General features: G+C 41.1%; 3 protein-coding genes, 1 long non-coding RNA gene and 1 other non-coding gene across 9 annotated transcripts in view; 3 read left to right on the top strand and 2 right to left on the bottom strand.

Moving 5' to 3' along the window:
- The first annotated feature begins 765 nt into the window (after positions 1 to 765).
- Positions 766 to 111,220, top strand: ABCB11 (ATP binding cassette subfamily B member 11). 3 transcript variants are annotated; one of them, NM_001082083.1, is given in 29 exon segments: positions 10,266 to 10,370; positions 11,057 to 11,078; positions 15,530 to 15,581; positions 16,690 to 16,928; positions 24,450 to 24,537; positions 25,688 to 25,821; positions 27,736 to 27,830; positions 27,833 to 27,838; positions 27,840 to 27,907; positions 30,247 to 30,371; positions 35,829 to 36,003; positions 44,422 to 44,535; positions 51,225 to 51,335; positions 54,434 to 54,559; positions 55,919 to 56,122; positions 57,792 to 57,962; positions 58,418 to 58,628; positions 60,688 to 60,751; positions 65,875 to 65,977; positions 82,377 to 82,538; positions 88,089 to 88,193; positions 88,284 to 88,445; positions 95,169 to 95,372; positions 96,589 to 96,830; positions 99,986 to 100,142; positions 102,118 to 102,315; positions 106,014 to 106,220; positions 108,809 to 108,955; positions 109,786 to 110,647. In NM_001082083.1, coding segments are annotated over 29 exon segments (3,969 nt in total). In that variant the 5' UTR covers positions 10,266 to 10,294; the 3' UTR covers positions 109,987 to 110,647.
- LOC138848985 (uncharacterized) lies at positions 103,875 to 106,182 on the bottom strand. The gene is made up of 2 exons (XR_011387274.1): positions 105,941 to 106,182; positions 103,875 to 104,432 (listed from the first exon to the last, which is right to left on the bottom strand). It is a non-coding gene; the product is annotated as an uncharacterized lncRNA (long non-coding RNA).
- Positions 111,221 to 119,814: 8,594 nt separating the features above from the next.
- On the top strand, positions 119,815 to 119,947 carry LOC127491917 (small nucleolar RNA SNORA38). The gene has a single exon (XR_007920844.2). It is a non-coding gene; the product is annotated as a small nucleolar RNA SNORA38 (small nucleolar RNA).
- Positions 119,948 to 124,459: 4,512 nt separating this feature from the next.
- On the bottom strand, positions 124,460 to 132,518 carry G6PC2 (glucose-6-phosphatase catalytic subunit 2). The gene is made up of 5 exons (XM_002712170.5): positions 132,246 to 132,518; positions 131,461 to 131,570; positions 129,237 to 129,348; positions 126,975 to 127,090; positions 124,460 to 126,206 (listed from the first exon to the last, which is right to left on the bottom strand). The coding sequence occupies exons 1-5, from the start codon at positions 132,461 to 132,463 to the stop codon at positions 125,695 to 125,697; spliced, it is 1,068 nt and encodes a 355-aa protein (XP_002712216.1). The 5' UTR covers positions 132,464 to 132,518; the 3' UTR covers positions 124,460 to 125,694.
- Positions 132,519 to 143,807: 11,289 nt separating this feature from the next.
- Positions 143,808 to 144,179, top strand: part of SPC25 (SPC25 component of NDC80 kinetochore complex) — a 34,985-nt gene continuing 34,613 nt past the window's right edge. For 2 of the 3 annotated variants that reach the window (XR_011387272.1, XM_070070731.1), the window contains exon 1: positions 143,813 to 143,971. The gene's annotated coding sequence lies outside the window, so the exon portion shown is untranslated. Of the gene's footprint in view, positions 143,972 to 144,179 lie in introns of all 3 variants that reach the window. The other variant, XM_070070733.1, reaches the window with a different exon arrangement.

Below are 144,179 nucleotides of genomic sequence, written 5' to 3' on the forward strand. Positions count from 1 at the left end.
AAGGCTCATCAGTAATGGTTCTCAAGCTTCAGCTTGTTGAGCCCTCATTCCAGAATGTCTGATTCAGTAGGTGTGGGGTAAGGCCCAAGAACATATATTTCTAGTGGGTAATGTTGTTGCTGTTGGTCCAGGAATCACGCTTTCAGAATTACTGTCATGTGAGATCACGCAGCTCCCCTGCTCTGCAGAAGCTGCACTGATTTCCTTGTTCCTTATCCATATCAGGTGTGCTCCTGCTCCAGGGCTTTTGCAATTGCTGTTGCTACAGACACCCATGCGCATGTTCCCTCAGTGCCCCCTTGAGCGGATTATTTAACCTCTCTTTGCTTTGCTTTCCCCAACTATAAAATGAGAATGCTGACAAGTGCACCTGGATCCCAGGCAAATTGAGAAGCCCAAATAAGGTGACACAAACAGAAGTCTTCAGCTGGGCCAGTATTCAACAAAGGCTTGGCCAAACATCAGGTGATAGTATTCAACACTGAAGATCACAGTGAGGTACACTTAGGGAAGGGTTAACTCCTGTGAGGAGAGAGGTGTAAAAAAATCAGCATTTACAGATAAAGTGGAAAGATGAACAAAAAAAAAAAAAAAAGGTAGAAAGAAGAAGAGACATGGCCGGAACACACCATGTGAGAAGCTCTATGTGTTTATTTGACATGTCTATTAATCTAATCCCTTAAAATCATTAATTTCTAATTACACAGAGCTTCATCCGATGGGCAGAGCCTGAGGTTATTGATTACTCAGACCAAGGTGCAAGGGTCACCTGTGCTTTCAGAGCTTTGAACAAAAGGCTGTTTCAGGTGGTTTTTAGGTTATCTGTTGCCAAGGAGCTCTGGGGCTTGCTCTGGAACATCAGGGGCCTGCAACCGGAGGATTTTCCATGGGTCATCTTTTAAACTGAAGGTATTTTTTTTTTGTCTTATGTTTTTAAGTAACTTTTCAAAAATAAGGTCCTAGAAAAAGAAGAGCTGGCATGGTCAGAATGACAGGCATGCTTCTCAGCCTCCTGTATTCTTGCCTGTTTTTGAAGGACAATCAGCATTTTCTGAAGCCTGTTGACAAGCTCAGAGAGTTCCCCAAGTGCACTCTGGGTTTGGGGTTATTGCTTTGAGTATGTTTGACTTTTCCTCACATGTCACTGAACTGTGCTTAGTTTGGCCTATGGGGCACTGACCTGTAAGTAAATAGATAATGTTCTCGAAAAAGTTTGACTTCTGTTCAGTGCTTTAGAATGATGAAAACTGACGTTTAAAAAGGTTGTAAAACTCCGGTTTTCCACAGTGGAACCATTGGTTTTTTCTGCTTTCTTCAAGTCTACATACACAGGTAAATGGCTTATACTTACTTAATAAATTTTGGGGCTATTCCATTTAATTCTCACTTTGTGGGACATTATGTTTCTGATTGACTAAAGGCTGGTCTCTTGTCATGCGGTAAAAAATTTTATGATAGGAACTTGCATAATATTTTAGTGATTTTGTAATATTATATACAATACTGATGATTCTTAGTTGTGGTCTTGTATATAGAAATGCTATTTTTTCCATCCATTCTTCTTAGAATAGGTGTGTGTGTTGTGTTGAGGGTGTAGTATATGTGAGTCTGTGCTGCAGATAAGTGAATGAATTAAATAATCTGCTCAAAGGAAAAATACCAGTGAGCTTTGTTAAAAAAAAAAAAAAAAAACTCACACACTTGGTTTTGTGAAAGCACACTTTTGTTTGCACTAATAATCAAGAAGTCTCAATTCTTTTGCCATATCAGTAGCCAGTTGCTAGAGTTGACCCCAGGCTTTGGTGACAGCAAGACCATCCAGAGGTTGGTACCTAACAGCCATGGTATAATGGCTGGTGGTGAGCACTAACCTTTCATACTCTGAGGTCTTTGATTTGCACCCAGGGTGTCTTGTAGAACCCTGTGTGTCTCCCGGTTTTGACTGTCTCAAGCCTCCTTGTGGTGCTGCTCATTCAGTCCCCTTTCTGAAGTCTGTCAGTGTCCCAGACTTTCTTACGTGACCCATTCAGGTATTGGTCCGTTCCTCTTCTTTCTCTTCCCCAGCAGTGGTCATTAATGCTCTGAAGCTAAAACCTTTGATATGTCTGGTTTAGGAGATTGTCCTCCAATGTGTGTTTCTGTGTAGATAAGATTACAAATTATCAAAAGAAAACTTCAACCTTGGATAGGTCAACAGAGTGACACGTGATGGGCAGGTTATAGACCACATGTCATTTATAGAGGAGGACACTGGTGTTGGCATGAGCAATTAAGACTTCTTTGGCCACCCAATTCTAGCATTAAAAAGTCTGCACAAGTGCTTAGAGACCTCAAATTCTTTTTAATTCCTGGGTTCCCTTAAATTTATTGGAAAACAGATTTTTCTGAAAGGCCTTAAAAATTCTCAATTTGTTGCAGAAGACAATATGTGGAAGTTAAAATAATTTAATATGTAAAAATGCAGAATAAAAAGGAAATAATATTGAATCTTATTTTCAGTTCTGAATTCTCTTGTTTTGTTGTAAATTGTTAAGAAATTTTGATTAAAACTTCCTGCAATATGTGATACCCAGATCAAATTAACTTAGGTGCTAACAAAGTATAGATAATGTGACATTTGTTTGTGTTGATGGGAGAAAATAATATGATTAAACACCATGGCACTATGAGACCAAAGGAAATACCAAGTACTAAAACAAATGTTTTTGTCACTAAGAACTAGTTTCTCGTGATATTTGTGGGGTTTCAGAAACAAGCAGAGATATTTTCCAGCATTTGCTCTGTGTTCCATCTAACAACAGGGGTTTAGCCAGTGGGGGGAGATGCTGTCTAATGATGTATGAGTTTCTTTCTTCATTTACGATGATATGAGAAACAATTCATCTAACATCCAATTCTGAAAACATGATGTGCTCTGTAAAAAGATCACAAGTAAAGCCATTGTTTGTTTTTTTCTAGTAATTTTGGCTTTGCATTGCACTTTCCCAAACTTAGTGTTATAAAATTCCTGGTGATTTTGTGAATGCTTGCAAGTAACTAATATTTTCAATGCAATGGCCTTCAAAGGGCATACTCTGGATAGCACACATCTTTTAAGTACAGCTTCTTGGTGTGTTAAAAGGAAAAAGAAGTCTACAAGATTTCAAGCAATCCATCTGACCCAAGAACAAAAACAAGAAAAGAACAGCCTCTTGCATTGTGTGGTTGGCTTGGTATTATAGCTAAGTGATATTCTTACTCCCTGTTAGATGTAACAATCTCACAGAATACAGCCTCAGACAAAGTTACTCTGAGATCATAATGGAATGGCACAACATAGGGCCAGTTCCAAATTTTGTTTAAGCATAGAAAAAGCAAGATCGGGACTAGCGCTGTGGCATAATGCGTTAAGCCACTGCCTTCGGCACCAGCATCCCATATGGGCGCCGGTTCAAGTGCTGGCTGTTCCACTTCTGATCTGGCTCCCTGCTAATGAGCCTGGGAAAGCAGCAGCCGATGGCCCAAGTATTTGGGCCCCTGTACCCATCCATGTAGGAGACCTGAAAGAAGCTACTGGCTCCTAGTTTCATATCGGCCTAGCTCTGGCTATTGCAATCATTTGGGAAGTGAACCAGCAGAAGAAAGAAAGAAAAAGCAACATCACTGTGCAACCACAAAATACCATACACCAGTGATGGCTATTTCTTTACCCAATTATAAAGTTGCTCCAGCTTCCTGACAGCATCCAATCTAGAGCAGCTTCTCACTTCCTTAGACCCTTCCCCAAATCACCTATTTGGAGCCGGGTGCAGTAATAAGTTCTTTGTAATGCCTTCTTCCTGAGACACCCCATGGACCACCATGGTGTGTCCTCTCTTGCTGCCATGAGCAATAAGCCCATTTTGTTTAATGCAGCATTGTTCCTGGTAGTCTTTGACCATGTTGCAGGGATAGTAAGCTAGGCCTTGTATGAGCTGGCTTTTAGAACATTACTTTTTCATGGTGAAAAAGAGATCACGAAAGTCATGTGTAAGGGCATTCAGAAAGGAGCAAACCTGAATTAATGAAACCTAGTGTATGAAGTCCCCAAGGGGGCACAGAGGGAAAGCAAAAAGTAGTTTGTGGGTCCACAGTCCATTGGTCTTTATGAAGTGCACTTTGTTGCAAATGAGCCCCAAAAGCAGAGTCCGGGAGAGGCAACACAGCTGAGTCAGAGCTTGAAGGGCAAAGAGAACAAAAGGAACCAAGGGAACATAGTAGCTGCCTACTGCTTGTGCCAGTCACTTCCAAGATGCAGTGTCGTTCCGTTTTCATACCAATCCCGCAAGGGGATTTTAGCACCATGATTGCCACTCTCTGACGTGAGACGTGGAGAAATCAGAACTGAGGAGGAGAAGTGAAAAAACATATCCCATGATGGGGCTCCCCCTTCCCTCCAATTCCAGATTCCTGCTAATGCATACCCTGGAGGCAGGAAGTGATGGCTCAAGTGCTTGGTTCCCTGCTACCCCTGTGGAAGACTCAGGTTAAATTCCTGGCTTTTGGCTTTGACCCAGCTTGTGGGCATTTGGGGAGTAAGGCCAGTGGATGAGAACTCTTTGCCTGCCTTGCCCATTGTTTTTCTCTCTCTGCCTCTTAAAAACAAAAACCAAAAACAAAACAAACAAAAATAAACATGGAAAACATACAAATCCAAAAACATAGAATGAAGCAGCAGGCTACATCAGGATTAATGAGATGCCAGTGAGTGGTTATGGTACTCACAGTTGATCATGAAACAAAATGTATTCATTGGGTTTGCTAAATTAAAATTAAAAATAGATATTGATTTTTATAGAATACTTTTTCTGCATCTATCAAAATGGTAAACTCCTTTTTACCTTAGATAATTATTGTGTTCCAAGAATCAACACAGCTTCATTATGTATTTATTTCATAAATTGTTTAATTATATTTAACATCTTATTTAGCATTTTAAAATATGTTTTCCGCCGGCGCCATGGCTCAATAGGCTAATCCTCTGCCTTGCAGCGCTGGCACACCGGGTTCTAGTCCTGGTAGGGGTGCCGGATTCTGTCCCGGTTGCCCCTCTACCATGCCAGCTCTCTGCTATGGCCCGGGAGGGCAGTGGAGGATGACCCAAGTGCTTGGGCCCTGCACCCACATGGGAGACCAGGAGAAGCACCTGGCTCCTGGCTTCGGATCAGCCCGGTGAACCGGCCATGGCAGCCATTGGAGGGTGAACCAATGGCAAAAGGAAGACTTTTCTCTCTGTCTCTCTCTCTCTCACTGTCCACTCTGCCTGTCAAAAATAAATAAATAAATAATTAAATGATAAATAAAAAATATGTTTTCTAATACAAAAGTATTTTAATAGTTTGTGAAATATAGTTATAGAATTCTCTAAATATTACCTATAAAATTAGTTTCTCATTTGAAATTATTCTATTAAAACACAAATAACACATTGACAATAACCCTTGTAGTCCAAGAATATCCCCCATCAATACTATAAAAATCAAACACATAAAAATCCTACAGATATTATTTAGATATTTAAACCAAACTATGATCATAGTAAACAAATTCAGTGATCAAGTACAATACATTAGAATTGTGGCTTAGAGACAGTAAGAACACAATTATAGGTGCAGTTTCACCAATTTTCATAAATCTTCTAGTATAGCCTCCCTAGCACTGTCTTTGTGAACCCATTCCATATAGTGTAGCACACATCATACTGAAGACTACTTCCCTTCATTACTTAGCTGTTTTTTTTTTAAACTTTTATTTAATAAATATAAATTTCCAAAGTACAGCTTATGGATTACAATGGCTTTTCCCCCACATAACTTCCCTCCCACCTGCAACCCTCCCCTTTCCCACTCCCTCTCCCATTCCATTCACATCAAGATTCATTTTCAATTATCTTTATATACAGAAGATCAATTTAGCATATATTAAGTAAAGATTTCAACAGTTTGCACCCACACAGAAACACAAAGTATAAAGTACTGTTTGAGTACTAGTTATACCGTTTTAAAAAGGTTTAAAAGTGATTTTAAGCCTACTTTTTTCTTTCCTTTAACATCTTGGTTTTGATGTCAAAATTACACTTCCTTTATAAAATAAGTTAGGCAACTTTTCCTAGTTTTCTCTTTACCAAAACCATTTATGTGATATTAGAATTACCTATTATTTGGAGTTTGGTTAAAATTTGCTTGTAATATTTTTCTTGCTTCATTGTTTGTTGGGATTAGAAGCTTTTGAACATTGAGTCAATGTTCTTAATAGGCATTTACTTTTAAGTTTCCTATTTCTTTCAGAATGGATTTTGATAATTCATGTTGTTTCAAAAAATTACTCTTATCCTGTTTTTCAGATTTATTACCACAAAGTTATTCATAGTATTGCTTATGATTTTAAAGTTTTCTGTTTGTTATGTTACCCTTTTCATTATCCGTTAATATTTACTTGTGATTTGGCCGGCGCCGCGGCTCACTAGGCTAATCCTCCGCCTAGCGGCGCCGGCACACCGGGTTCTAGTCCCGGTCGGGGCACCGGATTCTGTCCCGGTTGTCCCTCTTCCAGGCCAGCCCTCTGCTGTGGCCAGGGAGTGCAGTGGAGGATGGCCCAGGTGCTTGGGCCCTGCACCCCATGGGAGACCAGGAAAAGCACCTGGCTCCTGGCTCCTGGCTCCTGCCATCGGATCAGCGCAGTGTGCCGGCTGCAGCACGCTGGCCGCGGCGGCCATTGGAGGGTGAACCAATGGCAAAGGAAGACCTTTCTCTCTGTCTCTCTCTCTCACTGTCCACTCTGCCTGTCAAAAAAAAAAAAAATTTACTTGTGATTTATATCTCTTTTCTTCATCAGTCTTGTTGAGTTTTATCTATTTTTTAATATTTCAAGAACTAGCTTTTGAATTAGTCTATCATTTCTATGTTTTTCATTTTATTTTGTTTTATATCTTATTAATCTTTTTTGCAGTTTCTTGATTAGAATGTAAATCATGTATCAATTTTTTAAAAACCAAAATGTATTCATGCTTACAAATAAACCTTGAAGTATCTTTTTAACTCCATCATGCAAATTTTTATTGACATTATGTTTTCAATATTCTCTAACTTCTGTTGTGATTTCACCTTTAATCCTTATTATTTTCATATGTATCTTAAAGTTGTTAATGCACAGTTTTACTGAATGTTTTACTCATGTTTATTTATTTTTGTTTAATTGCATTGTCTCAGAATATATGCTCTTTAGAATAAGAGTGAGTTATTTGTAGAAATATATAGTTAGGGCCAGCGCCGCAGCTCAATAGGCTAATCCTCCACCTGCGGCGCCAGCACACCGGGTTCTAGTCCCGGTCGGGGCGCCAGATTCTGTCCTGGTTGCCCCTCTTCCAGGCCAGCTCTCTGCTGTGGCCCAGGAGTGCAGTGGAGGATGGCCCAAGTACTTGGGCCCTGCACCCCATGGGAGACCAGGAGAAGCACCTGGCTCATTGCTTTGGATCAGTGCAATGGCCGGCCACAGTGGCCATTGGAGGGTGAACCAATGGTAAAGGAAGACCTTCCCCTCTGTCTCTCTCTCTCTCTCTCACTGTCCACTCTGCCTGTCAAAAAAAAAAAAAAAAGGAAATATATAGCTAGTTGTATATAAAAATTAAAATTTTTGGTGGTTTTTTAATGGCCAAATTTTATAAATATGTCAAATGTAATCTTTAAAATGTATGTCTTGAATAAAAATTTGTAGAAGCCAAATGTAATCTTTAAAATGTATTTCTTGAATAAATAAAAAATTTATATGTCTTGGTTGCAGTTTTCGTTATAGGTATTAAGTAAAATTACTGATTGTACTTTTCAACGATGTTATCTGTATTTTCTAATTTTCTGATTTCTAACAATGATGGCTTTAAATCTCCTATTGCACTTGCAGGTTGTGTTGTTGTGTTCGACTGTTAATTATATACAATCCAATAATTAAGTGGTTTGTCTTCTTGTTGGGTTGGACCTTTAATTATTATATGTCCCTCTTTATCTCCATTATTGCTTTGAAAATAAGTTATACTTTTTCTGACATTAATGTACCAACTTTGAGAAATCAGTATTTACATGATATATCCTTTAAAATTGTTTATTTGGGCAGAGAGAGAGAGAAACAGACCTAGCTCTCATCTGTTGATTCATGCTCCAATTGCCTGCGAAGACCAGGCCTAAGCTGGGCTGGGGCCAGAGCTGGGAGCCAGGAATGCAATCCAGGTTTCCCATGTGGTTGGCAGGAGCCCATTTTCTCAAGCCCTCACTACTGCCTCCCAGAGTCTGCAGTAGCAGGAAGCTGGAGTTGGCAGCCAGAGTCAGGCATCATCACCTAGGTGCTCTGATGTCGGACTTGGGCATCTTCATCGCAAGATTGTCCACTACTTTTTTGAAAGTCGGAGTTATACAGAGAGAGGAGAGGCAGAGAGAGAGGTCTTCCATCCAATGGTTCACTCCCCAATTGGCTACAACAGCTGGAGCCGTGCCAATCTGAAGCCAGGAGCCAGGAACTTCTTCCAGGTTTCCCACGCAGGTGCAGGGGCCCAAGGACTTGGGCCATCTTCCACTGCTTTCCCAGGCCATAGCAGAGAGCTGGATTGGAAGTGGAGCAGCCGGGTCTCAAACCGGCGCCCATATGAGATGCCGGCACTTCAGGCCAGGGTGTTAACCTGCTGCACCACAGTGCCGACCCCCTGAATGTCCACTTCTGATATATTCCTTTTACCTGTTAATTTTCACTCATTTTTTGTGATTTTATACTAGACCTTTTATAATCATTATAAATTTGGATCTTTAAGAATTTAGAGGTTGGTGCTGTGGCACAATGAGTTAAAGCCATGGCCTGTGGCATCAGCATCCCATATGGGTCCTGGCTGCTCCATTTCCAATCCATCTCTCTGCTAATGTACCTAGAAAAGCAGTGGAAGATGACCCAAATCCTTGGTCCCCTGCACCCACATAGGAGACCCAGAAAAATCTCCTGGCTTTGGCACAAGCCATTGTGGTCTTTTGGGGAGTGAACCAACAGATGGAAGGTCTTTCTCTGTAACTCTCTGCCTTTCAACTAAATAAATAAATCTTAAAAAAATCATTCACATGACCTTTTTTTTTTAATAGCTTGCTAGAAATACAATTCATATATGGTAAAGTTCACCTGTTTACAGTTTACAGCTCATGGAGGCAGCATTGTGTATAGTGGGTTAAGCCACTGTTTACAAACCTGGCATCCCATATCTGAATGACAGTTTGAGTTCCAGTTGAACTATTTTTGATCCAGCTCTCTGCTAATGTGCCAGGAAAAGGCAGCAGCAGATGGTCTGAGTACTTGGACCCCTGCCACCCATTTGGGAAACCAGGATGGAGTTCCTGGCTCCTGGCTTTGGCCTGGCTCAGCCTGGGCTATTGTAGCCTTTTGGGGAGTGAACCAATAACTGGAAGATCTCTCTTTCTTTCTCTCCTTCTCTCTCTCTCTCTCTCTCTCTCTCTCTCTCTCTGTCACTATGCCTTTCAAATAAATAAATTAGCATTCCTTTTTTTTTTCCGAAAACATACAATTCAATGATGTTTTAGAATATTGGCAGAGTTGTGCAGTCATTACCACAATCCAAATTTAGAATTCAGTCACTGCTCATCCCCCTATCCCTACTCAAAGCTATCCCAGCCCCAGGCAACCAGTTACTGAATCATACTGCATCTTAAAAAATATAGTTAGCCATTGTTGCTGTATTTTTGAAGCAGAAAAAGTTAGTAAAACATGGACTTTGTGTCGAATCTGAAGCCTGTGTCCTGAAGTCCAAGTTGTTTTTCTACTGTCAGTAAGACTAACCTCAACTCTGTAGACATGGACATTTAATTCACAGAATGTCCCTCCTCTGTGCTCCTGGTTCTAGTTGAATGCACTTTGCCTTCTGCTGAATTTACAAAGGAGCACTGAAGCCTACGCAGCAGTCTTTGAGTTTCATCTGTCAATAGACACTGACTCAAGAAGCAGATAAAGTATAAATAAGCAGAAAGAACAAATAAATTAGAAACAACCAGTCCATCCACCAACTGGAGCAAACCATTCTTTTCAGTAGTTTAGATTTATCTTTCTTCATAAGTAGGCTCAATTATGGAGTTATTAAATAATTAGAAAGCAGCTTTCATCTAATATTGATTAATAAAGGTAATTTATTGAGCCACATTGTTTTCTCCTTTGTCTACTTTGATTAAGAAAAAGAGATAAGAATTTCAATGATTATTTTATTTTGTAGGGTTGTTGGCCGCAGATTGCAGTTACCATGTCCGATTCAGTAATTCTTCGTAGCGTGAAGAAATTTGGAGAGGAGAATCATGGTTTTGAATCAGATGGATCATGTAAGTGTTCTTTGTCTGTCACTGTCTCTTGTGCAAAGAGAGGTAGGAACAAATGAACCACAAGCCAGTGAAATTTCAAGGAGCTATCCTTTAATGCCTCTTTATTCTTACTTAAATAAACTAAAATGCCAGGAGACCCAGAAAGTGACAAAGTACCTTAGGGTACTGGCCTTATGACCCTGAATCCTGACTTGCATCTCCTACTCTCCATCTGTTCTGACCTGTGCTAGAGAAGACAGCACGGTGCTTAATTCTGTGGCTTCTACCAGTATGAAAGAGTCAATGACATCTTACTGTCCAGTTAATTTGTCATCTATATTTTAAATAGGTAAATTCTGATCTTTTTATTATGATTTTAAAAATTAAATTATATTCAACTAATTTAAAAAAATTGTCTTCATTTGATATATTTTATGTTCTGGAAAAAAGTCTAGAAATGTAGTCAAAGGAGCAGTTCTGAACCTGAAAGATTATCCTTTTCTATAATATAGAGATAGTATGTATATGTATGTGTATGTGTATGGAGAGGGGAAGGGGATGAAAGGCAAAAAACCCAAATCATTTTGTAATGGTCTATGAATAAAAATAATTTAAGAAGAATATTTTCCCAGAGAAAAAATTGTTAATGACTATGTTACATTTTATCTTATTACTAACTGCTTTCTGCATTGTTTTCATCCTGACAGATAATAATGAAAAAAAATCAAGGTAAGTGACTATTTCAATAATACAGTGCCTTTTCCTGAATAACTCCATAGTGTTCTTTTTTAACTTTTATTTAATTAATATAAATTTCCAAAGTACAGCTTATGGATTACAATGGCTCCCCCCCCATAACTTCCCTCCCACCTGCAACCCTTCCCTTTCCCTCTCCCTCCCCCCTTCCATTCACATCAAGATTCATTTTCAATTCTCTTTATATACAGATTTTAACAGTTTGCACAAACAGAAACACAAAGTATAAAGTACTGTTTGAGTACTAGTTATACCGTTAATTCACATAGTACAGCACATTAAGGACAGAGATCCTACATAGGAAGTAAGTGCACAGTGACTCCTGTTGTTGATTTAACAATTGACACTCTTGTTTATGGCATCAGTAATCACCCTAGGCTCTTGTCATGAGTTGCCAAGCTATGGAAGCCTCTTGAGTTTGCCAACTCCGATCTTATTTAGACAAGGCCATAGTCAAAGTGGAAGTTCTCTCCTCCCTTCAGAGAAAGGTACCTCCTTCTTTGATGACCTGTTCTTTCCACTGGGATCTCACTCACAGAGATCTTTCATTTAGGTTTTCTCCCCCCCCCCCCCCCCCGAGAGTGTCTTGGCTTTCCATGCCTGAAATACTCTAATGGGCTCTTCAGCCAGATCCAAATGCCTTAAGGGCTGATTCTGAGGCCAGAGTGCTATTTAGGACATCTGCCATTCTATGAGTCTGCTGTGTATCCTGCTTCCCATGTTGGATCGTTCTCTCCCTTTTTGATTCTATCAGTTAGTATTAGCAGACACTAGTCTTGTTTGTGTGATCCCTTTGACTCTTAGACCTATCAGTGTGATCAATTGTGAACTGAAATTGATCACTTGGACTAGTGAGATGGCATTGGTACATGCCACCTTGATGGGATTGTATTGGAATCCCCTGGCACGTTTCTAACTCCACCATTTGGGGCAAGTCCGATTGAGCATGTCCCAAATTATACATCTCCTCCCTCTGTTATTCCCACTCTTAGATTTAACAGGGATCACTTTTCAGTTAAATTTACACACCTAAGAATAATTGTGTGTTAATTACAAAGTTCAACCAATAGTAATAGAACAAAAAAAAAAATACTAAAAGGGATAAAGTATTACATTGTACATCAACAGTCAGGACAAGAGCTGATCAAGTCACTGTTTCTCATAATGTCCATTTCACTTCAACAGGTTTCCTTTTAGGTGCTCGGTTAGTTGTCACCAATTAGGGAGAACATATGATATTTGTTTGTCCCTTTGGTACTGGCTTAATTCACTCAGCATGATGTTTTCCAGATTCCTCCATTTTGTTGCAAATGACCAGATTTCATTTTTTTTACTGCTGTATAGCACAAAACAGAAAATTTTCACGCACATTGTACTTCCTATAAGGTAGTATATATAATACATCCTTTTTCTCTGTAAAAAGTTACTGTAATTTTGATTTTAGAAACTTCTGGAATATTCCATGTGAGGTCCAAATTTCCCCTATGTGTCCAGGAACACCACAGAATTTCTGACCTAAGTAGGTAAAGCAAAATACAGTATCAAGTATGATTTCATGGGCACATGGGAGATCCTCAAACCCCACTGGCAAATAGTATAAACCTAACATTTTAGTTTTTAGATATTTCTCTTTAGCTTAAGAGTTTAAATTCTCATATAAAACAAAAGCCAGCCAATCACATTTTGGAATGATGGCAGGATTTTATGGAGTCTAATTTAGAAGAGAGAAAGGAGACCCCAAATGAATTCTTGACATGGAGATGGTAGAAAGGAATGTAGACATTTAAGAAATTTTAAGTAATCCTGGCAGAGGGAGGTTGTGCGAGTGGTTAGGTTAGCTCTGGGCTAGTCATGGGAAGGTCAGCCTGGGGCTTGAGAGCTACTTTTCTCATGGGTTGGGAAAGAGGAAATGAGTATGGGTACAAATGAACAGCAATGAGAGGATGATTGCAGAAGCTGAGTTAGTTCTTTTGCTTTTAGAGGAGGTGAATATAGAATGGGAAGATCACCTCCAAGGAGAATGGGTCAGCTGTAGAGGGCTGACCTACAGCCTTGCTGGTCCAGCTGGAGAGCACACATTTCATTGATTCACTTCATAATGTTAACTCAGTGCCCTCTAGGTACAGACACTTTTATAGGGGCTGAGTACATAAAAAAGAACAAGATGGGCAAAAAATTTCTGCCCTTTAGGAAGGCATTTAGTGAAAGACATATAACAAACATCAAAAACAGAATAAAACAGATAGCATAGTAACTAAAGATAATCTACCAATTTCTTTCTAAGAAGAAAATAAACACAGGATTAGAGATAGGAAATAGTGTGTGGGAGGTGAGAGGGTTGAAAATTTAATGCTTAAATTTGTTTCGGTGATCTCTTAGGGAAACAGTGAAGGAGGTGAGGGAGAAGAGAATCTGAAGAAAGAGCCTGCTGGGTGAGGGAGTAGCAGGCGCCAACGTGCAGAGTTGGCAGTATATCAGACATGCACAGGAGACCTGAGTGTTGAGAACCAGAAGTGAGGAGGAGACAAGGTCACTGAGCTAACAGGGCCAGACTCTGGGGGCCTGTTGACCACATCTCAGCATAGTCTTGGGACACCATCCCAAGTTGGAGGGGAAGCTTAGTTTTAGGTACTTCATGTGTTGCAGGAAAACCAGTGAGATGAGTCTGGGTTCTTGTCCTGGTGTCAATGACAATTTATAAGACTAAACACAATAGTGAGAGTAGAAGAAGTAATGTTTTATTTAAATACTAGAAAGACTCCAAACAAATGGTAGAAACAAACCAAGCTGCCGAGGTCTTGTGGTGTAGGGCTATTTGTATGTCCTTACCACGTTAGCTCCGAGGAACAAAGGTAATGGTTATACATTAGTTACTGTGAAGGTCAGGGAAAATCTTAATGGAGCCCTTTCTTTTAAAAAAAAAATTAAAAATATATTTCAAAGGCATAGACACAGAGGAGGGAAGGTGGCGGGGGGAGAGAGAGAGAGACAGACAGATAGACAGAGACAGAGAAAGGAGAGATTTTCCATCTGCTGGTTCACTCCCCAAATGGCTGCCAAGGCCAGGGCTGGGCCTTGCTGAAGCCAGGAGCCAGGAGCTTCATCCAGGTTTCTCATATGGTGCAGGGGCCCACTTGAGCCATCTTCTGCTGCTTTCCCAGGTGCATTAGCAGAGTGCTGGATGGGAAGTGGAGCAGCTGGGACTCAAACTGGCACTCATGTGGGATGCCAGCACTGCAGGCAGAGGCTTAGCCTTCTACGCCACAACAGTGGCCTCCATGGAGCCCTTTCTAACTTGTTTTAGCTAAACCTAGATCTTGTCATTGATAAATATTTGTTACGAGGGGTTTCCACCCTGTTTTGTTTATACATGCTGGCGAGAAGCTGTGGGATGGCGTTAGTCTGAACTGCTTTTGGTCCCAAGCTCCCTTGCTTGTACTAGTGTCAGTTTACATGGAGGTGAGGCTGTCCCTGGCAGGCCCAGGTGCAAACAGCTGGATGGATGGAGAGATGGAATTTCCAAGATGGATCTGGGGAAAAGGAGAGAGTGTGATGGTGAGAGTGTGATTCAGATGCCAGGCCATGGGGTCTGAGGTGCACAGGGAAGGAAGCAAACTCTTGAGAGAGTTTAGTGACTGTGAGTAACCAAAGGATTTAAGAAACTTCGGGTCTCAATTGAGGTTAACAAATAGTTGTGGAAGGAGGAAGGAAATGAGGAAAAAAGATGTGTGGGCAGCCACAGTGCCAGTTAAATAGGTGCAGTTAAATAGTGCAGTTAAATAGGTCAGAGATATAGCTGTTCCTGGTGGTAGCAGGGTCTACAGTGTATCTGTCTGTGGAATGGGTGACTCAGGTAAAGTAAGATCCCTGAAGTTGTGGGAAGAAGGCAGGGAGTAAAGAGAAGTTAAGCACAGCTTTAGGAGAAACAAAATGAGTAACAATATGGAGGAAATACAATTTTATGGGAATTATGGGAGTGTTCTTAAATTTTTTCCTTGTATCAGCACTACTTAATCTGCTTGTCAAATTTTTAAAAATTTTCAAAATTTTAAGAAATACATTTAAAAATATTATTCAGAAGCCTTCAGTTTCCCCATAAGGGAAAGTAGGCACAAATAAGTCAGCAGTCATGGCTAAGGGCAGATAGCTATTTGTTGGAACAGCTGGGAATACATACAACTTTTTACTTTCTCACATCTCTCAAAAAAAAAAAAAAAACAAAACACCTCAGCAGATCTCTTCTGAGCATGAGATGCAGCTCTACTGTAATCTGAGTTTTTAAGATACCGGTTTTGGCCAGAATTTCCCAGCCAGTGAGGATTTTCCTTTTTACTAAAGAATGAGTCATGAAAGTACCACCTGGGGGAGAATTTCTCATTGCTTTGGAAAGTCTGGTCCTTAAATCTCTATGCTTCCCTCCTCAGGTTACAAGATAAGAAGAAAAGTGACAGCATTCGAATTGGCTTCTTTCAGTTGGTAATAAAATTGTGCTGATTTTTGGCATGGATTTTGTGATTGTTGAATTATTCAGGCCATGGAGGAAGTGTTAAATCTTTAGTCATCTTGGCAAGTTTTCAACTACAGTGATCACCTTTTCAGTCATAAGTCTTACCTATGTGATAACATGCTGAATGATGGTTGGAAACATGTTGCTGATTAAACACACAAATCCTGACTAATAGATCAAAAAAATATGGAAAATAATCACTAAACACATAATTGTCATTTTTAAAATGGATTTAATCTATTTGAGAGAGAGAGCGAGATGGAGAGACACGGAAACAGAGACAGAGAGATCCCTTCTGCTGGTTCATTCCCCAAATGTCAAGTAATGTCAAGCAATGACCAGGGTTGGGTGGGGCCCAAGTGGAAGCCAAGCTCTGTCTAGATCTCCCACACCAGTGGCAGGGACCCAGTTACTTGAGCCGTTACCGCTGCCTCCCAGGGTTGACATTACTTGAAGCTAGAGTCAAGAGCCACAAGTGGATATTGAAAAATCAGATATAGGACACAGATGTCTTAACTACTAGACTAAATGCCTATCCTACCCCCATAATTATCATTCCAGTTAAAAAATCAATCATCATAGTAATTACAACATGTATTCTTATGAGAAGTCTAGAAATTCCATAGTAGAGGTAGTTGATCCAAATTTTCACAGGATGGAGTCTTTTCTAGGTACAAATACACATTTTTCTTCTTTAGTATAGTCTTGAGAGCCAATTTATGCCATTGCTGAATGCCCTACACAGTACGTCTGCATTGACAATGACATTAGTGATGGTGATGATTTCTCCCTACAGCTCTGGACAAATAGCAAAAAGCTAAAGTGAACTCCTGGGCTAAAGGGAAGAATTCAGAGGTTAGGCAAGAAATAGCATGATCTAACACGTGATGTTTCAGATATTTGATGTACAATTATTTTCAATATAATTATTCCGAATTCCACTGCTCAATTAAGATGATTTCCACTAAATTTGGTGTTGAGAATTATTTATGAGAATCTAGTAACTAAAATCAAATAGTACTCCTACTTCTCCTGCTTTTCACCCATAGATGATCTCTCAACCCTTTGTCTTTCAAGTTTCGGTTTTCTTCATGGACTGACATTTGGCTGATGTGTATGGGAAGTTTATGTGCATGTATCCATGGAATAGCCCAGCCCGGTGTCCTACTTATTTTTGGCACAATGACAGATGTTTTCATTGACTATGACACTGAATTACAAGAACTCAAGATTCCAGGAAAAGCATGTGTGAATAATACTATAGTATGGATCAACAGCTCCCTGAATCAGAATGTGACAAATGGAACACGTTGTGGGTAGGCTGCTATTTTTGTTTGTTTATTTATTTTTGGGGGGGAGGGCTATATTTTAATTTGTGTAATTCAAAATGTAAAGGAGACTTCATTGGCCAACCTGAGGCAATATCTAATAGAGAGAACAGAAATGTAAATTTACCCATATTCCTAGACATACAGGTTCTTTCTATCTTACTAGGTTTTAAAATCTTTTAAAAAAATCAAAAAACAAAAACAGGATTAGAAATCCTTGATCTAATACATTACCAAAATTAATCACTTTATTGATTGTAGGCCTGAGCATGATACTACCGGTATTTATTGCTTCTACAAAAGTGCCATGAATTTCACTTGAATCTCACATCCAAAATTTCCTACGCCATCACCTCACGCCAACTCCCTCCTGCTCCTTGGCTTTTGAGCGGTGGCTGATTAAGTTGATCCCAAGCCAGGTGCCAGAGATCTCAGTCAATCTTTGTTTCTATGGAAGAGTGGTGCGATGTTGGGAATAGAAGGTAGCCATGCAGAAAGAGTCAGAACTCCTTCAGCTACTGTTCTCTTGGCAGTAAGCCTGCTGGGCTGCTCAGTAATCAGTGAGTCCATAGTGTACACAGGCTGATTCACTTTAATGGCATGGACTTTGCAGCCTGTCTCATGCTGCCTCAGGTTCCAAACAAACTCATTTGCACATATGAACCCTCTTACTCAGGTTTGAGAATGAAGGGAAGGGCACTTCCTGGCTAGAAAATCATTTGGAAGGGCTCTACAAATGGATTTACATTTTCCACCTTCATTTATGAATTTTTCTACTGGCTTGACTCCAGAGCTACAAAGGAGTCTTACTAAATCACTGCCACTCTTCCATGATACTACATACTGTTAGGGTCTTTCATTTACTCATTTCTTTCACTTAATTTTTTTTTCTTATTTATTTATTTGACAGGTAGAGTTATAGACAGTGAGAGAGAGAGACAGAGAGAAAGGTCTTCCTTACATTGGTTCACACTCCCCGCTCCCCTCAATGGCTGCTATGGCTGGCACTGCGCCGATCCGAAGCCAGGAGCCAGGTGCTTCCTCCTGGTCTTCTATGTGGGTGCAGGTGCCCAAGCACTTGGGCCATCCTCCACTGCACTCCTGGGCCACAGCAGAGAGCTGGACTGGAAGAGCAGCAATCGGGACTAGGACCCGGTGCTCATATGGGATGCCGGTACTGCAGGCAGCGGATTAGCCAAGTGAGCCATGGCGCCGGCCCCTAATTTTGTCTTGAACAGAATGTTCCAGGAGCTCTGGGAGCATCAAGGACACAGTTCTCTTGAGTCATGGTCCTTATCTTTGTGGAGCTTAGGTCCAGTCAGTCAGACCATCAGTCAATCAATGAACATTCAAATAATCACTTAGTTACAAATTGGCTGGTACTTGATGGAAAAGCAGAGGATAATGTACATGCAGAATTACCCTTTAAAGATTAACTAGTCCACTCATAGAAATAAATGTCCTAATGTTTAAATACGAATGTTTCCTTTCTAAACTTTGAAGTGTCTTTTGATCTGAAAGACTTAGAGCAGTTTGTACGAAAGAGAGATGAAGTTTGATGAGTCTTTTGAAGTTCTTCATATACATTGGAGGACAGAAATGAACTGCTTTAAAAGAGTGGTCTGACAACTCTCCCCCATGGATGGTGTAGATTGAGCCAAACTATTAAAAATGCCGCGGCTCAACAGGCTAATCCTCCGCCTAGCGGCGCCGGCACACCGGGTTCTAGTCCCAGTCAGGGAGCTGGATTCTGTCCCGGTTCCCCCTCTTCCAGGCCAGCTCTCTGCTGTGGCCAGGGAGTGCAGTGGAGGATGGCCCAAGTGCTTGGGCCCTGCACCCCATGGGAGACCGGGAGAAGCACCTGGCTCCTGCCTTCGGATCAGCGCGGTGCGGCGGCCATTGGAGGGTGAACCAATGGCAAAGGAAGACCTTTCTCTCTGTCTCTCTCTCTCTCTCTCACTGTCCACTCTGCCTGTCAAAAAAATAAAAAATTAAAAAAAAAATGCTCATGAAGAATACGCTTCAAGGAAAATATCTCATATGCATACCTTCTTATTATCGCTTCTCGGCCTTTTGGCTAAGATCAAGTGTCATATGCATACCTTCTTATGCCTTATAATCTGTAAATAAATGCCAGAGGGGGTATCACCTGAGGTGTATCCGTAGGCCCAAGTGCTCATAAATATTTGTTGGAGGAATTAAGAAACAAATATACTTTTAGTATCTGCATCGTGGATATCCACAAGGAGGAAATTCTCTGTGGCTGCCCATCCCTCTCTCTATTCCCCCTTATAGATAGGTAGGTCATAGACCTACAAGTAAATAAATAGAGCAAGCTGGGGAGAAAACCTGAGGCTTTGGCTAAATTGACTGGAAAGCAATCATGTAAATGGATGTTTATTGTTTTCTTCCAAAAAAAAATTTCATACAGCTTCCTGAAATTCTGTAACCACAGCTTTCTTAGGCCATTCCTTAGACAGGCACTCCTAGGCATATAAAATACTTTGTGAGTTAGTATGGTCACTGACATGAGTACTATTTGTTGTACTTCTAAGCAGACATGCTTGTTTAGCTTTTCTGTGGTAAGATCAGTGAAAATGGACTCAGAGGCCGAGAGAGGACATTTTATTAACTATGGGTGGATAATCTGCTTCCAAAGTGACGCAAGTCTTCCTCTAGTTTCTTTCTTAGAAGAAGTCTATCACTAAAGATGTGATTTGTCCACCTATAAAATGGGTATATAATTCTTGGCATACACAAGACAACTCTCTAATCATTTTTTATGTTTTTTTTTTTTTTTTTGACAAGCAGAGTTAAACAGTGAGAGAGAGAGACAGAGAAAGGTCTTCCTTTTTCCGTTGGTTCACCCCCCAAATGGCTGCTGCGGCTGGCACACTGCGCCTATGCGAAGCCAGGAGCCAGGTGCTTTTCCTGGTCTCCCATGCGGGTGCAGGGCCCAAGGACCTGGGCCATCCTCCACTGCACTCCTGGGCCACAGCAGAGAGCTGGCCTGGAAGAGGAGAACCAGGACAGAATCCGGTGCCCCAACTGGGACTAGAACCCTGTGTGCCAGTGCCGCAGGCGAAGGATTAGCCTAGTGAGCTGTGATGCCAGCCAACAACTCTCTAATCTTAATAACATAAGGATGCATGTGTAATCATAGGAGCTGATTTTACTCTTTTATTCAGTTTCCACATGCCACTTGTTTTTTTTTTTTTTTTTTTTTTTTTTTTAACAGGCAGAGTGGACAGTGAGAGAGAGAGAGAAATAGAGAGAAAGGTCTTCCTTTGCCGTTGGTTCACCCTCCAATGGCTGCTGCGGCTGGTGCACTGCGCTGATCCAAAGGCAGGAGCCAGGTGCTTCTCCTGGTCTCCCATGCGGGTGCAGGGCCCAAGCACTTGGGCCATCCTCCACTGTACTCCCTGGCCACAGCAGAGAGCTGGCCTGGAAGAGGGGCAACCAGGACAGAATCCGGCGCCCTGACCGGGACTAGAACCTGGTGTGCCGGCGCCGCTAGGCAGAGGATTAGCCTATTGAGCCATGGCGCCGGCCTCCACATGCCACTTGTAATCTAGCAGAGGGAATCTCTGAGCTAATAACTTCCAAATGGCTTTTAATGAAAAACATTGATTAGGATTACAGAACATCAGGTGTCTTGATTACCTTATCAGAATTTCTGTTCAGAACAGCCAATCAATAAACTAGAAGCATGGAAGAATGGGAAATTAAAATATCATCATGCAATTTATTTTTGTTTTCTTTTATCCAGTTAAAGTACAAACATTCAAATGGAAGCCACAAAATCTCTTTTAACTTCACTGTGGAAGAAACATCTCATAATTTCTGCCATATTCTGTTGGTCACACAGACCAACTTTGGTATTGTTTGGGAGGGATCCCGACAGGAGTGTTAATAATAAGAGAAATCAGAGGGAAAGAATGTAAATTCTTTCCACTGTTATTTAATATATTGTTCAAAGTTCTAGTCTATACAATAAGGCAAGATGAGGAAATCAAAGGAATACAGATCTCATACTTAACACCATGAGTTATAAACTTAAAAATGATTAAGATGGTAGATTTCATGTTATGTGGTTTTAAAAATCACAATATAACATTTTTAAAATAAAAAAAGATACTACAAATCTCAAAGGAAGAAATATAACCACCTGTGTTAGTAGACAGCATGATAGTGGAGGACATAGAAAGCCCCAGAGAATCTGCAGAAATCTCCCAGAACCAGTAACTAAGTTCAGCTAAGTCACAGAATATAAAAGAAACACATAAAAATGATACCTCTGTACCCTAGTATATAAGTATGTTTTGTCTTTACATATATGTGTGTGTGTGTGTGTGTGTGTGTGTGTGTATACACACATACATATCCTGGGAAAAGAGGTTTATGTAGTTTAGGGTTCTAGATATCACAGAGCATTGCACCAGCATCAGTTTCTGGTGAGGAGCTCATGGTACATGACATTAAATGGTGGAAGTGCATGTGAGAGAGTGATCATGTAACAAAATGCTACCAGGAAAAATAAGTCAATTAGACCAAACTTGTTTTACAGCCATTTATGCTTGCAGGAATTAATCTAACCCCATAAGAGGAGACCTGACCTGCTCCCACAAGCGGGCCTTAATCCGTTCTGAATGTGGTAGCCTCCAGGCCCCATCTCTCAAAGGTCTATCATTTTCATTACCTCTATACTGGGGACCAAGACTCTAGCTCACAAACCTTTGGGAGACAAACCATAGCAACTAGCAGTGAACATGTGTGGCCAGAATCCTATTGAATGGGGAAAAGTTGGAAGCATTTCCACTGAGATCTGATACCAGACAGGGATGCCCACTCTCACTGTTGCTATTCAATATAGTACTGGAAGTTTTAGCCAGAGCCATTAGGCAAGAAAAAGAAATTAAAGGGATACAAATTGGGAAGGAAGAAGTCAAACTATCCCTCTTTGCAGATGATATGATTCTTTATTTAGGGGACCCAAAGAACTCTACTAAGAGACTATTAGAACTTATAGAAGAGTTTGGCAAAGTAGCAGGATATAAAATCAGTGCACAAAAATCAACAGCCTTTGTATACACAGACAAGCCATGGCTGAGGAAGAACTTCTAAGATCAATCCCATTCACAATAGCTACAAAAACAATCAAATACCTTGGAATAAATTTAACCAAGGATATCAAATATCTCTATGATGAGAATTATACAATCTTAAAGAAAGGAATAGAAGAGGATACCAAAAAATGGAAGAATCTTCCATGCTCATGGATTGGAAGAATCAATATCATCAAAATGTCCATTCTCCCAAAAGCAATTTATAGATTCAATGCAATCCCAATCAAAATACCAAAAACATTCTTCTCAGATCTAGAAAAAATGATGCTGAAATTCATATGGAGGCACAGGAGACCTCGAATGGCAAAAGCAATCTTGTACAACAAAAACAAAGCCGGAGGCATCACAATACCAGATTTCAGGACATACTACAGGACCTGCCCTTTTAATTCCTATCAGTTTTCTGCTAGGTTTATCCTATTGTTCTAGAAATATTCTCAAGTAATCTCTAAAGCTCTAATAGCCATTTTTTGTTCCCAAAATAAAATAGAAATGAATTGACCATTCAGTTCAGGGGCATCTCAGAAGTGAAAAGAATCATGAACTACACATATCCTAATTCGCACCATGTAGAAATGATAGAACTGTCCTAATAATTGCTCCAGGGAATTCAAGGGCTAGGTTGGTCCTAAATACTCTGAATCCACAGAGTTTGTTCATAACTGGCAGCTGCATTTTTCATGATAGGCATTTTATCGCTTCTGTTTAAAGTATTGGTAATATGCATGAACCATAAGAAATCTAAGTAAAATTTTTCTGCTTTTAGATGTTCAAATTTCATTTCACAAGGTAAAAACTAAGATCATTGACTCAGGTTTATACAGTCACGCATAGGTCAGTGATGGGAATGCATTCTGAGATGTGCATCATTGTGTAGTTTTGTCCTTACACAAACATCAGTGAGAACACTCACATAAACTAAGGTGGTGAAGACACCTCTAAGCAATATAATCTTATGGAACCACCATTGGATTTGTGATCCATTGTTGACTAAAATGCTTTGTAGTATATGACTCTATTGGAAGGATTTACTCATGATATATTACATTATTTGCACTATACCAAATAACTTAGTTCATGTAAGAGACTCTGGATATTCATATGTAAGTTTGTGACTTTCTAGGACTTGTCTGTTCTTGGGTTTTCACTTGGTCATCATGACAGCCTGGGTGTGAGTTCAAGACATTTTATCTGGTTTGGGGACTGTTGGAGGGACTGACCACAGCAGTTGCCCAGGTTTCAGGCAGTGTGACCAAGTAGCATAAGGCCAGTGTTTGGTCTCAAGTAGCTTGCAACTTACTAGCAAGACAAGCATAAATATACTTCGTATAAATACATTCAATAAATATACTGACAAATAGAGCAAGATTACGATAAAATTGGTGTGAAATAAAAGTTTTCCTATGCTTAATGAATTATATAGCAGTACTTTATTTGAGTTCAATAAAGGGAGAAAATAATTCAAGTTCAGGTCACAACAGGAAGGCCTGGTAGAGAGAAGAAAGAGCATAGGATGGAAGCATCCATGGCAAAGATGCTGCTTTCTGGTTTTCTAAAAAAATGGACTCGATATCATTTGTCTTATCCCTGAAGATCAAAATTCTCAACAATGAGTACATTGGTTTTCTGATCAAGATTTCTTATTTCCTGAAAGTAAGTTCAGAATGTATCTTTCTTCCCCTCCCAGGCCCTTCCACACCCAAACCCTGTGCCCCAGCGTGGGACCTCTGCTGGGAAAAGTGCCAAAGGGCTTTCTTGCTATTCCCCACGGGTATCTTTGGCTTCAAGCTAAGAGAGTATCCTGGTGGATGAAGCTTCATAGGCTGTAAGCAGAAGAAAGATAGGGTGAATAAAGAGCTTTTCTCCCCCTTGGGAAGATGGCATGTGTCTTTTTCACAGCTCATTTTGAGATGGAGAAGTTGAAGAGCTAGTTTCAATTCCTAGAAGAGATAAGAGTAAGCTCTTGATTTACAGCATGTGTAGTTCTGTAAGTGGATTTTCAGACAACCTGTCTGGCTTGTTCAAACCTTTCTCTAGTTGCGATTGCTTTATCACTGCATGAATATGAATGAAAGGTGCAAAGGTGAACTGAGCCAGTGCTGACATTGAGGATCACTTTGTTTCTAACAACTGCTGATTAATTGTTTCACAGTTCTAGCATCTCTCTGCCTGTAGAAATGAAGGGGATATGTATATTTGCTATGATTAGTACCATGAGAACTATTTAGGGATTTGGTTGGATTGGTTATAATTTCACATAGATAAAATACCTTACTCCTATTTGATAGAAACATAATATACATATTTTAAATCTCTGTGTACCTACAAATGTCATCCTTGGTAGATATCACTTGTAAGTCTTAACTTTTTCCCTCTTTTGAAGGTTGCTGGACATTGAAAGTGAAATGATCAGGTTTGCCAGTTACTACGCTGGGATCGGTATCGCAGTACTTACCACGGGATATATTCAAGTTAGTAGTGCCTCCATGTTATTTATGGTCAAGATCTGGGCTCAAAGATATTACAGTGAGGTATAAAGTGTTTTCATTAGCTTTTAAGCTATCAGAAGCCCTAAGAAGTACAGATCTATTTCAGAAGGACTTGAGAGAATGGAGAGAGATTCTTCTGGGACAGCTAAAGAGAATTCTAGTAATTTTCAGAGAGATGCACTACAGACTCTGTTGTATTATCCTGTCCTCCACTGCCATCTCCTACTTCGTCCTCTCTGTTGAGTCCAGAAATGGACAGTTGGGATATTTACAGGGGAGGGTGAGTAGCCTAGAGAATGCTATGCATGTGGAGGTGGAGGAAAGCAAAATCTATTTTCTTTTCTCCCTTTCATCGCTAACGTCTCAACTAACTGCACTCCAACCCGAATCCTGTAAATCTGAGAGCCCATTATATGTAAAATCTAGAGCCCATTATAGAGTGAAGTGATACAAGGCTTATGGTTACTTAACTCTTATTAAGGAAGTAAAATATTTTAATTTTTGCCATTTTCTGTAGAAAAATTATGTTGACCCTCCTCTCCATTTATTTAAGAATTCCAAGTAGGGTCAGTTGAAAGCAGAAATAAATCCATTTTCCTATTCTGGCACTGGGGTTTTTCATGACAGGCTTGCTTTATTAGTTAAGGGAAACTTATCAGCAGAATAGAGTCTCTGCTTATGTCATGATTTTTAGCTTACATTTCCTAAAAATTGTCAACTGCAAACTACATGAATGCTTACAGCCAAGCTTCTTAGGGGGAGAATGTCACTCAGAAGTGACATCCAAAAATAGTGACTTAAGAGCCATGATGTGTTATTTTTGGTGCTGTGGGCCTTACTTTGCCCCTGAAGCAAGTGAACCTCAACAGGGCCTAGTCCCAAAGTCAGAGGCCTGCTTAAGTGTCAGAGCTGGATCCAACCCCGTGATGTTTTTGGTTGCCCTGTCCAAAGCTGTTCTGTCCCCCTTTACTCATAGTAGCAGATGCCCGAGCACACACCTGAATTCCCAATAAGGGTTTTATGAAAGATTTCCTTGTGTTTTTCCACTGTGACATTGAAAATTTCTTCTGAAAAAAGAGCGAACAAACACTTGTGAGATTGCAGTGCTAGACATCCCTCTGTCCCTTTACAGATATGCTTTTGGGTACTTGCTGCAGCTCATCAGATACAGAAAATGAGAAAAGCTTACTTTAGGAAAATAATGAGAATGGAAATAGGATGGTTTGACTGCAATTCAGTGGGAGAATTGAATACAAGATTCTCTGAGTAAGTAATTGGGAGAACATTTTACTATGTGTTTTTTTAAAGACCATAATAAAACTCTTGTTTCTGTATCAAATTGCAACTTGAAAACATTTGCATTTGCATTTGACACATTTTTGTCCCTTCAGCTTGGCTTTCAAAGGTATCAGGGCTTTTTCATATGGTCACTAAAAATTGAGAACAGAATGCTGCAGTTTGGTTTGTAGGCCCTTGAGTTAAATATTAAAAATGAAGTATTATAGGGATGAGTTTAAAGAAGTAGGGTTATTTGACCTCAAAAGGAGAAATTGGAGGACATCACAATCTGTGTATAGATAAGAGCAAACCTTACAATTAGAAACAGTTGTATTTTTATGGAGGCAGTTTCTACAAACACAAATAAGCAAAAATTCCAAATATAGTTTGGAAAAAATACAAACTAAAAAATTGGATTTAAAATCTAATTTATATCCACATTTATTTTGAATCATTAATAGCTCACCAGAGATTTTGAATGGTCCCTGAGTGTTTAGAAGAGTTAAAGACTATTGAACTGAACTGTGAAGTTCCAAGGAAGACAGAATATGGTGAAAATAAAGCAGCAGAAAGTTAGGGCCCCTAAATCCCAGCACCTACTCTGTGACTTACTATGACCTAGAACAGATACTTCACCTTGCTAGAATACAGTGGTCTTATTTCTGGATAATGCCTTAGGTGCTTTCCTTCAATCAAGGCCCAAGTTCTTTTTGTTCCATCTGGGAATATTTTCAAGAATATGAAATTAATGTAATTATATCCACTTAATATTCTGAGGCACTTAATTTTTTACACATTAACAATTTTATTATTAATAGCATGTTACATATATTAATATTTGCTGCATAGTAGCTTTGCTTTCCCTCTCCTGGAATGGAGTAGTATATTTTAACATGTGGATCAACTGCTTCCCTATGTAAATTATTTAAAAGTTTTTTATGTTTGGTGGAGGAGGAAGAAAAAGAGAGTGTATGAAGGAGAGAGAGACAGAGCACTCCCTATTTATATGCAATGACTGTGTATGGGCTAGGCCAGGCTGAAGCCAAGAGCTAAGAGCAGGCGACAGGAACCCAATTATTTCATCCTTGCTGGCTCCCAGGGTGTGCCTTATCAGCAATGACATTAGGACTTAAACGCAGATACGCTCATGTTGAAGCACTTATTTTTTACTCCTGTTCTTAAGGATCTTGCTATCTGATAGGAGGGACAAGAGGAACAAATAATCAAAGCTAACCCATATTGATTGCTTATTACTTGATAGGCTTACATATTAACTAATTTATTCCTTGTTACTACCAGGTGGGGTAGGTTATGTTACTATCTCCATCTTATAAATGAGGAAGTTGAGGCACAAAAAGATGAGGTAATTTACCCAAGAAGAGCTTGAATTCAGAATCAGGGTGTCTGTACTCCTCATGGCGTATAAGCAGAATGCAGTAGTGTGTGTGCGTGTGTGTGTGTACAGAGTTAATTGCATTGCTATGGGAGCACATGGAAAACAGCACTTCTTCCTGGGGGATTGATTATACAGGCTTGTGACTGATGTGGAATGTGACTAGAACCTTGAAGTAGAAGGGTTTAGTAGGCACAAAGAGGGAAAGAAGAGCACTTCAGGACAGATCAAGGAAAGACACAAATAAGATGGCCTCTAAAAGTCTTCTTCTACATGTAATAGACCCAAGTTGGGCCAGCTGACTTAAGGACAGACTTAGTTGGCCATGAGGAAAAGGCTTTATAACATTCCAAAGTGCAGAAAAATTTCCCAGATTGGAGAGGTTGTTTTATCACCCAAGAGTGATGGAGATCTGGAGGTAGTTTGGAAGGGAAAGACTGAAATTTTTCAGCAGAACATTTTAATTGACAAAATTCATTTTTAGTGATCCAACTCTTTCTTGTTTCTAGTGATATTAATAAGATCAATGATGCCATTGCCGACCAACTGGCCATTTTCATTCAGCGGATGACCTCAGCCATCTTTGGTTTCCTGCTGGGATTTTCCAGTGGTTGGAAACTGACCTTGGTTATCATTTCTGTCAGCCCTCTCATTGGACTTGGAGCAGCCATCATAGGTTTGGTAAGGAAGTCGTTTACTTTGTTCTGTGGGAAGACATTTTCATCCCTGAATAGCCTCATATATGAATCTTCATTTCTTCTCTGGAGTATGTTCAGTCAAAATAATTATCACTATTTTGATGTTTTGCTGAATTATTCTGCAGTATCAAATAACGTTCATAGAGTAGGGAGTAAGGATGTTTTAATATGTTTGATATTACTATGTTAGCAGGAAACAATTATAATACCTATTGGGCATCTACTATTTTGCTAATCTTTTAAAGGAAGTACTAACACCACTTAAAACATAATAAACTAAGGCTCAGAGCCATAAGGACTTAGCTGTGACTGCACAGCTGGCAGGGCAGGATTCAAGTTCAAGGGAGCCTGAATCTAATTCTCCCACCCCATTCTCTATTATGCCTATTGTACCCAATGTTCTCCCAAGTTCAGATGTCTCCATTAAGAGGGCACAAATATACTCATTTTGATAACTAGCACATTAAACTTTCCTGCACTCAGAACTATGTTCTCCATTCCATGTGATCGGTTTCAGAGAGAGGCTGTCTCATCTATTCTGACCATATTCCTGTCATGGTCTCAGGTAGTCAAGCCACAACAAAGTGTAGGAGTAGGAAGTCAGGGCCATCTCAGCTAAAAATACTCCCAAGCATTGAAATTATGATTTCTAACTCTTTGAGTGACCATGCTAAATAGCAGGTCATGGGATCATGTACACTAATTACTTGCTGTGAATGAGAAGAGAATTTAAGTGAGAAGCTGCACACAAACCACATATGGCATTGAGCAACAGGTTCCGGTCTCTGTGATGCTGCTTTATAGGAAAATATTCAGGCAGTCCACTGACTATATTGCATACCACATTTGCCAGGTAACAGAGAATATGGTTTAAAATAACAGTAGCAAAGAGCCCCATCCACTTTATTGGGTCACCACATGGCTCTATTTCTATTTAGTTTGTGCAACTCAAGAAAAACATATCAGACCCATTAAAACCTCAGCGTCCTCACTGTTAAACTAGAGATAATAACCCTCAAAGTGATTGTCATTATTCAGGACCTAATTCATGTTATACACTTAAGCACAAATCAATCACTAGAGACATTATTTATATTTTAATCTGTGACATCATGCAGTCTTTTTTTGGACAGGCAGAGTTAGAGAGAGAGAGAGAGAGAGAGAGAGAGAGTAAGGTCTTTGTTCCATTGGTTCATCCCCAAGATGGTTGCTATGGCCAACGCACTGCGCCTATCCGAAGCCAGGAGCCAGGTGCTTCTTCCTGGTCTCCCATGCGGGTGCAGGGCCCAAGCACTTGGGCCATCTTCCACTGCCTTCCCGGGGCCATAGCAGAGAGCTGGACTGGGAGAGGAGCAACCAGGACAGAATCCGGCACCCCGACTGAAACTAGAACCTGGGGTACCGGCGCCGCAGGTGGAGAATTAGCCTAGTGAGCTGCAGCGCTGGCCTATCATGCAGTCTTTTTTTTTTTAACTTTTATTTAATGAATATAGATTTCCAAAGTACAGCTTATGGACCACATTGGCTCCCCCCCCCCATGACTTCCCTCCCACCCGCAACCCTCCCCTTTCCCGCTCTCTCTCCCCTTCCATTCACATCACGATTCATTTTCAATTTTCTATATATACAGAAGATAAGTTTAGTATACATTAAGTAAAGATTTCAACAGTTTGCACCCACGTAGAAACACAAAGTGAAGTCTTTACCACAGTGTTTCTTACCAAACACTGTCTAGCTCTACTCCAGGATCCTTTAATTTCTACAGAAAGGAATCAGGGTCTCTATAAACATTCTTCTCAGCTTCTCCCCTCTCACAAATACCCCAGTACATTTAATCTCTTTCTTCAAACCTGTGATAAGTAATATATACACTCAAATGGATCATATTTTAACATGCTAGAGACTAAACACATTGCCCAGTTAACTTGGTTTCAAACAGACTTCGAATTTAGTTTCTCTTGTTATCTTAGTGCCCGTATTCTAAGTTTGTGTAAATGTGTCACTGATTTGGAATGTTATAGTTCTGCCCTTGTCTCTTCTTGAATTCAAATCTATGCATGTCTGTTCCTGTAAAACGAGATAAGCAACTTTACTAGGCTTGATTCAGAGGCAGAATGTACACAGTAAGGCAAAGGCGGGCACACACACATAACATAACATATTAGAAGTCATCATGGGTTTTGTATGCTTTATTCTGACTTCCATGGATGAGAAACGTGAACAGTTGTCAGATGTTTCTTAATACACGTGAATCACTGAATGACAGATTGGCTTCCCCAGTTACCTACCCTTCATATTTTCCTTTCTTCTTTTGCATTTTAGAGCGTGTCCAAGTTTACAGACTATGAGCTAAAGGCCTATGCCAAAGCAGGGTCCGTAGCTGATGAGGTCATTTCATCTATGCGAACAGTGGCTGCTTTTGGTGGTGAGAAAAAAGAGGTTGAAAGGTTGGTTAACTGTCACTTTCTTGGAATTTGTTAATCACCACACTTCCCTGACTTTTCCCCATTTTGTGCAGATGATAGATTCATCTTGGTCTACAGTACTCTGAGGAAGAGTTTGTTCAAAAAGTTGCTAAACAGAGTAATTTAGATTGGCCAGAGCATTACAAGAAATCCCAAGCCTTTAGCAATGTGTTTTTTAAGATTTTACAAATAGTGATTTTTAGAAAATCAACTTAGGTTAGATATCTATTTCGGACAGTGATAGTATGTTTGCCCACATATTGCACCTATGTAATATTGTTTTCTTCCATTCAAGAAAAGCCTCCATGAAAGGTTATAAATGATACCACAGAGGTACAAAAGATCCTAAGAGACTACTATGAATAATTACACCAACAATTTGGATAACCTAGATGAAATGGCTAAATTTCTAGAAATGCAAACCAACCAATATTGACCATGTGGAACACAATATCTGAGCAGACAAATAATTGCTAAGGAATGAATCAGTGGCAAAATTCTTCTGTTAAAAAAAAAAAATCTGCTGAATTCCAACATTTAAGAAGAACTAGCCCTTAAAGTTTTTTCAGAAAGTTGAAGAGGAAGGAATACTTCAAAATTGCTTTATAAAGCCAGAATTCCCCTTATATCAAAACCAGACAACATGGCAAGAAAATAAAATTACAGACCAAAACATAGAATGCAAAAATCCTCAACATAATACTAGCAACAGTACATTAATAGATAATTCCCCACAAGCAAGTGAGATTTATCCTTGGAATACAAGGATAGTTTCAACACACAAAAATTAATAAGCATTAAAAAAAAAAACCACATGGTAATCTCAGTGATGGAGACAAAGCATTTGACAATATTTAGCATCCATGCATGATAAAAACTCTCAACAAATTAGGGGGAAGAAAGGAATTTACCTCAGTACAATAAAGATCATATGTGACAATCCCACAACCAAATCATTAAATTTTTGAAATTTTTCCTAATATTAGGAAGAAGATAATGATGTCAACATACTACTGGAAGTGTTGGGCAGAGCAATTAGGAAAGAGAAAGAAACAAAAGGCATTTAAATTAGAAAGGACTAAATTAAATTGTCTCTGCTTCCAGATGACATGAAAACCATAAAGATCTTTACCAAAAAACTTTTAGATCTAATAAACAAATGCAACAAAGTTCCAGGATGTAAAATTCAACCTACAAGTATCAGTAGCATTTCTAAGATTAAGAGCAAAGTATCAGAAAAGGAAATCAAGATAACAATTATATTTATAATAGCTACAAAAATTTCCTATAAATAGTTTTTTAAAAATTTATTTTGGGGTCAGTGCTGTGGCTTAGCAGGTAGAACTGCCACCTGCAGTGTTGGCATCCCATATGGGTGCTGGTTCGATTCTCGGCTACTCCACTTCTAATCCATCTCTCTGCTATGGCTTGGGAAAGCAGCAGAAGATGGCCCAAGTCCTTGGGCCCCTGCACCTGCGTGGGAAGACCCAGAGGAAGCTCCTGGCTCCTGGCTTTGGATCAGCACAGCTACAGCCATTGCAGCCAACTGGGGAGTAAACCAACAGATAGAAGACTCTGTCTCTCCTCTCTCTGTGTAACTCTTCCAAATAAATAAAATAAATCTTTTTTAAAAAATAAATATTTATTTTATTTATTTGAAAGGCAGAGTTAGAGAGGGAGAGGCAGGGACAGAGATAGAGAGATCTTCCATCCACTGATTCACTCCCCAAATGGCCACAACAGAGAGGGCTGAGCCAGGCTAAAGCCAGGAGTTTTCTCCCAGGTTTCCCACATGGGTGCAAGAGACCAAGAACTTGGGTCATCTTCTACTGCATTCCCAGGAGCATTAGCAGAGAGCTGGATGGGAAGCAGAACAGCTGAGACTAGAACTGGCTCCCGTACGGGATGCTGCCCACTATACCAACCACATTGGCCCCCCAAAAAATTTCCTAAAAATAAATGTAATCAAGGAAAAGAAATATCTATACACTAAAAATATAAAACATTGATGCATGAAATTTAAGAAGATAAAATAAATGGAAAATTAGCCCATGTACATTGTTTGGAATAAATATTATTAAACTGTCCATATAGCCCAAAGTGATCTATAGATTCAGTGTGAGTACTATCAAAATTCCAATGATGTTTTTCACAGAAGTAGGAAAAAGAACCCTAAAATGTATATTCAGTCAGTTCCAAATAACAAAAGCAGGTTGAGCAGAAGGAGCAAGCTAGAGGCATCATACTACCTTATATCAATAGATAACTATAATAATCAAAACAGTATGGTAATATAAAAGCAGACACAAAGACCAATGCAACATAGTGGAGAGCCCAGCAAAAATCCACATGTTTACAGTCAGTTGATTTTTCGCAAAGATGCCATAAAGTTGCAATGGTGGAAATGGCAATCTCTTCATAAATGATGTTGGAAGAACTGGATAGCCACAGAGTGAAATGCATAAGAATGAAATTAGACCCTTATATCAAAGCATATACAAAAATAAATTCCAAGTGGGTCAAAGATTTAAGCATAAGATTTGAAACTGTAAAACAACTAGAGGAAAACATAGGGTAAAAATTCTGTCATCACATTGCTCTCGGTGATGTTATTTTTGGATATGGCACCAAAAGTACAAGCAACAAAAGCAAAAATAGAAATATAGGATTACATCAAATTAAAAAACTTTTATATAGAAAACAAAACAATCAACAGAGGAAAGAGATAACCTCTGGAAATGGAAGAAATATTGGTAAACCATACATTTGACAAAGGATTAATATCCAAAGTATATAAGAAACTCAACTCAATAGTAAGAAAACAAATAACTCAATTTAAAAACTGGGGGAAAATATCTGAATAGTCATTTTTCAAAAGGTGACATACAAATTACCAAGAGATATATGGAAAAAGTCTCAACATCACTAATCATCAGGGAAACATAACTCAAAACCACAATGTGATATCACTTCACATGAGTTAGAAAGACTGTCATCAAAAACATGTAAGATAAGGTGAAGATGTGGAGAAAATGGAAGCCTAGTGCAATATTGGTGGAAAAGTAAATGAGTACAGCCATTAGGAAAAATAGTCTGGACTTTCCTCAAAAAATAGGACTACTATATGATCCAGCAGTCACACTAGTGGAAGAAGAAGGAAATGAAATCAGCATGTGGAGATATCTACATGCTCATGTTCATTGCAGCATTGGTCACAGTAGCATTACTCACAATGGAATTGACGTAAGCATCCATTAAGGGGTAAATTGATAAAGAAAATGTGGTGTATATACACACGATAGAACACTGTGATAATGCGTATGAATCTGGAAGACACGCTGAAGGGCACAAACCAGGCACAGAAGACAAGTCCTACATGATCTTACCTATATATGAAATCTAAAATAGTTGAATTTATACAAGCAAAACATAGAATAATGATTACCAGAGACCAGGTTGGGGAGGTCGTAGATCAAGAAAATGTTGGTCCAAGGATACAAAATTTCAGTTAAACAAGAGAAATGAACTCAATAAATTATTGTAAAACACACTGCCTATAGTTAATGATAGCATATTAGGAAACTTCAGAAAGTCCGTGGAAATGTGTATTTTAAAGAAAACATGCATGGATTTAAAAAATTTTTGCACCCAAAAATCTTATCTTTGAGTTCCATTTCCATGAATTTTTTGAAGTTCCTTCATATGTTTTAATTAACTTGATTTAGCTGTTTCAAAACATACATGTATTTCAAAACATCTGGTACCCAATAAATACATATAATTTTATTTGCAAATTTTAATGACAATAAAGACAATATGATCCAAAATACAATTCCACATTTTCATTGAGCACTTTTTTATTGAACATATTTTATTCAGCTACTTGAATTATTATGTTCTCTTGATACATTTGATGAGCCTTTCAGTTAATCAAATAAAATTTAGTATTGGTGTGTTATAGTCCATTGTTCTAGATAGAGATTAATTCTTAATGAAAATGAAAACTCAAGTGGCCAAAAGAACTTATCATCAAAAACATTATTTTGGGGGCTGGCACTATGGTGCAGTGAGTTAAAGCACCATCTGCAGCACCAGCATCCCATATGGACACAGGTACATGTCCCAGCTGCTCCACTTCCATCCAGCTCCCTGCTCATGGCCTAGGAAAGGCATCAGAGGATGGTCTAAGTGCTTGGGCCCATGGGCCCACATGGGAGACCCAGAAGTTGTTCCTGGCTCTTGGCTTCGGCCTGGTCTATCCCTGGCCATTGAGGCTATTTGGGGAGTGAACCAGCAAGTGGAAGATTCTCTCTCTCTCTGTCTCTCCTCTTTCTCTGTAATTATGACTTTCAAATCAGTAAATAAATAAACATTTTAAAAATAATTTGCTTATTTAATTTATCTAATATTTATTAAGTGCTTACAATGTTCTACATACAGATTTTATAAAATAACCACCCACTGGATGGAAACTCTTATTTTATATATTATAGATCTAATGAGATGATAGCACTCTCAGTTTCTACCAAATTCACCAACTAATAGAATAGGGTCTATAATTTCTAATTTCTTCTTTTCTTTTTTCTCCCCTTTTAATTCTTTTGGTTTGTAGAGTGAAGCTACCTTACTTCTCATTTAAAAATTCAGTAGCATATTTTCTCTATCATGAAAGAGATTATCCTTTATTGTTAATAAAACAGGCAATGTGTTTTAAAAATGGTAATAGACATAGCATAGACTTTCAATTTGTGTCCTGTGAAATACTAAATTTCCCTGTGAATTTATTTTTTGAGATATAAGAAGGCAGATTCAGAATGGCTAAGCTGCCAGACAAGGCCCATCGTTCATAAATCATAGAGTTACTGAAACATACCTCATCCTCATGTTGAATTTGGATATGATTTCAGTTATCCATGTCCCCATGGCTGTGAACCTGACCAGAGAGGTGATCACCTAACATCTTTGCCACAGGGCAGATTTGTAGTATATGTAGTTGGTGCTAACATTATTTCCAAACTTGAAGAACAGGAAACACCGAAATAGTCTGACTTACAAAACTGCAGCCACTAAAATCTTTTCTGATAAAAAATACATCATGTGATTCAAGGAAACAATTCAAACACAAACTGTACTGGGTTCCTAATGTCCAAATATGCTTTTTTCCTGAAGGCAAAGCCTATGCTACTGCTCTTCATCCATGCAGCAGTCAACCATGAGGCTTTGATAAGTTTCACCCTTTTAACATGTTTCATTGCCCATTTCAAACAAACATCAAGTAGCTACACAGACATTACTGTAGATTTGTTTCCCTAAAGCTGTTCTGTATTGGGGGTGATTTTATAATCATCAAGTATAGTCATTGCATTGTGGCCTGTTTTGAACATTATAACTTGAGCTGCTGCTATTGCTGCCATGGGCTCAAACATTTTTTCTTTACAGGTATGAGAAAAATCTTGTATTTGCCCAACGATGGGGAATTAGAAAAGGTATAGTGATGGGCTTCTTTACTGGATACATGTGGTGTCTCATCTTTTTCTGTTATGCATTGGCCTTCTGGTATGGCTCCAAACTCGTCCTGGAAGAAGGAGAGTATTCGCCAGGAGCCCTTGTCCAGGTACTTTGCTCTTGTAACATTTCCAACTGTTGCTGTGGTTAGTTAGAGGACCTCAGAAGAGTTCAAGGATTAGACACATGGTCTAGTCCTTTAGTGATGAAGGAGGAAAACATCAATGATTTGATGGAGCCAGTCTGCAGAAATAAGCAATACTTATGCATTTTATATTAAAGAGATGCTGAACTTCTGAATTGACAATATCAGCAAATTGATTGCCACTGAACTGAAGATTTTATAACTGTAAAGTGATGATTTTTGTGACTGAGTTGGAAAGATGATATGTCATTAATATGGGAGGTCAGTGGTCTCTTAGCTAAAAATTAACTGCTCATATAATTGAGTTTAATAATTAAACATGACATATGCCCAGTAGATGTGTTTGTGTAACATAACGATTTATTAAGACCTAAGTCAAAAATATCCTCAACTGAACAGGTAATACAAAGCATACTTTAAGGTTCACTTGCACTGTGCTGTGCCACAGCTAATGTCATGAGTATTTTAACTTTCAGTGTCCTTTCAGTTATTCATTCACTAATAATTATTGAGCTTCAACTTTGTGCCAGACCCACACAGAATGCAGGGGTTTCAGTAGTGAGCAGAAGAATGCGATTTTTTTTTTTGCACTAATGGAATTCACAGTTTAATGGGGGAAGACAATCATTAAATAATCATGTAAATGCATAATGATAAATAGTAACATATGCCATGAATTAGAGTACAGGAATCTTGATGGTGAACAGCAGTAGGAGAGTGATTGGATGTGGCTGGGGTTAAGGATAGCTTTTCATCCTGCTTCTGTTGTAGGAAAACCAGTGACATGAGTCAAGGTTTGTGCCCTGGTGTCAATGACAATTTACAAGACTAGACAGAATGGTGAGAGTAGAAGTGAAGTTTTATATAAGTAAGAAGAAGAAAGCTTCTGAACAAATGGAAGGGCTGATAGAAAGACCAGGCTGCTAGGGTCTCACAGTCCAGGGGTATTTGTATGTCCTTACCACGGTATCGCCAAGGAACAAAGGCAGATGTTAGACAGTACTTACTGTGAAGGTGGGGACAGTCTTAATGGAGCCCTTTCCAGCTTGTTTTTGGCCAAACCTAGATTTTGTCATCGACACCTAGATCTTCATGGTTGATAAGTATTTGTTACAAGGGGCTTCTACTCTGTTCTGTGTAGTTGTGTGCATGCTGGGAAAGTGATGCAGTTTGTATGTGTTGGCGAGGAGCGGTGTGTGGGATGGTGTTAGTTTGGCCTGCTTTCAGTCCCAAGCTCCGTTACTTCCTCTCCCAAGGTCCTCTTCCTTCTTAGCTTAATGTCTCTGATACTGTAGCTGGGTTCAGTTAGTGCTTGAATTCTTTGCCGAGTGGCACCTTTCCAGTCAGGAAGGTAAAAAAAAAAAAAAAATGAAATTTTTGTTTCAGTTGGTCTTTCAGGGAAATGGAAAGTAGTTTTATGTGAGATTCTTAAGTAAAATATTTTGGTTCCAAATACTGGGTGGAACAGTAACAATTAGACAACAAGAAATGTCAAAGTACCAGAAAGGTACTAGCTGAAAGCTTACAATTCTAGATCTATTGCTGTAATATAACACATTTCTAAGGAAAATTAAATGGTGTATTGATTTGCACATAGAAACGATTGTCAGTGGTCAAACCACAATCATTCTAATCCATTTCATTAAAAACACAACAACACATTAAAACAACTTTTTAAATTCGGTTTGCTTTTCATCATGAACAGCTAGCATATTTTGTACTTGAAAAATATTAAATATGATTGCATGTTACAGTGTTGTGAACTTTAAAGATGTATAGTATGGAAAGCATTACTATTATCATATTTAGCCATATTCCTTACAACTTACAAGTAACTTTGCACTTTAAAAGCCAGTGGAAGTATTGCAGGTCTAATATCTAAATTAAGTCTCATGTCTTTATTAATTCAATTGCACCTAAGAATCTTTGAGAATTAGCAAGCTGGGGATAGCAATGGTTGGCATTAGCCCCAGCTGCTTTATCTGTTCACCCTGCAGAAAGATGTGCATTGAAAAAAGCCATCTTTCCCTTCATTTCATGCCTACAAAGAGAGGACAGAGAAATGAACAAATAACACTTCTGAGAGGAGAATGAATTGGTAAATTGAAAATTAAATAATACACAAACTCCAGTTGGAAACATTGAATAAAAAGCCTATTACCAACTCTCTAGCAAGAATCCAATTTTATGATTGTCATCTTTAAATTTCCTGCAAGTTAAGTTGTGGGCTGTTTTACTCTGCTTTTAAATTTATAAATATGTTTTATATCTTCTGTAAATAATTCATTCTTTCAACTGGCATTTCTTTTTTCACATATATATAGTTTTTTATTTACGTAGTTTTTCCCAAAGAAACCTTTTACTTAATGAGTACAAATTTCATAAATATAACTTTAGGAATATAGTGGTTCTTCTCCCCATACCCACTCTCCCACCCCCACTCCCATCCCACCTCCTCCCTCTCCCATTCCCAATCCCATTCTTCATTAAGATTCATTTTTATTTAACTTATACACAGAAGACCAACTCTCTACTAAGTAAAGATTTCAACGATGTTTACCCCCACGCACACAAAATATAAAAAGCTGTTTGAGAACAAGTTTTACAGTTAATTCTCATAGTACAACTCATTAAGGACAGAGGTCCTGCATGGGAAGTAAGTGCACAGTGACTCCTGTTGTTAATTTAACAATTAACACTCTTGGTGCTGGTGCTGGTGCTGGTGCTGGGACGTAGCAGGTAAAGCCACCGCCTGCAATGCCAGCATCCCATATGAGTGCCAGTTCGATTCCTGGCTGCACCACTTCTGATCCAGCTCTCTGCTAGGGCCTGGGAAAACAGTAGAAGATGGCTCAAGTCCTTGGGCCCCTGCACCCATGTGGGAGACCCAAAAGAGGCTCCTGGCTCCTGCTTGTGGATTGGCACAGCTCCAGCCATTGCAGCCATTTGGGGAGTGATCATCAGATGGAAGACCTCTCTCTCTACCTCTACCTCTACCTCCACCTCCACCTCCACCTCCATCTCCATCTCCACCCCCACACCCCCACCCCTACCTCTACCTCTACCTCTCTGTAACTCTGCCTTTCAAATAAATAAGTAAATCTTTACAAAAAAAAAAAAAACAATTAACACTCATATATGATGTCAGTGATCACCTGAGGCTGTTGAAATGAGCTGCCGAGGCTATGGAAGCCTTTTGAGTCCACAATCTGTTAGTATTTAGACAAGGCCATAAGCAAAGTGGAAGTTCTCTCCTCCCTTCAGAGAACTTTGATGGCCCCTTCTTTCCACTAGGGTTTCACTCACAGAGATCCTTCATGTAGGACATTTTTTTGCCAAAGTGTCTTGGCTTTCCATGTCTGAAATGCTCTCATGGGCTTTTCAGCCAGACCAAAATGCCTTAAGGGCTGATTCTGAGGCTAGAGTTCTGTTTAGAGTGTTTGCCATTCAATGAGTCTGCTATGTGGACTGCTTCCCATGTTGGAACATTCTCTCCTTTTTAATTCAATATATTGTTATTACCAGACACTTCATCTTATTTATATGATCCCTTTAACACTTAATCCTATCTTTATGACAAATTAAAAACTTAATATGATCACTTTAACATGTAATATGGAATTATTACCACCAAGCTTTATGGGATTTGGAATCCCCTGGCAAGTTTCTAGCTTTACTCTTAGAAGTAAGTCATAAGAATGTATGCAGAACTATACAGCTCCTCCCTCTCTTATTCCCATTCTTATTTTTTACTAGGATCTATCTATTTTCAATTGACTGGATATATCTTTGATTAATCTATATGATTAATTCTATATTAAGTAAAAAGATCAACCAATGGTATTAAGAAGAAAAAAACGCCGGCGCCGCGGCTCAATAGGCTAATCCTCCACCTGCGGTGCTGGCACATGGGGTTCTAGTCCCGGTTGGGGTGCCAGATTCTGTCCCGGTTGTCCCTCTTCCCATCCAGCTTTCTGCTAAAAAAATAAAAGAAGAAAAAAAAAAAAAAAACAAAAAACAAAAACTGTTCCTCGACAGTCAAGACAAGGGCTGTTCAAATCATTGCTTCTAAAAGTGTCAGTTTCACTTCTATGGATTTCCATTTAAGTACTCTGTTAGTTATCACAGATCAGGGAGAACATATGATGTTTGTCTTTTTGGGACTGGCTTATTTAACTAAGTATGATATTTTTCAACTGGCATTTCTTGCATACTTCCTGAGTTTAGACATTCTATGAGAAGCTCCTATGAGTTTCTATCATTTTAACTCTCCGTTACCAACCTCTTATCCCTAACCTTTCCTACCAACCTCTGCTTATATGCTTACACCTTAAGAAATGTTTCTTTGGGAAAAGAAGAGACATCTTTTAATGGTATATTTCTCTCTCTCTTTCTCACTCACTCTGAGGAGTTCTTGCCTCACTTATCACTATGAAGTCTTGAGTATTCATGAGCTGAGCTGAGTGTTTTAATCCACCAAATGGATAAACAGTTAGGTTAATCTAGTACATTTTGTGATGTACACCATAATTTCTGGCTCCATGGTAATTGAGCATGAATGGAAAGTGGTTCACACAAGTGACTGTAGTTAGTATCACTTGTACAGAGACAAAAACTGTACTTTAGTTTTTTTTTTAACTTTTATTTAATGAATATAAATTTCCAAAGTACGGCTTATGGATTACAATGGCTTCCCCCCCATAACGTCCCTCCCACCCGCAACCCTCCCCTTTCCCACTCTCTCTCCCTTTCCATTCACATGAGGATTCATTTTCAATTCTCTTTATATACAGAAGATCAGTTTAGCATACATTAAGTAAAGATTTCAGCAGTTTGCTCCCACACAGAAACATAAAGTGAAAAATAATAGATGATTTTTTAAATGATGATGAAATCAGATCAGACCTATTGTCATGTTTAATCCCAGTGAGAGTCAAGTTGGGAATTAATAATTTCTTCTTTTTTTTAATTTTTATTTATTTTTTTACAGAAGATCAGTTTAGTATACATTAAGTAAAGATTTCAACAGTTTGCACCCCCATAGAAACACAAAGTGAAATATACTGTTTGAGTACTCATTATAGCATTAAGTCTCAATGTACAGCCCATTAAGGACAGAGATCCTACATGAGGAGTAAGTGCACAGTGACTCCTGTTGTTGACTTTACAAATTGACACTCCTGTTTATGGCATCAGTAATCTCCCTATGCTCCAGTCATGAGTTTCCAAGGCTATGGAAGCCCCTTGAGTTCTCCGACTCTTATCTTGTTTAGACAAGGTCATAGTCAAAGTGGAGGTTCTCTCCTCCCTTCAGAGAAAGGTACCTCCTTCTTTGAAGACCTGTTCGTTCCACTGGGATCTCACTCACAGAGATCTTTCATTTAGGTGTTTTTTTTTTTTTTTTTTTTTTTTTTTTTTTTTTTTTTTTGCCAGAGTGTCTTGGCTTTCCATGCCTGAAATACTCTCATGGGCTTTTCAGCCAGATTGGAATGCCTTTAGGGCTGATTCTGAGGCCAGAGTGCTGTTTAGGACATCCGCCATTCTATGAGTCTGCTGAGTATCTCGCTTCCCATGTTGGATCACTCTCCCCTTTATTTATTCTATCGGTTAGTATTAGCAGGTACTAGACTTGTTTATGTGCTCCCTTTGACTCTTAGTCCTTTCATTATGATCAATTGTGAACTGAAATTGATCACTTGGACTAGTGAGATGGCATTGGTACATGCCACCTTGATGGGATTAAATTGGAGTCCCCTGGTATGTTTCTAACTCTACCATTTGGGGCAAGTCAGCTTGAGCATGTCCCAAATTGTACATTAGTTTTTTACGCAAAGATGATGGGGACCTGAATAGTGCAGACGGCAGCTGTCTGGTGGCCCTCTTAAGCTTTATGATTGACTAACAAAATAATAACAGTAATAGAAAGTAACATTCATACACTGCATACTAGAGGTTGGGCATTGAGATGTTTAATATAATTACCATATGTAATGATCACAACTTCATTTTCTAATTGGTGCCATTATACTACCACCTCAAAAAAATGAATAGAGGTTGAGAAACGTGCCAAGTGGCATTGAGTGGGATTTGAACTCAGGTCTCTCTGACTTCAAGACTCAAATTGTTAACTGCTATTTACCTGCCTCTGGATCTATCTTCCAAGGATCTGCAGAGCCCCTTTCTCCAGCACAGTATACTCACAGATAGGTTGTTCTGCAGCAGTCTCTCTTCCCATGTTCCTCCCACATGATTGTGCACTGGGCTAATGAGTGTTACCTTCAGGGTGAAAGATGCTGATCTATTTGCATATGTACTGAATATTGTGATGTGTTGGCCCATGCATCCATCCTGTCTCCTTTGCTTGTGCCCTAAGAACCTGGAGAGAGACATTTGCGTGATGCAATAGCTTGTAAAGTCAGGTTGAATGAGACTTTGTGCCAAAACCTCAATTTAGGCCTCTAGTAAGTCAGTATGGAATTCGGGCCAAGAGCCAGAAAACTGCAGTCCACAGGAAAAATGCAGCCCACTGCCTGTTTTATAAATAATGTTTGCTGTGACATGACCACAATCATTTATTTACATGTTACCTATGGCTGCTTTTTTACCTCATGGAAGAGGTGAGTAACTGCTTCACAGTCCCTAAGGCCCTAGAAGCCAAAATAAACTATTGGCTGTTTGGCCCTGTACAGAAAATGTCTGTCAGCCTCAGGCCTAGCACATGTGGAAGGCTCCTTTGCTGAGGTAGGTGTGGCCTTAAATCAATTTAGACCCTCAGAACTTTTCTGTCTGCTCCCCTCACCACCTCTGAAGCATGGGACCTTTCTTTGTGATCATCATCTTTGCTATTCTTTATGTGACTAGTGCTTTGCACACATAATGTATGTTATTTAATCCTCATAATAATCTTATGATGTGTATACTACCATTGTCTGTTTGTTTCAGGTAAAGAATCTGGGCCTTGAAAAAATTAAGTACCCAAGCCTGTGGAAGGAACTATGTGTTGTAATCGAGGAAAAGAACAAGAAGGACAGATGAAAAGAGAATATTCTTCTCCATTCTTAGCTAGGCAATTTAGGAAGAAGGCATGAGTGGGCTAGCGTACTACCTGCGTGGAATAGCACTGGCCCTGTTAATTATTCTGCTGTATGGAAATCAGAGTTTACTGGAGAGAGAGGGTGGTGGCTGGCAGACTCTGAGCCTCTCCATGGTCCAGCCACTCCAGACCCAAGAAGGAAACAGAGTGGAGAGACACTCATGGGTAATTTGTCTCCATGTGAGAAAACCAGTGGGAAGAGTCTGGCCCATTTTCTGGTGGAAACCACCAAAAGCTGGGATTAGTTGATTGCCTGACAAAGCCTACATTTGTGCAGGAGCCAACCTTAAGCTTGGCCATAGACTGCTGATGAAACATCCTCCCTGTGTCATCCTTCAGGCTGTGTGACAGAGCAGGGAGGACACCTGGGTTCCTTCTAGAAGCCAACTTGAGAAGTTGTCTCATTGCATTTTCCTCATAATTATAAACAGCCCTGATAGAAAAAGGAATGCTCTTTGGTAGAAATGTGTGGTTATGATCAGGGCACTTTCCCCCACGGGAATGAAATGGCTGTTAGTGAATCAAAGGACAGTATCTCCAGCTCTGCACAGGAACTTGTCCATTCTACCTATAAACTACCAACAGCAGATGAGCCTGGGAGCTATACAGAATGGCAGTCGAGAGCCTGGGTTCAAATTCCACTCTAGTACTCAGTGCAGGTTGTGCTCAAGTGAGCTAGGGAGCCTCCATGCATATCTCTTTTCTGTTCTGTTAAGGATTAAATTAAATAATACAGATAATGCATTCAGAAAACTGTGTTACTATTATTACTGTGGTTAGTAGTTGTGTACTAGTAGTATAGTAGTAATAGTGGCAGCAGTTATCCTAGTAACAGTAGTATAGCAATAGCAGATCAGTACTGTGTGTACCCACATTTTGGACAGGCAAACTGAACCTAAGTGACTTTATTATCTGAGTGATCCCTTAATTAGGAAATTACTATAAGGCTGATTATACAATGAATCAAATTATCACATCACTATTCTAAGCCACTTTGTCTATATGCTGTCTTGCTTAGACTCTTACTCATTTCAAATCAAAGTCTGCTTTGTAGAAAAATGATGTTCAGGAAAAGTAAGGTAAATAATAACCCAGAAGAATTGGACTTACATTATGCAACAAAAACTCCAGGTGTTGGCAAGAGGCAAAGAGCTGTTGAACTTCTAAATTTCTGCCAAAGAATATTTCTGAGAAACCTCTGAGTTCCCATGGATGGCCCGAATGTGGTGAGCTCTGTGGGCACATGAACAAAAACACAGGAAAACCATGTCTCTCCCTTTTCTTTTCAGATTTTCCTCAGTGTCATAATTGGAGCTCTAAATCTCGGCAATGCCTCTCCCTGTTTGGAAGCCTTTGCCGCGGGACGTGCAGCAGCCTCCAGCATCTTTGAGACCATAGACAGGGTATGCTCAAACCAAAAGTGAGGGTCACCAGTGGGGGAGGGGAGGGAATGAGTCCCTGAAGAATTTACCCTCAATGTGAAAAAAATATGAGAACCATATTAGTTCATTTGCCATTGACTGTAACAAAACACCAGAGGCAGGCTAACTTTATAAAGAAAAGCTGTTTATGTAGCTTACAGTGTTGGGGGCTGAAAGTCCTGACAGCATGGCATGAATTCTTGTGGGGCCTCCTGGCAGATAGCTGAGAACACAAGGGAGGAAGAATGACAGCTTGGAAGAGGAAGCTAGAGAAAGACTGGGAGGGGCCGGGCTCAAGTTTTATAACCACCTTCTCATGGGAGCTAACCAGAATCCCATGATGACTACCTCAATCCCTTCTGTAGGCAACACTGTGAATGACCTAGAGACAAGGCCCCAGCACTTTAAGGTCCACACCATCTCCTACCACTCTCACCCTAAGGACCAAACCCACAACACCCGAACCTATGCAGGTATCAGGGGGACAAACACTACCCAAACATTGCAAGGAGCAATTGCAGTGTTCTCGTGTCAGCAACACTGATTAAGAGCTCTCATAAGCTGAATCTGATTCTAAGAACTGGGAATCCAACAGTGCACTAGAACAAATAAGGTCCCTTCTCTCAAACCCAGACTGGCCAACTGGCAGTAAAGAAACAGGATAAGTTAATATCAGGTAGTGGTGAGTACAATGAAGGAAACAAAATAGGCCAAAGTGGTAGCATTTGGGGAGAGGGAAGGAGTTTGAGGAGGTGGTTTTTGATATGAGACTCAAAGACAGAAAGTCAGGCATGCAAGGGGAGACTTGGGAGGAGAGGAGTGATGCATGGGTTGTGAGAGCTAGGAGGGTATTATGGAAGAGCAACCCTCCAGATTGTGAAAGGTTTGGTGAATTCAGAAAGCTGAAGGAAGTCCATTGTGACTGAACAGTGTGAGAAAGGAAAGAGGCTGGAGAAGTGGGAAGGGGCCAATTTATGTAGGACTTTAGGACTGAGTTCACAAAATTGGATTGTCTTCTATGTGACAGAAAGTTTTATAACCTTGTAAGGAATCTTGGTAACAAGGCTAGGATCTTGCTGGTGAATCTCAAAGCACCCTGGGGACCAAGCCAGGGAATCAAAATAAGAGAACAGAAGGGAGAGATGGCAACATGTTCTTCTTTTCCCTTGGGAAAATTCCCAGGAGTGGGATGGCTGGGTCATATAGTAGGTCTATATTCAGATTTCTGAGTTATATCCATACTGTCTTCTGCAGTGGCCGTACCAGTTTACATTCCCACCAACTGTGGATTAGGGTAACTTTTCCACATCCTTGCCAGCATTTGTTGTTTGTTGATTTCTGTACTAAAGCCATTCTAATGGGAGTAAGGTGAAATTTCATTGTGGTTTTGATTTGCATTTCCCTGACAACTAGTGATTGAGAGTATTTTTTCATGTGTCTATTGGCCATTTGGATTTCCTCTTTTGAAAAATGCCTGTTTAGCTGGCACCGCGGCACAACAGGCTAATCCTCCGCCTAGCGGCGCCGGCATACCGGGTTCTAGTCCCAGTCGGGTGCCAGATTCTGTCCCGGTTGCCCCTCTTCCAGGCCAGCTCTTTGCTATGGCCCGGGAGTGCAGTGGAGAATGGCCCAAGTGCTTGGGCCCTGCACCCGCATGGGAGACCAGGAAAAGCACCCGGCTCATGGCTTCAGATCAGTGCAGTGCGCCGGCCGCAGTGCGCCGGCTGCGGCGGCCATTGGAGGGTGAACCAACCGCAAAGGAAGACCTTTTTCTCTGTCTCTCTGTCCACTCTGCCTGTCAAAAAAAAAAAAAAAAAAAAAAAAAAAAAAAAAAAAAAGAAAGAAAAATGCCTGTTTAAGTCCTTTGCCCATTTCTTGACTGGATTGTTTTTGTTGTTGTTGTTGTAGAATTTCTTGATCTCTATATATACTTCGGTTTTTAATCCTTTATCAGTTGCATAGTTCACAAATAATTATTCCCATTCTGTCAGTTGCCTCTTTACTTTGCTGAGGGTTTCTTTTGCAGTGCAGAAGCTTCTCAATTTGATTTAATCCCACTTGTCAATTTTGGCTTTGTTTACCTGTGCCTCTGAGATCTTTTTCAAGAACTCTTTGCCTATGCCAAGGTCTTGTAGGGTTTCCCAAATGTTCACTAATATTTGATGATATCAGGTCATAGATTTAGGTCTCTAATCCATTTTGAGTAGATTTTTATATAAGGTGTAAGCTAAGGGTCTTACTTCATACTTCCGCATGTGGAGATCCATTTTTCCCAGCACCATTTGTTGAAAAGACTATCCATGCTCCAAAGATTGATTTTAGCTCCTTTGTCAGTGGTTGTAGATGTGTGGTTGTAGATGTGTGAGTTGATATCTGGCATCTCTATTCTGTTCCATTGGTCTGTCCATCTGTTTTTTGTACCAATACCAGACTGTTTTGATTATAACTACCCTGTAATATGTCTTGAAATCTGGTATTGATGCCTCCAGGTTTGTTTGTGTTGTATAACATTGTTTTAGCTATTCAGGGTCTCTCTTGTGTTTCCATATAAATTTCAGTATCATTTTTTTCTATATCTGAGAAGAATGTTCTTGGTATTTTGATTAGAATTGCATTGAATATGTGTTATGAACATTTTGATTCTTCCAATCCATGAACATGGGAGATATTTCCATTTTTTGTGTGTTTTCTTCTATTTCTTTCTTTAATGTTTTATAATTCTCATCATAGAGATCTTTGACAACCTTGGTTAAATTTATTCCAAGGTATTTGATTTTTTTGGTAGCTATTGTGAATGGAATTGATCTTAGAAGTTCTTTCTCAGCTATAACATTGTCTATGTATACAAAGACTATTGATTTTTATATGTTGGTTTTATATCCTGCCACTTCACCAAATTCTTCTGTGACTTCCAATCATCTCTTAGTGGAGTCTTTTGACTCCCCTATAAAAAAGAATGCCATCTGCAAATAGGCAGTTTGACTTCCTCCTTCCCAATTTTTGTCCCTTTGATTTCCTCTTTTTTTTTTTTCCCCCTAATGTCTCTGTCTAAAACTTCCAGGACTATATTGAATATCAGTGGTGAGAATGGGCATCCTAGACTGGTTCTGGATCTCAGTGGGAATGCTTCCAACTTTCCCCATTCAATAGGACACTGGGCCGGTGCCGCAGCTCAATGGGATAATCTTCCACCTAGCGGCACCGGCACACCGGGTTCTAGTCCCGGTCGGGGCGCTGGATTCTGTCCCGGTTGCCCCTCTTCCAGGCCAGCTCTCTGCTGTGGCCCAGGAAGGCAGTGGAGGATGGCCCAAGTGCTTGGGCCCTACACCCCATGGGAGACCAGGAGAAGTACCTGGCTCCTGCCTTCGGATCAGCGCGGTATGCCGGCCACAGCACACCAGCCGTGGCAGCCATTGGAGGGTGAACCAACGGCAAAAGGAAGACCTTTCTCTCTGTCTCTCTCTCTCACTATCCACTCTGCCTGTCCAAAAAAAAAAAAAAAAAAAAGTAAAAAAAAAAAATAGGACACTGGCTGTGGGTTTGTCATAAATTGCCTTGATTGTATTGAGGAACGTTCCTTCTATATCCAATTTGCTTAAAGTTTTCATCATGAAAGGGTGTCATATTTTATCAAATTCTTTCTCTCTATCTATTAAGATAATTGTATGGGTTTTCTTCTTCCATTTGTTAATATAATGTAACACACTGCTTGATTTGCAAAAGTTGAATTCTGCAAAGCAGGGATAAATCCCACTTGGTTCAGGTGAATGATCTTTCTGATGTGTTGTTGGATTCAATTAGCTAATATTTTTTGAGGATTTTTGCATCTATGTTCATCAGGGATATTGGTCTATAGCTCACTTTCTCTGTTGTATCTTTTTCAGGTTTAGGAATTAAGATTATGCTGGCTTCATAGAAGGAGTTTGGGAAGATTTCCTCCCTTTCAATTGTTTTATGTATCTGAGAAGAATTAGAATTGATTTTTCTTTAAATTTTTTCTCTTAAGACTTGAAATAGATCTTGCCATTCTCTCCTAGTCTGTAGGATTTCTGATGAGAAGTCAGCTGTGAGTCTAATTGGAGATCCTGTGAAAATAATCTGGCATTTCTCTCATGTGCATTTTAGAATCTTTTCTCTAGGTTTTACTATGGAGAGTTTGACTACAGTGTGTCATGGTGAAGATCTTTTTTGGTCATATCTATTAGGAGTTCCATGTGCTTCCCGTACTTGGACGTCCCTTTCTTTTTCCAGATTAAGGATATTTTCTGTAATTATTTCACTAAAAAGGCCTTCTAATCCATTCTCTTTTTCCACACCTTCAGGAACTCTAAGATCCATATCTTGGGTCGTTTGCAAGTATCACATAAATCTCTGACACTGTTGGTTTTTTTTTTTTGGTCTGACTGAAATTTCCAGAGATTTGCTTCTAACTTGGATATTCTTTCTACTGCCTTATCAAGTCTGCTGTTAAGGTTTTCCACCATATTTTTTATTTGTTCTGTTGAATTCTTCATTTGCAATATTTTGGTTTAATTTCTCTTTAAAATAGTCCCGGTCGGGGCGCCGGATTCTGTCCCGGTTGCCCCTCTCCCAGGCCAGCTCTCTGCTGTGGCCCGGGAAGGCAGTGGAGGATGGCCCAAGTGCTTGGGCCCTGCACCCCATGGGAGACTAGGAGAAGCACCTTGCTCCTGCCTTCGGATCAGCGCGGTACGCCGGCTGCGGTGGCCATTGGAGGGTGAACCAATGGCAAAGGAAGACCTGTCTCTCTGTCCCTCTCACTGCCCATTCTGCCTGTTGAAATCTCAATTTAATGGGAAAAATTCCATTCATGTCATGTATGGATTTCTTTAGTTCATGAATTTGCTTCTGATTACTTTTAAGTAATCCTATGGTCAATTTTTTAAATTCCATTTCTGGCATTTCATTAATCTGTTCATCTTCACATTCTAGTTTGAAGTGTTGTATTCTCTTTGGGGTGTGATGTTGTGTTCCTTATTTTTGTTTCTTGAATTGCTACATTAATTATTCAGCATTTTTAGTGATACTTCTTGGTTTTCTTTATTTTAAAGATTTGTTTCATTTATTTGAAAGACAGAGTTACACTCAGAGGTAGAGCTAGACAGAGAGGTTTTCCATCCGCTGGTTCATTCTCCAAATGGCCGCAATGGATGGAGCTGAGCTGATCTGAAGCCAGGAGCCTGACACTTCTTTTGGGTCTCCCATGTGGCTGCAGGGGCCCAAGCACTTGGACCATTGTCTGCTGCTTTTCCAGGTGCATTAGCAGGGAGCTGGTTCAGAAATGGAGCAGCCGGGATTCAAACTGGCGCCCATATGGGATGCCTGCCCTGCAGGCCAGGGCTTTAACCTACTGCACCATAGCACTGGCCCAGAGGGTTTTTTCCCCCCGCTATGATAGCTTTTATCTTTGAACTATACCTCTGTGGCTTAATGGAGTGTCTACTCTTTCAGTGAATACCCGAAGGTGTGTGCTGGGTATGGTTAGGGAGCTCTGTTCAGTGCTCTAGGGTGTCCAAGGTGATACCCAAGTTGGACATGGTAAATTTCCTGTTTTTTTTTTTTTTTTTTTTTTTTTTTTTTTATCAGACGAGAGATTTGTTCAGCTGTGTTGGTGTAGTCTCACACTCACCTCCTCTCCTCAAAAGAGACCAATGCCTGGGTGCTAATCCCAGTGGGTATAATATTCGTCCACGCTGCCACAAGAACTACACAAAGGATCCCCACAGTCCTTGGTGTGACACAGATCCTTCAGCAATGACCCTCACCAAGGAATCATGGAGCCCCAGGCATGTGGAGCTGCCCACAGTGACTTCCCAAAGACCCAGCCATACCCTGTACCCTCTCATGCAGCCACAGTGTTTTCACAGTCCCAGCACACAAGACTCCCAGTCACGAACTCCCAGTCTCCTGTCAGTTCTCCCAGCCAAACTCAGGAATTTCCTCTCAGCTGGTTGCTGAGTGCATGAACATGCGCTGGCACAGCTATTTTGTATGTCCAAAATAGCACCTGCCCTCTCTAAGCTAGTTACAGTACACCTTTGCTGGGTGATCAGGGAAAGAGAACATGCCCCTCCTTTTTTTCCCTCTGGTTTGGCAGGTACACTGTCCCCCACAGGGCTCCAAGCCAGACTCCTGCCAGGCTTTTAGCACAGCTTTTTTGCCAATGGCTTGGGCTGCTGCATTCTGGTCTCACCTCACTCCAAAGCTGGTGCTGAGGCTGTCAGCTGCTGGGGTCCTGAGTTGTGTGCTACCTATCCTCCATGTAGGTCCTCAGTGTCCCTTTGCTTGAAGATGCCTTTGCCATTTTCTCCCTAACTCTTCCCTAAAATTGCACTCTCTCCACTTTTTTTTAACTCTCTTCCCCTAGACTAGAGCAGTAAGCTCCCTCCCTATTCTGCCATCTTGAAAACTTTTCATCTCTATTAATTTTTCATAAATAGTATTATTCATAATATATAGTAATACAGTACTGTCTCGATAAGTAGTAATTATTTCACTTTAATTAGTGAATATTTAATGTGGAGGCAACTTACCTTTAACATATCTCTGAAGTGTTTCACCTGGTTTTTGTATGTTACATGAGTAAATCTGAGCTAAGATGGACAGTAAATGCATGTATACCTGTTGCTATATCCCTTTTCTGTTCGTTCCAGAAACCCATCATTGATTGCATGTCAGAAGATGGTTACAAGCTGGAGAGAATCAAGGGTGAAATCGAATTCCATAATGTGACCTTCCACTACCCTTCCAGACCAGAAGTGAAGGTGAGTTCCAGTCTGCCCTCCCAGGAACAGTGGACATGTTTTGTAGGGGAGGGCACGGTAGTCATTTCCTGAGCCACAGATGGCTCACCTGCCTCTGTTTCCTGGAGAGGGAACAGCAGCCTGTTTCTCTAGCAGTTTTTGAGCTATCTCAGGGGACTCCACACTCCTTTATCATACCCATCCTGTGCAAATCCTTCTGGTTGGCACGTAGTCTAGCAGCTCATTCAGACTGAGTCACCTGTAGGGTGCTCTGTTGAAATGAGTGACAGGGCCTGTCATTGTAGCACTTGCCAAATGAACTGCAAGGCATCCAAAACAATCAAGAAGCACAGCTTCATCGCCACCTCCTTAGAGACTGCAGGAGGTGAGCACACTGAGCAGGTAGAGCAGGAAGCAGCAAAGGAGGACTACTGTCTGTCTATTTTCATCTATAAGTTTACCAAGGTCGTTGACTCAGTACTTACAGGAAGGTAGCCTTATAATATTACGTACATGTGTCTTGTATTAGATGACTGTACATGATTATGGGAATGTACTGTTTTCTTGTGTCTACAAAACAAGTATCTTTAAAGAAAATTTGCTGTATAGGAAATTATGCTCTACTCCCCACAAATGGCTTTGAAATGAGATTTATTCTTCATTTTAAACAGAAGATCTCCAGCCACCTTTTATTAATAACATTTCTGCTGTTCCTACAGAACTGAATCTCATCAGTGCATTTAATGTTGATACTACACACCTACAATATAGGGCACACACACACACACATAGAGATGAGAGAAAGAGGTAAATATTAGATGTGAATTTCTTCAAAAAGTTCAGAGAAAATATGTTATGAAAATATTACAAATGGTTTTCAAAACCTTCATACCAAAATATACGTATTTTAATCCATCTTTCTTTTATTTTTCTCTTTAATTTGAGAGGCAGGCAGAGAGAGAGAGAGAGAGCCAGAGAAAGAGCTTTCATTTACTACTTCATTTCCCTAAATGCCCATAACAGCCAGGTCTGGGCCAGTGACAAAGCAGGGAGTCAGGACCTCAATCCAGGTCCCCCACATGGGTGATAGGAACCCAATTCCTTGAGCCATCACTATTGCTTCCAGGGCACTGCATTAGCAGGAAGCTGGAGTCAGGAGCCAGAGTCAGGGACTAAACCTATGTACTCCAATATGAGACACCGGTATGGGCAACACAGTAGCTACCTTAACTACTAGGCTGAATGTCCACCCTGAAATTCCATCTCTTTCACAAACTTTTTGGAGTACTTTTAGATGTGTATGTGCTAGATATATATATGTTATAATATTTATAATATATGTAGATATTAATATATAGAATATATTACCTAGAGACATACATTGATGTTACATAAATATACATAAATGTACATCTCTGAGTATGTATTACAAGTATATAAATGTTTACCCATTTAACCAACACATATAAATATATAAAACACAGCAAATATGTGAGTTTATATTCTGATTAGATATTTGAAGTATTTTTATTATTGTATAATATATATATACCTCAACATCAAATGTCATAATGTATGCAAAAATCCATTGTACAATATAAATCACAAGGCATTCCTCACTCATTTAGTAAATATTTATGAATGGATCTCTCAAACTGTATAGTAGCTATTCACAGTCAGCTCACTACAGTTGCTCAACAAATACTGGTTAAACTAAAACACATTTAAATCATTTCTGTTCTGTCTTCTATTACTAGCACCAATCATTTATTTAATAACACTTCCTTACTTAGATCCATAAATAGTCTTCATTCATACTGTGAGTATGTATTTCGCCCTACTGGGCACCACATTGTACTTTGACATTAATGTTAAAAAACAAAAGCACTAAATGCCTGCCTTCCCTGGGGAGCTTACCATCTAATGCAAGCCAGTAAGTGGAAATGCATTTGTAAACTGACTGTCTAGTGTGAAACGAAACATGAGATTTTGTCACACAGAGGACCCCAAATCACCTTCATATAATCAGTACGAAAGTCCCCTCTAACTGGTGGAAATATCTGGCAGATATGAGGGAGCTGTGTATTTTTCCCTCTCAATACCTACCAGAATTTAGTCCACAGTCCCTACCTTTAAAAAAATAATTACTTTTTTTAATAGGCACAGCACATAGATATTGTACATATTTATGGATACCATGTGATATTTTGATACATGTATACATTATGTAATGCTCAAGTCAGGGTAAGTTTATCTTACTCCTCAAACATCATTTCTCTGGGTAAAAACATTCAAAATCCTTTCTTTTTGCTTTAAAACATTGTTAATTTATTATTTATTTCTCTTGTTTGAGAAGCAAAGATGGAAAGAGAGAGCTCTCATCTGCTTGTTCACTTCCCAAATGCCCTCAAAAGACTGGACTATGCTGGACCAAAACTGGAAGCTGGGACCTCTTTCTAGGTCTCCCTATATTTATTTGAAAGGCAGAGCCACAGAGAGTGAAAGAGAGAGACAGAAGAGAGAGAGACCCTTTATCCGCTGGTTCATTCTCCAAATGGTTGGGACTGGGCCAGGCTAGAGCCAGGAGTCTCCCAAGTGCAGGCGCCCAAGTATTTGGGCTATCCTCTGCTGCCCTCCAGATGCATTATCAGGGAGCTGGATCGGAATTGGAGCAGCCAGGACTCAAACTGGTGCCCATATGAGATGCCAGTGCCACAGGTAGCGGATTTACCTACTACGCCACAGCGCAGCCCCTAAGTTAGAATATTTGTAACTTAATGGTTTTTTTCTTTAATTAATTGGGATAGTTTCCTTGGGGTAACCTGATATGTTCACAGTTTTAAATTAGACTTTGGAACATAATTTTAAAAATTAACAAGGCTTACGTTTTATTTTCAGCCAAAGCTAGTAGGTAATAAATACAGATTTCTAAAACCTGTCTCCGAGGCCCTGTTTCCTTTTGCAAGTGATTTTATGGGTATTGATGGATACTGCTTTGGGGCCATCGGTCAACACACATGTACACAGGGTGTCCTCACCTGGTGCTCTAGCTTGTAGCTTCATTACTTGATTTAGTACACCGTGGCAATCTGAATTCTATTGTTTTCTTTCTTCTCCAGATTTTAAATAACCTCAGCATGGTCATTAAACCAGGGGAAATGACAGCTCTGGTAGGCCCCAGTGGTGCTGGAAAGAGCACAGCATTGCAGCTCATTCAACGATTCTATGACCCCACTGAAGGCATGGTGTGTATCTTCCAGGAACTTCTCAATAAATGGGGATAGAAGAGAGTAAATGATGGTACTTGTCAAATGGAAAGGCCTGTCATACTCTGACATTGTCCTAGCACAGGCATTGACTTAATGATTTTTGGCTGAATTGACATGACAAACTTCCTGCATGGTGATGGTGCTCAGTGAATAAGTAGCCCGTCCTGGGTGCTGGGTACTATAACTGTACAGTGGTAACTGTGGGAATTGCTGCCTCTTCGGTGAAGTCTCTGTTCCACTTCTTTTTGTGTATATAAGAAAATCATTATTATTTCCTAAAGTTTTGAAAATTCTAAGTATAGAAAAGCTAATATGGCTAGAAGTTAACAGAGAGTAGCCCTTGATGACTGCTTTGAGAAGTTCAGTTTTTAAACATTTTTATGTAATTGCACAATTTAGTATCTTTTTCTGTGAGTTTATTTTACTATATAGACTGAAGCTAAGAAAATAAATATTAATAATTATCATTTACTCATCACATCTTATATATCACATACTTTATAAAAAATTTCCTATTTTTACAATGACCTCCCAAAGAGGTCATTACAATGAGGAAGAGGAGAAAGATTGGGACTTGCCCAGGTCATTCAGTGAGGAAGTAATCAAGCCACAATTTGAACTCAGGTGTGTTAGATGCCAAAGCCCATACCCTTTCAGCCTATCACAATGTCATGTTTATCAAAATCTCCTTGATACCTTCAGATGGACTCATTTGACTTTGTTAAATGGCTTCAGTGCACTGGGCTCTCTGTAGTGCGCGTAATGTTACACTGATGTTGATGTGGCAGACACAACAGAATTTTCCTTGTTCACAGACACTGCATTCTTGGTTGGGTATTCCTTACCATGTACCACCGTATCTTGATGTATGATGTTTACGTTTTTGCTAATAGTCATTTTTATTTCCTCCCACTTATAAATTCAATTTCTTTTGAAAGCAGTGTTATTTGAGTAATCTGGCCAGAAAGTAAGATTTACCACAAAAAGTGTAATATGCAAGATAGGCAACATTACTTATTTCCATTTATTTTGAAGTCCCTTTTTGGTCACAAATCAAAAGGTAAAATATGACTCTACTGTTTATTGAAGAATGAAAAACTTGTCCATTCCTAGGCTAAACAGTGTTAAATTAAGTAACTTTCACATAAATCTGTGTTTCCATCCTAAATTGTCCCCCAATCAACTAGTGCTTGATTTCAGTTGTCCATAGACAAACTGCATTTTAAGAAGAATTGTTTTTGTGAGTCTTGTTCCCCACCGGTCAAGTACAATACAACATTATCATTCAGCGCCCTGAAGCTTACAAGAGATGAGACACTGTGCTCTGCTCTCTAGGTGACTCTGGATGGCCATGACATCCGCTCTCTCAATATCCAGTGGCTTAGAGATCAGATTGGGATAGTTGAGCAAGAGCCAGTTCTGTTCTCCACCACCATAGCAGAAAACATTCGTTATGGCAGAGAAGATGCTACAATGGAAGATATAATCCAAGCTGCCAAAGAGGCCAATGCCTACAACTTCATCATGGACCTGCCACAGGTACCCCAGCCTTATATTCTAAGAGAAACAAGAGGGTGAAAGAAAAAAGACATGTAATAATACCCATTTTTCATTTGAATACTGAATCATTTTAAATGATTAATTATTAATGCTATGTTTCAGGAGAGACAGAGAAAGAGAGAGAGGTCTTTGATCTGCTGGTTCACTCCCCAATTGGATGCAATGATCGGAGCTTAGCCGATCCAAAGCCAGGGGCTAGGAGCCTCCTTTGGTTCCCCCATGTGGGTGCAGGGTCCTAAGGAGCCGGGCCACCCTCCACTGCTTTCCCAGGCTATAGCAAAGAGCTGGATTGGAAATGGAGCAGCTGGGACTCAAATGGGCACCCACATGGGATGCTGGCACTGCAGGCAGTGGCTTCATCCACTTTGCCACAGCACCAGCCCCAGTATATGCTTTCAACCCTTAAGATGGATTTTTAAGATCCTGGTCAATTTTTGCTTTGGTTGAAAATTTTTCAGTAAAGTTGAGCTTAAAAGGAACATTTACACACCCCATAGAACCTGGGAATAAAAGCATAAATCCATTTTTATTTTATTTTTTAGAAAACATTTATTTAATAAATAAAATTTCGAGAGTACAACTTCGGGGCCAACGCCATGGCTCAATAGGCTAATCCTCCGCCTGTGGCGCTGGCACACCTGGTTCTAGTCCCGGTTGGGGCGCCGGATTCTGTCCCGGTTGTCCCTCTTCCAGGCCAGCTCTCTGCTGTGGCCCGGGAGTGCAGAGGAGGATGGCCCAAGTGCTTGGGCTCTGCACCCCATGGGAGACCAGAAAAAGCACCTGGCTCCTGCCTTCGGATCAGCGCGGTGCACTGGCCACAGCACGCCGGCCACAGCGGCCATTGGAGGGTGAACCAACGGTAAAGGAAGACCTTTCCCTCTGTCTCTCTCTCTCTCACTGTCCACTCTGCCTGTCAAAAAAAAAAAAGTACAACTTTGGGATTATAGCAGTTTTTCCCCCCATAACCACCCCCTACCTGCAAACCATCCCATCTCCTACTCCATCTCCTATCCCATTCTTCATTAAGATTCATTTTTAATTATCTTTATATATACAGAAGATCAACTTAGTATATACTAAGTAAAATTTCAATAGATTGCACCCACACAGACACACAAAGTATAAAGTACTGTTTGAATACTAGTTTTACCATTAATTCGCATAGTACAACACATTAAGGACAGAGGTCCTACGTGGGGAGTAAGTGCACAGCGACTCCTGTTGTCAATTTAACAATTGACACTCTTATTTAAGACATCAGTAATCACCCGAGGCTCTCATCATGAGCTGCTAAGGCTATGGAAGCCTCTTGAGTTCACCAACTCCAACCTTATTTAGACAAGGCCATAGTCAAAGTGGAAGTTCTCTCCTCCCTTCAGAGAAAGGTACCTCCTTCTTTGATGACCTGTTCTTTCCACTGGGATCTCACTCACAGAGATCTTTCATTTAGGTCAACAAATCCATTTTTAACTCACATGCAAATATTAATTAGACAATCATCTACTTTGGGAAGAGTTTTTTTCTTTTCTATGATAACTGTACCTATGAAAAATTACACTTGAGGAGGAAGCTAGAAGGGACGTGGTATTAGGCACCTGTCTGGAGCCATCAAATTCTCCCTTCATGGCTTGTGTGACCTTCTTCCTAGCAATTTGACACCCTTGTTGGAGAAGGAGGAGGCCAGATGAGTGGTGGTCAGAAACAACGAGTAGCCATCGCTAGAGCCCTCATCCGAAACCCCAAGATCCTTCTTTTGGACATGGCTACCTCAGCTCTGGACAATGAAAGTGAAGCCATGGTGCAAGAAGCATTGAGTAAGGTTTGTGGAAAGTCTAAGTTCATTTTATAGGCGCGTGTGGGAATGCTGTTTCAGAAAAGGCAGCTTTGGAGGAACAGGAGTATGTGATATCTAGAGTATCACTTAGAAAATATTGGTTGACTTCAATCCTCCTCACAACTGAAGACAATGTGATTTGCTTCTAAAAGGTGAGCGTGTAAAACACAAAATCTAGTGAAGAGTATAATATGTAATTTTAAAAAATCTCCCCACTTTTTTTTTTCAGCTGTTGCTTGGTAGTAGTGACCAAACCAATGTGTGATGAGGTTTATGGCTACAAGAAAGCTTTCTGGCCTTTTCTAATATCTGCCCCGACAGTTTAAGGCTATTCCTAGGGACTAAAACTCTGAGTTACTTGTCGGGTCGGAGATGATGCAGAGACTGTTGTCAGCTCTGTCCTGTGATCTCGTTTAACCATGCAGTATACATCCTTACAGACTCAGCACGGACATACAATTGTTTCTGTCGCACATCGTCTATCCACAATCAGAACAGCAGATGTCATCATTGGTTTTGAACATGGTGCAGCGGTAGAAAGAGGCACGCATGAAGAACTGTTGGAAAGGAAAGGTGTTTACTTCACTCTGGTGACTTTGCAAAGTCAACGAAATCAAGGAGATCAAGCCCTTAATGAAGAGAATGTAAAGGGCAAGTGCCTTTTCCATTATACTTACACTTTTTATTGAAAAGTTAACATACTTAGTGCTTTGTGGCTTTGCATGTATTTTAATACACACTGTCTGATTTGTTCTTCCAACAGTCCTAGGAGGTATGATATAGATGATAAATGGAAGAACTGAAGCTCAGGAGGCCAATTTGTTTGATCAAGTCGTAGAGCTAACACCAAGGTCTTCCTTTTTTTTTTTTTTTTTTTTTTTTTTTTGACAAAGCGAACAGTGAGAGAGAGAGACAGAGAGAAAGGTCTTCCTTTTGCCGTTGGTGCACCCTCCAATGGCCGCCACGGCCGGCGCACCGCGCTGATCCGAAGGCAGGAGCCAGGTGCCTCTCCTGGTCTCCCATGGGGTGCAGGACCCAAGCACTTGGGCCATCTTCCACTGCACTCCCTGGCCACAGCAGAGAGCTGGCCTGGAAGAGGGGCAACCGGGACAGAATCCGGTGCCCCGACTGGGACTAGAACCCAGTGTGCCGGCGCCGCTAGGCGGAGGATTAGCCTAGTGAGCCACGGCCCCGGCCCCTAAGGTCTTCTAATGTTCAATTCCACTCCCTCTTCATTGCCCTTTCCTTCTCTGATCATATCCTGCACACTGTAGAGATCCATTCTGGTTTTTTTTTTTAAAGATTTATTTATTTATTTGAAAATCATAGTTACACAGAGAGAGAGAGGGTGAGAGGTCTTCCATCTGCTGGTTCACTCCCCAGTTGGCCGCAATGGCCGGAGCTGCACCCATCCATAGCCAGGAGCCAGGAGCTTCTTCTGGGTCTCCCACACAGGTGTAGGGACCCAAGGATTTGGGCCATCCTCTACTGCTTTCCCAGACCATAGCAGAGAGCTGGATTGGAAGTGGAGCAGCCGGGTCTTGAACCGGCGCCCATATGGCATGCCGGCACTTCAGGCCAGGGCGTTAACCTGATGCACCACAGTGCCGGCCCCCGAGCTCCATTCTTATTGGTCATGTGAATCAATCAATGACTGAAAAGCATTATACTTATTTTCAAATGTAGTTGGATGCTTCAGACACTGGTTTGACTACTCTTTATCAGTATGAATTTTCAGACTTGGTGGTTACTCCAGTCTCAACCAACCACTCTCAAACTTCTCCACCATTTTACATTTGGACTTGTAAACTACTTTTGATAGAACTACTGTGTACTTAAAAAAAATATTTATTTGAAAGTCAGAATTACAGAAAAATAGAGACAAGTCTTCTATCCACTGGTTGACACCCCAGATAGCTGCAATGACCAGGATGGGTCAGACTGAAGCCAGGAGCCAGGAGCATCATCTGGGCCTTGCATGTGGGTGGCAGGGGCCCAAGCTTTTGGGCCAACTTCTACTGATTTGCCGGATCATAAATGGAGCATCTCAGAACACACTGGTACCCATATGGGATTCTACTATGCCACAGTGCCAGCCCCTGCTGTGTACTTTTAACATACATGAGTTATTCCAAATAATAAAGTTTGGTGGCTCTGTAATTTTTGCCACTTCTAGTGAGTTTCCTTTATTTTTTCATTATTCATGCTAAGACACAATTTTCTATAGAGATAATAGGCTGTTATGCAGTTCAAATGACTCAATATTGCTAAATATTTTGAAAATTTTTGTTAGAATGTGCTGTACAGGTTCTTTTTTTAGATTAGCATATGTAGTTTTTATTTTTTTAACTTTTATTTAATAAATATAAATTTCCAAAGTACAGTTTATGTATTACAATGGCTTCCCCCCCATAACTTCCCTCCCACCCACAACCTTCCCATCTCCCGCTCCCTCTCCCATTCCATTCACATCAAGATTCATTTTCAATTATCTTTATATATAGAAGATCAATTTAGTATAAATTAAGTGAAGATTTCAACAGTTGTACAAGTTCTAAGTCTTATTTATTGCAATAAAATTAATGGAAGGTTTTTGGCCTCAGGTATGGTAATCATATTTCAGGCAAATGCAATAAATAATTGTGTTTGGCTGTATTTCTACTTATTGCAAACATTTAAAAATTGATCTTGTTGTGTTCAATAGAAAAAGGTACAACTGAAGATGACATACCTGAGAAGACCTTTAGCAGAGGGAACTACCAGGACAGTTTAAGGTAAGCTCAAGCCATGGGGAAGATTTAAAAATTTTCACATGTTCTCAGGAGCCCTGTGCAGCTGTGATTCTTTGGCACTATCTGTGTACAACAAGGACAGCCCTAAGCACACTCTCAAGGCTTGTGTAATACGGATCCTTAGTTGGTATATAGACACTTAGGTCTCTGGTTCAGTTTTGCTTTGTTTAACTTTAGCTTTTTATGAGTCACCATGGAAAGAATGTATGGTCAAACTGTTGTTTATTGAGTTCTGAAAGAGGATTTTTAAAAAAATTCTGTGTTGAGTCTCTTCACACCTAAGCTAACTGTAGTATGAAACATTGTCACTTACAGAGATCAAACTCATACCTTTAGCTGTATTCTTTAACCTGTTGAGCTGTAGTTGAATTACAAACACCTCTGCTCCCAGAGTACCCAAAATGAAGTTAAATCATTTCTCCACTAGATAAAAATATAAATGTATTTTTTAGCTCTTAGAGAAAATTTCCCTAAATGAGCTATTCATTTTCCTCTGGATCTTTTGAAAGTTGTTACTTTCAAAACATATTTTTGGAGTATGCTATTAGAAACACTGTAAAATGAGGTCTTTCATCATAGTTTGAGTTTCAATTTAAAAATTATTTTAATGATAAAAGACTATATGTTAAGAAGAATTCTGCCTAAGCGTGTTTGTACATATTTATGAAAATGTTAGTCAAAGTTTTTTTCTTGAGTTAGGAGCTGCTAAGGGTGATGGGAGGACAACAGACCTCTCTACCGTTTGTGAAGCTTTTAATGTGAGACTTTGTTCCGGGGAACAGCTCCATGATATCACTCACTGTCAAGTTGCCTAATTGTTTACTAAAAATAGCTAAGGAAACTTAAAATTAATATTCGGGTAACACATCCAAGCAGTTGAAAAACATATTTACTTACTATTTTTAATATTCAAAGAACAATTCACTAAAAAGTATTATACTTATTTTCAAGCATAAATCATGCTTCAGCCTTCGATGTGTCTACTCTTTATCAATCTAAATTTTCAGGTTTGGGTTATTTATTTTTTTTTCCACTTGAGAAAAACTCTTTTTAAAAAATTTAAGAAAAAGCCAGCACCGCAGCTCTGTAGGCTAATCCTCCGCCTGTGGCGCCAGCACACCAGGTTGTAGTCCCGGTCGGGGTGCCCGATTCTGTCCCGGTTGCTCCTCTTCCAGTCCAGCTCTCTGCTGTGGCCCGGGAAGGCAGTGGAGGATGGCCCAAGTGCTTGGGCCCTGCACCCGCATGGGAGACCAGGAGAAGCACCTGGCTCCTGGCTTCGGATCAGTGTGCCGTGCTGGCCGCGGCGGCCATTGGAGGGTGAACCAACGGCAAAAGGAAGACCTTTCTCTCTCTTTCTCTCTCTCACTGTCCACTCTGCCTGTCAAAAAATTTTTTAAAAAGTTTAAGAAATGTTAGTGTTACTGAATTTATTGAATTTGGAAAAGAGCAAAGAAATAGTTTTAAGTTGCTCTATAAAGTAAAAGGTATAAAAATCACCCCAACTCTTAAGCAATTTTTATAAACATCTGACTGTATGCTTAATCAGGAATAAAAAATTGAAATCAAAAGAATCATGAGAATCACAACCTGAAGTTACCAACTAAATTTTTAAAAGATTTATTTATTTATTTGGGAGGCAGAGTTACAGACACAGAGAGAGAGAGAGAGAAAAGTCTTCCATCTGCTTGCTTCACTTCCCAAATGGCTGCAACAGCCGGAGATGGGCCAATCTGAAGCCAGGAGCCAGGAGCTTCTTCAAGGTCTCTCACAAGGGTGCAGGGACCCAAGCACTTGGGCTACCTTCTGCTGCTTTCCCAGGCCACTACCAGGGAGCTGGATCAGAAATGGAGCAGCCAATACCAATGCACATGTGGGATGCTAGCGCCACAGGCGGAGGCTTAACCACAGCACTTCTTAACCACCAGCTAACTTCTTAAACACAGAGAATAATAAGGCATTTGTTTTGGTCACTAAGTCAAAGGTGGCAGTGTGTCTTGTGGTCACATCAACAAGAAAATAAATGTCTTGTTAACTTTTAAGATGGCCGGTGCTGCGGCTCACTAGGCTAATCCTCTGCCTTGTGGTGCCGGCACACCGGGTTCTAGTCCCGGTTGGGGCGCTGGATTCTGTCCCAGTTGCCCCTCTTCCAGGCCAGCTCTCTGCTGTGGCCCGGGAGTGCAGTGGAGGATGGCCCAAGTGCTTGGGCCCTGCACCCCATGGGAGACCAGGAGAAGCACCTGGCTCCTGCCATCGGATCAGCGCGGTGCGCTGGCCGTAGCGCGCTGGCCGCAGCAGCCATTGAAGAGTGAACCAATGGCAAAAGGAAGACCTTTCTGTCTCTCTCACTGTCCACTCTGCCTGTCAAAAAAAAAAAAAAAAGAAAAAGAAAAGAAACTTTTAAGATGAATGAAATTCTACCCAGAGTAGTTCAATTACAGCTTATTATTAGGACAAGATAATAATTTGTAATGTAAATATTTCTTATTTGGCTATAATTTCTCACAAATTCTTCAGTTCAGTGGCCAAGACAAGAAATTCAGAAACACACAGAAAGCAGCACTAGCCTCCTGCAGGAAAAGATGCCTAAGTTTGAGGAAGGTCTGTTAAAAATATCTCCTTGTATATGCTGACAGACTTTTTTTTTTTTTTTTTGCTAAAAGATGACTAAAGGGGATGTTAATGTGTATCTTATTACTTTGATTTCATCTTATAACCAAACCCCTCTTCAGCAGTATATTCTAGATTCAAGAACAATTTAATGTATAACAGCAATAAATTTCCTAAATGCCAATGCAGATAGAAGTTGTTTCCCAAATGAGTTTTCTTTATTTGCAGTAAGAAGTGAGTACAGCTCTGAGAAAGGGAGGGGCAGACATTGTAGGCTTCTGAAAAGGAGTGTGACGGAATTCTTATGCTGGCATTTGGAGGAGTTAAGGGGGAACCAGCTGGCAGGTAGAGCACCAGTCTAGCACCTTCACCACCCATGGCCTTGTGGCAGCCTATTCTAAACAGGTGGAGAGTGGCCAGAGAGACTTAGGAAATACAGTAATTACCTGAGGGGACAAGGATATAGATCTTTCCATGTTTAGAACTTGGATATAGTCCATGTATCTTTATATCCTCCTCTTCTCCACGTAGTTCTCCTTGATGTCATTGCTTTGGGCCTGCTTTTTAGGTTCATGACCGTAAGCCTCACCCCTATCATGTGCTCTGCTCTTTCCAGGTGACACAAGGCTATTATTTGCACTTTCTAGAAAAGATACCCTGTCCTTATTTACCTAACCCAAAGAGATGAACATTGCTGTAGAGTTTCAGGCCAGGTAGGAATAAATGGGAAGTGTCCCAGAAATCAGTCTAATGGCAGAGAGGGGAAGTGAGCAGTGGTCTCATATATGTACATGATGAGACTTGGCAGGGTGGTGGAGAACTAGAGGTACATACATAGAGTTGAACCTGGCTGACTTAGGAGATGGCAATGCCATGAACAGTGGGATGCAGAAGCAAAATATCACAATGACGTATGCTGCTTTCTCCAGAAAACTAGATGAGCATATAGTAAGCAGAAATCACCTTAATAGTTGTTTTATTCTAGTTTCACATGGATACACACACACACACACACACAGAGAGAGAGAGAGAGAGAGAGAGAGAGAGAGAGAGAGAGAGATCTGAATGGTTCTAATTACATTAAAACAGTAGGTATACTATTCATTTCAGGTTAAGCTTTCTAAAGCACAGCTTTGATAATGCTACTTCCCTTCTCCCAAATCTTCAGCACTGGCTGCATCATTTAAGACTATTTGCAAATGACTGAAAACCTAATTTAACTTGGTTTAACCTTTAAAGGGAAAGAATCTACACTCATCAGTAAATAGTTCAAAGATGCTTTGGTTTTTGGCAAGGCTGGGGCTTCAGTGATATGTCCACAACAAATACAATTTCTCCCTCTCTTCTCAGCTCCAGTTTTCCACTGTTGGCTTCATTTTTCAGGAAGCTTCTTTCCTACAGGGTTCAACATAATTGCTAGGAGTTTCCAGTGCTATATGCTTTCATGTTAACATACAAAAGAATAGTAGTCTCCTACCCAGAAATCTATGCGCGGTAGGGGCGGGGGGTGTTTGCCTGTACTTCCTATGCTTCTCATGTATTGAGTATATTTAACAAATACCCTGTTTTCTCCTGTGTCTATGCATCTGTTTATCTTGTTCTCTCAATCAGAATTACTCTTTCCTCTAGTTGACCAATGTCAAATCCAACTTTAGCCATATTCTCTATGAAGCGTTTATGGGTAAAACTTGCCAAACACTTCATTTTCATTTGAATTCCCAAAATTTTTATTCAACCTGCCTTATAGCTCTTCCAAACATCAGGGTTAAGTACATGCCTTGCTCTTCTATAAGATTAAACTCCTGAGTGAGGAGTCTTATTGACTACTCTTTGTGTCTCCCAAAAGACCTAACGTTGGTTTGTATGTTGTAGGTGCCCTAAGAGTTTCTGTTGAATTAATAAATGAATGAGCACATTAAGCTAAGTTATAGTTCAATAGCAATTTTGTTAGTGCAACCCTAGGAGCAGTAAATAGCCTGGAGGAAAATTTACCAGGGGGCCTATTTCCTTCTTAAAAACTCATCTGTACCCAGGTAGCATCATATTTTAAGTGAACATCAGGGATAGCTAAGTGGGAGTGAAGTGTGGGAGGAGAGAAAAACCAAAACCAGAGCCTAAGTTAGAAGGGAGATAAAGGTGATGGAGCATGGCCAAAGCAGCAATTAGCAGTCATGTGAGTCTGGATGTATTTGAGTCTTGAGCCTTTGTGGGTGAACTGGAAGGATAATTTTATCCCTTCTCCTTCTCTCTCTTCTGGCTGCATCTTAGTCTGGGATCAGCAGCTACGGAGCTTGAGGCCCAGAGTCATCAAGTTGATCAGCTCTGCTCTAAGAATAGCTTTGTCAGATCTAACCTGGAAGCTTCCCTATCTGTTTGCCAAGTGACCTACTAAACATTTTTGTTATTTGAAGTATGTGATGTAAACTTGCACACCAGTTGAGTCCTGTTTCAGGCTGCCCATGAATGACAGACTCCCTCGTCTTTCTGTTCGCTTACAGAGCGTCTCTCCGGCAGCGCTCCAAGTCTCAGCTTTCTTACCTGGCACATGAACCTCCAATGGCTGTTGTAGATCATAAGTCTACTCATGAAGAAGACAGAAAGGTCAGGCACCAACCACTCCTGGGGGGATGGGAGAAACCTTTCCTGGGGACTGTTATGTGCACTTTAAACCTGACAATATGAATGTTCTGGGCAAATATTTAATTAATGTTTCACTAACTCTGGTGAAATGGGGAGACATTAGGACCTTGTGAAAACTCTAAGATTTATACAATATTTTCTTTGAAAGAAATACAAATTCACTTTTTAATTACTTTATGAATATGTGGTAACTAAAACTGTACTATTAAGGATTAATTAATAATTCCTAGAGGAGCCATTTTAACAAACAGGGAATGTACTTATGATATGTACTTAACAGATTTTTTTTGTTATATAAAGGTAGCATAAGTTTTTTCAAATAACCCAAGATATTTTTTTAATTTTAGAATTTCCTTTTAACTTATATTAACATTGGCAAAAGCATTTGATGAGCAAAGGTATTTGACAATGCTAGACCCTACACAATCACAATTTTTGAATCAATGAAGGTCAGTTAGGTTTTATGAATATTTATCTACTTCACACAATTTTATAATACCGTCTAGTTTAAAAAGGCTTAATTTTAACATAGTTCAAAATAGCATAAAATGAAGGAGGAAGAAGAGGAGTCAGCACATGGAAAAATATGAAACTATCATCATAAGGACGCAGATCTGCTGTTGTGGACATTGTCTAGCTTTCACGTGCATGGCCATCTGTCAGTCCTCTTCCAACACCTTCTTGAGCTCCGCACTTTATTCCTCAGCCCTGAGGCTCTCACTTTCAATCCCCCACGTATCCTTCCTCAGAATATTTTCATGACAATATTCTTCATGAACCTCCCTTGGAATCATGTTGTTTTATCCTTGCAGTAAATTATAAGCTTCTTAAATTTAGTGACATTTTATTTGTGTTTGAATCAATTTGGACACCTAGTCCAGTGGCTTGAACCAAGTAGGATATCAGTAAAGAATTAAACTAGGATGAAAAATTGAATTTCTACAGTAAAATAAACCCCAGACTGTAACATTTACCAAAGCAAATAAGTAAGAGAATATTTTATAAGCACATCTATTATGCATGATGTAATTTCAAATTATCCTCAGTGAAATTCAAGATGTGAGTCCACTAGGAAGTATTTGTGAGCAATAATTCATGATGGACAGTTTGGAATAAAGTATGGTATTCTTTATAATCTTATGACTATGACAGATTATTAAGGCTCACCTTTGGTCTTAATATATTAATATTAAATGAAAACAGATCTCAATATCAAGGAATTGGTTTGAACAAATTGTGTAGAACATGTTTTCCTGAGAGCAGCAGAATGCATCACAGTTGGAGAAAACACTTGTAGCAAGTATGGTTTCTTACTGCATTTTCCCATTGAAGATTCAGCTCCTCTTCTGTTTCTGGAAGCAGCTATTTCATTGTGGCCATGGTGCTCCGCTAACAACTAAAAGGTGCAGTATGTAAGAAAAGGAGTTTAATAGAGTTTCAAGGGAGAAAGAAATAATAGTACTTGAAGTTTAAAAAGAGCAGTACCAATCCTTCAAGTTTTGCAATATTTCCTAGTTTCTGGGGAAATGATGATGAAAATAAGAGGAAGGAAGGGGAAAAAAAGAGGGCGGGGAGGCAAATCTGACTATTGTTGCTTAAACTGATATATGCTTAGCACAGAGAATCATCACATTGCCCTCCAGAGGTTGTGATCAGATTTGCAAAGAGTTCTCTGAAGGAAGTCATAACATAAATGGAAATCTAAGTAAAAAATAGGAAATAATTTTAAAGAGATTAAAATGTTCCACATTATATGTTACTCAATAGCATTATAATGAAACATAAAATAAGCCAGTAAAGTTTTTAAAAGATGCTACTTTATATTCTCTCTAGTTAAAGAAAATATAAAGTAAGAAAAGAAAAATCAGTGACAAGGGAAACAATGTGATTTGCTAACTCTCCAAGAAGAAAAGATCTTATTTGGGCAAAAATTATATGAATTGTTTAGATTTAAAGAAATAGTTACGACCGGCGCCGCGGCTCACTAGGCTAATCCTCTGCCTTGCGGTGCTGGCACACTGGGTTCAAGTCCCGGTCGGGGCGCCGGATTCTGTCCCGGTTGCCCCTCTTCCAGGCCAGCTCTCTGCTGTGGCCAGGGAAGGCAGTGGAGGATGGCCCAAGTGCTTGGGCCCTGCACCCCATGGGAGACCAGGATAAGTACCTGGCTCCTGCCATCGGATCAGCGCAGTGCGCTGGCCGCGGCAGCCATTGGAGGGTGAACCAACGGTAAAAGGAAGACCTTTTTCTCTGTCTCTCTCTCTCACTGTCCACTCTGCATGTCAAAAAATAAAAAATTAAAAAAAAATAAAAAAGAAATAGTTATATTGTTAAAGGAAACACCACAGTTAGGTTTAATAAAATTTGACTCATAAAATTTCTAATCCCAAGTAACATTGTATGAATAGATGTTGCTCAGTTGGTATTTTAATACCTGACTAAATTCTACAAGCTCAAGGATTGACAAAATCCTTTCTTCCTTCTTTCCTTCCACTCTCTCTCTGTCTCTCTGTCTCTCTGTCTCTCTCTCTCCCCCTCCCTCCTTCAAACCTCCCTCTTCCCCCCCCCCCCCTTTCTCTTTTTTCATTTGATGGAGAAGGCCAACCTTACCTTCTGTAGTTTACCACTAAATGGCTACTTACACAGAGGAGTTATCTCCACCTAGTGGTCACTTTAGAGAACTGACTCCAAAAACAGAAGAGATGGTTTCCTGAGTTCGTGCTTCCCAAGCCAAGTGGGGTTACTCACTCTGAGCACAGAGCTAAGAGGACAGCCCGTTTCTCCTCGCTGTGCAGGCTGTTCCTTTGGTGTCCGTAAGAAGATCAGATGTAGTGCTTATAAGATGAGGTTAGAATTAGAGGAAACCCACAGCCTAGGGGTTCCAGTCTCCAATATTTTGTTATCTCTTTTAGTGAAACTGAAAAACAAAGCAGAAAATATATGTGATCAGGTTGGGGGTCAAATGTCAGATATACATTGCCTCATCACAGTGGATTTGTAAGAGGTTTAATCCATTGGTCAAGAGAGAAGACACAGACGGGACCCGTAAAAATGATTATCAGTATTTGTTCATGTGGAAAAGTCTCTGCCCCTTCGTCATAGTTTTCCTCTCTTGCCATCAAATGTTAACCTTATTATCAGGGCAGGAAACCTCAATGAATTGGAATGCAGAACCCAGTGTAAAGGTGTTTATAAAGCAGGACATAAGGTTTAAGGAGCAAGTTATATTTCCCCCTGGCCTACACAAGGAGATGGAAGGAAACTGAGAAAAGCCCCATGGCTAGCAATGAGTCATCTACATAGCAGGATGAGCAATTCATATATGTTTGTGTATGTTTTGTTGCACATATGCACAATGGGCTCCCTTCATTCTTCTATCCAGTAAACATGGCTACACACCATTATTGTGCTCAGTTTTGTTTTAGGGATGTAAAGACAAACAAGAGCTACTGTCCCAGCTCCCACCATGCAGTTGTTGACAGGTACTTCTTTATAATTTTAAAAAATAATCCCCACACTACAATCGAGGTAAATACTCTGTAATAAGTAAACACATACAGACTATAATTTTACCTTTCTGAGTTATTGATTTTCTGTTAATTTATTCATTTACCATTTCTATTTTTGTAAAATCAGAGAAAAAAATCTATATTTATAAAATGATTTTAATTACATAGCTTTTTTTATTCTTTTACTATTATTGTATCACATAAAATTCTATCACTAAATCAAAAAACCATTACTCAGTGGCAGGTTTTTTAGTTTTTGCATCATTTAGGCTTAATAACTGCACTTGAGGGTAGTGGCAAGGTAGAGGACAATTTCCTTTAAAGTCACAATCAATGTAAGCCAACAAAATAAAACTATTCAGATCAAATACTTTCTGTTTTTATGTTTATCTGGGATTGAAAACTGGACAAAAATTACTTCATACTGTTTTTGAATATCTTAGGTATTGTTTCCGGTTAGGGAAACCTTTGAGTGTCAGCAGATCACAGAAATTTCCATCATGTGAGGTTGTGGACAGACCCTCCTGTGAGGCAGTCGCTCCTGGAAATGCTGAAGTTGAATGTCACCAGGGAGCAGGATGAATTCTGTGGATGCTAGCTCGTCTTCACAAGCTCAGAGGTGCACCCTCAGCTGGTGCCACACAGCATCAATATCCAAAACATACAAGTACAGAATCCTAGACCTCCAGTGGTGGGAGAAGTCTTATGATCACATACTGCTGAGGTGTTCAGGTACTGATCTTGGACCACCAGAACAGCATAAGGAATAAGTAGCCCACTGAATTGGAATTCTAGTGATGAGACCCAGGAATCTGTATTGGTAATAACTGACCCAAATGAGTGTGTCAGCATCCAGATGTGGGTCCCAGCCACTGTCTAGAACTGCAACAGGACTGATATTCTGCTGTATTACAGTATCTCCAATTAGCTTGAAACAATATCCTGGATGTTGGCAGGATAAAGGAAAACCCTGTGACCAGGACAAATGACTTCACTACTCATAGTGATAGCAGTAGCCAGAGTCCAGCATTTGCACTGGTTCCCCAATTCAACTGCCAGTTCCCACAGAGTAAGGCAACGAAGACCAGAGGATGCCTTCAAATGAAATGGAGTGCTTATAGGAGAGGAATCTTAACCTTGAAGGGCCTTTTTTATAAAAGATACGTGGGGCAGGAAGCACATCTGCCCTTTCCTTGAGGTGAAGACATGGAGTCTTTATTCCAAGACTGTTTGCTCTACAAGCATTCTTGGAAAAATAAAGTGAAAAAAGGTAGTCAGTGTCTCTGTTCACGTGATGTGCAGAAACATGAGTTATCTCCCCAAAACTAGCTGGACCAGCCCTCTCATTCCAAGGAGGCAGTGACTGAGGCCCACAGAGCTCAAGTGCTCAGTGTGATGTAGCCCACCGATAGCCATGAGGGCTCATCCAAGAACTCCTTCTTTCTATGCCTGTTCTGCTTGTGCTTTCCCTTTGCTTACAAAGTCAAAGCCTATATTACCAACCTAATTTAAATAAAAGCCTGATGTCCTGTCCATTTTAATATAGCTGCAAGCCAAATGGGATCCAGGAAAGCAGCTCAGGCTGGTGATGAAATTATTATTGCCTGATTTCAAGTTCTCTTGTGGCCTGCCCTCAACATTTGCACTTTGTCGTTAATACTCACTCGTTCAATTATTTCATCTCTGACAGCTTACAAACTCTAGGCAACCAATGCCAGGGGAACTGTCTATTCAAGTCCTTTCCCCATTTCTTAACTGGATTGGTGGTTTTATTGTCGATTTTTTTTTTTTGAGTTCTATTCTGGATATTAAGCCTTTGTTGGGTAAGTAGATTGCAAATCTTTTCTTCCATTCTGTCGAATGTCTCTTCACTGCATCAGTTGCTTCCCTACCTGTGTAGAAGTTTCAGAAGTTCAATATAGCCCCATTTGTTTTTAGATTTGCTTTTATTGTGTGCTTTGGAGGTCTAAAAGATCATTGTCTACAACAATGTGTAGTGTTTCTCATAATATTTTCTTCTAGCAATTTCATAGTTTCAAGCCTTTCATTGAAATCTGATCCAGCTTGAGTTGAAATTTACATATAGTGAGAGGTAGGGAGCTAAATTCATTCTTATGCAAACACACATACAAATATATATACATATTTCATTTATCCAATTTTGCCAGCACCACTTATTGAAAAGATTTTTCCCAGTGTATGTTTTGGCACCTTTTTATAAAGGTCAGTTGGCCATACATATGTGGAATAATTTTGGGGTTCTGTATTGTGTTCCATTTATCTATGTGTCAGTTTTTATGCCAGTATCATGATGTTTTAATTACTAAAGCTTTATAGTAGGTTTTGAAATCAGGTACTGTGAGGATTTAATCTTGATTTCTTTCCCCTCAAGATCATTTTGGCTATTCTGGGTCTTGCAAATTTTGGGATCATCCCTCCCCTCCCCCCCCTTCCCTTCCCTCCCCTCTTCTTCCTTTTCCCTTTCCCTTTCCCTTTCCCTTCCTTTTCTTCCACAGAGTTACACAGAGAGAGGAGAGACACACACAGAGAGAGAGAGGTCTTCCATCCACTGGTTCACTCCCCAGTTGGCTGCAATGGCCGAGCTGTGCCAATCCAAAGGCAGGAAACAGGAGCTTCCTCGGCGTCTCCCACACGGGTGCAGGGACCCAAGTACCTGGGCCATCTTCTACTGCTCTCCCAGGCCACAGCAGAGAGCTGGATTGGAGGTGGAGCAGCTGGGTATTGAACCAGCGCCATATGGGATGCCAGTGCTTCAGGCCAGGGCGTTAACCTACTGCACCACAGCGCCAGCCCCTATATTTTTCTAATTCTGTAAAGAATGTCATTGATAGTTTGATAGAGACTATATTGAATCTAGAGATTGCAGTAGGTAATATGGGCATTTTAACAATATTAATTCTTGGACTGGATTAAGATGGCAGAGTAGAGAGGGAACTTGCTGCTCTAGTCTAGGAGAAAATAGTTTTAAAAAGTGGAAAAAGTGCATTCTCAGGGAAGAGTTAGGTAGAAAACAGCAGAGGAAACTGCAAATTGGAGGGACACAGTGAACCTACCTGGAGGGCGAGGACATGCACAACTCAGTACCCCAGCAGCCAAGAGCCTCCACACCAGCGTTAGAGAGGGAGATGAAACCAGACCGCAGTAGTCTAAACCTCTGGTGAAAAAGCTGCAGGAAGAGCCTAGAGGGAATCTAGCTTGGAGCCTCTTGGGGGATAGTGTACCTGCCAAACTAGAGGAGAGCAAACAAAGTGGGGGCACATTTTCTCTCTCCCCGATCACCCTGCAACAGCATCCTGTAACAAGCTGATAGAGAGCAGGTGCCATATTAGACATATGTAAGAGCTGCGCCAGCTCATGTCCATGCCCAACAGCAGCCAAGCAGAGATTACTGAGTCTGGTAGAGAACAGATAGGAGCTGGGTGCTCGTGACTATGGAGGCTTGTGTGCCAGGACTGTGAAAACACTGAGGCTGCATGGGAGGACTCGGTGCAGCTGGAACTTTGCGCAGTCACTGTGGGAGATTCCATGAAATCAGGGCTCCCTGGTTATCTGGTGAGGGACATTGCTTGGAAATCTAAACTTACACTGAGGACTGCAGAAATCCTTTGTGTTGCCCATGTGGCAGAACGGATGCATACTATACACACTGGGATTAGTGCCCAGGCACTGGTCTCCTTTGAGGAGAAGAGCTCAGCTGAGTTTATGCCAACAGACAAGAACAAACCTCCCCTCAGATAAAAAAAGAAGAAGAAAGAAAAAAAGAGGAGATTTAACCTGAATATGTCACCTCATACACACCCTTCACCCTGGAGCAGTGAACAGAGCTCCTTGGACAGACCCATCATAGACCTCTAGGTATTCCCTGAAAGCAGACACTCCACTAATCCACTCAGACATAGTCCAAAGATAAAAGCCACCACAGAGAAAAAGACCAATGAGCATCTCCACAAATGCCAAATAACAATGCACCAATTCAAGAAACAAGAATAAGGAAGACAACATGACACCCCAAAAGAGCACAACACTTCCATACTAGATTGTGAAGAAGATAAGATTGCAGAAATGCCAGAAATGGAATTTAAAAAATTGATAATAGGGTTACTTAGAAGTAATCAGAAGCAAATACATGAACTAATGAAATCCAAACATGACATTAAAGAAAATTTCTCCCACGAAATTGAGATCTTAAAGAGAAATCAAAATGAAATCTTAGAAACAAAGAATTCAGTAGAACAAATAAAAAATGCAATGCAAAGCCTTAACAACAGAATCAGTGAAGCACAAGAAAGAATATCCAACTTAGAAGACAAAGCATAGGAAATTTTTTTTTTATTTTTTTATTTTTGACAGGCAGAGTGGACAGTGAGAGAGAGAGACAGAGAGAGAAAGGTCTTCCTTTGCCGTTGGTTCACCCTCCAATGGCCGCCGCTGCAGCTGGCGCACCGCGCTGATCCGATGGCAGGAGCCAGGATCCAGGTGCTTTTCCTGGTCTCCCATGGGGTGCAGGGCCCAAGCACCTGGGCCATCCTCCACTGCACTCCCTGGCCATAGCAGAGAGCTGGCCTGGAAGAGGGGCAACCGGGACAGAATCCGGCGCCCCGACCGGGACTAGAACCCGGTGTGCCGGCGCCGCAAGGTGGAGGATTAGCCTATTGAGCCACGGCGCCGGCCTAAAGCATAGGAAATTTTACAGTCAGACCAAACTTGAGAAGAAATTAGAAAACTAAAAAACACTGTTGGGAATCTACAGGATACTATCAAATGACCAAATATACAGGTTCTATGAGTTTCTGAAGGCATGGAAATAAAGGATTGGAAGGCCTTTTTAGTGAAATAATAGCAGAAAATTTTCCCAATTGGGAAAAAGAGAGGGATGTCCAAGTATAGGGAGCACATAGAACTAGTACACATGACCAGAAAATATCTTCACCATGACACATTGTAATCAAACTCTCCACAGTAAAACATAAAGAAAAGATTCTAAAATGTGCAGAAGAGAAACACCAGATTACTTTCAGAGGATCTCCAATTAGATGCACAGTAGAATTCTCATCAGAAACCCTACAGGCTAGGAGAGAATGGCAAGATGTACTGCAAGTCTTAAGAGAAAAGAACTTTCAACCCAGAATATTGCACCCTGAAAAGCTCTCATTTATGAACGAAGGTGAAATAAAGACCTTCCATGACAAACAGAAATGGAAGAATTTTTCACCATACTTCCAGTCCTGCAGATGTTGCCTAAGGATGTGCTGCACAAAGAAACACAAAAACATGGTCATCAATATGGAAGAAGATAAAGGAAGGAAACCTCCCCAAAAAGTACAAAATAAACCCAAAGTAAAGAATAGGAATATTTACGTAAAAATGGCAGAGCAAAGTCGTTACTTCAAGTTGTTATATTCAAGTCACCTTGAATATAAATGGCTTCAACTCATCAGTTAAAAGACACAGACTGGCTGAATGGATTAAAAAACAAAACCCACCTATTTGCAGCCTACAAGAAACACATCTCACCAACAAAGATGCACACAGACTGAAAGTGAAAGAATGGAAGAAGATATTTTGTGCTAACAGAATCCAAAAAAAAAAAAAAAAAAACACCATTGTGGCCATCCTAATATCAGACAATATAGATTTTATCACAAAACCTGTTAAAAGAGGCAAAGGATGCTGTGTAATGATCAAGGGATCAATTCAACAGAAAGATGTAACTATTATAAATGTATATGCACCTAATTACAGGGCACCTGGCTATTTAAAAGAAATGTTAAGGGATTTAAAGGGAGACATAGACTCAAATACAATACTAATAGTGGATTTCAATATGCCACTTTCAGCAATGGACAGATGAAATGGACAGAAAATCTGCAAGGAAACAACAGAGTTAATCGGCACTATACACCAAATGGACCTAACAGATATCTGTAGAACTTTTTATCTTACAGTTGCAGAATACCCATTCTTCTCAACGTGCATGGAACCTTCTCTGGTATTCACCACATGCTAGGATATAAAACAAGTCTCAGCAAATTCAAAAAAATCAAAATCATACAATGTATCTTCTTGGACCACAGTGCAATGAAGCTGGAAATCAGCAACTCAGGAATCTCTAGAACATATGCAAACACGTGGAGACTGAACAACATGCTCCTGAATGAACAGTGGTCATAGAAGAAATAAAAAAAATTACTGGAAAAAAATGAAGATGACAATGCAACATATCAAAACTTAATGGGATACAGTAAAACCAGTGTTAAAAGGAAAGTTTATAGCAATTGGTGCCTGCATCAAGAAATTGGAAAAGCACAAAATAAATGAGCTATCAATGCATCTCAGGATCCCGAAAAACAACAGCAAACCAAGTCTAAACTAGTAGGAGAAAAGAAAGAATTAAAATTGGAGAAGAAGTCAACAAAATTGAATCCAAGATAACAATACAAACTATCAGCAAAATGGGGAAAGCATTGGAAGATGGTCCAAGTCCTTGGGCCCCTGCATCCATGTGGGAAGACCTGAAAGCATCTTTTGGCTCTTGGCTTCGGATCGGCATAGCTCTGGCCATTGCAGCCAATTGGGGAATGAACCAGCAGATGGAAGACCTCTTTATCTCTCTCTTCCTCTCCTTCTTTCTGTGTAACTCTGAATTTCAAATGAATTAATAATAATAAGAAGAAGAAGAAGAAGAAGAAGATCAGCAAGACAATTGTTTTTTAAAACAATAAATGAATAAAATTGACACACCATTGACCCAACTAACCAAAAAAAAAATACCCAAATCAATAAAATTAGAGATTAAAAAGTAAATGTAACAGACACCATAGAAATAAAAAGAATCATCTGAAATTACTACAAAGAGTGGTATGCCAATAAGCTGGGAAACCTAGAGGAAATGGATAGATTCCTGAACACATACAACCTACCACGAAGACATAGAAAACCTAAACACACCCATTACAAAGATGGAAATTGAATCAGTAATAAAGACCCTCCCAACAAAGAAAAGCCCAGGACCAGATGGCTTCACTGCTGAATTCTACCATTTAAAGAATTAACTCCAATTCTTCTCAAGTTATTCAAAACAATTTAAAGAGAGGGAATCTTCCCAAATTTTTTCTATAAAGCCAGCATCACCTTAATTCCTAAACCCAGAAAAGATGCAACAGAGAAAGAGAAATGCAGACCAATTTCCCTGATGAACATAGATGCAAAAATCCTCAACAAAATTCTGGCCAATCAAATCCAACAACAAATCACCTGGACCAAATGTGATTTATCCCTGGTATACAGGGATGGTTTAGCATTTGCAAATCAACCAATCAATGTGATACATCACATTAATACACTGAAGAACAAAAACCATATGATTATCTCAATAGATACAGAGAAAACATTTGATAAAATACAACACCCTTCCATGATGAAAAAATTCTAAGCAAATTGGGTATAGAAGGAACATTCCTCAATACAATCAAGGCAGTTTATGACAAACCCACATCCAGTGTCCTGTTGAATGGGGAAAGGTTGGAAGCATTCCTACTGAGATCCAGAACCAGACAAGGATGCCCACTCTCACCATTGCTATTCAACATAGTCCTGGAAGTTTTAGCCAGAGTCATTAGGCAAGAAAAAGAAATCAAAGGGATTCAAATTGAGAAAGAGGGAATCAAACTATCCCTATTTGCAATGACATGATTCTATTATAGGGGATCCAAAAGACTCCACCAAGAGACAGTTGGAACTCATAGAAGAGTTTGGTAAATTAGCAAGATATGAAATCAATACACAGACAATGCCATGGCTTAGAAGGAACTTCTAAGACCAACCCCATTTATAATAGCTACACAAAAAATACTTTGGTATAAATTTAACCAAGGAAGTCAAAGATCCCTACAATGAGGGTTCCAAAACATTAAAGAAAGAAATAGAAGAAGATACCAAAAAATGGAAGAATCTTTCATGTTCATGGATTGGAAGAATCAATATCATCAAAATGTGCATTCCTCTGAAAGCAATTTACAAATTCAATGTGTTACCAGTCAAACTACCAAAGACATTCTTCTCAGATCTAGAAAAAATGTTGCTGAAATTCATATGGAAAAACAGGAGACCTCGAATAGCTAAAGCAATCTTATACAATGAAAACAAAGGCAGAGGCATAACAATACCAGATTTCAGGACATACTACAAAGCAGTTGTTTATATTTCCAAAAAAAAACAGCTTTTTGTTTTATTGATCTTTTATATATTTTAGTTTCAATTTGATTTATTTCTACTCTGATTATTATTTCTTGCCTCCTGATAATTTGGGGTTTGGTTTCTTCTTGCTTCTCTGTCTTTAAGATGCACTGTTAAATTGTTTAGAGATTTTTCTATTTTTTGAATGTAGGTACTTATTGCTATAAACTTCCCCTATTACTGCTTTGTATTCTACAGATTTTGATATGTTGTATTTTTTTCAAGAAATTTTTAAATTTCTTCAATGACCCATTTATCATTCAAGAGCATGTCGTTCATTTTCCATTATTTTTCAATTTCTGTTGTTGTTCTTATTGATTTCTAGTTTTATTCCTTTGTGATCTAAGAAGAAACATAATATAATTTTAATTTTAATAATTTAATGATACTTGATTTGTAGGTGAATATGTGGTCTATCTTCAAAAATGTTCCATGTGCTGACAAGAATAACGTGTACTCAGCAGTTATTGTATGAAGTGTTCTGTAAATGTCTGCTAGGTCCTTTTGTTCACATAGTGTGGTTCAGTTCTGATGTATCCTTGTTGATTTTCTGTCTGAATGATCCATCGATGACAGTGGGATATTGAAGTCACCCATTATAATTATGTGGAGTCTATTTCTCCCTGTTAAATCTAACAAGAGTTGTTTTTATAATTGGGTAGTCTAGTGTTGGGTACAAATATAATTATGATTATTATATCTTACTGCTGAATCAATCCTCTTATCAATATATTATTTGTCACTTTTTTATAGTTCTGTATTTGAAGTCTGTTTTATCTGATATGAGTATGGCTACTCCAGCTCATATGTGGTTTCAATTTCATGGTAAATCCTTTTATAGCCCCTCACTTTCAGTCTATGTATATCTTTACCTGTGCAATGAGTTTCCTGTAGGCAGCATATATTTGGATCTTGTCATTTTATCCATTTGGCCCATCTTTATCTTTTGACTGGAGAATTGAATCCATTTATACTAAACATTAATATTGATAAATAAGAACTATTGTCCTTTAGTTGATTGATTACTGATTTACATGTTTTCTGTTTGTTTCTGCCTCTTATTAATTCTTTGTGCTTTCATACTTTTTGTCGTAAGTTTGAATTCTCTTCTCTTTTGTGTATGTGCTCTGTTAGTGAATTGTATACCTCCATGTGTTTTCATGATGCTTGCTTCTAATGTAGTATTCCCTTCAGAATTTCTTTTAAGGTTTATCTGATGGTGATGAATTCTCTCAGTTTTTGTTTGTTTGGGAAATACTTTATTTCTCCTTCACTTTTTAAGGGGAGCTTCACTGGATTTAATATTAGAATTTTTTTCTTTCGAAACCTTGATATATCACCCCCACCTGTTCTTACTGATAAGGTTTCTGCTGTTAGTTGATATTTTTCTCTTACATTTTTTAAGATTCTCACCTTGTCCTTAACTTTTGACAATTTGACTATAATATGCCTTGGAGAAGATCTTTTCTTTCTTCTTTTTTTCTTTTCTTTCTTTTATTTTCATTTTTCTTTATTTCTGTTTGGTTGCATCCTGTCAGGGTCTATTGAATTTCCTGTGTTTGGATGTCTATAGCTCTCTCAAGACTTAGAAAATTTTTAAATGAAACTTCATTCAATAGGTTCTCAAGGATTTTTCCTTCTCTTCCCCTCCAGTTTTCATTATAATGTATTTTTTCACCTAATTGTATCCTGTATGTGTTGTAGGCTTTCTCCATTCTTTTTCATTCTTTTCCTTTATTTTGGTCTGACTGGGTTATTTCAAAAGTCATCTTCAAGATCAGACATTTTTTCTTCTTGGTGTGTTCTATTGCAAGCTCTCAACTGAAGTGGATGTGGGCTTCCAAAAGTGTGTGTCTTAACTCTCCAGACAGTTCAGTGTCAATCACACTGGAGTTTGCGATGGCCATGTTCTTGGTGAGTGGGACACAGAGAAGGCTTTCTCCTTGCCCCCACGGCTAAGCCTGAATCATGCTGGGGCTTGTGGCTCCAATAACTGTGGCCCTGGAACTGTGTTATGTGGATGAGAATTTTTCCAGTGCCTGCTGGGTGGGTGTGGGTGATGCTGGAATTTATAGCATCAAAAGTCCTAGTCCCAGCAATGCCGGATATAAAAGGGACCTTGCCCTGGTCCCATGGGATGAATACAGGTTATGCTGAGGATTGTGCATAGGCAAACATGGGCCTGGACAGTGGAATGCAGGTAATATTTCCCCTATGTCCTACAAGGTGGGACCAGTGGCTCTAAGGAATATAGTACCAATAGTCATAGTCATGGAGCTGTACCTTGTCCAGGTCTCATGAGAAAGCATAGGTTATGCTAGAGACTGTTCACTTGTTGTGCAAACCTCAACCAGTGTGATGCAGTTAAGGCCTTCCTCGGGTGCCATGGGTGAGCACCAGTGTCTCTGAGACTTACTCACAGACCCAGGCTGCAGGATACAATGAGTTTCTTATACAGAGTCCTTGGAAATAAACTCAGGTGGAATATAACTAACAAGCACAGTCCTGAGACTGTAGGACTCAGAAGGTAACTTACCAAAATACCAGGCATTGATCACATGTTATACTGGTGACTCTGCTCTAGCAGATGCAGGCCTGAAGCAAACAAATGAAGATAGGGCCCTCTAGGTCCCACCAGTAAGTGAGTTACTCCAGCGATTGTAGCACCAACAGCCAGTCGCAGAGCTTCAGTACACACAGCAGACCTGGTTCCCACAGGGTATGAAAGGGTGGTGCTGGGGATGTGCCCTGGCTAAGAGATGCAAAGGGGACTTCCTCTGGGCTGTTGTATTGGCTGCTGCTGGCACTGAGCCCCCAAACCAGGAGATCTTCTCACAATCAGAGGGAGCAATCATAGCTCTAGGGGCTTGTGCCCAGTAGTTCTGCAGCTGTGGGATCCAAAGGGTCCTGCTGTCTGCCCTATGAAGTGCCCTGCCTCTGGCTCTGGCTGTGGGGCTTCTGGCTGTGACCCGGATACTTGCTGTCCCCTAAAACAGAATGGAGTTTAGCAGAGGCTGTGGGACTTCAGTTTCAGCCCAGGGCTGTGGGGACACAGAGGCAATGCAGGTTCCTTTTGTGGAACAAAGCAGTTGCTGTGACCCCAGTCAGTTTTCTAGACTGGATTTAAAGCCAGTGAAGATCATGGAATTCTTCTGCAGTCAGGGCTGCCAGTCAGAGGCAGTGGTTACCTTTTTTGAGCAAGATGGTATCCCTCAGTCAGGGAACTGGGGTAGGAGCCATGGTGGCTTTGCCCCACTCTCTTGGCTGACTTTCGGAGTCTGTGCTGTTTGGAGTTCCCATAACTTCTTTACTGAAACTTTCCCGCAGTCAACCTCCTTTGTTGTTTAAAGTGGCAAAGTTCAGTGAGGAGCCTGTCTGTTCAGTTCTCTTGGTTGGACTGCTCTAATTATCACCAATTTACTATAGATTTTGAGTATATTTTAATAGAGAAAGTGAAAAAATCAATACAAATTTAAGCCTCAAAAATCTTTCTGAAACAGAGTGAGTAATACATCTAACAAATTATTGAATAAATGGGCTGAAATATGAAGGCCTGAGTAACAGCAGTAGCAAGTAAAAATGATGGCAAAAGCTATAGCATTCATGGGGCTGGCACTGTGGCACAGTAGGTTAATCTGCCTGCGGCACCAGCATCCCATATGGGCTCCCGTTCAGTCCCAGCTGTTCCACTTCTGATTCAGCCCCCTGCTATGGCCTGAGAAAGCTGTAGAAGATGGACCAAGTGCTTGGAAACCTGTTCCCATGTGGGAGACCTGGAAGAAGCTCCTGGCTTTGGATCGGCCCAACTCTGGCCATTGTGCACATTTGGGGAGTGAACCAGTGGATGGAAGATCTTTCTCTCTGTCTGTAATTCTGCCTCTCAAATAAATAAATAAAATCTTTTAAAAAAATCTATAGGGTTCTATAAACAATACTTGCCTTTAGGGGAATAAAAACTTGCTATCTCTGACACTTTAATGGCAACTACAGAGATCAGAATAAGGCAATGCTGACTAATTTTCACTCCTTGAGAAGGAAAGGTGAAATTTAGAAATCCAATGAAACACCACTTACTTCTGGGCACTAATTAAGGAAGATCTTACTAAAAACATTTAAATGATAGTTGTTGACACAAACTAATAAATATTGTAAATTATTTTGTCTTATTTTAGATATCCTGGCCTGCTTCAGAGTAGTAGCCAGTTACTGCTTTACAGAAGATTGACATTTATGTTGAAAAACCATATCTTGAAAATTTTGCAGATCCTCACATATATAAATACAGCTATAGTAAAGATCCAGCATCCTTATTACTTCCTGATAGTTTATACTTTCATGAAGTAAGAAGAACCACAAACTCACTTTCAGATGAGTAATCCTATAGATTCATTCTTGTCCTAGTCACAGCATGGTCTCAGTATTTCAAATTGATTCCTTAAAAAAATACAAATCACTGCATCTTGTAGATTACTCACAGACTACTCATAACCAATCCATGATTCTCAACTCTGTGAATGCCAGATGGTCTGCTGCATAATAAAACAGCTCGTGCAGGATGTGTACTGTGGATGACCAATGTATTGCTCTCTCCTCTCAAGGACAAGGACCTGCCTGCGGAAGACATTGAACCTGCCTCAGTCAGAAGGATTATGAAACTCAATGCTCCAGAATGGCCCTACATGCTGCTTGGATCTATGGGTGCCGCTGTTAATGGGGCAGTCACACCCCTCTATGCCTTCTTGTTCAGCCAGATTCTTGGGGTAAGCAAGAAACTGGACAAGATTTATTCTTCTCATACTTTTCACATTTGTATCAGTTAATATTATTGTTTTTGAGGGTCTGCTCATTGTTTTTAATATATTTAGCTCTTTTTTGTTAGCCCTTTTTACTAATCTTTAAAGGATGAAAAATTCCTGGGGTCTCCATTACATGGAAGGTAAGAAGGTAGAGTTGAGTGTTTTTGTTTGGACTGCAACTTTCAGCCATCAGGCCTGTAAAAATGATACTGTTGCTGCAGATTTAATGTTGGAAAAAGACAATTTACCTATATGCAAGCCAAATCAGAATGCAAAGCTGGTTTGTTGAATAATGCAAAAGGATTTTAGGGACAATTTTGATCTTGTGGAACAGCTGAGGTACATTTGACTTATAATAGCAGGTGTGAGTGCATGATGTACAAAATGCTCTAGTCTCCTGACTGCACCATTGAAATGGGGACATGGAGAGGAAGAGAGAAAGGAAAAAGAGAAGTGAAATAAGGCAAGGATAAACAATAAGCTTGTTTCCATTTTTTTCACTTCCAAGGCGTTTTAATATTCTCCATCTGACTTTATGGCTGTGACAACTGCAAACATTTGTTAGGTACTACCTAAGCACTTTATGTATAACAGTTCATTTAAGTTTCCTAATAACCATCAGAGGTAGCTATTCTTATTATTTTCATTTTACAAAGGAGCAAGTGAAGGCACAGGGAACTTAGGATGACCAGGGGGAGCCGGGATACAAGCCCAGTCAGTGTGACTGTAGAGAGAGGTCCAAATAAAGCCTTTTGATTTCAAAATTAATTATCAAAATGCACTCATGATTTCTTAGCGGAAATTTACACATATACACACACACATACACACCCATACACACAAACCCTGTAAGTTCAACAAGTCAGGAAACCTTGAAACTAAAGAACTTTTTCACTTATTCAAGCTGATAGAGCCATTAGGTGATGAAGCCTGGACTAGTTCCCAGGTTTTCTGAATCCTATCCTAAAGAGCCTACTAGTGCGTCATACCATCAGAGTTTAATAACAATAAAACTTAGGTTTCCTCTTCTTTTTATCTCCCTTGTCATCTCTCTAGTAGAGATCCTGATCAGGAAAATGCTCCACAAGCATGAGTTGTACAGAAAAACATAAGTAACCCACAAACAGAAGTAAGCCAGTTGTGCCTGGAGAGCTGCAGGCACTTCTTTAATTTTTATACTGCCCTGTAAGGGAAGAAATCACATTAATTTTAGGGAACTTCAGGAGGTAGGAAATTGGGAACACAGGAACCTTCAACACCAATTAATTGAATTTCTGGTTGTGTAGTGTCACAATATTTTGTTAAAAATTGTTTATTAAATGTATTTTTGGCCGGCACAAAGCTCAATAGGCTAATCCTCCGCCTGCAGCACCAGCACCCCAGGTTCTAGTCCTGCTCGGCATGCCGGATTCTTTCCCATTTGCCCCTCTTCCAGGCCAGCTCTCTGCTGTGGCCCCGGGAGTGCAGTGGAGGATGGCCCAAGTGCTTGGGCGCTGCACCCGCATGGGAGACCAGGAGGAAGCACCTGGCTCCTGCCTTCGGATCAGCACAGTGCGCCGGCCGCAGCGGCCATTGTGGGGTGAACCAACGGCAAAGGAAGACCTTTCTCTCTGTCTCTCTCTCTCTCTCACTGTCCACTCTGCCTGTCAAAAATTTTTTTAAAAAATAAATGTATTTTCATTTATTGGAAAGGAAAGAGAGAGATAGAAATCTTCCATTGGTGGTTCACTACCCAAATGCAGAGAGAAAGAGAGCGAGAGAGCGAGAGCGAGAGAGAGGGAGAGCTCTTCCGTCAGTGGTTCACTCCTTAAATGCCCATAACAGCCAGTGCTGGGCCATGCTGAACCAAGGAGGTTGGAACTCCATTCAGGTCTCTCACATGGGTGTCAAGGACCCAAATACTTAATCCATCACCTGCTGTCTCCCAGGGTGTGCATTAGTAGCAAACTGAGTTAGAAGAAGAGCTAGGACTTGAACCAGGATGCAGGGGTCCCAAGAGGTAGCTTTTTTCCCCAAGTGGCATCTTAACTGTTACACCAAATGCATACCCCTGCAAATCTGATAAATAGTGAGCTTTTATTCCCAGTAAGTACAACAACCAACATCAAAGGAATGTTCTTTTTTCACATTTTAAAAACTCATTTATTTGAGAGAGAGAGAAGAAGATGTTATTTTATTGGTTCAGTAGACAGTGATTGTCTCCTCTGGAAACCTTGCTGGGGACAGGAATCATTCAGTTTTGATTCTTTCCCCTGGTGGAGTTTCCAGTCTATGAGGAAGACAAACATTAAACAGAAAAATCCACTCTTTGTTCAACAAGTATTTGTTGGGCACTTACTGTTTACCAGACACTGTTGCTGGTTTAGGAGGTAGAGTTGGGAATAAGAAAACCAAGACTGTTCTCTGCTGCCCTGAGACCGTCCTTCTAGTAGGGAGAGGCTGCAGAAATGCAACCCATTGAGCAAAGGTGTAGGTGTAGAAGGTAGAGTAGATCCAGGCTTGTGCTGTGAATGTTTGCTTTTCAAAGAAATCCAGGGTGTCAGCTTCTTTGCTGATTATTTCCTTCTGTCTTATGAAAATACTCAGTCAGCTCCACCCACGTCATGGGTAGGAGCTTCTGTGGAAAGAGTTTGGCGTTCCCCTCAGCAGACCTGACTTTCTGAAACTGGCTCTGCTGGCTACTGACCACATACTGCATGCTCTGGTGTCACATCATGTCACTTTTCTAGACCTCAGTCTCCTCAACCATAAAATGAAGGATTGACAGAGATGCTCTCTAAGATCCAATCCGTACCTAGTGGTTCAGGAAATGGCCAAGCTAGAAGAAAACAGCAATTAGTAACTCCTGCCTTCAGCTTGACCACCACTCAGTAACTAATGGAGAGAATATTGTCTATGGTTCTTCTGGTCCAAACCAGAAATTCTAGCATGGACTTTCACCTGCAATGGAGCTGTCAATGTCAACGCATCATTGACATTCTCACAGGGTTGTATTGTCTACTCTCAAACTAAACAGTTTTGTGGCTTTTAACATTAGCCAAATATATTCTGTTAACACCGAAAAAGTGGGTAGTACCAGAACCTAAGGAGCAAGCATTAGAAGCTGAGAAATAGGGATTTGCTTACCCAATAATAACTACAGGCTGAATGAACTCCAGCAAACGGCTTAATGTTTTGAACTTTAGTTTTCCATCCATAAAATGAAAGTTAAATAGGCTAATCTGAAGTTCTGGAGTCCATGGTTATAATATTTGACTTTTGAGAAGAATGGAAATTGTGGCATTAGAGTTTGGGGTTTCACGATATTTGTATAGTGATTTAAAAACCAAACCAAAAATATCTTTAAATTCCTGAATTTGTGAACTATGTAAAGTAAACTTGTGAGTGATATCATCATGGGAAGAAGTAATGTGCAGCCGGCGCCGCAGCTCAATAGGCTAATCCTCTGCCTGCAGCGCCAGCACCCCGGATTCTAGTCCCTGTCTGGGTGCTGGATTCTTCTTCTTCTTTTTTTTTTTTTTTTTTTTTTGACAGGCAGAGTGGACAGTGAGAGAGAGAGACAGAGAAAAAGGTCTTCCTTTTGCCGTTGGTTCACCCTCCAATGGCCGCCGCAGCTGGCGCACTGCGCTGATCCAAAGGCAGGAGCCAGGTGCTTCTCCTGGTCTCCCATGGGGTGCAGGGCCCAAGCACTTGGGCCATCCTCCACTGCCTTCCCGGGCCACAGCAGAGAGCTGGCCTGGAAGAGGGGCAATTGGGAAAGAATCCGGTGCCCTGACCGGGACTAGAACCCGGTGTGCCGGCGCCGCTAGGCGGAGGATTAGCCTAGTGAGCCGCAGCACCGGCCAAGGATACTGGATTCTGTCCTGGTTGCTCCTCTTCAGTCCAGCTCTCTGTTGTGGCCCGGGAGTACAGTGGAGGATGGCCCAAGTCCTTGGTCCCTGTACCCTCATGGGAGACCAGGGAGGCACCTGGCTCCTGGCTTCAGATCAGCGGCCATTGTGGGGTGAACCAACGGAAAAGGAAGACCTTTCTCTCTGTCTCTCTCTCTCACTGTCCACTCTGCCTGTCAAAAAAAAAAAAAAAAAAAAGAAGAAGAAGAAGAAGTAATGTGCTGTTTTCCAAGCCCATTTGCACCTGTATTAATAACTAAAAGGCCCTTGAAACGGTCTTAGATGTGGAAAAACCTCATTAATTCCAAGCCTTTTCTTCTACTTCAGAAGTTATGATAATTGAACTGATTACTTTTATTTACTTCATAAAATAGGATTTGTCATTGGAGTAGTACACATTGCTTTCAGGGAGATTTATTTAGCATTCAGTGCTTATTGAATAAATGTTTTTCTTTGAGCAACTCTTTATTGACCTAGTTCTAGTTATTCAAATTAATTGAAAACAATAAATAAGAATTTATCCTGCAGCTCCCCATCATTTAAGATGAATTAGGAAGATTTTGTTGTTCCTAAAATCCATTTCACTGTCATTGGAACTTGTCCATTCCATTTTCTTACCGCAACAGCTTGGTTCTCAATGTTACCTGAGCAAATACCTGCAAGTTCAGAATGGACTTATGAATACTGTTTGCTACTCACTGTAGACTTTAAAAACCTCACTCACAATCTCCATAATTTAGGGACAGGAATGTTTTCCATCTCTGGTTATTCAGAGGCAAAAGCCTTAGTCTCAGAAGGCCATGATTTTTTTTCTTTCTCAAACCAATTCCAGTCAATCCCTTGATAGCTAATTGCCTTCTTAATGATGATTTTATTTTTATATAACAAATAGTTTATTCATAAACTACTTTATATATTTGTGTGTGTATGTATATATACATATATACACACTAATAACAGGCAAGATACCTAATTGTGGAAATCATCTTTCTTGCATCCCAGTTAACATTCTCATATTCTCAAGTTCCTTCATTCATTTCTCCTACCTATCTTTCCCACTTTCTCTTCTTTCCCTTCCTTCCTTTTTTCTCTGCCTTATTACTTTAATGATTGACATCATTTCATCATCTCTTTTATCTGTATCAAAGCAATGGCTGAATCTGAGCAAAGAAACAACACAAAAATTCTGTAGGTTCTCACCACTAGTTTTCATTCACCAGGCTTCCTGCTCCATAGGAGATTAAGGTATATCATCATAATATTCACAGCTGACTTTGTTTTAATAAGTACTGTGTTTAAAGTGAAACCATTTTTTATTTTTTTTATTTTAGATCAGTTTCAGGTTCACAGGAAAGTTTGGAGATTTCCTGTGTACCCTCTGCCTTCCTCCATATTATAAACATGCCTCATCTGGGGGTATAGTTATCAAAGTCAATGAACCATGTTGACACACCATGATGTCCACAAGTCCACAGTTTATACTAGGTTTCACTGTTGGTCTATGTTCTGTGGGTTTGGACAAACATGTAATGGTGAAAAAAGAAAAATTTAATTTAAACATGTACATTTATTTTGTAATTATTTATATTAATGAAGTCTCTTTCTTACTTACTATCTTTCAAAGACTTTTTCACTACCTGACAAAGAAGAGCAGAGGTCACAGATTAATGGTATATGCCTACTTTTTGTAACATTGGGCTGTGTATCCTTTTTCACCCAGTTTCTGCAGGTAAGAAATGTTGTCTTTTAGTAAGTGATTGAGCTATTTCCAGTGCTTTTCATATTAAAATGTCTCTAAAAATTCCTTCTTTTGTTTTAGGGTTACACTTTTGCCAAGTCTGGAGAGCTCCTCACAAAAAGGCTACGTAAATTTGGTTTTAGGGCAATGTTAGGGCAAGACATTGGCTGGTTTGATGACCTCAGAAATAGCCCTGGAGCACTGACAACAAGACTTGCTACAGATGCTTCCCAAGTTCAAGGGGTAAGCTGTGGAGGTAACTGTTTGAGCTGCTGAAACAAAACACCTTAGACTGGGTGATGGATAACAGAAACTTATTTCTCACAGTTCTGTTGATTGGGAAGTTCAAGGTCAGGGCACCAGCAGATTCAGTGTCTGGAGAGGGCTTGCTCTGTCTTCTTCAAGGATGGCGACTTCCTGCTCTGTCCCCGCTTAGTGGGGACATAGCAGTGGTGGTAGAGTACTCGTGGAAAAAAAAACTCAATGGGTTGATAGTGCTATACTGCAATACTGTCAATCCAAAAATATTAAAAACGGTATGGGACAATTTCCAGTGACCTGAAATCCTTTTAAAAGAAAATCCCTAGGCCGGCGCCGCGGCTCACTAGGCTAATCCTCCGCCTAGTGGCGCCAGCACACCGGGTTCTAGTCCTGGTCGGGGCGCCGGATTCTGTCCCGGTTGCCCCTCTTCCAGGCCAGCTCTCTGCTGTGGCCAGGGAGTGCAGTGGAGGATGGCCCAGGTGCTTGGGCCCTGCACCCCATGGGAGACCAGGAAAAGCACCTGGCTCCTGGCTCCTACCATCGGATCAGCGCGGTGCGCCGGCCGCGGCAGCCATTGGAGGGTGAACCAACGGCAAAGGAAGACCTTTCTCTCTGTCTCTCTCTCTCACTGTCCTCTCTGCCTGTCAAAAAAAAAAAAAAAAAAAAAATCCCTGTAGATATTTCACTTTCAATCCTACACCTTCACAGTAAGTATATGTGTTCCTCACAGACTTAGGGTCAATCTCTACTTATTGCTTTACAGCCTTTCTTTTTCCCCCTAAAATTTCTGATGTGAGCATGTATCCATCAATATATCTTCTTCTACGAAAACATTTTCAATGATAGTGTAACGTCATTTTAACATACTGTCGTTTCTTAAAGAATTCTTGATAGGTTCCTTTTTGTCTTTTCCTCCTTACAAACAATTTTGTGTTACTTTAATTTTTTTCTAGAGCTGGTATTGTGGCATAGCAGGTTAAGCTGCCTCCTGCAAAACCAGCATCTCATTTGGGTACTGGTTCATGTCCCGGCTGCTCCACTTCTGATCCAGCTTCGTGCTCATGTGCCTGGGAAAGCACATGAAGATGGCCCAAGTCCTTAGGCCCCTGCCACCAACGTGGAAGACCTAGAAGAAGCTTCTGGGTCCTGGCTTTGGCCTGGCCCAACTGTGGCTGTTGTGGCCATTTGGGAAGTGAACCAGTAGATGGAAGATCTCTCTTTCTCTCTAACTCTGCCTTTCAAATAAGTAAATAAATATTTTAAAAGATTTTCTTTATTTTTTTCTTTTTTTGAAAGGCAGAGAAATAGATGGAGAGAGATCTTACATCTGCTGCTTCATTCCCCAGATGTCCACAATAGCCAGGGCTGGGCCAGATTGAACGTAGGAGCTCAGAAATCTATCCATGCCTCCCACATGGATAGCAGGACCCCAAATACTTGAGCCATCATCTGCTGCCTGCCATGGTGCATAATAGCAGGAAACTGGATTTGAAGCGGTGGAGCCAGGACTTGAACCAAGTACTCTGATGTGAGGTGCTGGCATCTCAAACAGTGACTTAATCACTGTGCCACATACCTGCCCAAATTTATTTATTTATTTTGTTTTTTTTTTTATTTATTATTTTATTTGAAAGAGTTACAGAGAGACAGAGACAGAGAGAGAGAAGGAGAAAGAGAGAGAGACAGACAGGTCTTTCATCCGCTGGCTCATTCCCCAAATGACTGCCACGGCCAGAGCCAAGCTGATCCAAAACCAGGAGCCAGGAGCTTCTGCCAGGTCTCCCAAATGGGTGCAGGGGCCCAAGCACTTGGACAATCTGCTGCTGCTTTCCCAGGCTATAGCAGAGAGCTGAATCAGAAGTAGAGCAGGCAAGACTGGACCTGGCACCCATATGGCATGCCAACACTGCAGGCAGCAGCTTTACCCACTAAGCCACAGCTCCGGCCCCCCACATTCATATTAGTTTAAAAATAAAACTTGCCATATCATTTATTACTTCCTTAGTTCTCAAAATTCAGTCACTAGATTACAATGTATAATAATTGTGAAGGATTTTGATATGCATTGTCTCCCTGTTAAAGGAAATTTGGTAGCAGTTTCACTCATCGTTTGACTATTCCAGTGCCTATTTTCCCCACTCTTGAACTTAAGCTAAATAAGTAAACCATTACTTTTTTTTGTTGATGCGTGCTTCTTGTTTTAGCTTACTCATTAATTTTTATTTTTTCAATTGACACAATAATTGTACACATTTTTGGGATATCATGTGATGTGTCAAAATATAAATATATCAGCCGGTGCCGCAGCTCACTAGGCTAATCTTCCACCTTGCGGTGCCAACACACCGGGTTCTAGTCCCGGTCGGGGCGCCGGATTCTGTCCTGGTTGCCCCTCTTCCAGGCCAGCTCTCTGCTGTGGCCCGGGAAGGCAGTGGAGGATGACCCAAGTGCTTGGGCCCTGCACCCCATGGGAGACCAGGAGAAGCACCTGGCTCCTGGCTTCAGATCAGCACGGGCTGCAGCGCACCAGCCGTGGTGGCCATTAGAGGGTGAACCAACGGAAAAGGAAGACCTTTCTCTCTGTCTCTCTCTCTCTCACTGTCCACTCTGCCTGTCAAAAAAATAAAAAAAATTGTTTTAAATAATAAAAAATATAAACATATAATGTAATGTTCAGATTAAGCATATCTATCTCTTCAAGCATGTATTATGTATCTGAGACAATGATTATAATCACCCATGATTACCCTATTGTGCAATTGAACATTGCAACTTATTTCTCCTATCTCCTATGGCTTACCCATGGACAAATGTTTCCTCATCCCTCCCTCTCCCTCTCATCCTCTCTCCGATATCTGGCAATTACTACCTTACTCTCAACTTCTGTAAGAGTGCAAACTAGGGGCTGGTACTGTGGCATAGTAGGTAAAGCCACTGCCTGCAGCACTGGCATCCCATATGGAAGATGGCCCAAGTGCTTGGGCCCCTGTACCCATGTGGGAGACCCAGATGAAGCTCCTGGCTCCTGGCTTTGGACTGGTCCAGCACTAACCATTCCAGCCATTTGGAGAGTAAACCAGCAGACAAAAGATTTCCCTCCATCTCTCTCCCTCCCTCCCTCCCTGCTCTCTCTCCCTCTCTCCCTGTCTCCCTTTGCTTCTCCCTCTCCATCTCTGTAATGCTGCCTTTCAAGTAAATAAAGAAATCTTTAGGCCGGCATCGTGGCTCACTAGGCTAATCCTCTGCCTGCAGCACCGGCAAACTGGTTTCTAGTCCCGGTTGGGGCATTGGATTCTGTCCCGGTTGCTCCTCTTCCAGTCCAGCTCTCTGCTGTGGCCCAGGAAGGCAGTGGAGGATGGCTCAGGTGCTTGGGCCCTGCACCTGCATGGAAGACCAGGAGGAAGCACCTGGCTCCTGGCTTCGGATCGGTGCGGCACGCCGGCCATAGTGGCCATTTGGGGGGTGAACCAATGGAAAGAAGACCTTTCTCTCTGTCCCTCTCTCTCACTGTCTAATTCTGCCTGTCAAAAAAAAAAAAAAAAAGAAAGAAAGAAAGAGAGAAAGAAAAAAATAGAAACAAATCTTTAAAAAGAAATGAAAGAAAGACTACATGGTGTCCTTCAGCCTGCAAGAAGCTTCTAAAGGAGAAATATGTAATTATCTTTTTTTTTAAAGATTTATTTATTTATTTGAAAGTCAGAGTTAGGAGCCCAAGCACTTGGCCATCTTCTTCTGCTTTCCCAGGCCGCAGCAGAGCTGCATCAGAAGAGGAGCAGCTGGGACATGACTCGGCACCCATATGAGATGCCACTACCAAAGGCAGAGGCTTAGCCTACTACTACCCCACGGCGCCAGTCCCAATATTTTTGTTTTTTAAAAAGTACCTTCTTTGTAAAAAAAAAAAAAAAAAAAAAAAGGAGATTGCTAACCAAGGTCAAATTTATCTTAATATTGATGTAAGTAGATATGTGGCTTTGGTTTCTTCGAATGAGATAGAAAATATTTCAACAATATTTGTTGAATATAACAGATTCATTTCCCACTGTTTGAAATCCTCCTTCCCATCTTGAATACCAACTTTCCATACACATTGGAGCTATTTGGGAATTCTGTGTTTTCATTCATTGATCAATCTATGCTAAAACTCTCCATTTTAATTATAACATGATAAATTTTAAATATCTTGTAATGAAGATCCTTGTACACAGTTTTTCCCCTTCAAAATTCTTTTATCAATTCCTGGATATTAATTCTTAAAATGTACTAATGTACTTGGAAATTTTTTGACTACTTCAAAAAATTCATTTCTGGTTGAAACAACACACATGTACACAATGATTGCTATTGTAGGGAATATATAAATCTACAAGACTTTCAATTTTTTTAAGATTTTCTTTATTTATTTGAAAGGTAGTTACAGACAGAGAGAGTGAGAGACAGAGAGAAAGGTCTTTCATCTGCTGGTTCACTCCCCAAAAGGCTGGAACGGCCGGAGCTGGGCTGATCCAAGGCCAGGAGCCAGGAGCTTCTTCCAGGTCTCCTACATGGGTGCAGAACCCAAATACTTGAGCCATCTTCTACTGCTTTCCCAGGCCATAACAGAGAGCTGGATGGAAAGAGGAGCATCCAGGACATGAACTGGCGCCCAAATGAGATTCTGACACTGCAGGCAGAGACTTATCCCACTATGCCACAGCACCGGCCCTGACTTTCTTTTTAAAGATGTATTTTATTTATTTGAAAGGCACAGTTATGGGGTGGGGGTGGGGGAGACAGAGAGAAGAGAGAAGAGAGAAGAGAGAGAGAGAGAGAGAGAGAGATATCTCATCTACTGGTTCACTCCTCAAATGCCCATAACAGCCAGAGCAGGACCAGGCCAAAGCTGTAAGCTTCTTCTTGGTCTCCCACATGGGTACAAGAGCCCAACCACTTGAGCCATCTTCCATTGTTTCCCAGGTGCATTAGCAAGGAGCTGGATTGGAAGTGGAGCAGCCAGGATATGAACCGGCCCATATAGGATGCTGGCATCATAGGTGGCAGCTTTACCCACTGTACCACAATGCCCACTACTTTATACAGCATACACCAAACATTAGTCACATCTGCATAGCTGTAACTGAAATAAAGAAGACTTGGAACCATAAAATACTTCTGATTAGAATTTATAATACTTACCACAGTGGTCCACCTCCACTTATATTGGGGGCTGAATCCATTTTTTCCATCTGAATTGACTGAACACATTTATGTTAAGGTAACATGTAACTTCGTACCAATTAACAGGCTAACTTCAATAAAATCAAAATAATATTCTGTAATAGTCTTGTATCAACTTTAAAAATATAATTCTGGGTAGACAGAAGGTATCTGTCTTTCCCCCTCTCTCTGTTACTCTGCCTTTCAAATAAATGAATGAATTTATGCATATAACTAAAGAGGAAACATTCATCTTCACTGATAATAATGGCCCAAGCCCAGTGCTGTGGTATTTTTCAAACAACCCAAACACATATGTGCCTGAGACACATGTAGACCATGCTTAGGACTGCATTAATCTCAGATGTGCTGCTGTGGCTCTGACATCTGTAAAATGAAGTTAGTCAATAGCTGAGCTTCTGAGAAGCTATGAATAAAGTAGGCTTTTATTAATCCAGTTTTCAGTTATATTAGGGGATATCATTATTTAAAAGAACTTGACTTTTTAAACAAAGAACTACCATACAACCCATCAATTCCACTCCTAGGCCCAAATCCAAAAGAATAGAAAGCAGAGGCATGAATAGGTATTTGCACACCAGTGCATATAGCAACATTATTCATAAAATAGCCAAAAGATGGGGGAAAAAGAAACAGGTATCCATCAATGGATGTATAAATAAAATGTGATATAAACATACAATGGAACATAATCAGCCTTAAAAAAGAATGAAATGCTGACATACTACAGTGAAAATGAACTTTTCATTGAAAACATTAACCCCGGGGCCAACGTTGTGGCATAGCGAGTTCAGCTGTTGTCTGCAATGCCAAAATCCCATGAGTGCTGGTTCTTGTCCTGGAGCTCCACTTCCAATCCAGCTCCCTGATTCTGGCTTGAGAAGGCAGTGGAAGATGGATGGCCCAAATATTTGGGCTCCTGTACCCATGTAGGAGACCTGGAGGAAGCTCCCGGCCTTGGCCTGGCACAAGTCTAGCCATTGCAGCCATCTAGGGAGTGAACCAGTGGATGGAAGATCCCCCTCCATTTCTCACTGTCTGTCTGCAAATAAATAAATAAATAAATAAATCTTTAAAAAGGAGAGGAAAATAAAACATTAAGCCAGAAACAGACAGACAGATGTCTGTTTCTACTCCTATGAGGTATCTAGAATAGGCAAACTCAGAGAGAGAGAAAATAGAATAAAAATTACCAGGTACTTGGGGGAGGGAGGAAAGGGAGATTATTGTCTAATGGCTATAGGGTTTTGGTTGAAAATAATGAAAGGTTTGGGTATGGACGTTAGTGACTGTTATACAACATTGTGAATGTCTTTAATGACACTGGATTGCAACTTATGATTGGCTAAAATGGTAAACATTGTTAGGAATATTTTATCATATTAACAAAAAAAAGTCCTACCTTTTTCATGTAAAATAGCCTTTTCACATAATGATTGTTGGTAGGATAGACTCTGTCTGAGATAGGCTAATTGCTTTTGTTCCCAGGCTACTGGCTCTCAAATCGGAATGATGGTCAATTCCTTCACTAACGTCACCGTGGCCATGATCATTGCCTTCCTCTTCAGCTGGAAACTCACCCTGGTCATAGTATGCTTCTTCCCCTTCTTGGCTTTGTCAGGAGCCTTACAAACCAAGATGTTGACAGGATTTGCCTCTCGAGACAAGCAGGCACTGGAGAAGGCGGGACAGGTAATTTCATAGATCAAATTTCCAGACTGTATGAGACAGCAGTTCTCAGACAAATGGTTAGAAATGGGGAGGCCAAAGAGACTTAAAGAAGCTGCCAGCCCCCAAACCCTCCCTGTGAGAAGCCTCCCACTAGCTCTTTACATATGTGCCTTGTTCCAAGAAAGCTCTGAGGCCATGCATTTGAGCAGGTGCAGAGAAACCATGAGGCTGACACAGAGGGTTGCATGTTTGACATCCTCTTAGACAGCCATTTGTTCCGCATCTGCTTGCGGGAAGCCTGAATGGTCCGGTTTTCTGTCTGTTAGGTTTTCCAGCCTAATGGGCTCCTGGACTCATGCTGTCCACATAAAGAGGAGCTAGCATCTTTTTTATCAGCACACACTTTTATGCTCACATATCAGTGTCAGCTAGGCTTATGGCCGATGTCCTTTCCAAACAGAATCACAAGCCACAGTTTAGGTTTTAAATATGCATTTAAAAAAGTGTGTTCTAATTAATATCTGATCATCAGAGATAAGTGAGGGGATCATGGTGTAGACATCAGAAATCACACACACGCATACACACACTCAATAAATTCTCTCTAATCTATATTTTGTCATATAAAGGAGGGAATGTGAAAACTGCCCAGTAGGCAGAAGCCAAAATGACTGCCTGTGCCAGTGGCAGAAGGCAGCACATGCTTGGGCCTGACTCTCACTCAGAAGTGACAATGATTTGCCCTAGAGTTTGGATTGAAACAAACACGGGTTCCTAGTATAGACTAAAAGATAAGCATTATACTTAAGTTAGACACAATATTTAGGTAGATTAATTTTGGGGAAAATAGAATATTATTTTAAATTATGGTATTAAATGATCTTTGATCTCAGAAGACATCTAAAGACACCATTTTGGACATGTCAAAAGAATTCTCAAAGAAGTTAAAATGCTTTCAAGGATAGACATGTGTATCTCTTTTCCCCTTCCTCTCTCTGCCACAAGTGGAGGCAACAAGGCCATGGTATGGTGGAACTGGAATGTATTTGACAAGCTGTCTCACGGTCCAGTTGGGGTTAATTCCAGCAGCAGTTTGTGTTTCTGGAGTGTGCCCGCACCTCTGGCTGGTACCACATTCTGCCATTTGCACCAGATGGAATCCATGTAGCAGCTGAAATGCTGCTGTAAAGGAATTATTTCTACCATTTTGTTCCTAAGACTCTCTTTCATTCTTCAGATTACCAGTGAAGCCCTCAGTAACATCCGCACTGTTGCTGGAATTGGAAAGGAAAGGAAGTTTATCGAAACATTTGAGGCCGAGCTGGAGAAGCCATACAAGATGGCCATCAAAAAGGCAAATGTTTACGGACTCTGCTTTGGCTTTTCCCAATGCATAACATTTATTGCAAATTCTGCTTCCTACAGATATGGAGGTTACTTAATCTCCAATGAGGGGCTGCACTTCAGCTACGTGTTCAGGTGAGGAATATCCATATTTATGAAAGGTGAACGCTCAAGGGAGGAATAGCCTGATTCTCTCACTTAGCTTTTGCTGTACAATAAAGCATCCCACACTTGCTGGATTTATTATTTCTGAGGGTTCTGTGGGTTGTCACAGTGCTTTTTTCTGGCCTGGGCTGACTCCATCAGGCTTCTGAATGTACTTCTGTGTCCACATGGCCTCTCTGGTGAGAGCTGCAAATACAACAAGAGGACAAGCCCCAGTGTGCAAGTACCTTTCGGGTCTCTCCTTGTGTCACACTTTCCAACGTTTGTTTGGCCAAAGAAAGCCAAGCACAGATTTTAAAAAAAAAAAAAGATATTTCTTTGAAAGAGTGACAGAAAGAGGTGAGGGGGTCGTTGGGCAGAGAGATTGATCTTCCACCTGCTGGTTCACTCACCAAATGTCTGCAACAGCCAGGGCTAGGCCAGGGCAAAACCAGGAGCCAAGTACACCCATCTGTGGGTGGCAGAAACCCAAGTACTTTGGGCCATCATCTCAAGCCCAGATTTAAAGAACAGAAAAATGGAATCAGCCTTTTGGTGAGAGGAGTAAAACAGCCATATTGAAAAGAGATGCATAGCAGGCTGAATTAATGTGTTCTTAAAAAAATGGTTCTGTCCACTTGAAAAGCAAAGCCACAGAGAGTGAGAGGAGAGAGAGAAAGAGAGACCTTCCATTGGTTAGTTCATTCCCAAATGGCTGCAACAGCTAGGACGAGGCCAGGCTGGAGGCAGCAGCCAGAAGCTTCATCTGGGTCTCCCATGTGGAAGCAAGGGCCCAAGAATTTGGGCCATCTTCCACTACTTTCCCAGGCACATTAGCAGGGAGCTGGATTGGAAGTGGAGCAGGTGTGACTCTAACTAGTGCCTTTATGGGGTTGCTGGCATCACAGGTGACAGCTCTCCCTGCTACACCACAGTGCTGGCCCCAGTGTGGTCATTTTTACAAACAATCTACCATGTTTGATGGCTGAGAAACTCTGGAGGTCTTGAGTGAGATGGTTCATAGAGCTATCATATATAAATTCTACTCTTTCACAAAGAAGGAGTGTTTCCAGCTAACACCTAAGTAGGGACAGCATAGACCATGAAGGGCATTAGGTTCCTTTCATATAGCCAGAGACTGCTTTCCTGAGGTTAGCCTGGAGGCCTGTTTCTCACATTTGCAGAAATGAGTCCCTAAGTGTGTCAAGGCACCAGGGGCTGGGCACACATGTCTACAGGTATGGTGGAGGATGCTGAGGGGCAGATGGTCTCAGATAGCCTTGGAAGACATTAGAAAAAGTGAACTCTGTAGAAATCTTTTGGGTTTCATTCTCTATCCATGAGTGCTACCTTCTTACCTGTAGCTTTCCTCCAGCACTTTTACCCTGCCCTACTACACCCACTCCAACCAGGAGAGTCTATTTTCCTAAGTCTTTGCATATTTAAGCTACTAAACCAAATCAGAAAACACTGTTAACTTGTTTTTGTCTGGTTTATATAAGTTTTTTTTTTTTTGTAAAGCTAGCTTTTAAGTGTGTTTTGTTATAGCCAGGCTTTAAAAGGATGAGTTGATTTGTTTGGGTTGTTTTATTTCGTCTGGTTTATTATTTATTAAACAGACAGTGTAAGAGTTCTCATCCACTGATTCATTCCCCCAAATGCCTGCTATAGCTTGGACTGAGCTGTCAGGAGGCCTGAAGTCAACCCAGGTGTCTTGTATGGGTGGTAGAGAGCCAGTCACTGGAACCATCACTGCTATTTCCCAGGGTCTGCATTAGCAGGAAGATAGAGCAGGGGCCAAGGATTGAACCCAGGTACTGCAATACATGACATGGGGATTTTAACCTAGAGGCTAAATGCTCACTCCATATAAGGTTCTTAAAAATTATTTAAAACATGTAAAAATTTGGGAACTACAGAAAATTCCTGCTTTTTGACTTTGCTTTAATGGTAAGTCATCTTCCCCACCTTCCATTTTATTACAAGTGCTTTTCACTTCCTTGAGCTTTGAATTGGGCTTCTGGGATGTCTGAATCTTCAACTCAAGCCTAAAATGACTCCTGCTTATAAACTGAGCAGGAAGACACACACTCTGCCTCCCATCCCCACCTGACACAGGCCAGCAGTGCATGCAGTACTGGTGGACAACCTTAGGGACTGCCCCTCACATCATAATCCATACAGCAACAGATCTTTCACCACATTTATTATTCACTTCTTCATTTACTCTTTTGTTCATTGAGCAAGCACATCCTGAATATAGTTAAAGGCTGGACAAATAGGAAACAGACAAGTGTATATTTCTCATAGCATCTGAAGTATGGGTTATATGTAGTTTGGCACAGAATTTATGCTTAGACCACCAATCACCACCTTGTAACCTCTGTTGTAGATTCAAGGAATGTTAGAACTACAAAGAAAATCAACCCTATATGGTAATTTTTAAAGCCCCCTTCCTATTTCCTTTTCTTTTTTTATTTTTATTTTTGGAAGTCTTTGTTCTCCCTCAAACAAATTTCTTTTAAAAAGAATTTAATCTGGGAGTCAGCGCTGTGGTGTAGTATGCTAAGCCTCCACCTGTGGTGCTGGCATCCCATATGGGTGCCGGCTCATATCCCAGTTGCTTCTCTTCCAATCCAACTCCCTACTATGGCCTAGGAAAGCAGTGGAAGATGGCCCAAGTCCTTGGGCCCCTGCACCCACATGAGAGACCAGGAAGAAGGTCCTGGGTTTGTACTGCCCCAGCAGCTGTGGCCTTTTGGAGAGTAAACTGGCAGATGGAGTCTCTCTCTCTCTCTCTCTCTCTCTCTCTCTCTCTCTCTCTCTGTGTGTGTGTGTGTGTGTGTGTCCGCCTCTCTCTCTCTCTGTCTCTGTAACTCTGCCTCTTAAATAAATAAATAAATCTTAAAAAAAAAAAAAAAGAATTGAATCTGGGTGTAGTGGTCTGAGCCTCTCCCTTTTCAGTCATTCCATCCCTCACCTCTTTCATAGAACACAGTTTGAGAACACTAATCTCTCACATTCCCAGTCGAATCTGAAGTGACTTAATCTTTTCCCAGCCCAACCAGGGCTAAACTCCTGAACTCCTGCCTCTTAGGTCATCACTTGGATCACACCTCTCCTCCTGGCTGTCTGTTTGATTGCAGGGTGATCTCTGCAGTTGTTCTGAGTGCAACAGCTCTTGGGAGAGCCTCCTCTTACACCCCAAGTTATGCCAAGGCGAAAATATCAGCTGCACGCTTTTTTCAACTGCTGGACCGACAACCTCCAATCAATGTGTACAGTAGCGCAGGTGAAAAATGGGTAAGTATTGAGAAGGAAGAGGGCTGTCCTTATGTGTGTGTACACACAGACCAGCCATTGGGAATGTTCAGACAATATCCTTAGCTTATACACATGTAGTATATAGGTTCATGCTATCCAATATAGAGTACACGGGTTCATTCACATGTACTGAGAATGGACAGAGAGCATATTTATAAATGTAAAGGAGTTAAGTAAATTAGTATTAAAAATCATTCATAAAAATGGCATTTGAAGATGGCAACAATATCCAAAGAGTGATATAAATTCTGTGTAATATAAAACACACTTAGTTCCAAAATGAATGAAACTAGATGTCATCAGAGATGTACTCAACCACCATGCTTTAAAATGCTGTACTGGTGTGGCATGTAGGAAAACCAGTTCTTCCTTTTTAATAAAATTTAAATGATTCATGTTCATCTAGATTCAGGTTTTTAGCTCATGTGGTTTCCCAGAAAATTAATGAATTCTCAACAAGTATCTTTTCTTCTAACTGGTACTCTGCAGAGGTGATTTTTAATCTTCCCTGCCCAGTTTTGGAAGTCTCAGGATATTCAATAAAACAGATTTAACACTTGTATATCTGAACTCAATTCTGAAATCTTTTAAAAGTAGTCAAATACTCTGTTTCTCCTTCAGCTCAGTAAAAGTAAAGCCTTTTAGTGGTCTATTAAATGTCTGTCCATTCCTAGAGTTCATAATTCAGAGAGTTTTGAGCACCCTAACATAAAATTGAGTTATTCAATTTTGCAGGACAGACCTGAAGTAACTTTCTAAGACATTTCAAGCATAGTATTATTTTAAGTCTTTGGGGGAACAGAGCTGTAGGGATTTGGACAGTTGGTGGTTTCTGTAATAAATAATGTCTTCTAGCTATTCTCTTCCATTCAAAATGTAAGGAATGAATATCAAGGAAATCCCCCTGGGTTAAAACAGAGTAAGAGGTCAAAGGTCATTCACGTCACTGCTAAAGCCTTTCTTCATTCTGTACCTCTAGACTAAGGAACAGAATGTCTTTCCATTTCATTAATCCTGTCTTTTGCAACAAAATAGATGCAACTGGAAACCATTATACTTAGAGAAATAAGCCAGTCCCACAAAGACAGATACCATATGTTTTCCCCCGACCTGGGGTAACTAACAGAGTACCTAAAATGTAATGTATTGAAGTGAAAAGAACATTTTGAGATTCAATGCTTGTTTACAGCCCTTGTCTCCTCTGTTGAGGAACAGTGTTTTTTTCTTCATACTATTTTTTGAACTCTTTACTTAGTAGAGAGTTAACTTCATGAGTATAAAATAAACTGAAAATAGATCTTTGTAAAACTATGAATGGGAACAGGAGAGGGAGGAAGAAGAAGTCTTGGAGTGTAGGTGGGACAGATCACTATGTTCCTAAATCTGTATATATGATATGCATGAAATTTATATACCTTAAACAATTTTTTTTCAAAAAAAGAATGTCATTTCATTAAATTGCTAGCTCTATCCTTTACAAAAATGTTTTAAAGATTTATTTTATTTATTTGAAAGACAGAGTCACAGAGAGAGGTAGAGTCAGAGAAAGAGAAAGAGAGATCTTCCATCTGGTGGTTCACTCCCCAAATGGCTGCAGTGGCTGTAGCTGAGCTGATCCGAAGCCAGGAGCCAGGAGCCTCCTCCAGGTCTCCCGCATGAGTGCAGGGGCCCAAGAACTTTAGCCATTCTCTACTGCTTTCCCAGGCACATCAGCAGGAAGCTGGATCAGAGGTAGAGCAGCCAGGACTCGAACTGGTGCCCATATGGGATGCCGGCGCTGCGGCTGAGGCTTTAGCCCACTGTGCAACAGCACCGCCCTAGCTCTATACTTTGACTTTGGCAGCTTGGTTTTGAAGGCTCTTAGGGATTAAAAACTCAGATTTAGGTATACTTTCAGTATTCTAGACTCTAGTAGGAATGTATGAGGATTTAATTCCAACCCTCCCATCCACAGGACAACTTCCAGGGGAAGATTGACTTTGTTGACTGCAAATTTACATATCCTTCTCGGCCTGATATACAAGTCCTCAATGGTCTCTCAGTGTCAGTGAGTCCCGGGCAGACGCTGGCGTTTGTTGGCAGCAGCGGATGTGGCAAAAGCACCAGCATTCAGCTGTTGGAACGTTTCTATGACCCTGACCATGGCAAAGTGGTAAGCAGTGCAGATGCTTTAGGGGATGTTGTCTGTGGGCAGAATTGCTGTCTTCCAGGTTGAGTCTTGCCAGACTCTCTCGAAAGTGCTTGTCCTGCACACTTACCTCTGTGGATATTCTCCAGGTTCCAGCCATTTGCTGGTTGACCTGATGCCACCTCACAATTTCTAACATTGTTTTCTTCCCAGTTCCAGATGGCCTGCTGACCAGTTAGGCACAGAAAACCGGGCACGCTGCAAAGCTGGAGATGAGTGTATTTAACAGAAGCATTCACTTACTCGTAAATGGAGCAGAAAGTGCAGACTAATCAGGAAACTAATGACGAGGAATGGAAAAAGCGGGGGTGATAAAGGACACAATAATAAATGAGCAAGAAAGGGGACTGAGCATGAAAAAAGCTGAGACAATTCTGGTTCAAGAAACTGAAGTCTAAAATAATACAAGGGATTTGATTGATAGCCATGTATGATAAAACTTTGGCAAGCGTATTTGAAAAGTGGGTGAATCGCCTACTTTTCACAGCATTTTCTTCATTTCTCTTTGTTCTTTCCTTTCCTTTGAAGTTATATGTGCAGAAGATTAAAAGGTAAAGTAAAGGCTTTTAATAAAAAGCAATATCCTGCTCTGTCTTTCTACCCCACACCTCCTAGTTCTCTGGTCCAAGGCAACTGTTGTTAACCACTTGATGCTTTTAGATCTCCAGTGATCACTTCTATGTTTCTAACTGATATGGTGCTATTTCACAGTTTAACATATGTAGATCCTGTTGACGTATTCTTAACAGGTGATCTTGCTTACCTCGCCATTCCCCTTCTCCTCACTTCCTCCCAATATGGTAACAGCATTTTCACAGTCTGTTTTACATTTAGTATACTTGTGTTGCTTTTCCACCACTTACAGATAATAGCTCATGAACTCCCACTTTTTAAGATGAGAATGCTAGCAATCCTTCCTTTGTTTTCACCTCTTACTCTCTCTTTTTACTTCTCAAGTCCTTACTATACTTTCATGTAATCAACAATACAAATGCCTACATTCCATTCATAACAGGGATTCTCTTTCCTGCTTTCACTCTAGGTTGATTCTAAAAGTTGAAGATCAATTTTTACAGCTTTTAAAATGATTATGTAAATATTGTTCATTTCACACTCAAATAAAGAGGTACATTATCATTACATTTTCTATCTTGAGTATTTTTCTAAAATGCTCTTTTTTTTTCCATTCTCTGCCTTTATAGTAATCCCATGTTCTTCCAATCCCTCCATCCTGCCATCTGTGCTGACAGACCTATTTCTTGCCCTCCTTTCTGTCATAGCCTGGACTAACTGCTATCTCTGCTTGTTGAAAAATTAATTATCATCCTGTGAGTTCCTTCCAGTGTTTTCTTGGATTAGATTCAGTATTTCCTAATCTTCATTTCCAGTTTTCACCCTTCTTTTTTTGGCGCATTGCTCACAAGAAGTTTTCTAAGAGATGTTTCAAAACAAGAAGGAAAAAAGAAAGAACAACACACACACACACACAAATAAAAAAGGAAAAAAGAGAGATGGTTCAGATATGGATTGAAAACATTTTATTTTGTTCCATTCTTGACCATTTGTTTACAATGTTTTTAAAGTACTTTCTGATTTCCCTGGATAATATCATCTTCATTGCAATGAAGATTGGTAACATTATGAAGAGAAATGCTGACAGAAGCTTGAAAAAGGCAACTCAAGTCTCTCTTGCGTATAGAAGAGAAAGGAAATAAGTGATAGATTTTGGCGAAATCTAGGGCGTTCTGAATGTAAGAAGGAAAAGTTGATTGCTTGTAACCTAAATAGTCACTTCTGTGATTAACTTCAGCTGTAAAGATTTTAATTTGTTTGAAAGCATGTGGTGATAGATGAACCTGGGAAACCCATTACACAGGAAATGTTACTGTAAGTGAGAAGGTTCAGATTTTCAAAGTCAGTGCTATCCGATCACTCAGTGTGGGACGTAGGGACCTGGATCCTTCCCGTCTGACCTCTGCAACACTGACGTGCGTACAAAGCCTGTTTCTCCGCTGCTCAGTGGTTGTGGCAGTCTCAGGAAGCAAGGCCCATGAAGAAGTCAGGATGATTTCTTCCATTTCCTAGGCACAATGTACATTGTTACGTCATTACAAAAAATTACTGGAAATATTCTTAAGTAGAAAAACCTATTATTTTTAATCAATTTTGAAAATTTTCCTTTTCTTGGGGCTGGCATTTTGGAATAGCAGTTTAAGCCTCCACCTGGGACATTGGCATCCTCTATGAGCCCTGGTTCAAGTCCCTGCTGCTCCACTTCCAATCCAGCTCCCTGCTAGTGAGCCTGGGAAAACAGCATAAGATGGTCCAAGTGCTTGGGCCCCTGCCACTCATGCATGAGACCCAGAAGCCAGGCTCCTGGCTTCAGCCTGGCTCAGTCCCAGCCATTATGGCCATTTGATGAATGAACCAACAGATGGAAGATCTATCTCTCATTCTGTCTCTCCCCTTCTTTTGTAACCCCACCTTTCAAATAAATAAAAAGTAAATCTTAAAAAAAAATCTCCTTTGCTCTTAAGGAAGATACCTAATGCAAATATTCAATTTTCAACACTTAACTGGATACCTATAATTTGCCCAGTATTCTCTATGAGAGATTCTAAAGGGCATAAAACATGTTTTCTGTCTTCTAGGAACTTACTGTACAGCACATATACAACAATTACTAAGCAGCTCTGGTATTCAATTATGTATTCAATTGTGCCTTACAGACTCCAGTCCTGTAGGAAATAAGTAGAACAAGATGAGTAAGCACTAATAGTTGCTGAGGAATGCCTTATGTTTTTTCTAATAATATTCATTTTTTCCTTTGCTGAGAATTTGTCTAAAATATACCATAATCACACTTCCTATCATAATCTTTGTCTGAAATCTGAAGGCCAAATTCTGTAAAACCATTTGTTAGACATACTGTACCTTTACTGTTCCAAGTGAACCAGATCAAATGTAGACATTTGAATACCTCTGCTTGACTACCTAACTAGACTGTGAGTTCCAAGATACAGATGTTATGTTTTTTATATATATAGCAGACACAGACTGTTTAGCATGGTGCCTTTGTGGCAGGTGATTCAATGTATGTTGATTGACTAAGTGATTGTATTGCTTCCTTACTTGGGCCTCTTATCTCAGATGAGATAGGGCGCGTTCAGGGTGGTATGGCCGTAGACTGGGCCTCTTATCTCAGTTATTCAAAGACTGTTGTCAGTAAAATCAAGAAGATAGATTTGACCCTTATTTCATCCTATAACTTTGCTTCAGAAACTCCTTTCCATAATTCATGAAGCCTCAGAATTGAGTAATTCTTCATACTTGTAGAGAATGTGCTACACTAAAGTATAAGGAGAAATTTTTTTTCTTAACTGCATACTGTCCTGAATATCTTCCTCATCTGTACCACTTGTAGAGCTAGAATTTAGGTAACAAACAAGCCAAACTATAGTTTGATCCATGTTAGCTTCAACACAACTCCTGACAGGCACCACCTCTGGACATCAAAGGCAACATAATGTTTCCCAGAGTCCTCGGATTGTTGTTTCTTAAGCAGAGAAGTGTCCTGCATAGCACTTACCTCTAGAATATGAATTTTCCTCACCGCTGGAATGCTAAGCTTGAACACCCGCTGTTGTCACCTCTATTGGCAGATGATAGATGGGCATGACAGCAGGAAAGTGAACATCCAGTTCCTCCGCTCAAACATTGGAATTGTCTCCCAGGAGCCGGTGTTGTTTGCCTGCAGCATAAAGGACAATATTAAGTACGGGGACAACACCCAAGAAATCCCCATGGAAAGAATCATAGCAGCTGCAAAGCAGGCGCAGCTGCATGACTTCGTCATGTCGCTCCCGGAGGTGAGTGCCAAACTCGTCGTTCCCCGTGTGGGGCAGGCATGGGGAGAGGTAGAATGGCCAAAAAGGAGGAAGCTTTGGACCCGGGGACAAGTTCAGAGGCAACACAATTTATTTCCCAGTGATCTGGGATTATCTTAGTCTTTTCAGCAAAGTAAATGTCCTTCATCAACAACAGACTCTTTGGTTTCAGAAAGTATTATGTTATCCATCCCAATGGACGGTATAGAATTTGTTGTAGCTTAGCCCAGTGGCAAAGCTCTGAGATTCGAAGCAGACACAGGTTTGAATGTCAGCTCTGCCACTTACTAACCAGGCAACTGTGAGACAATTACTGATCCGTGCTGAGATTGTTCCGGCTGCAAAATGCAAAACAAAAAACAAACCATTAAAATGAAAAAATGCACTTATTGGCCACCCCAGGAAAGCTGCCGCTATTCCACTGACGACACCATTATTTCTCTATTTGGCAGAGCAGGCTGTATATGGTGGAGTAAGTTGCAACTGCCTGGGTGTCTCTTGGAGCCGGGTCCAAATGTAGCATGTATCAGCTGCATTTTTCCATCTACAGAGTGTTTCTCTTGGTGGTCAATCACAAGGAAAATTAAGACAAGGAATCAAATTGTAGCACCCAAACATCCCCTCACATCCTTTTATGAATATTACTCAGAGCTTTCCTTTGTAAGTGATTATGTAGCGACATTTTCGTTTGCTCTTTTTGCAAAGTCTCCTTAAGTCTTGGGCTCTTGGCCTGGTTCTAACTTGGGTAACCTAACCAGCAAGCACATAGAAATAACTATTTGGCCAGCGCCATGGCTCAATAGGCTAATCCTCCGCCTGCGGCACCGGCACACCGGGTTCTAGTCCCGGTCAGGGCACCGGATTCTGTCCTGGTTGCCCCTCTTCCAGGCCAGCTCTCTGCTGTGGCCAGGGAGTGCAGTGGAGGATGGCCCAGGTGCTTGGGCCCTGCACCCCATGGGAGACCAGGAGAAGCACCTGGCTCCTGCCATCGGATCGCGCGGTGCACTGGCCGTGGCGGCCATTGGAGGGTGAACCAACGGCAAAGGAAGACCTTTCTCTCTGTCTCTCTCTCTCTCTCTCTCACTGTCCACTCTGCCTGTCAAAAAAAAAAAAAAATTAAAAAAAATTTTAAAAAAAGAAATAACTATTTGCCTCATCCTGAATTGAAAAACAAATCTTGTGTGTCCCCCAGAAGATTAACTTATTCCATGAGCCTTTATTGAGCACCCTACACATTTTGTGTAAGACACTGGCTTGAGTTGGCTCAGTGCTTCTCTCCCAAACAGACTTGCACATGAGGCTCTTCACTGAGAGCTTTGTCTCTACAAGGAAAAGGAGGTTGTCATGGATCTCAACTGGCTTCCTTGAGCATGCGTCCGGAGACAAGGGAGGCAGAGGATGGAAACAGACCTTGCTGTGGATGGCAAGAAAGAGTAGTGGTCAAGGGCAAGGACTCAGAAGCCAGACACCCCTGGATGTAGATGGAACCTTCACTGCTTATTGTTTGTCTTCGTGCATTTTTCTTGCAACTTGGAACCTAACTTTATAATCTGGAAAACAGGGAGAATATAGCTTCTTTGAATGTCAAATAACAATCCAGCTAGAATAGTATAAGACCAGATACATAGTAGATTTTCCATACATGTGGCCTATTTTTAGGTAACCTGCCCAGGCATTTGGCTAGACATTTTCCTTCCTAATTTCATCTAAAACTCAACAACAAATTTGTAAATGAGGTACTAGTACTGCATTTTTTTTTTCAGCCGAATTTGGAGCTCAAAGAAATTTAGATGAGTTGCTTAAGATCATTGAGCAAGTAAGTAGCAGAGTGTGATTTCAACCCAAGGCTGTGTTCCAGAAGGAAGCTTCCCCAGTAAAAACAATGGACTGGAAGATATCTTAAAAGGCATTCCTGGGATTAATTCATCATGGAAAGGTTTTCCAGATAAGAGCCTAGGTATCAGGGAGTCGCGAGTCAAGGAGGATCTTAAAAATGGGATCTTCTCCGGACATATGCTACGGCACAGTGGGTTAGGCTGCTGCTTGGGATGCCATCATTCTATATTGCAATGCAAGTTAAAATACTGGGTGCTCCGCTTCTGATCCAGCTTCATGCTAAGGCACCTGGGAAAGCAGTGGATGATGGCCCTGCCATCCATGTGGGAGGCCCAAATGGAGTTTCAGGCTCTTGGCTTCAGCCTGGCCAGCCCCAGCTACTGCAGGTACTTGGAAAGTGAACCTATTGGTTTGAGATCTCTCCCCCCCCCCCCGTCTGTCTCCCTCTCCCTCCCTTTTAAATAAAATGAAAATAAACAAATGTTAAAATATATAAACTTAGATAAAGGAAGACATAGGTGTCAAAGTCCCTTTCATTCCCCAGCACAAAGGCCAAAAATGCCCTATTTTTTATGTATTCCTAAGTGAATTTGATGTCTTTTGTATGACTCATTCGCTATTCTGAAGTTAAAAAACAACCATTTAAATTCACAGAGGCACCACTGATGTGTGCTCCATATGGCACAGTAGCAACAGTTGTTTTCTGCTTCTCAAACTTACCATAATTTTTCCAGAAATATGAAACTAACGTTGGGTCCCAGGGATCTCAACTCTCTCGAGGAGAGAAGCAACGCATTGCTATTGCCCGGGCCATTGTACGAGACCCTAAAATCTTGCTACTAGATGAAGCCACTTCTGCCTTAGACACAGAAAGTGAAAAGGTATGTACTGATTTTCAAAGTCTTGTATCATTGCAAATGAGTGTTTTGTTACAAGGTATGTCCTTATAAAATGGCACTGTTTTTAATTTTCTAGTTTATTAGCAGTCTATGTTGACACTACTTTGTAGAACCAAAGGACAATAATTGAGAGAAGACAATTTAACATAAGATTGCTTCAAATAAAACAAATTTCCTTAACTTTAAACTAAAAATTATTTTAAGAGTCTTTAGGCTAAGTTCTTTTTTTGAGGTCAACTAATTAGCTTCTTAAACAAGGTAAAATAATCTAGGACATCCGTTATGCAACACATACAAGTATTTTATAGTTCTAAAGTTATATGACAGAGCAGGAAGGCCACATACAGCACAAATAAGGAAGTGGTATCTGGTGTGAAGTTTGCATGAAAGGAGATACAACTGGGGAAAACACAGCTATGAGATTCAAAATTTATTATTAACTCCTTAAAATCAAGATTTCATTTCAGAGAAAACTAAAATGACCTCAATGAAAAACAGTATCAGGAATCACCACTTATGCTACCCCACGCTCTTTTCTTGGTAGCATTATAGTAAACTAGACCATCAAGTATTATAAAGTTATATAGTGACTTCATAGTTTCATTCATTCTCGCTTCATGGAAATTTCTCAGCCTGTGCCCTGCAATTTAAGCCATTGATGCATTGCACCTTGTGAATACCTGCTGAGTCCTCTGTCCTCTTATTTGACCTTAATCCTGTTGTTACCCAGAAGGTGTGTCCCTAACCTTGTGCAGTGGTGGCTGGGGGCCAGTCAGGCCACTGTGCACCAACTTTCTATCTTCTCTTTGCAGACGGTGCAGGTTGCTCTGGACAAAGCTAGAGAGGGTCGGACTTGCATTGTCATTGCCCATCGCTTGTCCACCATCCAGAACTCAGACATCATTGCCGTCATGTCACAAGGGGTGGTGATTGAAAAGGGGACGCATGAAGAACTGATGGTGCAGAAAGGAGCCTACTACAAGCTGGTGACCACGGGATCCCCCATCAGTTGACCTGACACAGAGCGTCCTGCACAGATGGTGCACCAGTTGCAGGCAGGAGTGTGGGGGGTTCTTTTTCTTTAGAGAGGAATGTTGACATTCCACCATTACAGACATTGTCGTACATTGGGATCCAAGCTAATTTCTAATGACCTTCAGCGGTAATTCAGCTTTACATGTCCATGTTGAAAATGAAAGCAACTGGGATCCGTGTGTGTGAAAATCCAAGGTCAAGCAGCTGCTCAGCCATCACCAAATGCTTCTCTATGCGGGAACCAGTTCCAGTCACTGGTGGGGATGAATGACAAGGCACGGAGTAGATGAGACTTTGGACTCCTCTAGGGCAAACGGCTATCATTTCATTCTTGAACATGCAGTGTGCCCAGAGCCGGGTCTATAATAAGCAGTGTCAAACTTGAAAAGAGCAAAGGAACAAAGAGCCGCTGTGTTTTTAACACAGCTTTTCTTGGATGTGAAAGCCAAGTCACTCGTTTCCAAGGCTAAGGACAGGGAAAAGAAGACTTTGATACACCAGATGTTCTCTGGCTAAGGAAGACTTTGGGGGCCGGGATTAGCAGTAGATTCAGGGTGCAGTGCAGGGTGGTGGTGGTGATGGTGGTGGTTGAAGTCACCATAGAATTTATCAGTGTTGCTGGAATAGTACCAAGACCTAGTACTCCCCTCCACCCACACACATTTTGGTGTCTGTTCTTTGTTTCCTTGAAATCCTATTCATGAAAACAGTGCATTTTACTTTGCTGTAGCTTCCTAAGGTGTTCTACAAAGAGTCAGTTGAAGACAGTAGAAACACACTCATGTTTGCCCCTGCCCCCTGAAAACACCACTAAATGCTATTAAAAGAATTGAAGAAGGCATAAATCCACACGAATAAAGAAAGCAAAATGATACTAGCAGGGGCCGGCGCTGTGGCGTAGTGGGTAAAGCCACTCCAGCAGTGCTGGCATCCCATATGGGCACTGGCTCAAGTCCTGGCTGCTCCACTTCCGATCCAGCTCTCTGCTGTGGTCTAGGAAAGCAGTAGAAGATGGCCCAAGTCCTTGGGCCCCTGCACCCGCATGTGAGACCTGGAAGAAGCTCCTGGCTCCTGGCTTCTGATTGGCCCGGCTCGAGCCATTGTGGCCATTTTGGGAGTGAACCAGCGGATGGAAGACCTCTCTCCCTCTCTCTGCCTCTGCCTTTCTGTAACTCTGCCTTTCAAATAAATAAATAAATCTTTAAAAAAAAATGATACCAACAACATTTGGGGAAACAGAAAACGAAATGGACAACTGAAATGGATTTTGAAGACAAGAGAGAACAAAAATGTGTTTCTTCAGGGAAGCCTGTGAACATCCTATTTTGTACTAGAGATCCCCCAGAAAAGCTCAGGATATGAAAGATGGTGGGTGCTTCCAGAAGGGGGACAGTTGGGGGTTGAAAATAGAAGAATGAGCTGAAAGGGTGTGTAGAAACAGAGGCACAGAGCCCCCCCCTTCCAAGTTTCTACCCCCCCCCATCCCCACTCCCCGACCCCGCCTGCAGCAGGATGTCTTCCCTTCCCAATCTCAGCAGGTGCTTCCTGTCTGCTGGAGCTCACAGACAGGCTTGCCCTAGGGGACTGCAAGTTGCAGTTGAAGGGGCAACTGGCATCCAGGAGACAGACAGGAGGTTGGAAGTAAAGAATTTCCAAGTGGACCAGGCGAAGAGAAGAGCCAGATGTATTTAAAAGCAAGATTTATTTAAGTCAGAGACCTCAGCCAGAGTGGCCTGGAGGGGGGCCTCAAGAGAGGAAAAACCCAAAGAGGCTGGAGTAGTGGGGTTTTTAAGCACAATTTTGAGGAAGAAAAAGACTTTGACAATCAGCTTGACATTCAGTTATAAGGCAAAGACACAACCCACCAAAAGACCTGATCTGTAGTAGGGCTAGGTAACTTGTGTTTACAGTACACTGTGAACAAGAAGGATTGAATCGCCACTCCCTTGCGTAAAATTGGAAATTCCTACGAAATGGGGCAGGCACTTTTGACCTTGCTAAAGGTAACTTTTGGGGAAAGCAAGCATTTTGCACCCTAAATTTCCACCAGGACCACCCTGACTGCCTACCAACCTGTGACTCCTCTGCCTCTACACAACAGAAGATTGAAGAGTGGTTTTCTAGAGATAGTGGCCAATCTAAGAGACCAAAGGCCTTAATGCTAGGAATCCTCCAGAGAAACTTTCCCAGCAAGACTGCCATGCTGTGAGGCCCACTCACCGACAGCATGCACCCACTGCACCCACTCAGAGCTTTCCCAGGCTCCTCAGAGTCTGCCATTGCTCACCAGACACCCAGGAAATATTTCAGCATATAAAGCGAAAGTGATAACAATAGAACATACAGGAGAAAGGGAATTATTAGTAGCAGAAACAATGCAAACATTAGGAAAATACTCAGAGTGGTAATAAATACACTCAGTGACACAAGAGGAGATATTTCCATCTGTTTCAATAAAAACAAAAGTCTATAAAAATAAACATACAAAAAACAGACACAAAAGACTTCTAGATAGAAAAAATGAAAAGTTCAATAGCGAGGCTGCACGATTCCACCAAGGTCTCCTGCCATCACCATGTCTTTGCCTTCCTACACCTTCCTTGCAAACCTACTCTGCATGTCCATTTTTTTCTTCCTGTGGTCAAGAAATGAAATTCTGCCAACAAAGTAAGCCTGAGCTGTGTCATATGGAGAGGTGTTGTAAATATCCCCTCACCAGTGTTTCCTGGTAGATTACTGCAAAGATGATCTCACAGACTAACAGGTCATGCCGGAGTTGTTGATGGTTGCCAAGTTAGAGAGGCAGAGAGTAGAGAAATGCATTCCAGTTAAGTTGTAAAAAATGGCAGTGACAAGGCAGTTGCAGAGGAAAGATGCTGCCTGGAAACTTTGCATGCTCACCCTCTAATGTTGAAGACAAAGGACTAATACCCACTCGTTTAGGTTTGCATTTCAAAGAGGCAGAAAATGAGCTCTGTGCTGGGAGACTGCCTATTTCCTGGAGTGAAATTTATGGGGTATGAAAAAGGAATGAATAAGAGTTATTTTCGTTTCAAATAAGGTACCTAACCATTATTGATGAGAGGGGAAGGATTGATTGAACAGGGCTTGAAATGATTTGGAAAAACAGTTGCTTTTTGAGGTTCAGTGATACAGGAGATTACAACTTCAAAAAATGACTATAAATTAAGAAGCTGCATGTTTATTTGGCAACACTAGGGGACATCAAAGTCTCCATTTTTATCCTGCACCCTCTGCCACTAACAAGATTTGGTCTCTGCAATCTTGCATTATGACTGTTTCTCAGATGCCTGGAGTGTTGACTTCACCTGTTCTCTCTGACACCATGAGCCTTTCTGTAATTCCTTAATGTTCTCACCATATGTTCGTTCTATGATCAAACTCTGCATAACCAAGTTAAAAACTTGCCGAAGAAAAAAAGAAATAGAAGGATTAGAAGACCAAGTCAAGAAAATTTCTCTGAAAGTAAAACAAACAAAAAAATCAAAGTAGGAAAAAAATGTAGTGGTACAACCCAGGTGGTGTAATTGTTAGTTAATAGCAGCTCCAGAGAGTTCAGAGAAAACTGAGGGAAAAACATGATTTAAAAAGTAATCCAAGATCATTTTCTATAATTGAAGGATAGGAATTTTGAAGCTGAAAACGTTCACTGAGTATTGAATACGACAAAGATCCTCCTTGGGCACATTATTCTGGAATTTTAGAAAACTGGGGAAAAGGAGAACTTAAAATTTTGCAGGAGAGAGAGGGAATGTGTTCATTTAATAAAGAACTTTGGGACGTAGGACCTCTTGGTAGTAAAACTAATGTCAGAAGACAAAGATTTGCTTTCAAAGTTTGGAGGAGAAATTGTTCTATAACCAATGAAGTAGCCTCAAGAATGACAGAAGTTGGGGGCCAGCGCCGTGGCTCACTTGGTTAATCCTCCACCTGCAGCGCCAGCATCCCATATGGGCACTGGGTTCTAGTCCCGGTTGCTCTTCTTCCAGTCCAGCTCTCTGCTGTGGCTGGGGAGGGCAGTAGAGGATGGCCCAAGGAGGATGACTTGGGCCCCTGCACCCGCATGGGAGACCCGGAAGAAGCACCTAGCTCCTGGCTTCAGATCAGTGTAGCTCCAGCTATGGCAGCCATTTGGGGAGTGAACCAACGGAAGGAAGACCTTTCTCTCTCTCTCTCTCTCTCTCTCTCACTGGCTAACTCTGTTAAAAAAAAAAAAAAATGAATGACAGAGGTCTACAGCAAAGTCTCAAGATTTTACCCACTATGCATCTTTTCTCAGGAAAATACAGGGTAAGCTGCTGATTAGTATGACCACATCTTGTATCGGAGTGCCTGTTTCAATTCCTGGTTTTAGCTCCTGACTCCAGTTTCCTCCTAATGCAGACCTGGAGAGGCAGTGGTGATGGCTCAAGTGACTGGATTCCTATAAACCATATGGAAGACTAGGGTTGAGTTCCAGGCTCCTGGCTTTGGCTGGAGCCAGTCCTGGCCATTCTAGACATTTGGGAAGTAGACCAGTAGATGGGAATGCACTCTCTCTCTTTCTCAAATAAATAAATCAAAATTAAATAAATAGTTTAATAATGATTCCTGAATATTTTGATATCTTGTGAGGATACTCTATAGGATCACAATTAGGTATAGTTTGCAGCGTTTATTGAAGAATTAAATGTGAATTTTCCACCCTAATACCAGAACATTCTCAGGTTGCTTTAGGATCTCACATTATAATTCCAACCATGGATTTGATTTATTAAATATTACTTGTGCACACAGAATTTCTGTGTAGTGAGACCACATAAGGATGTTACTAGAGGTAAAAATTTGCAAACTTGGTTGCTATTTACAAACACATTTTGAGATAAATTTGCATATGCATGTGTCCCATTATAAGATAAGCATTATGAGCATTATGTTCATTTGTGTTTTTCTAAAGTTCCAGATCAAGCAGATAATCTTACCTGCATATGAGGTGGCAGGTGAAAATAACTTCGAGGGGCATCTAAATCTAATTCCAATTTCTTTCCCACTGTGTTCAATTAAATGCCCAATTAATTTAAATGGATAGACTGTAAATAAAGCAATGCACATGATTATCATCTAATTAGCACTGGCCAGCATTATAATGTACTCATTAGTGAGTTGTATGGTGTCCTAAGGCTCATAATGAGTAATCAGGGCACATGTGAGTGGCATGTCACTCTCTGGGTATAACTACTCAACCCCATAAATCAGCTAGGACAAAATGTGCCACATGGCAAGAGAGAATAATACACAACCAGCTGATGAATTGGCAATTTACTCTTTCCTATACTACAGGCACTGCTCCTACCCTCGCACACAGAAACATAAATGTGAGAACAACAGACTGGCTGGTTATAGAAAGGGAAAATATTCACCCAAGGTGACACAGAATAAGCACCTGCAATTCTTATGAAGGAAGACAAAAGAAGAAAGCTTTGTGTTATAAGTGTATAGCTTTCTAGTACATCAAGTGTAGAAACAAAGTAATAGATGATTAATGTTTTAATAAAATTTCTTGAAGCTTGAAATTTTAAATAAGCATGTAAACATGCCTATGAAGCACTTTCAATCCTTAAATGCAGTATGTTGTGAAATCATTTAGCAGACAGTAAGGAGAGAAATGCAGCTATAAGTTGCATTCACCATTATATATACGAGAAATCATTATAGTAGGTTTTGTTAGTTGGTTTGCTTGACACCCAATCCAATATCCTTTTCTTTTTTTCTGTTCAGCACCTAGAAAGTAAAGTATTTTCCTACCCAGACTCCCTTGCAGCTAGAGGAGCCTGTCTGGCTCCTGAAATATAGGCACCTGGCTCCATGTAGACCGTGTCTTCCTGAATAAAGTTTAGTAGAAGAACACCTGCCTACTTTCTCCCTTGCTTCTTTCCCTGCATATCACAGCCATGCTGTGATCATCTGCACAAAAGCCACACCTTGGATTGGCAGGGGAGAAGATAGCCTGGTCTTCATTCTGAACATCTGTCAGCTGTCACTTTAGCCTTGGCTACCTACTTCTAGCCTCTTATTACAGAGAAAAAGACTTCTCTCACTTATATAAGCCATTGAAATAGGGTTTCAGTGTTTTGTTTTGTTTTTGTAATTGTTAATTATGGATGAGCACAAGGCCAGCGCTGTGGTACAGCGGGTTATCACCCTGGCCTGAAGCGCTGGCATCTCATATGGGCGCCAGTTCGAGAACTGGCTGTTCCACTTCCAATCCAGCTCTCTGCTATGGCCTGGGAAAGTAGTAAAGATAGACCAAGTCCTTGGGCCCCTGCACCCACGTGGGAGACTCAGAAGAAGGTCCTGGCTCCTGGCTTCGAATGGGCACAGCTCTGGCTGTTGCAGCCTATTGAGGAGTGAACCAGCAGATGGAAGACCTCCCTCTCTCCCCCTCCCCCTCCCTCTCCCCCTCCCCCTCCCTCTCCCCCTCCCTCTCCCTCTCCCCCTCCCCCTCCCTCTCCCCCTCCCTCTCCCCCTCCCTCCCCCTCCTCCTCTCCCTCTCCCTCTTCCTCTCCTCTCTCTGTGTAACTCTGACTTTCAAATAAATAAATAAATCTTTAAAAAAATTATGGATGAACACAGTCTTAGTAGATTCTCTTGGATTCTTATTCATAAAAATGAATACAAACATACAAACAAAATAGTGCTATGTTTAAGTACTGGCGTGTGCTCAAATGACCTTCAAAAATGACTTTTTCAATCTAGAGACTTCCAAAAATATATTTTTAAAAAAGATTTACTTATTTGAAAGCCAGATTTTAGAGAGAGAGAGAGATTCCATCCACTGGTTCACTTTCCAAATAGCTGCAGTGGCTGGAGCTGGTCTAGTCTGAAGGCAGGAACCAGAAGCCTCTTCCGAGTCTGCCACGTGGGTGCAGGGGCCCAAGGACTTGGGCCATATTTTGCTGCTTTGCCAGGCGCATTAGCAGGGACTTGGATCAGAAGTGGAGCAGCCAGGCCACAAACTGACAACCATATGGGATGCCAGCATTGCAGACAGAAGCTACAACACAACGTAGTCCCCAAAAAATACTTATTTAAGGAAGTAATTCATCTGTCTTTTTTCAAATATCACTGCACTGGAAAGAGAATGGCAGTCCTTGTAACTCGTGCTAGTGATTTTCTAGGTACATTCCTTCAACACCCCTGATTTTGAATAACGGAAACTGTTACTTTGGAACCTGGTGTTTTATGGTGTTCATGATTTTGCTTTCTGATCCTCTCATAAGACAAACTGTGGTGAGACTGGGAAGCATCTGGATTCTATTCCCAGTATGTTACCAGAATTGAAATGAAAGTGGCTCAGAAGAGGATGAATCTGAAATGGGATGGGTTAGCAAAGAGAGAATACCGTCCATTTATAGCTAGAAGTCAATTTTCTTCCTAGCATACAGACCAGAGGTACCCCCTGGAATCCACCCAGAGCTTCAGCAGATGAGGTAAGAACCAATGGGATGTCCCCCAAGAAGAGCCCATACTGAACGCAGCCTTGCATCTCTAGCACCTAAAAGCACTTAGGAAATGTTTGTCAGGTTGGTGGGTAGTAGAGTTAGAGAAAAAAAGAAAAGCCCTGTGGGGAGCGGAGTGGACTTGAAAAGCTTTTTGGAACTCCATCTCTGATTTTCCATTTATCGTGGCCATCCTCAAAAACCTTGGCATCATATAATTTGATGTTAGAGGTGTGCCACATTCAAGAAGCACATTTCAACAGCCATGAAGCATTAGAAAGTAAAGATTGTCTTTATGTCATTGAGAGACCCATAATTAACCTACAATTAGTTATTTCAATGTTGTAGTCACTTCCGTACACAGCACCACTGCTAGACACATCCAACACTGCCTGCCACACAGCAAAACCCCTCCTCCTCCTCACTGGGCCTGTTAGCATCCGTATCTGCTCAGTGTCTCTTTCAGCAAGAACGTCCTCTTTAGGATGTTGAAGAAGAGGAAATGGAGTTGGTAATTTTGATAGGTAAACAGGAAGCCTATGGATACTCTCATGCTAATAATGTTTTCCCATAACACCAGTTAATTATGTCTCCAGGTATCTCTTTTCACAGCTATAAAATTCAAATTCTAATTAGAAGCTAATACTTTGAGTACTGAAATGTTTTCTATAGATCCAAAATTGTTTTGAAAAGTAGCACATTTCAACATGGAGTACTTTTTAGAATTTATAGTCTTACTCATTGCACATAAGGAAAATTAAAGCAATATCTAGAGAACACATTTTCCAGGGTCTTCCTTCTCAACTTTTGCTCCTCTTTATAGAAAAATAAGCAAGTAATACCTCTGGAAGTCTGACACAAAGCAGTAATTCACAAAGAGCAAACAAAAGAGAGCAATTGGGTGGAAAGTGAGAACATATTAAATTTGGTTTACTGAGACCTTCAGACTTGCAGGATGTTCTAGCTGGAGTGAACTTTCCATTCTCTACTCCGACTAAGCCTTTCAGTTCAAAGCCCATACACGGAGGTCACTGACATCAAATGGCCCTGCAGAGTCACTGTGGAGAGCCGGACTAGGAGGTGGGTCTGATGACTCCAGGGTCTGGCTGCAGTCCAGAGGCAAATTTCAGCAGCCGTAAACTGCTAAGTTCCATGAAGTCTTTTGTATCTGTCTGTCTATTTGTGGGCACCTGTCTCCTGCATTCTGAGACCCTTTAGGAACTGCAAGTGGCCTGTGGTAGACCCTCTTGGTGGGCTTGGGTGGGCAGGACATCAACATTCCAGAACTAAGAGATTAAGACAAGAACGTAATTGGAAGCTCGGATGGCAACATTGACATTTCATTTGCCAAATCAATACAGTCTTCAGAGAGAGAAACAGCAAGGGCTCTACCATTTCTTTCATTCAAAAAATTGTGAAAACACAGACTTTGGGATGATCACGGAGGAAAAGAGCTCAAGGATGTTTTGATGCAGAATTACTGAGCTTAAAGGTGAGGGCAAGGGGCCAGTGCTGTGGCATAGAGGGTAAAGCTGCCACCTGCAGTGCCAGTATCCCATATGGGTGCTGGTTTAGGTCCCGGCTGCTCCACTTCTGATCCAGCCCCCTGCTAATGTGCCTGAGAAAGCAGTGGAAGATGGTCCAAGTCCTTGAACCCCTGCACCCATGTAGGAGACCTAGAAGGAGCTCGCTCGCTCTCTGCCTCTGCCTCTGCCTCTTTGTAAGCCTGCCTTTCAAACAAATAAATAAATCTTAAAAAAGATGAGGGCAATATGTGTGAAGCAGTGATGGGAGAAAGACACGCCCACATGCCCACTTTTAGAAAACTCCTTCCACTAAGGGCCAGTTGCAAGAGCGCAAATGACAGTCTGGGTAATACTGTTCATGAGACAACGCCTGAATCCAGGAAAAAGTCAATTCTTTAAGCAGAAGTTAAGCGAGATGAGATTGGCTTGACTGACATGCAGGGGTGGAGAGAGCCGTGGTGTGTAGCAGGGGAGGCCTTCATCTTCCTTAGCTGTGCATCCAGGCACACGTGCAGTCTGCTCCTCCTGCAGAGCACCCAGACCATCGGGAAACCCATGTCAGCTCCCACATGGGCCTGCACTGGAAATGGGCTGCAGTGCTGCCAGAGCCAATGCTCTTCCTTGCAGTCCCTGCTCTGAGCCACCCCCGCCCACACACACACCCATACACACGCCACCCCATCTACCCACCATCCCCGGCTCAGCAGCATCATAGCTGTTGCCTTGCACCCATTACCTTTCCCTTTCCTGCCAGCACACAAGTTTTCAAAAAGTTCATGAACCCTCTTAGAAAGGGCATGTCTGTGCTTCCCTGTCTTTGGACGTGTAAGAATTGGAGGGAAAGAAATGTGGACTTAGGGCAGTTCCTGGGCCAGCTTGTTCCTCCCAGGCTCAAGATCAACCATCCCACATAGAAGAAGGGGAAAAAGGTCATGAAAAGCACCTGTTATGGGAAAACCATGCATGGATTTCAAAAACGCACCAACATAAACTTATCTTTTATTTCTCCATGAACTTTTTGAAGTACCCTCTTATCATTCTTAGGTCACAGATTTTCAGAGATCTATGGCAAAATGTTAAAGAAAAGATTCTAAGAAATTTAAAAATTTAATACAGAAGACAATTAATTGGTCTTAGACTAACCCTTATATCCTCAGTCTTTGAATTTTCTCCCTTCTTTAGAGCAATCACTTCTGTGCTGTCAAATGAAATGAGATGTGATTTTTTTCTGCGTCATTACTTTGATCTCCATCAAAAGCTAGCAAAGACAGTAATTAGTACTCCACACCAAAGCAGCCTCAGATTTGACACAAAACTGCTTGTCCTTTGCAGAGCTGAAAATGAAGCACTTCTGATTCTTAGAATTTTCTCATGAGTTGTTGTCATGTGGCAGAAATTTCTGGGTTTGTTGCTGCTTTTTTTTTTTTTTTTCACTTTTCATTTGGGAGGATTGCTTCATATGGACCTTTTCTACTGCAAACATGGTTTAACAAGGAAAACAAAATTAGGACTTTAAAAGCTGTGGCATCGTAGGCTAAGCCTGTGCCTGTAGCGCTGGCATCCCACAAGGGCATCAGTTCGTGTTCTGGCTGCTCCTCTTCCGATCCAGCTCTCTGCTATGGCCTGGGAAAGCAGTAGAAGAAGGCCCAAGTCCTGTGTCGCTGCCCCCACGTGGGAGACCCAAAAGAAGTTTCATTGCAGCCATCTGGGGAGTGAACCAGCAGATGGAAGACCTTTCTCTCTGCCTTTCCCTCTCTGTCTGTAACTCTCTCTCTCAAACAAATAAAATATTTTTAAAAAATCAGCAAGGTTGGGGCCGGCGCCGCGGCTCACTAGGCTAATCCTCCGCCTAGCGGTGCCGGCATACCGGGTTCTAGTCCCGGTTGGGGCGCCGGATTCTGTCCCGGTTGCCCCTCTTCCAGGCCAGCCCTCTGCTGTGGCCAGGGAGTGCAGTGGAGGATGGCCCAGGTGCTTGGGCCCTGCACCCTATGGGAGACCAGGAAAAGCACCTGGCTCCTGGCTCCTGCCATTGGATCAGCGCGGTGCGCCGGTCGCAGTGCGCCGGCTGTGGCGGCCATTGGAGGGTGAACCAATGGCAAAGGAAGACCTTTCTCTCTGTCTCTCTCACTGTCCACTCTGCCTGTCAAAAATAAAAAAAAAATAAAAACAAAAAAAAATCAGCAAGGTTGCACCACACCTACGTGGACTCGGACTCACCATCTGAAAGCACTAAAGGTAAGCAGAGGAGAAAAAGCTAAGAAGGCCACCCAGTTTCATGGCAACCGGGAGATCTACGTGTTTATCCAGAGAGCTCTTTGCATGTTCCAGCGTGGCCGGGACAGACCAGCAATGACAGCAAAATCCTCAGGAGCATCTGCACACTAGAATTGTTGGTTTTGAACATTTTCTGAATATCCGCAGAAATACTGGTGCAGGCTCATGTGTACGCTAGACTCAGAGAAGCCGGAAAACTTGGTCAAAAAGTCATCCAGTCCCCCAGCATGTGGTTGTGAATATCGAGTAAAACACTGCCTGGTTTTGTGGCCCTTAGGTTTCTAGGTCATGGTGCAGAGGAGGAGAATGCAGACACCCTGATATGAGACAACAGAGCTGAGAGTCCAAGGAGAGCAAGGCAGTTAGAGCTCACAGGAGAGTGAGAGGAAGGACCTGCAAGGACAGAATCCTACATCTGCAGGGGTCCCTCAGGAAAACGCAGCAGAATCTATTAACTTAGAGCAGTTAGCAGTAATCCATGTCATCCTGCAAGAATGTGGTATAGATAACAATACAAAATAGCCTTTATTTTCAAGGAAAAGTACTGTGGGACTCGTGCTGTCCAACTTAGTAGCCACTAGGCACATATGACTACTTAAATTTAAAAAAAAGTAAGTGAAGTTTTAACATGCAGTTCCTTGGTTGCATTTCAAGAGTTCAGTAGCCACATGTGGTTGGTGGCTGCCGTATTACAGCACAGATGTGAAACATCTCCATGGGGCAGGAATTTGGCCCAGTGATTAAGATGCTAGTTGGGATGCACACATCTCATATCAGAGTGCTGTGGTTCAAGTCCCAGCTCCATTTCTGATTCCAGCTTCCTGCTAGTGCACACCCTGATAGGCAGCAGTTGGTGGCTCAACTACTTGGGTATCTGCCACCCAGATGGGTGAGCCAGATTGAGTTTCAGCTCCCAGCTTTATCCTAGCCCAGCCCTGATTGTTGTGGGCATTTAGGGAGTGAAGCAGTGGACGGCAGATCTCTGTTGGATCCTGGTGTTTTCTCTGCCATTCAGCTAAGTAAGTATAAATAAATAAAAAAGCATCCCCACCATTATAAAAAGTTGAGTTGAAGAGTACTGGAATATATAAAGTCAATGTATGAATCATTCTTTTTAAACCAACTCTTTGACTTCCTCTTTTATAAAGACTTTTTGTATGTGAATGTACATACCAATTTGATCTCAAATGTATTTATGGATTTTGAATATATAAATAAGCATTTAGAGATACAAATTTTAACTTCAAAGACACCTTATAACATTTCTTTAATTGCCCTACTGTTACAGTGAAATAGCGAGAGAAGTCACAAATTGAATCTCCTACAGGAAACGTCCAATCAGTGGGCTGTCAGAGACTCAGCAGTATGCTTGATTGCTAGTTTCAGCAATAATAAATTCTTTGCATTTCTTTTCAAAAGTGTGTATGATTGGACAGTTTCTCAAGTTACTTGCCTAGCTGTTCTCATCCTGAAAGCTCGTCACACTGACATTTTTCTCCTGGATATGTAAGATGTGTGGACATTTTGAATATATGGATATGTTAACAGTAAGTCAAATGAGCACAATTCCACTTCTGACAGATAAATTGGAAGCAGAACAGTCTTTTCCATCGTTATTAAAGGCAGGCATTTTCTCCAAGGCTGTAGGAGCTGCTGCTCTTTCTGCCTAAGCAGCTTCAACTGCAAAAGCATTTCACTGCCATCTGCCTCTCTCCAGGAGATTTCAACCAGAATCAAAGGGGAAGTCTCTTCACATGGGGCTGCTAAGGCTTTATGGCAAGTAGGGGTAGAGTCGTTGGGGATTAATTGTAGAAAATGAATCCACTTCTCATCCTACTCCCTCTCAAAGGATCACATGGCACCCAACAGATGGTGCTTCAGGGTAGTTGAAGAGAGTCTCTCTAAGGGAATGGAGAAGTGCTTTATGGAACAGTAAAGCCTTAAAGCAGAGTGCCCTGGCTGTTAATGCCTCAGTTTCCTCCGGTCTTGGTGGGAACAGGGTGAGACTGTGCTGGGATGGATGATTCTTCAAGACAAACATTACTAACCTGGTATGAAGCTTTGACAAGGGGCTCTGAGACAGGACTGAGATCTCCAACATGTGCAGAAGCTATGAGGCAAATACATCATAAAGACTTGGTGGGGACCGGCACTGTGGCTTAGCGGGTAAAGCTGCTGCCTGCGGTGGCAGCATCCCATATGGGCACCGTTTTGAGTCCCAGCTGCTCCACTTCCAATCCAGTTCTCTGCTGTGGCCTGGGAAAGCAGTAGAAGATGGCCCAAGTCCTTGGGCCCCTGCACCCGCGTGGGAGACCCAGAAGCTCCTGGCTCCTGGCTTCAGATTGGTGCAGCTCCAGCCATTGTGGCCAACTGTGGAGTGAACCAGCGGATGGAAGACCTCTCTCTCTCTCTGCCTTTCCTTCTCTCTCTCTGTAACTTTTTCAACTAAATAAATAAATCTTTTAAAAAAATGTTAAAAGACTGGAGTGAGGGATGGTGCTGTGGCATATTAGACTAAGCCTCCACCTGCGGTGCCGGCATCCCCCATCAGCACCGGTTCATGTTCCAGCTGCTCCTCTTCTGATCCAGCTCTCTGCTATGGCCTGGGAAAGCAGTACAAGATGGCCCCTGCACCCACTTGAGGGATCCAGAAGAAGCTCTTGGCTCCTGACTTCAGATCAGTGCAGCTCCAGCCATTGCGGCCATTTGGAGAGAGAACCAGCAGATGGAAAACCTTTCTGTCTCTCCCTCTTTCTGTCTGTAACTCTACCTCTCAAATAAATAAATAAATAAATCTTTTTTAAAAAAATTCTAAAAGACTGGAGTGACCTTTGAAAGGTAAAATGTAAAGGGGGTGTTGAATTTTCACCTCAAATGTCTCATCAAAATGAAATAAATTTCATTCTTAAGATAATCATTCCTCATCCCTCAGTTTTGTTCTTAAGAATCAGTTACCTTTTAAAAAAAGCTATTTAGTGTGTTTTATAAAAATTATTTAGTGTGTTCTATAAATGCACTTGGAAAGGGGCCAAGTGTATTTTTTTTTTTTTAGATTTTTAGAGGTTTTGTTATTCCCAACCAGAATCTTATCAAATAGCCCTCCCTTTACCTATTTCCATAAATATTTTTGGATTATTTAATATGTTCTCATCTAAAATCATTCATGTATTTATAGTCTTGAGAAAGTTTATAGAAGACATTAACATGTAACAAAATCAGACACAATTCTTGATTGAAATGAGTTAACAGGCTAAAGTTCAGAATTATTGGATACAATGAGGGGAAAGCTCTTCGCTGAGAAATATTGATAGTAAAATATCTATAGTCTATGAAGAATAATTTTCTAAAGTAAAGCTGTGGATTTCCATTACAGTTTATTACACACAAAGATTAATTCCAGCAAATGGATATAAACATTTAATGTTTTCCTGGTTGGAGCGAGACTGAGAAAGGCACTTGATTTCCCTGGTTTTGGAAGATTGGCATGAGAACGTCATAGTGAAGGGACAAGCCTTTTTTAGGTTAATAAGAGATAAATCTTTTTGGTAAATGTTCTGGCACAGTATCTTGAGCAGAATTTATTGAAATATTGAGAAGCATTACTAAGTACTTCAACAGAAATCAGAAGAAGTTCAAGTCCAGACAGTAGCCCCTCCGGCTCATTTCCCACGTATGTTCTTACATGTCCATATTTAGAGCCATTACGGCTCTGTTAAAACCCTGCATGCAGGGAGTAAGTCAAACTGATAAAGTGTCATTTCTGGAAAAATAGTTGTCTTACATGGCAATCACAGAACCTAAAAAACAAAAAAGGCATTCGCACTGACTGATATTTTAATTATGAAAAACAAAATCCAGTGTAATGGGACTGCGCATCAGAAAGCCTCGGGTTCGAATTCCCGTTCTAACAGTGGTGTAGCTGCAGGCACCTTTGTTCTCAGGATGGACCTCTATTTCCTTATCTTTGAAAACTGAGGGGATTGGGTTTGACCCTAAGATGCTGACAGGAACCAGAAGCAGACCAGCCTGATGTCTTCTGTTTACGTGCTGAAGGCTGTGATAAAATGGACCGCCCATGCCTCCCCACGGGCGACAATCCGGCTTCACTTCCAGGCAACTCACTCTGGCAGGGAAGGCAGGCCCTGTGTTGGCCACATTGTCAAATTTTTAAAAATATACAGAAATTCCGATTTTTGTGTCAGAGTCTGGTTTTCAATCGTTGTAAGCTAGCACAAAACAAGAACCGCGGTGAAGGCCAAGCTAAACCTACGCGCGGGCGGAGCGGGGTGACGGCCGCCACCTTGCGACCTCTGAGGAGGAAGCTGCGGCTCCGAGGGTGCGGGGAGGAGACGCCAGGGCCTAGGCTCCGCAGCACTACCTCCTCGCTCTAGTTAGTTTTCTTTTCGCTCGGCTTCATTAACATGTGAATGCAGTAGGGAATCAGAGCCACCACGGTCAGAGGGATGGATGCACTTTTACAAAAGGACAGCACATAAAACAGGTGCTCCGTGTGCGTGGGGATCTTGACGAAATGGTACAGCTGCAGCGTGGTCAGCGAGGTCATGGCGCAGAGCACCCGGAAGCTCAGCTTGTAGCCGTTTTCCCCTCGGCAGCTCAGAAGGAACATCTCAGAGTTGATTGCAAAGCCCAAGCCAAAGAGGACGCCGAGGTTTCTCACCAGCCCAGCAAAAGGCGTGGTGTCGATGTGGATCCAGTCGGGGTTGGCGCACCACTTTTTGGCGATGGGAACGGACCAGAGCAGGTCAATGTCGAGCAGTCTGAGAAGCAGGTAAAAGCCGAGCGCAAACAGGAAGAGGAAGAGGTTGGTCTTCAGGTAGGTGCTCAGGCTGGCCGTCTGGATGCCTGGAGTGTGTTCAAAGGCCTCTGCCACCAGCATGCCTGGAGGTTGCAAAGAGACACTGACCTGTGAGCCCTGGAGCCCCTGGTGAATGGATTCCCCTCTGTGTTACAGAACTTGGCCGTGGAGTTCAATGATAAAAGGCTTTATCACTGGTCTTGTTTGCCAAGTTCTACCAGCTAGCTACAGACATACCTTTGCCCTGTGGTATAATAGTAACCCAGTAGGATCAGTCGGCAGTCTTGGTGAAGGACAACCCACTCCATAGTCAGAGCACTGATCGGTGCTTGCAATTAGTATTTCAATCGCCATAGCCAATTAACTTACAGAGCCCTTGCCAAGTGTGTGGGGCTGAAAGTGGAAACTCGAGCATGGGGAACAGAGCTTTAGGATTACAAAGCAGTTTGGTTTTTAATGTAGTCCACAGCTGTGTGAGCATCACTTCAGAAGCTTCAGAAAGAGTGGCACGGCTGACGCTTGGAAGGTCCCTATTAAGTCTTCCCAGCCTGGACACATGCACACTGCCTCAAGCGATGATTTGAGAGCTGAAGTCAGTTCTAGAGTCACTTCAGAAAAACCCATCTCACTACACAGGCACTTATGCCATTAGTGACACTGTGCCATGTGTACCTGGAGGCTACGAGAGATGTGTTGAACCACTTAAGATCATAGGATAGAACATAGTATCAGCGGTTTGTCAGAATTACCCCTGAAATTGAAGAACTGATTACCACGGAGGATCTGACACCCTAATACAAATAAAGCTAAAACTTTAAATAACACAACGAAAGGTAAGTGATCATATTTACCACCAATTACTCCAAGAATAACTTGATGAGGAAAATGTGTTGCTATGAATACTCTGGAGATGCAGACACTGATTTGAATCAACCAAAAAAGACTCCAAAGAAATGACCAGGTCAGTCTACAATAAAAGAATAGATAAGTATAAAAAACCAAAGAAATTGTATTGCTTTTAAATTTAGAGGGGGGTTATATCATCTCAGAGGAGTTGTCTCACAGTGATGTAACATCATGATTTTAGAATCTTTTTCAAAGTGTTTCCGTGTGTGGATGGATTTAAAAGGCTTCAACAGGTTTCTCAATGCATTAAATGTAACTAATACTATGTTCTGAGATTTTAATAAATGCTAAGAAATATAGGGGCCAATATATGGGGTCGTAGTAGGTTAAGTTTCCACCTGGCATCTCATATGGGCTGTGGTTTAAGATCCAGCTCCATGCTATTGGCCTGGGAAAGCAATGGAAGATGGTACAAGTGCTTGGGCCCCTGCATTCATTATGTGGGAGACCCGAAAGAAGCTCCTTGCTCAGGACTTCAGATTGGCTCACCTCCAGCCATTACGGATATTTGGGGAGTGAACCAGAAGAACTCTCTGTCTCTCCTTCTATCTGTAACTCTGCCTCTCAAAAAAAAAAAAAAAAAAAAAAAAAAAAAAAAAAAACCTGACAACCAAGAAATAAGAATATTGCCTAATTGCCTTAATGAAGTAGAGGAATTCCTAATGGCAAGCATGATCAAGAATGAACCACATATGTTTGTATTCCCTGTCATGTGTTTTCTGATTTTCTCCCTCCTCTGTCAACCTTTCTTTACCTGAAGAAACTGCCACTCACATAAAAAGCCCAGAAACATTCCATGAAAGGCAAGTTCTCATTGAGTTTAATTTCCCAGACTCAAAGAGTCCTGATTCCTAGTTTTGGTTAAGATTTAGAAAAGAAACAAGGACTTGACCTATGGGTTATGTATTTTTTTTTTTATTAAAACCAGCAATGTGCAAAAAAATTCCTAAAAAGTTCAGAGGGGAAAAAAAACTCTGAAAATTCAAGCAACACTTGTTGTTTGATGAAAATAAGCAGTAATGAGTTCAAGGCTTTATTCCTGATATTCAGACCAAAATTTGGTTATTTAAAGACTAAGGAATAGAAAAGAAACACTGAAATAGTAAGATGAATAAACAAGGATTTGATAATGTTAAGGTGAGGAACAGCCATAGAATTTTTTTTATTAAAAATTGATATAAGAACTTTTTAGAAGAAATGCATATTTCCCCAGATTTGGTAATTGGGAAAATTAGAAAAAAGTAAGGTTTTTCTAGATCCCTACTTGGAAAATTATCTAGGAAGAGAAATGCTAATTTCTTTAAATTATAACACGTTTCTATTTTTGTTGGTGTTTTAAAGTTGGATAATGAATACATTAAGACATACAGGTCTCATTAGAATAATCTTTAAAATCGTTCACTTTCTTTGCTTATTTATTTCTTAAAGTGTCCAGTGCTACTCTAAAAAGTGGAATATGTCATGGATCTTGGACTTTTTTTTTTTTTTTGGAGAAATTTTATATCATGGTATATGCTATACCATCTATTTTTTGAAAGTTTAACTGACAAATCTTATATCAGATACCCTAAGAATTTGTGACTGAAGTTGTGCTAAGGATAGTTTTAATGATGGTTATAAGATTTCAGGAAAGAAACAGCCCAATTCTGACAAAGTTTGAAAGGTATTTTGTAATTTAACTTTATTAAAGTTCTGGGCCTTCTTAAACATTAAGAAATCTGCTAACATCAACTCTACTAACATTCAGGTTTAAGTTTCTTCTTGAATGTTTTTAATGAAAAAGTTTTCAGAGTCTTTAAAGCTAGAAGGTGTTACTGATGTCAAAGAATTGGCAAAGAAGGAAGCATAAGTTTATTAAATAAAGTGATGCAGTCAAAATAAATGTTGATTCCCAGAACTGAAGTTAATCTTAAAACAAGGAACTGTGTGCATGAAAATATTTCCTTTTATGATTTTAGATGACTTATTTGTGATCTACTAAGATAATTATTATATTTTGGAAATCTAGAGGCACATTTAGCAAATCATTAACGAGTTAAACATTTTCAAGCCTTTAAAATGGGAGTAGCTGTGAACTAATTAGGGAACTATCAAAAAGCAAAATGTTAATTTTCTATTAATTTTGCTGTTTTAGCCTTGGTAGATAGAATAAGCACATTTCATTGAGTGACTTAAAATACACTCAGTGAAGCTGGAGTCAGACTGACCTGTGCAGAGTGACAGAGAACTTATCCATCCGACTGACAGTGTGGCTCAGGGCAGCTGTTACCATGACGTACCAGACACACGATGACCCCATTGCATGGCCAGATGGACTTCCTGCAACAGCAAAGTGTCCATCCATTTCAAAGGTGGCTAGTTAGGTATCAAGATCAGAAGCTGGACACTGGAATAGCAAACTCATGAAAATTACACATAATTCAGATTTTTTAAAATAGGGCAAATGATGGTTAGAAATAGTTAGAACTAAGGAAAATTGAATCTAATTGATCCTCAAAAGCACCATTTCCAGTCCCCCCCCCCAGATTTTTCAATCTCATTGAATTCCAGAAACCAATATATTCAAGGCTAATTAAAATGTTGGGCTATTACACCAAAATCTGCCAAAACCCTATTCATGCTTTTTATCTAATTGTTTTTAACTGAAAAGAAAAGAAAAATCCTTCTGGTGGATTATGATTCAGTGTATTTTCCCTGGGCTGAAAAGTTTGCTAAATGCTATGTTTGCTATGCCTGTTGTTTTACTAATTGACTTTCAAATGAGGAGCTACCTCTGTGCCAGTCTCCTGGCTGCTGCAGTGAGAATCTTTGTTATGAAATGAAGCAGGAGGAGAAGCTGTGAAGGGGCATTAATCCTGGCAGAAAAAACCTACTAACAGATAGCATTTCTGCCTCTGCTTCAATGTTCTCCTGATTTTTCACCTAGTGGACATTCATTCAGGTTAAATACCAGTCTGTCGTGGGGGTAGGGATATTCCTCCTTTATTTAACAAAGACAAACCCACTTCTAATCTGCAAGAATTTTCCGTCTTTTCTAAGCTTCAGTGAATTATATATCTCTAACGGGTGAATATGGAATACAGTATTCCCCTCCCTCTCTTCCGGAAGTCCTGCGATAGACTGAAATAGCATTTCAGTTGTCTCGAAGGTTATTGTTCATGTATTCATCACACATTAGTTTCACAAAGAGGAAATACATCATCTTTGCCCTGATGGAACTCAGTCTAAGCTGTCAGGTGTAAAGAGAATTAAAAATAGTGTAGTATGATTAGTGATATAAAAGACATGTATACTTTTATGGGAATGAAAGACATTCAGAAAATTCTTTAAGAACTTTCACATTCACTGTATTCCAGGGTTAGTTTCAAAGGATTCAAGTAATAAGAATTTTATATTATGCAACAAACTTATTAAAATAGCATGCCATTTTCTTTATATTTTTAAAAACCTTCTTGCAGTCTTAAGCTCAACTTCCATGATAAAGATTTTGCATTCATTTAGAATTTTACTTCTAGTAAAAAGGAGATGGTCCACGAAGCCCACTTATATACTAAGCATATAAAAGAAAAACGTTTGAAGAAATTATACTCAGGTTAGAGATGATATTTACTGGCACTAGTAAGATGGAGAACTTCCTACCTTTCTTTTTTTTATTTTTATTTTTATTTTTGACAGGCAGAGTGGACAGTGAGAAAGAGAGACAGAGAGAAAGGTCTTCCTTTGCCGTTGGTTCACCCTCCAATGGCCGCCGCAGCTGGCGCACTGCGGCTGGCACACTGCGCTGATCCGATGGCAGGAGCCAGGTACTTCTCCTGGTCTCCCATGGGGTGCAGGGCCCAAGCACTTGGGCCATCCTCCACTGCACTCCCTGGCCACAGCAGAGAGCTGGCCTGGAAGAGGGGCAACCGGGACAGAATCCGGCGCCCCGACTGGGACTAGAACCCGGTGTGCCTGCGCCGCAAGGCGGAGAATTAGCCTAGTGAGCCGCGGCCCTACCTTTCTTATACAAAATTTGTCTATTCTTTCCTTGCTCATGAAATTCTCAAAAGACCAAAGTAACTTTGAAAGTTTCTCAGCAGCAGATAAATCAACAATTCTGAAATCTTAATATAGTTCCTTGGGAATTTGCTCTAGCTAGCTGTTGTTTGTTTAGTATCAAACAATGACATTATTCCAAAATGTAAATCATCAAACATAAAATCATTTGGGGGAGTATTCTCCCAACCTTCCCTTTCACAAATAACACTGGAATTTGATTATTCATAAGACTCATTCTCATTAGCAATTTTGATGCCTGTGAACTTTCAGCATGCCCACCTAACCCATTTTGATACTTATATATAATAGCATATTGTTTATCATATAATACTCACAAATAATGACTCTCTGTTGACATGTCTTCCGTAAGTTGAAGCTACTGTAACTGCTTACCTGGACCTGTTTCACAGGTAGTGGGGAACTGTTCAAGGCATGGACTTGAGTGATTTGGGTAAATCTGAGTTTCTTGGACCCACCAGTAAGGCCGATGACCAAATAATATCCTGTATTTGAAGAAATGTAAATATGTACATATTTTTAAATACAGAACTATTATGTAATTGAAGAGTAGCTATTTTTTCCTATAAAAATGACTCAAGGACAGGGCCCATGGGGAGAGCTCATGGTTATTGTGCTGCACCCCCAGAATGTACAAGTGTTGCCTGTTAATCAAAATAACCAAATGAACATGATTTTAAGTAATAACAATATAAAAAGTAAAGTGATTTAAAATATAAAATGAGACTTTGAGAGATCTTGGATTCTAGGCTTTCATTCATTACAGAAGATGGTAATTATTTGGATGTTAGCATCTTATTTTCCCATAAACACAGGGACTTTTTCCTTGTGGGAAGTCCTGTGGGTGCTTTGGGTACTTAAACCAGGAAGATCAAAATTGTTCCTGAAATCACCAATCTGTTTACTATGGTGCCCCTCACTTAACTAACTTCTCGGTTAATCACAGAATATGTGTTACAGGGTTTTGGAATTTATAAATCAGTTAAAGTATACATTTCTATGCTTTTTATAAGCTCTATTTATGAATCTGGTGTTTCAAGTTAACTGGTACGTTTGAAAGACTTTCCAAGTCAAACTACACGTACCTGAAATTTGATCATAAACCAAAGCTACAAATTAAAGAATAAGTTTTAGGAAAAGTGAAACAAAACAAGTCTTACCATTTAAATATAAGATTGAACCAATCCCCAATGACTGCTACCCATATCATCTTGGTTCCAACTGTCTGATTAAGTTGAAACCAAAGTGGAAAATAAATAGAAAAGATATTCCGGGGGTCTCCAACATTGGACATAAAATTTAGAAAATCGTAGTAAGCCCGATAGTCCTTCTGCAAATGCTGAATAACGAGCACTCCATTCCTGTGAAGGAAATCCATCTTGAAAAAGAGACAGAACAATTAGAGTTGAGGAGTTGAGGTGCTGTGAGTCGCACCGTTTTTATATGGTACCCTTGTGGTGTGCCAAGCCATTATTGTAACATGTGATGCTGACCATCTGTGGAGAGGGCATGTCGGCCCTCTGCTGGAAAGCTCATTTGTTTATGATTTTAATTGGTGGTAAAGAGGTGAAGTACATGTTGATCTGTGTCAATTTGAGGGGAAACTTGGACAGAAGCACAATGAATTTCTTATGCAACCTCCCTTTTACGTGAACAGTTGGACTGTGTTTGCTTGAAATTTTTTGCACAGTTCATTTCGTTCAAGGGCAGACATTAACAATTTCTATGCTTGGCTAGAAGACTACAAAAGTAATTATTGCATGTCAAATAGCCCTTTAAGCCATGCATTTTAATTTAAGATAGACTGTGACTCACTGACTATTTTATTGGGTCTTTGAGGAAAATGGTTGAGTAAATACTTGGACATAAAAATTCATATGACAGATTATTTGCTGATCACAAACTTTAAATTAAAATAGTTTGATACTCCCTTGTTATTAAGAGTGATAGGATACATTTAGAACAGGGAAAGAAATATATGGAATATATGAGGTTTGGAAGGAAACGGGTTGCTTTTTGACTATGAGGCAACAAAGTAGAAAAAGAAGTTACTTGGGTCATAGAAATGTGTGAGGACCGAGTTGTGTTTTTATAGACTAGAGAGTAGGGGTAACTAGGATTGGGTTGCTCCTCATGTGAAAAAGATAGGAATAAATTTCAGCCTTAAGGAAAATGGTTTGTTGAAAACAGAATATTTCGGGGGGAAATAAGTGGGAGGCATCAAACGAAACAGGAGATTGGGAGTAAACAGAAGGACAATACAAAGAGACCCAGGGCTCCAAGTCAGAGATGCTGGTTCTCATGAGCCAGGAGGATTGGTGTGAAGGAAATTGAGCCCCACCAGGACCAGGTGGGCAAAGGCGGAGCTAGGCAGCCTTCCTTTACTGTTGAGGCTGTTTTCTCTGGTAATCACAGCATCTGTCACTAGGAAGCTTTCCCACAGGCTATGAGTATCATAGAGTCGTGTCTCATCATTTAACCGCATCGTCATTTAGGGAGCTCTGCCATTTCTTGGTACCTGTCTGGCCTTTGTTGCCTCCCTTGGAAACAGTGCACCCACTGACCAAAATCTTGGGTGTTGAGGCAGGCATTTGACCTACTGGGATGCCTGCATCCCATTTTGGAGTGCCTAGGTTCAAATCCTAGCTCTGCACTGAGCTCCAGCTTTCTGCTAATGCAGACACTGGGAGACAGCAAATGATGACTCAAGTAGTTGGGTTCCTGCCACCCACCTGGGAAACATGGATTGAGTTCCTAGCTCCCAACTTCTCCAGCTGTTGTGAGCATTTAGGGAGTGAACCAACAGCTGAGTGCACTTTCTCTCTCTCTCCCTCTCATTGTGTGTGTGTGTGTGTGTGTGTGCATATGTCTCCGCCATTAAACTTAACTACATATCTTTTGAAGTATTTTTTAAAATGCCATACCTTAGTCCCACCCTAGGTCAGTTAATTTTCTGGTGATGGGATTTAGGCATAGTATTATAAAATGTACTTTCCAAGGTATTCCAATGTAGAATGGAGGTTTAGAATCATTGTGCTGAAGCAAATTCAAATGAGGCAGTAGCCTGGACTGATGATCAGTGTCTATGCTTCTGGCTTTTTTGTTTTGCAAATTCAGGTTCTGTCATTTCCATAATATCTTTAATGAACCATGCGGAAGGACCTAACTTCTCTTTTTTTTTTTTTCTAAATGTTTGAGCTACATGGTTCATAATATGCATTTTCTGCAAAATGTTTTGTCCTTAAATCAGGGTGTGAATAACATCAAATACATTTGCTTTCCAATTAAAAATTAAGCTTCATGCTAGTTCAGCCCTTCAGAGTCTGTGGACTGTGATGAAGGTGACAGCCCACTAGCTTTTCCTTACAGGTGGTTGATTTAGAAAGGCTGTTTCCTGGGGCCTATGTGGTTCTAGAGACTGTGAGACAATTGAAGCAAAAGAGCCCTAGGATTTGTTTTGCACATTCTCAGATTGGCCAAATCTGCTTATTCCTCCTGGATCGTCACTGTTAGTCTTTCCTGTCTTCATTTCTATGCACCCCCGCAGCAGTCCTCCTCTGGGCAGCATCCTTGCCACTCCTCTGACAGTGCTTTCTCCCAAATATTCTTTTTTCTTAGGTTTTTGTATAAGTCTCCCAGGGCTGCTGTAAGTACCAGACTGGGTGGCTGGTACAAATGTTTATTTTTCTTGCAGTTATGGAGGCTGCAAGTCTTAAAACCCTCAAAACCGTCCCTTTGTTTTGAGTTAGTTCTAGTGAATGAATTCTTCCAGTTCTTTTTGGGTTCTCATTCTGGTACACTTAAACTTCCCCCTAGATTTTCATTTATAGTAAAATCCCATGTGTTTTACCTAGATTAAAAGCTGTAGCACACGGGCCGGCGCCGCGGTTCACTAGGCTAATCCTCCGCCTAGCGGCGCCGGCACACCGGGTTCTAGTCCCGGTTGGGGCGCCGGATTCTGTCCCGGTTGCCCCTCTTCCAGGCCAGCCCTCTGTTGTGGCCAGGGAGTGCAGTGGAGGATGGCCCAGGTGCTTGGGCCCTGCACCCCATGGGAGACCAGGAAAAGCACCTGGCTCCTGGCTCCTGCCATTGGATCAGCGCGGTGCGCCGGCCGCAGCGCGCCGGCCGCGGCAGCCATTGGAGGGTGAACCAACGGCAAAAGGAAGACCTTTCTCTCTGTCTCTCTCTCTCTATCCACTCTGCCTGTCAAAAAAAAAAAAAAAAAAAAAAAAAAAAAGCTGTAGCACAGAGGCCAGAATATATGCAATACATTTTGCCACACAAAATATTATATAACCACAAAATAAATTGTTCTGGGGGGAGGAGAATGATTTTATCTTTCTGCACAGAAAACTCAACAATGTAAATATAACCCAGTTTAGTGGTTAAATTTAGCCTTTGCTTTTTCTGGCTCTGCAGTGGAAGCCACCGATTTTGGGCCTAGGATATTGCCTGCCCAGTGATGGTGGGTCTCATTGTATCTCTCACTGTAGTTGGTCCTAATGACTTCCACTGGCTTAGCCAGATTGCCTGTGTTTTCTGATTCACTTGCGTGAAGATGAAAGTAGTATACCTGTCTTCCTGCGGACTAGTCGCCCTAACCTGGCTTTCCTCTTGATGATGCAGCAGGGTACCCGTATCTTAAGCCCCAGAGCTGGCAGGAAGATGAAGGGATCCATATCATGTGTAATCACTATTGTCAAAATTTGTTATTCCCTGCCAAGTTGGTGGTGGTATTGACCCACACTTTTCAGTGGGGACATCACCTCTCTTAACTTACTCCCTTTTTAAAGACCCTGTTTCCAAGTACAGCCACCCATAAATGGAGACAAGTTTAGGCCAAACCTAACTTGATTTAACAGGCATCCTCTTAGCCGGGTCTCTTCAGTCCCTAGTAGTTCCTATCCTGAGCTGATTGATTTAGCATCAGTGAACTTGAAATTGCATACAAGGTATACATACTGGTGTGCATTTCTTGGAAGACCATTTCTTGTCAACTTGCTTCACAGCCTGTGTCAGCGATCTCTGCCTCTTGCCTTGTCTGCTCCATACTTGTGGGCCAGTTCAAACAGCTGAGCGTCTGTGTGGCCATCAAAGGGCTGGGTGAACCGGTTAATCACAGGAAGCAATTTCTATGGCTTATAGAGGATAGCCCTTTGCTGCTGCAGCCAACTGTGTGCATGCATGGGCGGGTAAGGGAGAACCTTTGACAAAATGAGTGAGATCCATTTGGGGATGAAAGTCCTGTCCAATGCCAACATGCTTAGGACTCTTACTAAACGTGAGACTTACCTCCTTGTTGGTCTCCTGCTTCTTCCCCTTGGCTTTCTTTCCTTTCAGCATCTTTTTGGGCAGCTGGAGGAGAAACCATGCAATACATTCTTATCATAAGATGAGCCATTCATCACTGAGTTATAGTGTTCACTATAATTCAGCATCATTCCAAAATATTTGACATTAGCTTGTGTCACTGATGCAGTGGAAACAAACAGAAATGTGTTTTGGAGCCACTGACCTTTAATGTCTCTGCATAGCTATTATCCTTTACCACAAACTTATCTGCCTTCTATAACATAAATTGCATTTGAGATCTCTTCAGTGTCACCTTGCAATGTAAAATGGATTTATTTCAGACCAAGTTTAGACTTTAATGACTTTCAGAAAATAATTACCTCTATTCTGGCTAGCATCCCAGGCATATTGGCATTCCATAATGACATTGTTATAAATGATCCCACAAGAGCTACTCCAGGCACTCCCTCCACTAGTCCCATTATGTGCTTTTCTCTAGAAATGATCAAGACTCATACATTCATAAAGTCTTAATTTTTTTTAATCATGCTGTGGTTTGAATAGGATTTGTTTCCCAAATTCATGCAGATTTTCTCCCTAGAGTCATAGACTGGTGGTGCTAGGATGGTGTTTGAGAGGTTGGCGCAGTTGGAGGTCTTTTGGTCTCTGGTGGGAGTGTACACTTGGGAGTGGTTCTTCTGAGAGGATGGGTTAGAAATCCAAGTTGGGCCCAGCTGCTTTCTTTGTTTCCAGGCTCGCCATGTGATCCTTCCTCTACATGTCATTGCTACCCTCCAGCCTTCCCAGGCAGCCAAACTGAATCTCCAGAGCCATGAGCTAAAATGAACCTCCTTTTTGTATAAGTAGCCTGTGCTAGGTATTCAGTTATACAGGTCAAAAGCTGACGAAAATCACCAAAAGACTCAACATAGTTGCACACTAAATAGTGCTAGAGTGATTAGTATGTGTAAGACAATGTAAACTTTAGCATACATCCAACTCATCTGGGGGGCTTGTTAAAACACAGATTATGGGGACCTATTTCCAGAATCTTTGATTTCAGTAAGAATGGAGTGGGACCTGATTTTTCCCTCCCTCCTTCCCTCCCTTCCTCATCGCCCCCACCTTTTCCTTTTAAGATTTATTTATTTTGAAAGAGTTACAGAGACAGAAAGGGGGGAAGAGAGAGATAGAGAGATTTCTTCCATCTGCTGGTTCACTCCCTAGATGGCTGCAATGGCAAGGACTGGGCAAGGCCAAAGCCAGGAGCTTCATTCAAATCTCCCATGTGGGTAGCAGGAGCCCAAACACTGGGGCCATCCTCTGCTGCTTTCCCAGGACATTAGCAGCGAGCTGGAGCAGAACTGGAGCAGCCAGAATGCAAACTGGCTCCTATATGGAATGCCGCATCATAGGTGGTGGCTTTACTTATTGGTCCACAATGCTGACTCTGAGTCCATTTCTGACAGCATCCCAGATGATGGTGATGTGTGGGGAGCCTCACTTTTGAGTGAGGAACTTCACTTCTGGGTAGGCAGCTGCACTTCTGAGAAGCACTAGTGTAAGACATTGATTCTTGCATGTACTAGGAATGACAGGATCTTGGAGCTGGCGATCTAGTAGGGGAGATAAGGTACTTACACAAGTAACAGACCCCTAGAAGTGGACAGATAAAGTAAATGGAAAGCAGGAAAGGCAGATGCAACTTTCAATCTTTGCGACTAGAGAGATTGTTGTGGACTGGGCCTTGATACATGAGTAGAATTTAGAGATGCAAAATGTAGACCCAAAGGGAAAAGTATATTCCAGAATATAATGTACATAATATCATTATCACACTTGAATACATTAACATTAATTGATGAATATATTGCTTTTAATCTAGAAAAGAAATCCCTATTTTTGGCATTTGTGAGATAGTTTAAAAATTACTTAGGCTGGTGCCGCGGCTCACTAGGCTAATCCTCCGCCTGCAGTGCTGGCACCCCGGGTTCTAGGCCCTGTTGGCGCGCTGGGGTCTGTCCCGGTTGCTCCTCTTCCAGTCCAGCTCTCTGCTGTGGCCTGGAAAGGCAGTGGAGGATGGTCCAAGTGCTTGGGCCCTGCACTCGCATGGGAGACCAGGAGGAAGCGCCTGGCTCCTGGCTTCGGATCGGCGTAGCGTGCCAGCTGTAGCGGCCACTTCGGGGGGGTGAACCAATGGCAAAAGGAAGACCTTTCTCTCTGTCTCTCTCTCTCACTGTCTAACTCTGCCTGTCAAAAAAAAAAAATTACTTAGTTAGATTCATAGAGACAGACAATAGAACATTGGTTCTATTTTACCTGAGGGACGAACAGAATGGGACTTGCTGTTTAATGGGCACAGAGTTCAAGTTTTCAAGATGAAAGGAATTCTGGACGTGAAGAGTGATAGTTACACAATAGTGTGATACACTTAATGCCACTGAACTGTACACTTAAAAATGGGGAGATAGTAAGCTTTATGTGTATTTTACCACAACATTTTTCTCACTACATTGAATCTTAGAATGCATTTGAAATACACTCTTTTTTGTGTTTTGCTCTGAAGCTCTAAAGCTTTACTCTTCTAAACAATTTTATTGAGGCATAATTTATGTGTCCCAGACACCACCATTAGAAATGTACAATTCAGATCATCTTCAGTGTCTGTAGAGTTGAGAATCACTGCGGAGCGTCATCCCCAGGGATTCTCGTGTGCCCCTTGTCAGGCAGGGCTTGCTTCTGCCCCCAGCTCCAGGCAACCACTAAACTGCTTTCTGTCTCTCCCGTTCTGCCTTTTCTGGTTATTTCTTATAAATGGAATCACACAATTTGTAGTCTTTTGCATCTGAACGCTTTCACTTAGCATAACAGTTTTTCAGGAATAAATATTTTCTCAGTATGCATAAGCCTTTTTAGTCAATTTCCTGGGCATTAAATTGATTGCTTTTGATAATTTTGGCCACTTTTATTGTTTCTTTTCAGGAGAAAATATGTAGTGACTTCTTCACTTCTCCCTTCTGGAGATCTCAGTGTTTCATTCATTTTACTTTTTAATTCTGGGGAGAAGATGAAAGAATGCATTTGAAACCCAGTGCTAAAGATTATCCATGTGGATACAGTGCTTCAATTATAGCAGTTATTGGAAGCTTCATTTTCTTGAATGATCTAGTCTAGTACTTTCTGACACAAGCCACGCAGAAATCTAGAGGATTTCAAATTCTCATTCGAGAGTCTTAGAAATGCAGCAAGCATTTTGTTTTTTTTTTTTAAATATATATTTAGGGACTGGCGCTGTGGCATAGCTGGTAAAGCTGCTGCCTGCGATGCCAGTATCCCATATGGGCGCCAGTTCGCATCCTGGCTGCTCCACTTCTGATCCAGCTCTCTGCTATGGCCTGGGAAAGCAGTAGAAGATGGCCCAAGTCCTTGGGCCCCTGCAACTGCGTGGTAGACCTGGAAGAAGCTCCTGGCTCCTGACTTTGGATCGGCGCAGCTCCAGCCATTGCAGCCAATTGGAGAGTGAACAAATGGATGGAAGACTCTCTCTCTCTCTCTGCCTCTCCTCTCTGTAACTCTGACTTTCAAATAAATAAATAAATCTTTTTTTTTTAAAGCAGAGTTATATATAGAGAGAGCTTCCATCTGCTGGTTCACTTTCCAAATGACCACAGTGGTTAGAGCAGCAGCCAGGAGCTTCTTCCGGGTCTTCCACATGGGGTGGGCAGGGGCCTAAGTACTTGGGCCATCTTCCACTGCTTTCCCAGGTGCATTAGCAGGGAGCTGGATCGGAAATGGAGCAGCCAGAACTTGAACTGGCAGCAATTTGGGATGCTAATGTCGCAGGCAGTGGCTTTACCCGCAATGCCCCAGCACCAGCCCCAACAGCAAGCATTTTCTGTGTGTCATAGGTTCCTAATCTGTAATCTGCAGGGAGAGCTTTCTTCCCTTCTGAATTCTTAGTAGATTTTATCATTTCTTACTTTCTCAGTGAAAGTATTTGGGGGGGAGGGGTTCAGCATAAATGTGGATATCACAGAGATCCTTATACTAATTAAGGTGGGAAACTTCAGGTGTAAACAATGTCATTCCTCATTGTCATTTCTATCCTCAGCTGTGCCTTAAAGATTGAAATACCTACTCAGCAGGATATGTGCCATAGACGATGGCCTCTTCTCTAGGTACTCAATGATCCTTCACCCATTGGAGAAGATACTAACTTTTTAAGGGAAGAAGTGGGACTGTCATTGTAGTGTAGCAGGTAAAGGCGCTGCATGTGGTGCCAGCATTCCATGTGGGCACTGGTTCGAGTTCCAGCTGCTGCAGTTCCCATCCAGTTCCCTGCTAATGTGCCATGAAAAGCAGCAAATGATGGCCCAAGTACTTGGACACCTGCACCCACATGGGAGACCTGGAAGAAGGCTCCTGGCTTCTGCCTGGCCTAGCCCCTCAGTGGATGGAAGATATCCCTCTCCTCTCCCTCTCCTCTCTTCTCATCTCTCCTCTCTTCTCTTCTCTCCTCTTCTCTCCCCTCCCCTCCCCTCCCCTCTCCCCTCCCCTCCCCTCTCTGCCTTTCCAGTAAATAAACACTTTTAAAAAATAATAAGCAATGGAGCTTTCACTTACTCTGATTAATTCTTCTTATAACAACTACCTAGAAACACCTCCAGACTTGGAAGATATTCCATCTTTCTATTCCTTACCATAAGGAAAACCAATCCTGGTAGGTTTATCTCTATACCCCAGAGAAGGCAGTGCCCATCTCATGACATGGCACTTCAATAAAACTTCGTAGGGTTGAAATGAAAGGACCATAAATGTGGTGATGGAGGTGGTGGTTGGCTGGTGATGGGGAATGTCTGCTTTCTTTTCTTTTCTTTTTTTTTTTCTTTTTTTTTTTTTTTTTTTTTGACAGGCAGAGTGGACAGTGAGAGAGAGAGACAGAGAGAAAGGTCTTCCTTTGCCGTTGGTTCACCCTCCAATGGCTGCCGCGGCTGGCGTGCTGCGGCCAGTGCACTGCGCTGATCCGATGGCAGGAGCCAGGTGCTTCTCCTGGTCTCCCATGGGGTGCAGGGCCCAAGCACTTGGGCCATCCTCCACTGCACTCCCTGGCCACAGCAGAGAGCTGGCCTGGAAGAGGGGCAACCGGGACAGAATCCGGCGCCCCCACCGGGACTAGAACCCGGTGTGCCGGCGCTGCAAGGCGGAGGATTAGCCTAGTGAGCCGAGGCGCTGGCCGCTTTCTCCTTTCTAAACCCGAGCATGCTGGCGGCCCTGTTATGTGTGATAAGCAGAAAGAAGAGCTGGTTCTTATACTTGAGAGAATTACAGAAACATCATTCAGCCAAGTCTTCCAGAGATGAAAATTTTGAAAATTTCCCCCTCACACCTTGATTGAGGAATCCTAAGAAAGAACAAAAAACAATGGCCCCAGGGGCCACCTTCAAGACAACACATTGGTGGGGCAATCACTCCCCTTAGTACAAGGTCTGAAGAGAGCTAGAATCGTCACTCAACAGCCTAATAAAAGCCAGTGTAAAAACCATTGAGTAATTCATGCACATGGTCATTCCCTTCCATGAATCTTACTAACCACCATATTCACTCATCCACAGTAGTGAACCCTAGACAGGAGCACCATCACTCATTAAGCTTACGTTCTGGGAAGGCCAGCCCATGGATGTTGCTTTGAGGTATATACTACAGGACATTTAAAACCAGAAATTCTTTTTTTTTTTTTTTGACAGCCAGAGTTAGTGAGAGAGAGAGAGACAGAGAGAAAGGTCTTCCTTTTCCATTGGTTCACCCCCTAAGTGGCTGCTGTGGCCGGTGTGCTGTGCCGATCTGAAGCCAGGAGCCAGGTGCTTCTTCCTGGTCTCCCATGGGGTGCAGGGCCCAAGCACTTGGGCCATCCTCCACTGCACTCCCTGGCCACAGCAGAGAGCTGGCCTGGAAGAGGGGCAACCAGGACAGAATCCGGCGCCCCGACCGGGACTAGAACCCGGTGTGCTGGTGCCGCAGGTGGAGGATTAGCCTAGTGCGCTGCACCGCTGGCCAAAACCAGAAATTCTTGGCACCAGCAGTTGTTGTGGCACAGCTGGTTAATCCAAAGCTTGAGGCATTCCTATCTCACATTGGAGAGCCTAGGATCAGGCCCTGTTCCCACTACTGATACAGCTTTTTGCTAATGTGCATTCTGAGAAGCATAGATCACGGCTCAGGTACTTGGGTTCCTACCACCCATAGGGGAGGCCCAGATACAGTTCTTGGTTCCTAGTTTTGGCCTGGCTGAACCCTGGCTGTTGCAGGCATGAACCAGTGGATGGAAGATCTCGCTCATTCTCTCTCTCTCTCTCTCTCTGTCTCTTTTTCTTTTCTTCTAAAATAAAAATAAATATATAAACAAAAAAAAGGTTCACATACTTAAGGGAGTTCTTGGGCAAATATTTGTAAAATGAAAGAAGATTTCACAGCAAATTAAGTATGTCTTAGATTATTTATATTCTTTAGGATGGAAGTTGAATTTCAAGTACATTGTGATGTATTAAACATTAACAGCAGTAGCTTTCCCTGATTTTATAGGTCTTAGTTTAGTTCTGGGAACAGAGTGGCTGATATCTGGTACTGCCGAGCATGCCAATTATGTTATAGGCTTTGTTTGGATTATTAATGATAATGAAAAGAAACAGCAGGAAAGTCCTTTTGACCTATAATCAGGGGCTTTATTTTAACATATACACCACAGTCAAAGATGAAATAAGAACTCGGACTTCCTAGTCATAGGCATCTTTATTTTCTACTGTTTATGTTCTCTGGTCCTTGCCCTGTTTTTCTTTTTTCTCAGCTTTGCCAGTACGGTTAAATAGCACATCTGTCTAACCTATCTGGGGTTCCTGGACAATGCAGCTTCCCCACTTTTTAAGAAATAGGAGTCGAATGGCTTGTGCCTCTTTCCTGTCTTCAGGCGGCATGGCAGATGGTTTTGACGGTGTTCTAGTCCCTACCAGTTTGAAGTTCTTCAAGATATTAACATGTTGTTCTCCTAGACCTTGAAAACACAGGCTGGGGGAGGACAAAAGGAGGACGTTTTTGTAAACAGTAAGAACTTACTCTGAGACCACCTGGATGTTTCTGTCCACTATTACTTGGAGTCAGCGTTACAGGATAAGTATAAAGAAGAGAATATAGCCGTCACAAAAGAGTAAGGTTAAAGTTCCACATTCACATTTGCGCAGAAAGCTTTATTTGAAGCTGATGAAAGGACCGTCCTGGGGCGAGCCCTTCAGAAGTTACTCCTACTTCCCAAGGCGCAGTTAGAGTGGGACTTGGCTCAGAAAAGGACTACGAGTTCCAGAATGCACTTCTCCCCATCTGTTCCCGCGATATTCCAGGAGTTGCGTTCAACCAATCCCTTCATGGAGAGTCTGTGCTATTAGCCTATCAGAAGGCGAATGGGGGCGGAAGCGGTTGGCGGGAGGACGCTGTGTTTGAAATCAGAAATTTGGCGCGGCTGCGGGAGCTGAAGACTGGGTTTTGGCTGGAGGTGGCGCAGATTTTAGTGCGTGGAAGGCAGCGGGGCTAAGGCCTGACCGCCAAGGTGAGGGAGGGTGGGTGCCGAGCTGGGCCCTCGTGTTACGGTAGGAGACCGTGGGCTGGGGGACGGGACGTGTGTACGTATGTCGGGCGGCATCTGTGAAATGCGCGTCCTTTCGCTTCCAGCCCTTGGGCCTGGAGGGGTGGGTAGCGGCCTCGCCGAAGGGTTGCGGGTTTCGCTGAGCGAGATGACTCTGCCCCTCCTGGAAAGG

This window comes from Oryctolagus cuniculus, chromosome 3 (assembly GCF_964237555.1).
Source record: "Oryctolagus cuniculus chromosome 3, mOryCun1.1, whole genome shotgun sequence".
NCBI lineage: Eukaryota > Metazoa > Chordata > Mammalia > Lagomorpha > Leporidae > Oryctolagus > Oryctolagus cuniculus.

What these genes read in the sequence shown, in the direction of transcription:
- ABCB11 (XM_008258414.4), top strand. Translation starts at nt 10,295, where the DNA reads ATGTCCGATTCAGTAATTCTTCGTAGCGTGAAGAAATTTGGAGAGGAG. An exon ending in ATGACCCCACTGAAGGCATG is followed by an intron (nt 54,560 to 55,918) that starts GTGTGTATCTTC and finishes TCTGCTCTCTAG; the next exon opens with GTGACTCTGGATGGCCATGA. An exon ending in TCATCATGGACCTGCCACAG is followed by an intron (nt 56,123 to 57,791) that starts GTACCCCAGCCT and finishes CCTTCTTCCTAG; the next exon opens with CAATTTGACACCCTTGTTGG.
- G6PC2 (XM_002712170.5), bottom strand. Translation starts at nt 132,463, where the DNA reads ATGGATTTCCTTCACAGGAATGGAGTGCTCGTTATTCAGCATTTGCAG. An exon ending in TTCTCTGTCACTCTGCACAG is followed by an intron (nt 127,091 to 129,236) that starts GTCAGTCTGACT and finishes CTTTTATTGTAG; the next exon opens with ACTGACCTGGTCATTTCTTT. An exon ending in TATTCTTGGAGTAATTGGTG is followed by an intron (nt 126,207 to 126,974) that starts GTAAATATGATC and finishes TGCAACCTCCAG; the next exon opens with GCATGCTGGTGGCAGAGGCC.